Here is a 144179-nt window from a genome sequence, read left to right on the forward strand (position 1 = left end):
GTTTGCTGAGCTCATCCTACCTGCCAAGCTGTTCCAGTCTGCTAAGCTGATCCAGGTTGCTGAGCTCATCCTACCTGCCAAACTGTTCCAGTCTGCTAAGCTGATACAGTTTGCTGTGCTGATCCAGGTTGCTGAGCTTATCCAGTCTGCTGAGTTGATCCTGTCTGCCAAGCTGTTCCTGTCTGCTGAGCTGACCCAGTCTGTTCATCCTTTCCGGTCTGTTGATCCTGCCAGGCACCCGTGCCCCTCCTTACTCCTGTGTCTCCTGTTACCTTACCAAGGAAGCGGGAGTGGGAGCCATAAGGGAGGCCTCCCTCTGCAATTCTGGCTCAAAACCATTAGGTACGTGACAAAGGGGGTAAAAGTGCTTGGTATTGAAGTGGTTAAACAATCTATCATAGAGAGCTAGAATATTTTATCCTTGTCTGGGTCACAGGATTTTGCATAATCGGAGTATTGTAAACAGTAAATGAAATAGTAGTTTGGCAGTCTGAATGCAGTAGTGAGATCCCAAAATGGTTTCAGGTTGACAGGGTCCAGCTCAAACACTGAGGTGACCTGTGAGATGAACTGTGAGGAACTTGTAACTCTCCAAATAGAAAAGTCCTCACCCTGCATGCTTTGAGGAAAAATAGAGTTATCATGAATAGGCAGGCATCTGTATATGTGGGGGGAAAGGTCCCATCTTTTTCCATATTTCCCTCCAAGCAACCCTAGTATCACAGATCAATAGGTTTTGCCGAAGGTTAAAAGGTAGTATTTGTACTCTACAGTGAATAATGGCTGCCAGGTTTTATGGATGCACCATTTCTGATTTCAAAGCCAAATCTGTGTATTGAGAGGCCTGTGACACCCAATCCAGCCCTATGCACAGAAGAACGCAAAATGATTCACTCTAATATTTGATAGGTTAACTTGATTCTAGAGAGATGGAACTTTGCCATGGCTAAAAAAGGCTTTTTGTTGTGCCATAAAAATAAGCAAACTGCCTTATTTAGCTTCTGAATATCTTTATGCTGAGAGGAATTGTTTGAAGCGGCTACAAAGGTGAGTGTAAAAAAAACATTTTAAACAAATGGCATCTCCTTAACAGCAAGATGGGTAGGTATATCCATGCCTCCATCTCACCTTTTTTTTTATAATTGAAGAACAGTAATTCAGATAGTATTGGGTAGATGCCACCCATCCTATCATAATTCCCAAGTAGGTGATGTTTTCCCTGGCTATAAGGGAAAGGATAGGGTCCAGTGGGAAGATGTGTAAGTATTTAAGGAGAGTGCCTCACTTTTACCTAAATTTATTAAGAGACCTGAGCAAGGGAAGAAGGTGTCAAAAATGTGTTTATTAATATGTATATCCAATAAAGGGTCAGATGTAAATATTAAAATGTCAACTACAATGAGTCCAGTTCACAGCTCTTCAGAGACTATTTTGATCCCAGGCACAGGAGCCAGGCAGTTCAAGTACCTGGAGAGTGGTTCTAACTTTGAAATAAAGATTGAGATTGAAATAGAGGGGAAAAAGCAAGCATCCCCCGCCTCACCCTTATGTAATTTAATCTGCAGACAGGTATCACACTGTCACTAGCCTGGCCGTAGGAGAAGAACACATACTATCAAAAAAAAAATTCATAAAGGGAAGCCTAGCCTATGGAGAACTAGAGGGAGCCACTGAAAGCTGACATTGTTGAAACCTTTCTCAGCATCCAACATACTTATAGCAAAGTCTCCAGTGGTGTTGGATCTAGCATATTTAAACACCATTAGGATTTTGTAAATGTTGGTGGAAGCTGTTCTACCTTTAACAAAGCCCAAATGCCCTGGGTGGATTAAAGATGGTATTATATCTACAAATTGGGATGCAGTGAGTTTAGACCATATTTTTTGTATCAACATTAAAAAATGAGACAGGTCAGCAAAATCCAGGATCATAAGATCTTTAACCATTTTATCAGCGTTTGTTCGGCCACCCGAACCGACCACAATGCATTGCAGTGCTGAACAGTGCATTGCAAGCCCTGATTGGCTGAAGCAGTGAAAGCTTCAGCCACTCAGGGCACAGAACACTGTCAGAGTCATGATTGGACACTGTCATCATGACTTTATCCAACATTTCTCATTCCCGTCCCACAGTATAAAAGTATTCATTCAATGGCAGACATTTTTCAGTGTGATTTCAGCATGAAGAGAGATAGAACAGGGCTCTGTTCAATGCTATTAACTAGTTAGTGTGCTATACTATGCTATTTTGCTTCAATTGTCAATGTAGAATATTCGTTTAGTGTCAGTCTAGGGATAGTGTGAGTGTAGTAAGGAGGACCATCATTTAGCGTTGCATAGTGTGCAGCTAGAGTAGGGACAGCTCAGATAGTTTCACTGTAGTGTAGTGAGGCTGTGCCATTCATACATACATTAGTGTAGAGTAGTTAGTTAGTAAGGTTAAATAAAGATACCAGTCCATCCAGTTCAACCTGAGTGAGTGTCTACAATTGTCCCTATCCCTGTATTTTGCACACTCACATTGGCCCCTACCCTCAATGATCCCACAATCCAAGGTCCCCATTCATAAACTAGGGCCAATTTTGGACAGAAGCCAATTAACCTACCTGCATGTCTTTTGGAGTGTGGGAGGAAACCAGAGTACCCAGCGGAAACCCACGCAGGCACAGGGAGAACATGCAAATGCCAGGCAGGTTGTGTCGTGGTTGGGTTTCAAATCAGCAACCCTTTTTACTGCTAGGCAAGAGTGCTAACCACTATACCACTGTGCCGCCCTAGGGACAGCTCATATAGTTTCAGTGTTGTGTAGTGAGACAGAGTCAATAAGCTTTACATTAATATATAGCTAGAGTAGGGACAGTTCAGATAGCATCAGTGTAGTGACGGTTGAACACCGTCTGTTCTGTGTGCATTACTGTCGGTTTAAACGCCATATAGTTTTGTGCGTTACTGTCAGTTTAACGTCATTTACTTCTGTGTGCGTTACTGCCAGTATAATGCCATATGGTTTTGCATACATTACTGCCAGTTTAACACCATATAGTTTTGCGTGCGTTACTGCCAGTTTAATGCCATATTGTTTCGTGTGTTTTACTGCCAGTTTAACACCATATAGTTCTGTGTGCATTACTGCCAATTTAATGTCATATAGTTCTGTGTGTGTTACTGCCAGTTTAACGCCATATCGTTTTGTGTGCGTTCCTGCCAGTTTAACGCCATATAGTTCTGTGTGCATTACTGCCAGATTCACGTCACAACGTTTTGTTTGCGTTACTGCCAGTTTAACGCTGTATAGTTCTGTGTGCGTTACTGCCAGTTTAACGCCATATAGTTTTGTGCGTTACTGCCAGTTTAACACTATTTACTTCTGTGTGTGTTACTGCCAGTTTAACTCTATATAGTTTTGCATGCATTATTGGCAGTTTAACGCCATATAGGTCTGTGTGTGTTACTGCCAGTTTAACACCATATAGTTTTGTGCGTCACTGTATGTTTGCTGCATTATATTGCAATATATTATAGTGTATCCATGGAGTGTGTCTGTGTAGTGTGAGTACTCAAATTAAAGTGCACCAAACACCTATTTACATTGATTAAAGAGCACCTACTTACATATTTCAACTTCTTTACATTTGCTTATAAGCACCGCCCCCTCCCTCCCAATAATGTCTGGGAGGAGAACAAGGAGAGGCAGACATTCCCTTGGCACTGTAAGGGGGCCAGCAACAAATGTGTACACAGGCAAAGGTGGACTTGGTGGCCAGTCCTCAGGCAGCGCATCATTATCTCTGTTTAGTGAGTTTGCCTGTGCTATCCAGCCACAGCATGCAGAGGAGGTGGTAGACTGGCTTACTAAACTTTCCTCATCCTCCTCATCCTCTGTCATGCAAGCAGAGACAAGTGTGCAGTCCCCTGTAGTTGCCAGAGTGGATAAGCCTGCATCCTTGTCCACATCTATTCCTGCCATAGCCCCAACATCAGCCATTGAGGAGTCAGGAGTCATAAGTTATTTGAATACAGCGTCAGCCACTTGCACCTTGATGATGCCCAGCTATTACTGGATTCAGATGTTGGTTCTAAAGTTGAAGATGCCAGGAACATGAGCCTAGAGAGAGGGAGAAACACTGGTAGGCAAATTGGCATTCATGTTCCCCAAGCCGGAGCGTATTGGCAAATTGTCTCCAGTGGTAATGATGAAGCTGGAGGAGATGGAGATGATGATGATGATGTCACTGATGTGACTTGGGTGCCAGATAGAGTGGAGGAGGAAACTGAAAGTGAGGTGGCACAACCCCTTGGAGGCCGACATCAAGAAAAAGTAGAGAGCAGCCACCCTATTCTATCACATTCTTTATGGAGTGAATTTGAAATCTCAAACTATGCTTAAACCACACATTGCATTTAGTACATTTGAACTCCTCATTATTAGCTAAATAGGAAGGAAATCTCCAGAGTTAGATATTCCCCTGGGGTTGAATTTAATCTATGATCACGGAGATAAGGTTTGATATGGCTATGTCATGGATTACTGGCTTCCGTGCGATTCTGAGGGCCACAGGCAGATGCTCTTTGGTAACATGTTATATTCCAAACCCTAAGTATGGATGTAACATGTAATATGTTACCAAAGGTGAACTGCATGTTACCTCCAAGGAATAATCTGCGAGAGTAAGATCTTAGGCCATCGATTATGAGTGAGTGTTTGTTGTCGTAAAGCTAGCTTGTCGGCATAGTTTTGATATTTCACAATCATCAGATGAGGTGCTGCTCTGTCCTCCAATGGATGCCCAAGACAGTGGGCTCTTTCTGCAACACAGGGAATGCTGAGCCCCAGGGTGTGTCAGGAATGCATGTGGACATAGATCAAGGGGAGAGCTCACCTGATAAGGCTCAAGGAGACCAATTACCTGCTAGTTATTTTTCCTGGATCGATTCTTTAAGTCTCTTACTCTCTCCAGCAGGGTGTGTTGGATGCTTCAGTAATGCTGTATGATGGTGTTGGTTTGAAGTTTGCTAGTCTTCCAGTGATAAGTAGGGATGGGCTGGATGTTCGATTCAACCTAAGTTCGAATTGAACATCAGCTGTAGAACAAACGAACAAATGGGGCGTCCGCGAGAAGTTTGCCCACTTTGGAGAACCCCATAATGCACTGCAAGATCGCAGTGCATTGACGGCTGCTGATTGGCCAAAGCATTCACAAGACCTATATGCTTTGGCCAATCACAGCACAATGTGCTGTGAGAGCCATAACTAGCCAAAAGCAGGGTGCCTTTGACAATGCATGGCCATAATACAGTTCAGAGAATATAGTGCAGTTAGTGCAGTATATCTATAATACAGTTCAGAGTATATAGTGCAGTCAGTGTAGTGTATATATAATAAAGTTCAGAACATATAGTGGAGTCCGTATATTATATATAATACAATTCAGAGTATATAATGCAGTCCGTGCAGTATAGATAATACAGTTCAGCGTATATAGTGCAGTTCGTGTAGTATATATAATACAGTTCAGATTATATAGTGCAGTCAGTGTAGTATATATAATATAGTTCAGAGTATATAGTGCAATCTGTATAGTGTATATATAAAATACAGTTCAGAGTATATAGTGTAGTCCATATAGTATATATAATACAGTTCAGAGTATATAGTGCAGTTCATTACTACACTAAAAAAGGGCCTATGGTCCCTGCCCACAAAAAACAAACAAAGCTAATGGACTGTTCATTTCCTTGGAGTGACTGAGGACTTGAATGCCGGGCTGGACAGGGTGACAGGTTGGCCACAACACTTAGCAGCCCTTTACGGGGGTACCGTTACGTATATAATACAGTTCAGAGTATATAGTGCAGTGAGTGTAGCATATATAATACTGTGGAGAATATATAGTGCAGTCTGTGCAGTATATATAATACAGTGCAGGGTACAGTATATAGTGCAGTGCTGAGTATATAATACAGTGTATTGAAGTGGTTAAGGGGAACCTTATGACAGAATTAAGAAAATAAATGGTGTGGGGTCCACACCAAAATCCTTACCATGCCCTTTGGGTCTGGCATAGATTTTAAGGGGAACTCCATGCCGAAATTAAAAAACAAAATTGGCGTGGTTTCCCCCCAAAATCCATATCAGACCCTTATCCGAGCATGCAGCCTGGAGGTCAGGATAGGGGGGGACGAGCATGCACTCCTCCTAAACCATACCAGGCCACATGCCCTCAATATGGGGGGTGGGCTCTCTGCCCCCATCCCAAAGCACCTTGTCCCCATGTTGATGAGGACAAGAGCCTCTTTCCGACAACCCTGGGCTGTGGTTGTCAGGGGCTGCAGGAGGGGGGCTTATTAGAATCTAGAAGCCACCTTAAACACGGGGACCCCCAGTTCCCACACCCCCCTATGTGAATGGGTATTGGGTATATTGTACCCCTACCCATTCACCAAAGAATGTGTCAAAAAGTAAAAAACCACAGCAGATGGTTTTTGACAATACCTTTATTTAAAAAAATAAATAAATTATGTGTCCCACGATTTCCATCGATCTTCAATCACGCCGCCTGATGGACCAGAAAAATAAAAATTTAAATTAAAAAGGTCTGCTTCGATGGGAGGCCTCTCAGCCAGGTCCCCAAAGTACCTTGCCCATGTTGAGGGCATGTGGCCTGGTATGGTTCAGGAGGGGGAGCGCTCGCCCCCCCATCTTGTTCTCCAGGCTGCATGCTCAGATAAGTGTCTGGTATGGATTTGGAGGGGGACCCAAGCCAATTTTTTTTCAAATTTTGGCATTGAGTTTACCTTAATATCCATAGCAGACTCAAACGGCCTGGGGGGAACCCACGCCAATTTTTTCCTTGATTTTTCATCTATATTGCCAGGAGTCAGCAATATATTAGAGCTGCAAGCAAGTTTAAATGACCTTTTTCCTTTAGAAATGTTATTATTGCTGTGGCACTGTTCTACATATTGCACCGATGCGCCACTTTAAAGGCAACCTAAAGGAAACCCCCTAGGCATGATATACCTGCCTGAGTATTTTCATGGAACTTGAGCTTGGTCTTGACTGTCCTTGCAGAGGCCACTTTTTGAACCAATTTGAGAAACTCCGTTAGTCCTTTGACTTGGAAGGTGGCTTCTTGGGTTACTATCACTACGGCAAGAAAAGTGTCAGAGCTGACCGATTTTTCATGTAATAAGCAGTTCTCGGTCTTGCATCATGATGAGATGATGTTGCGTCCTCATTCACTTTTCTTACCTAGAGTGGTTTCTAGTTTTTACTTGAATCAGGACAGTGTCTTTCCTTTATTTTTTTCCTAATCCACAGTCAGTAGGACAAAGATCGCTGCATAGTCTGGAAGTAGTTCAGGCGGTCAGGATTTACTTGAGTTGTCATTGCAGGTCAGGAATCCTGGTTGTGCTGCAAGAAGAGCCCAGGAAGGGCAGGTGGCATCCAGATCAACTATTTCTCATTGGATCCGCCAGGTAATCATTAAAGTCTATAGTTTGAAAGAGCAAAGTCCCACCCTTTCTGGGAAAAGCTCTCTCTACTATGTGTGTGGGCGCATCTTGGGCTATCAGGCATCAGTGGCTCAGCTTTGCAATGCCGCTACCAGGTCTTTGGTTCATACATTCACAGGGGTTTATCACGGGTATGTCAGAGACACGGAGGATACTGCCTTTAGCCACAGTATGTTATGGGTGGCAGAATAGGTCCTTCTCAGGCAACGGTTTCTTTGATTGTGTCTCCCTCCCCTAAGGTATTGCTTTGGGACTTCCCAGATAGTTGTAATTATAACCTGTTCTGTGTCATGTGATGTACAATAAAGAAAGTTGAATTTTTCCTACATGTAAAATCTATTTCTTTGAGTACATACCAGGACAGAAGAGTCGGTCCCCTTTTTCTGGGAATGTAATGCTTGCTACAAAACTGAGGTATTTCCTGTATAGGAGGGGTTATACGCATCAGAGGGGGCGAGGTCACCCGGGAACGCATTATTTTTTACTTTTTGTTATAATAAATATCCCCCAAAAATATATAAAAAAAAATTTTTTCCCTCAGTTTAGGCCGATACGTATTCTTCTACATATTTTTGGTAAAAAAATCGCAATAAGCGATTATTGATTGGTTTGCGCAAAAGTTATAGCGTTTACAAAATAGGGATAGTTTTATAGCATTTTTATTAATACTTTTTTATTATTATTTTTTTACTAGTAATGGCGGCGATCAGCGATTTTTATTGTGACTACGACATTGTGGGGGACCCATCGGACATTTTTGACACATTTTTGGGACCATTGTCATTTATACAGTAATCACTGTATATATACAGTGTATACTATATAAATGCAGTGATTCCTGTGTAAATGACACTGGCAGTGAAGGGGTTAACCAGTGGGTGGCAGTGTAGGGGTTAAGTGTTCCTAGGGGTGTGTTACTAACTGTGGGGGGGTTGGGCTTTCATTTAGTGAACACTGATCTCTGCTCCAATCACATGGAGCAGAGATCAGCGTCACTAGTTTCTAGGCAGAATGGAGAAATGCTGTTTACAATGGCATTTCTTCATTTGGCCGCTCCGTGAGACGATCGCGGGTATGCCCGCGGCATTCGAGTCCGCGGGTCCCGCAACCGGACTCACGGGGGTCCCGACCAGCGTGGGAGTGCCCCGCCGGCGGCGCGCTCCCGATGGCAGGGCGGCAAATTTAAAGGGACGTACATGTACGCCCATTTGCCTGCCCGTGCCATTCTGTCGACGTACATCGGCGTGCGCTGGTCGGCAAGTGGTTAAGGTATGTAGCTGCATAATCAGTTAGGTTTATGTGTTGCTGACACAGAGGGAATATGGCAGTTTTCCATATAGAAAACTGCCACAGGTTCCCACTAGGGACGGACGAATGATTCAGCCCGAGCATAAGTTCGGGCTGAACTTTGGTTGTTCGGATGTTCTTCAGAACACCGAACAATATGTGGTATTCGGAGCAAATTCTGAACACATCTTCTCTCGCTCCATAACCGGGTGGCCCTGCCCCCTCTGGCACCCCAGGAAAGCCATGGGGAAGTCCCCGTGCATCAGAGGGGGCGAGGTCACCCGGGAACGTCACCATGTGGCCCCGCCCTCAGTTTAGTAAGAACTGTCAAAGCAAAGATGCACCATACGGCGGGTGCCTCACATGGAGGCGGGTCGGTCGCGGCTTTGTTTTTTTTTCTTTTTCAGTCCGTCGGTGGAGCAAGAGAAGATGAATGGACTTCATGAGACATTTTATTTATTTTTTAAATAAAGGACTTGTCCCAAGCTGTGTCTTGTCTTTTGTACCATTTTGACACTATTTAGTGAAATAGTAGGGGTACATTTGTACCCCATTACTATTTCACACAGGGGAGGCCCGGATCTGGGGGCCCCCTTGTTAAAGGGGGCTTCCAGATTCCAATAAGTCCTCTATCCGCAGACCCCCACAACCACCCTACAAGGGTTGTGGGGATGAAGCCCTTGTCCCCATCAACATGGGGACAAGATGCTTTGGGGGCTACCCCAAAGCACCCTCCCCATGTTGAGGGCATGTGGCCTGGTATAGTTTGGGGGGGGCACTCTCTCGTCTTTTCCTGCAGCCTGCCAGGTTGCGTGCTTGGATAAGCGTCTGGTATGGATTTTGAGGGGGACCCCATGCCATTTTTTTAAAATCTTGGCTTGGGGTTCCCCTTAATATCCATACCAGACCTGAAGGGCCTGGTATGGAATTTGGGGGGACCTCCATGCATTTTATTTTATTTTAATTTTGGTTCAGGGTTCCCCTTAATATTCATACCAGACCCAAATGACTACTTTTAAATTACTTTTTTTCCCTTTAGAAATGCCATTTTGTGCAGGGACCGTTCTAAACATGGGAAAATGCGCTACTTTACAGGAATATTATAGACACCCCCCCAGGTATGAAATTTAAAGGAATATTTTCACTTTAAGCATTATTAAAATTACTGCTCCCAAAAAAAAAAATGTCTGTTTTTAAAACTTATTTTTGCATTTATACATGTCCCCTGGGGCAGGACCCAGGTTCCCAAAACACTTTTTATGTCAATAACTTGCATATAAGCCTTTAAAATTAGCAATTTTGATTATTCATGTTCGTGTCCCATAGACTTTAAAGGTGCTTGTGTGTTCTGCCCAATTTTTGCCTGTTCAGTATGTTCTGGTGCGAACCGAACCGGGGAGTGTTCGGCCTATCTCTAATTCCCACCAGGTGCGACCTTGTCATATGCGATGAGAGCTGGCAGTAGACAGGCAGCTCACATCTCTCACTCTGCCCATGTAGTGAGCACACTACACGAGCAGAGACTGCACATGATTACCAATCTCCTCCTACCTTCACTCTGAGCTGCTCAGGGGGCAGGGATGAGCAGAAAGATAGGGGCATGCAGCTCCAGCTCTCTCTGTTTGTCCTGTGTCCTATGTGTTCTGTGCCTGACACAATGACAGAGCAGAGAACAGATCATTCCTAATTAGCAAAGGGCATGAGCCCCTTTTGTTAATTAGAAGCATTGTACTTGCACAACCATTTGTTAATTCCTCCCTGTGACACTACGTAGTTATGCATGAGATTGCTAAATTACTGTTTATTTCATGCACTACGTAATGTTGTGTTGCTATTTTATCTTTTGGGCTCATTCATACCAGCTCCAGTGGGCTGCTTTGGACATTTTTTTTTTGCAACGAGACATGTTTCAATATATTAAAATGCATTGTGATGTGTTGGCTTGTATAAAAGTTACATAAACTTAAAAAAGGAGCAAAAAAAGCCAGAACTGCGTTGCAACTTACAATACATTTCAGCACCATTGAGTGTGTGTTATGTGCAATTTAACACACATTCACCAGTGTGAATCAGCCCTTTAGCAGACCTAACATTTAACCCACAGCAATTGATAACATACAGTATAGAAAACACAAGTATGAGCTTTCATTGGGATCTTCCTTGTATTCCTTTTAAGTTGCAAATCTTTGATGAGACAAAAGCTTTATAAGAAGAGCCTTTGAAAAAAAAAAAAAAAAAAAACTTGCAACGAAGTAAGGAATAAATTATTGCAACAACATTAAAAGTGTTTCATTTCCTTGAACGTACACATGCATTCTGTAGCGGCAGTATGTCTCTCAGTGAAGCCATTGATCCACAGCTTTCATAATGAACTCTAATAACAACTCTATTACTGCCAGGCTCCTGATTGGTGCAGACTGCCACAAAATTAGCTACAAAGGAGCCAACTTGTCAATATTAATTCCGCCACAGAGATTACTTGTTATGGGAGAACAAAGGTGTACTGGCTTGAGCTGAACAACTTAACTCCTTGTCTCATAAAATTTAAGCTGCTATTGATCGCCTTCTTGTATTGTGTTGAAGGATTAGAATAAACACATTCACCCTTTCCCTCTCCTTCTTCTTTTCTTTTTCATTTACAAGCACAAAATGCAGGCGTGCAGACAGAAGTACGTTCAATCACTCTGCTGCCTTCTCCTCCTCCCAATCTACTCTCACTAAGAATCATTCAGCAACATGAAGCAAATTAAATCAATGAATTCATCCTAGCAGATGGGTGCTTTAACAGTCAGTTAGCCTTTAGATAATTGAGGCGTTGACTCTGGATCATAAAATGGATGGCTCGTTTGTACATTTTACTGAAATAGATCACTGAGGTTAAATAAATGAAATCCCATTTGTCAGGCAGTAATAAATGGTCTTCCTTTCTGCAAACAGCTCTGTTTGGCCTAATAAATACAGCAGTGTTACAGTGCTCCTCCCTTGATAGGGTTATGGCTTAATGAAATGGTCTTTCCATTGCTTGTTTTTGCCTCCTCCTGCACTGTGTGATAAGTAGCAAACCAACGAAGCTTGTAATTACAATCTTACAGAAACCCGGCCAATCTGTATATAAATCTCACCAGCCAATTACAAGATGTAATAATTTTGCAGTCAAGCTGGTAATGAGGTCTAATACTCATGCATGTGATAATCCCCCCTGGATGCTGAGTCTATCAGATGTTAGCTTTGTAATTATACTGGCAGAAAATCATTATTTCATGTTCAGCAGAAAAATGAGGTTGGTAGGAAGTTAATTTACTCTATGCTCTGTGAAGCATAGACAAAATTTTAATGATTTAATCATTATGGCTATCCCTTTTGCAATTGACCCACGTTACTTGTGCAGAAACACTGGCACATTTAAAAGTCTCTGATACCAGATAAAGCTTGCCAGGTATGCATTGCTTTAATGTTATAATAACCGTACGCAATTAAACTATTAACCTGGGTGATAGCAGAAGAAAAAAAAACATGACTTTTATGTGTTCATTACTTATACATAGCATACATGATGAATCTGTCCATGAGAGATACCAGAAAATGAATCATTTAAAATATTTTAATTACAATACACTGTTATGATTAGTACAGATTTTGAGCATGCTGGTCATTGAAAGAGAAACTGTATATTTGATGGTTGAATTAGTAGACTGAACAACCTGTACATCCAATGATGCCAGAATGCAGTTATAATATTTCTACTAATTACAACAGAAGAATTGCCTTAAAAAACTGTTTCACTGTGGCATTCTCTACATTGTTTCCAGTGCAGCAGGCTTTTTATTTATTCATGATGCACTTACCAGGGCAGATCTTCATAAAATATTGTCCAAACATTGAAACACATAATACATTAAACATTTAATTACACCTTAGACACAATTACAGAAAAGACAGGGTGAGATGAAAATGTTTTGAGAAAAAATATTGAAACAAAGACCCAGAGCAATTAAATTTTTTCCCTTCGAGGGTTTTAAATCCACAGTGATAATAAAAGCATATACAATGTTCCAGTGTTCTGAGATTGCAATCATCATACTTAGCTCAGTGGTCCAGCATGTGACATCATTTTTTGGCTTGTTTCTGGCTATTTACTTTTCAGGAACCAGTCGAGCGGAATTGGAAGCAAGAGCTCTCATCAAATGGTCACAGCTGACACCTGCAAACACCAATGAGTAAGGAGTGTTAAAGTCTCTCGCTAAGCATCTTCAATGTCTATCAAAGCTATGTGTAGTATGTAGTTTTTTTCCCCTCTTCCATTTTGTTTTCTTTCATTCTGTTCATTTGTTGTGACACTGAAAGCCAATTTCCCATAATCCTTCTCCTTTAGCCTGTCTAAAATAAAATGTCTCATTGACTTTTGATCTCTTCACAAGCCTAATAGAAAAACAAAAACACATTGGGGAGAATGTGGTGTGCTGGCTAAGCAGAGTCAAAATGATCATAGAGTATAGATTGTCTAAAGTAACACCATATAATCTGCTAACGTAATATGCATAAAAAATATATTCAACATTATTATATTTTATTTTAAATATATATTGCATTCTAAAGTTATAAACTGAGCCGAACCAAAGTGGGGCAACGTGATACAAGTAGTTAAAGCTTAGCGCTATTGAACAGAAATTATGTTAGAAAATATCGTTTAATTACTCAGAATGTAAAACTTCAGGAGCTTGTCAAAATGTATGGTGTATGCTGGATTTTACCTTTCTAATATATTTTGCAATCACAAAACGTACTAATAGTGTAACAACTGTACTAAAATGTGCACCAATGTTAATAAAAAATGGATTAACAAGTTTAAGCTCTTTAAAGAGAACTTTAGCCTTACCTTTAGTCACAGTTCTACAAGGTTTTCTACTATACTGAAATGATTTACTCTGATTTCACTGCACACTGTGAGCTTGCACATCAGAAGCTGTAGCAACTGAGTAAAGCCCAACTAATTTTCTAGCTGGAGGACACCCAAAATCATCTACATCTTTCCTCCCCAGTTAAGCCCCATACACACTATTAGATTTTCTGCTGAGTTTTTCCTTCAGATTTACCAAAACCATATAATATGAGGCCAAACCTTAGGAGATTCAATGTGTATGCAATCAGGCAGGCCCATGCACTACATGGTTTTGGTAAATCTGAAGGGAAAACTCAGAAAAAAATCTGATAGTGTGTATGGGGCTTTAGCCTGTGCCTGGCCCACTCATTTCATTCATAGGATTTCAGTTCTCTCAATCATGGAGGCTCCGGTTCACATGTAGGTGTGACCTAAGGCAGTCTTCGTGTAAATAAAGCTTGATTTGGAATGCCCACTTGCCCACTACTGTAGACTGAAATCCCCCCCCCCCCCCCCCATCAAGCATTTTTAAATTTGCATAACTTCTCCAAAGATCCACGTTAATGCTTTTATGAGGGCTGGAGGTTCTTAAGAGAAGTACTGAGGCAGGGTGCTGTGATGATTTTAGGAACTTAAGTACTACACTCTGCTGACCCCTTCCATCAGACACGATCTGCTTTCATTGCATAGAGGGGTATAGAGACTCTGTGATGACATCACCGGGCCTAAAATAAGGTATGCAATATAATTATAAAGGTTTTATTAAAAAATGTAATTAGCATGTTCCCTGAGCGATCAGAGGAACCAGCAAAGGCAAAATATAGGCATGGTTTAAAATTCAGCTTAAAAAAAAAAAAAAGAACTTTAAAAACATTCATTAAATGACTAAACTTTTCACAGGGATGCATTAATCCTTCAAATTTTATGGTTCTTATAAAAATATATAAAATGAAAATGAAAAGTTAAATTTTACATTATACAGCCTAATAAAACTATAACTCAAGTCCTTTTAAACTGACTTCATGTGTTCAGTTTGTTAAGAGTTGGACAGGAGAGCTCTAGCCAACATCTCTTTTAGGATCTGGGATTTATATTTAATGCTATATTTTGTACAGCACAAGAAAATAACTCTTTGGCATTAACATGACATAAATATCTGTAAAGGGTGGATCTATTGCCAGAGCTGCCCATGGGACTACTATAGGACCTGAAGGTAAGGAGACAGAGAGGGGAGCTGGTAGATTTACTGTAGGTCATTTTAACCAGCTCTTTTTTCCTGCTGGGTCTGTCCCACTGAAACAAACTGCCCAGGTTAGCATTTTCCTTTTAACGGTACTAGGCAACTTTGTGGGCAAAGAAAAAAAGGAGAGGAAATCTGCGCTACAGTGTGTACTTAACGAAAATGTGTGATGCAGCAGTTCTAATATATACCCAAAGTGTAATATACATATAGAGACAAAGAAAAAAGAAGAGAACTGCGCAATCCCCAATATTTCTATTAGGATTTAAACCAATCTACCTTAAACAGGTGTATCTTGTGATCTATAACTCTAACACACCAAACTTATGACTAAATAAACCATAAAACATTACTTATAATTGTATACAGTGAATATATATGTTCCCTCATAGGCTATGAACCAAAAAGGAAAAAACATGTGCAATTCAAAGAAAAAAAGGCATATAAAGTAAACTCAAACGGTTCTAGAACTATATGTGATAACATAAAGTCCATAAGCAGTCCAACTGGAGAGACACCCTGTGTGGAAGGGATCTATTCAATCGTAAAGCTTTTCAATCAGCGTGAAGAAAAACCAGGTGCACCTCCACCAGACAAGTAATAATAGCCCCTTACCAGATGTCCCGGTAGGGAGCGCTTAATCACAAAATGGGTCTGCAGATGGATCAAACTTGAGCCCTCCAAATGGAACACTATCGTAAGGCAGGTCAGGAGATACAACAGTCATAAACCGTCCAGCATGGGAAGACGCTGTTTGAAGCGGGTCTCAGATGTATAGCATTGTAGAATCAAGGAGGGTTCACCATAGGGAGGAAAAAAAGCGCTCCAAATAGTGTAAAATCATTTATTAAAACGAATATAAAAAACAAGAGATGCACTTACAAACATGAAAGAACATCGGGCATATCATCAAACTGGGCAAGCGTCGGCCGATCGCGAACACCAATCGATATCCCTTCTAGTACCGGTTCACATGAAGCAAGTAAGCGTGTCACGCCACCCAACGCGTTTCGTGAAAAATTCACGTCGTCTGGGGTAGTGGACAAATTGATCTCCCCACCCATGTTCTGGTGAGGCTGTCATCAGCGCCCGAGTCCCAGAAGCAGCATATCATTGCCTTCCTTACATTTAGTCCTTTACTAGCCAGCAATGCGAGAGTACACTTTTTCATGAACTACTAATATTTCTCCACCCACCATGAATGTAACAGGGGAACTTCTTCACTGATGGTCAGTGGAACAAGGGAGTTTAATTGATCACAGGAGCACTTCATCTGTCACTAATGTAATGGGAGCATTTTGATGTCCACCATTATAAATGGCACATTGGAAACTGATGGTTTCCATTGACCACCAATGTAATGGGGACCCTTTACTGACCATCAAAGTAAGGAGTACTTATCCCCTACATGGTATGATTACAATCCCAGTGATGTTTAAAGCTGCATTCATACATGCAATGTCAGGCTTCACACATATGCCCTTTTTGTGCATTGTCATGATACGTGCATAGGGCAGCCCACTCATGTTTGAATGGACTATCCTGCGCACGACAAACATGGCAAAGTAACTCATGCACCTTTTTGAGCATTGGGCTTTGAGCATATGCTTACTACATTTGGGGTGCTATTAACAATGGATGACACTGCAAGTGCAGCTCACGCTTTTACACATTTTCAGAACGTATGCAAAATTGAGCAATTTTTTGCAATTTTGTGTGTGTTCAGGAATTAATGTCCTACTATAATGTGAGTGCGGCCTAATTGTTAACCAGTGCTGTGCTGACTTTTAATGCTTCACACATGGTTTTAAACACATGAATTTTATAGCAACAATGACGTTAAAGACATTATGCTATAAAACACAATCTGTGATAGTCTTCAGGAGTTTCTTTAAGACAAAGTCGTTTTTTACTGCAGTGTCTGATTTCAGTTGTTGAACATTTCTTAATATGTGGTTTCCAAGATCACCACCTTGACAAATGGCGTTATGGTAAATTTTGGCCTCGTAGCTAGAAAATCCGGCATGCGAGTCTTGGTTGCTGAATTTTTTTTTCATATAAATACTATACTAGTTGTATGAAAATTGTTTGATCTATTATCGTACAAGAAAAAATGTATGCTTGTCCCTTCTGATATTTTTGCATGAACTGTTGTTATGGGCTCTCAAAAGCCGATCTATTCTGAATGATAGATTAACGGACAATCGCTCCAAATGCGTTTTTTTTTCTGTCCAATTTTCTTATCGTGTGTACTAGGCATTCAAGGTATGATCTGGTCACCCCATCATTAAGGTAAGGTCTTCTTGGTAGGCTAAAGCAGTCCAAAGTTTTATTAGCTTTAATAACAGCACATGGCAATAAGTCACTATCTGTTGTAGTGTTCTGCAATGTACATGTATTAGCAGGGTGCATTGGGGTGCCATTAAGAATGAATGCCACTTAAGTGCACCTAAAAGAAAAACATGTTTCATTCCATTATGAGAATATATGGAATATTCATCATGTTCCCAGGAATGTGAATGTGGCAGAGCACTGTCTTATAGTATTATAAGAGATCATGGAGAGTTGCTGAGTGTTTTCAGTGAGAGTTAGATGCTGGTGCTGGTTGCTGAAACCATCTACCTATATAGTATAAACATGAAGTCACAGCCACACTAACGGTATGTTAATATATTATTGCATTCATCTAGAACATTAGGAAGAAAGAGTTTCCAGGGACAGTTACATATTGGTAATCGTTTTTAAAAATGCCTCATATTTTTTTTAAGTGAGCCACACTGGGAGAATCAATAAAAATTGTCTGAAACAAAATACTAACAATAATATTTAATAAGAAATATACTGTAATGCAGACCTTTTTTATTTAAAGTTGGCAGATGTTGGTCCTGTTGACAATGATGCCTAGTCAGAGTGTTTAACAACTTGCTGTCCACCACTATAGTTAAACGACCGGACCACTCACTTCTGTGGGTGGGAGAGAGTATCTAAACATCCTCCTGCTCTTTCCACTCATGCATGCCTTGTGATCGATGTGAACAATGCCAGTGATAACATATGTAAACAAAGTCTACCTGTTGGAGTCAGTGTTCTGTTTCTTCCTATAGTAATCAATGATCCTACAGGAAACACTTTGTAATTTATTTATTTATTTATTTATTTATTTACACACGGTGTCAGTAGACCAGCCAGACAGTTTCCATGATGACTAGCCACCTCAGTATAGTTTCACCATATAGGTGTAGCCAGCCACAGTGTCCCTGATTACTGTGACACTAGTCACAGCATTGCCAGACCAGTGCAGCCAGCAAGAGTGCTCCTGATCACTGCCACAGCAGTGCCAGAGCCACCAGACCAGTATAAACCAGTGACAGTGTTCCTGATCACTGCCACAACAGTCCTAGTATTGTCAGACCAGTGTAAGCTAGAAATGATGTTCCTGGTTGCCACCACACCAGTCTTATGCCACGTACAAGCAATCGGAATTCCGGCCAGAAAAAAAACGATGAGAGCTTTTCATTGGAATTTAGCTGTCCGAATTCCCGCCAGCCAAAAATTTATAGCATGTTCTCAATTTTCCTGACGGAAAAACTTTCTATCGGAAATTCTGATCAACTACGAGACAGAAGCTATTGGCTACTGGCTATTGAACTTCCTTTTTCTAGTCCCGTCGTATGTGTTATACGTCACCGCATTCTAAACGATTGGAATTTGGTGTGACTGTGTGTAGGCAAGACAGCTTGAGCAGAATTCCATCTGAATTCCGTTGAGAAAACCATCAGAGCTTCTTCCGACGAGAATTCCGATCATGTGTACGCCGTATTAGTGTCAACAGGCCAGTGCAGCCAGCATAGCAGTCCCAGTATCACCAGGCCAGTGTTACACAGCAACAGTGTTTCTGATCACTGCCACACCAGTACTAGTTTTGCCAGATCAGTGTAAGTCAGCAACAGTGTTCCTGTTCCCTTCTACAGCAGTCCCAGAGTTACCAGACCAGTGTAAGCCAGTGATAGTGTTCCTAATCACTACCACACCAGTCCAAGTGTCATTTAACCAGTGTAGTCAGCAACAGTGCTCCTGATTGCCACCACACAAGTGTTATTGTCACCAAACCAGTACAGTGAGCAAAAATATTCCAGATCATTATCCACATCAGTACCAGTGTCACCAGAGCCAGTGCAGTCAACGACAGTGTATCTGATGACACCTCAGTACTGTGTGACCAGAGTCAGTGCAGTCAGCAACAGTGTTTCTGATCACTGCCTTAGCAGTCAAAGCAGTGTACCCTATGATCAATTTTTTTATAGTGTTTTAGAGCAGCCAGCCAGTTTCTCTGATCACTAGCCACCCAGTACAGTGTCACCATACAACTGCAACCAGCTACAATGTCCTTCATCACCACCACACCAGTTACAGTGTGGCCAGGGCAGTGCAGCCAGCAAAGGTGTTCATGATCAATGCCTCACAAGACTAGTGCAGCCAGAAACAGTGTTCCTTCCTGATTACCAAAACAGTTCCAAAGTCACCAGACCATTGTAAGTCAGCAACAGTGTTTCTAATTGCTGCCACACTAGTCCCAGTATTACTACACTAGTGCAGCCAGCAACAGTATTGCTAATCGCCGCCACACCAATCCCATGGTCATCAGACCAGTGTAAGTCAGCAAAAGTGTTCCTGATCACTAGCCACAGTAGTCCCAGTGTCATCAGACCAGTGTACGCCAGCAGCAGTGTTCCTGATTGCTGCCATACCAGTGCCAGTGTCACTAGACCAGTGAAAGTTCACAACAATGCTAATGGCTATATTATCGTAGGATCCCCTGGCACCTTTTGGGTATAAATTGTGAAAGCACTTGTTAGTGCATGTTTTCAAAAATTGGATTGGAGAGCAGTGCCAGTAATAATGCGCTTGTGTAATTGTTTTGTCCACATATTTTGGGGCATATATGCTCAGGCTTCTTCTACGTCTGCATTTTTTTTTCAAATTATCCCACAGTTGGAATTGTAGCCACATAATCTGATTATTTTCTGACATTTGTAGCAATTATGAAAACTTTTTTTTTTAGTCAGCCTGCCAGAATTCTAATTTATTCAACAATTCTTCCAATAATTCTATGTATTACACCATTTGATCAGATTCCAGATATTCAACACACTCTTCTGCATGCAATTAGCTTTAAACTCTCTCATGTGGTTAATTATGTAACCAATCTTTCTCACAGCTCCTCATAGCTGTAGTACAATTTAGCTGGCAAAAGTCACAGTGTTTTGTTTATAATACACAGAAAGCTTGTCTTTAATAAAAAAAAAATAGTAAAATAGCCATGGCTCATTTTACCAGGAAGAGGCCAATGATTAGTTAAGGTTGACCAAAAAGGAAAGTACTAACTGTCTTATTGTTTTTTTTATAAATCTTACCCAGCGCAGCCCCTTAAAAAAAACTCCTATGGCTGACATAAGCAGATAGCTAATGACTGTTCAAATTTGTGTGAGAGAAGTTGTCTCTGACACCCATGCTACCATCTTCATTCATAGTGTAATCAATGATGATTCAACTCCCTCACATATGTAAAAGGCTTGCACAACTGTACACTGCCACTGTGTATGTGCTGCACATGTGGACATGTATTTTCCACATCAATTTACTGTAGGCCACAAAAAAGTTTTTCATTCTTACACAATGTCTGTATTTCAGGCTCATGTAACACATTTGAGCATTGTAAGCCATGAATATAAGAATTGTCATATTACTCTTGCAGGGGAATCCTAATTGGTGATCAAGTATTGGGTCCCATGGGTATCATGTAGAGGCAAAAACCACACAGAGATAAAAGCAACCAGACAGCAAGCGATAGAACAGAATGGGGCTTATTTTCTAAAGGAAAACAGCATGATCACTTTGCAATTATTTGAAAGATGCTTATGTCAATTATCCATTCATGAGCAAGCAAGATTACATTTTTTTCATTTTCCTTGCACCTGACTACTACTCCCAAGGGTTTGGAGGATGGAAAACCATCTCTTAACTTGACGTATGTTTTCCTCTGCTTAAATGCCTCCAAAACTGACAGAATCCTCCTCCTTCTCATCTTGTGTGTTCTGTGGCATTGCAAGAATGGTGTCTGCATAAAGTGGGGCCTTGAGAGGAAAGGAAGTCCTCCTCTTCCTCCTGCTGCTTTGCCATGAGTGCCCTGTCAATAATGCCACGCAGGGTCTACTCCAACAGGGTAACAGCAGGGATTGTGTCACTGATGCATGTATTATCACGGCTCACCCTCCTTGTTGTCTCCTTAAATCGTGACTGTACAGTGCATGCATTCTTTATCAACAACCTTTAGCATGGGGAAAAGAAGCCGGCCTGAACCTGTCATTGTGCCATACTCACACAGGTAATCATTAACGGCGCTCTGCTGCATGTGCAGCCGCTGCAGAATTGCCAAAGTTGAGTTTCACCTGATGGGCATGTCACAAAACAGGCGGTTTATGGGCAGGTGGAATTCCCACTGAATTTCAGCCAACTGAACGCTGGCTGTGTATGACAAGCTGAAATAGCTACAAAAATACCAAGTTGTACCGGCGCTCAACCACCCCTTGCTGTACTTGAGGGTCCGCTGCAATCCCAGTCTTAGTCCCCCCCAGAAAAACCAGGGTAAGTGAATGATGTATATATATATACAGACTCCTTCTGGCCTGCTTTAGCAGGTCTTCCGACTCTGGGTACCTGTTTAAGAAAATGCCACACCACCAAATTGAGGACAAGTGCCAGGCATTGCACATGTGTCAACTTTCCCTGTCTAAGGGTGGACAGGGGGTTGGTGTCATTATTGCATACCAACATGCCTGGCTCAAGCTGGCATGATGTTAATCACTTCTGGGCCTGCTCCTGCCAAGCTGAAAAAATCTCTGCACCAGTGTGGCTCCTGTCCCCAAGACAGATAAGCTAAAGCACTGCATGGCATCTTTTAGCCTGACTCCTTAAATAGCCCCTTGAAAGCTTAGGGATTACTGGTGGTTCTTATGACAATTCAGCAGAGGAGGGCACAGAGGAGGAGGTGGAGGAGGAGGGGTGAGCTGACAAACCTCTTATCATCCGCACAAGCTGTATGGAGACATGGTGGCAAAACAAGCTGTAGCACTGAGCCCTGTGCAGCATACTTCTGAGTTGCAAGCAGAGTTACCCAGTGTGCAGTGAATGAAATGTATTGTCCCTGACCATGCTTGCTGGACCACGCATCAGTAGTAACGTGGACCTTGTGGCTGACTACCTTGCCCAATGATGCCACAACATTGCCTTCCATGTGAGAGTACAGGGTTGGAATGGCCTTACGTGCAAAAAATTGTGACTGGGAACCTGCCATTGTGGTACAGCATATTCTGCAAATTCATTGTAGGGGGCAGAATCCACCAGATGGAAAGACAGGAGTTGTAAAGTCAGAAGCTTTGACAAGCTTGCTATAGTCTACATCTGATGGTGTGCTGCTGACAGACATGCTGCAAGAACCTGTGACACGCTTTGCTATATAATTATTCCTGTCAGTGGAGGCTGCTGTGAGGTCATGAGATTTAGCATGGGTAGACCTTAAAGGTGAGGAGGAGCAGAAGTGTGTCCCTTTTGTAAGGCTTTCAGACGCTCTTGCCAACTGACTTTTGCGGGAGGTTAAATGTCTTGCCAAGCATGTGGTACCCAAATGGTTGGTGTTTTTGCCACACTCGATCTGATTGAGGCAAAGTTTGCAAATTGCAACAGTGTGATCAGCTGCACATGTGCTAAAATAGGTCCAGACAGCTGAGCTGTGGGAAGAGGGCTGGGAGATAACAGCTCCACAATGTGAAGGAATAGGGTGACTGCTCTCTACTCTTTCATGATGGCTGCCTCATTGGGGTTGTACCTCAACCTCACTTTCTTCCTTACATAGTTACATAGTAGGCAAGGTTGAAAGAAGATAGAAGTCCATCAAGTCCAACCTATCTGCTCTATCTGTCACCCAAGTGGCATCAGTGACCTCATCATCATCATCATCCCCTCTATCCTCATCATTACTGGAGCCAACATGGCAATATGCTGTAGAGGGAACATGACTGCCAATTTGTGGTTTACCAGTGTTCTCCCCTCTTTGTAGGCTCATGCTCCTATCTTCTTCAACCTCAGAACCAACATCAGAATCAAGTAATGCCTGTACATCATCAAGGGGCAAGTGGCTGATGCTGTGTTCAAATAACTTAACTGACTCCTCCATGCATAATGCTGAGGCTATGGCAGGAGTAGCTGTGGACAGGGAGGCAGACTAAGTCACTCTTGCAGTGGACTGCACACTATTCTCAGATTTTCATCGCTAAACAGAGGAAATGGTGCCCTGCCTGAGGACAGACCATGTCCACCTTTGCTTGTGGACATAGACGCTGCTGGCCCCTGCACAGTGCCATGGGAACTTCTACCTCTCCTTCCCAGATAGCAAGGATAATTTGCCACAAAGTTGAGGCAGTGTTAAATTGTAAGTCTTTTAACTTGCTGAACATTTTCACTGGCAATTGTACACTTGCAGAGTTCTAGTTGACACTTTTCCAATTAGTAGCAAATTTGCATAGGAAGTCTCTAGCAATTCACAGTTGCAGTGGCGAGTCTACAGCAATAGCTCTGCAAGTCTACAGCATGAAAATTCAACCACAGTGATACCTGTGGTGGGATGACTATTGCACAACATAAGTGATCCAGAACTTGCGGCAGACTTGCAGAATATTTGCAAAGAAAGTTGATCTGGAGTCATACAATGCAGACTTCCTGCAAACTTGTGAAGCCTGGGAAGTCTAGCAATAGCTTAGCAAGTCATTTTTAAACTTGCAGCACAATTGCTTGCTATCTGAGTTGTTGGCCTTGCAGACATGATAGGGGGGATTATTACCAAAATGTAATAGATAGGGAAATGTGTACTTAATCAGTGGAAAGTGGTGTTTGATGCACTATAACTTGAGTACTTACTACACAGACACACTCTACTGACAAACTATGATATACTGCAGTAAAACTGTACTGACACACTTCAATATACTGCAGTAAAACTGCACTGATGCTCTTTGATATAATACAGTAAAAGTGCACTAACACACTTCAATATACTGCAGTAAAAGTGCACTAATACACTTCAATATACTACCTTAAAAGTGCACTAAAGCACTTCCATTTAGTGCAGTAAAAGTGCACTAATGCACTTCAATGTACTGCAGTAAATGTGCACGAACGAACTTAAATTCACTGCAGTAAGCGTGCACTAACACACTTCAATATACTGCAGTAAAAGTTCACTAATGCACTTCAATATACTGCAAGCAGCAGAAAAGTAAAGGAAAATTGGGACTTTGAGTGAGGTAGGACACTTGAATGGATACCATAATCAGGTTATTTAATAAAATTATATATTAATAACCTCAAACTATAGAGAGTGTAAATCTAAAAGGACACCATTTACTATAATACACTTATAAAAATACATATTTATTAAACAGAGTAAGGTAAAACATAATCAGCATAACAATTACATGAAAACACTCATCCATTCATATAAATACAATGAATATAAATCGATTGCACATGGTGAGCCAAACTTGTCAAAGCATCAATTCGATGCAACTCATTTAACTTGACGCATGTTTCATGGCTCATACCGATCATCAGGCATAAATGCTCTGAAATTAAATGAAAAATATCTATAAATATATAGGATATCCTTTAGATGGAGAAAATCTCTCAGAATAAAGGTGTGTAACTTACAATGTGGCCCAATGGTGGCGCCTAACCTTAAATCCAAGGAAGACAGGGGACAAGGATGATCATCTCCTCCGGGGCTGAGGTGAGGAGTCCCATTTTGCAGGCTGATTTAACCCCACTATCGGGAGGTTAAAAAAGCGCTGCTTTACCGCTGACCCCTGTGGTGACTCGTGTGAAAGGGGTCTTAATAGTGTGGGGTTGGGCCCCCACATGAGCAATGAGTCGTGATTGGGCACAGTCATCATTTCTTTCTCCAATCATGGCTCTGACAATGTTTTGTGCCCTGATTGAGCAAATCCTTCATTACTTCAATCAATCAGGGCTTCCAATGCACTAAGCACTGCACAGGGCACTGTGGGGCATTCGGCGGGCCGAACAAATGGTCGAACGCGCTGACATTTCGGGTGTTCGCTGAACATGCATTAATGTATACACTAATGTATATGTGGTTTGGAAGTAGCTAGGGACAGCTGACGGAGAATTTTCAGAGAGATAGCTACTGTTATACAGTGCCATATGTGCTTTATTCAGAGCTACAGTGTATAGTGCTATATTCTGCTACAAAACAGTGTGTTGCAGTGTGGTGGGCTACATAGTGTGTGAGGCATGTGTTTATTATACATCATTTTTCTAGGGTCTGCTAATTTTGTTCCTTGGGTCAGAAAGTGCATCAAAGCATAACATCTTCAATCCTCTAATTCCTCTGACAGCTAAAAAAAAATAATTATGCAATCCCCTGTATTCATCATGTCTGGAAGACCTTCTTCTTCCATGGAAGTGGTTTGCTGAACCTTTCTCTTCCTCTGCCTCCTCCCAGGCACAAAACAGCACATTTGTAAAAACAGCAGCTGCAAATGGGCCCTCTTCTTCCTCCACCCCTACAACAAATCCTATGATTGCCCCAAAAAATGTCATGGAGTTATCAGCTTAATAAGTTCAGCACTGAATCAGTAACCTGATGCAAGATGATGCACAAGAATCATTTTATCTGATGTTGAAGGATAGAGCACCAGGAGCAGAATGGACAACAGGCAGAGAGAAGAAATTGCCATGGATGTTCCTGCAGCTGCAGCTTACCATCAAGCTTGTGCCAGACAAGGTCGTGTGTGACAATGGCATCAGTATGCTGTCCACCCTTTGACAGACATATTACACACATGTGCCTTGTTTTCCATGTATCCTGAACCTGGTGGTGTAGCAATTTTTAGTTAGTAACTTGACTTTCATGTTGTTCTGTGACAAGCCAGGCAGTCATACCAGCAAGTGTAAGCCTGGCCAAAATTAACAATATATGCTGCCTACCAACTACCTGATATGCAACACACTTACACACTGGAACTCAATGTTTGCCATATAACAAGTTCTGGGATTTTAGGGTTCTTTTCACCATGTCAAGGGCTCCTGATTAAGCACAATAGTGAGTCACGACAAGGCGGAGAAAAATACAGCAGCAGGAAGAAGAGAGAGGCTTCCTGATTTCTCAGTGTCTCCTGTGGATCCTTTTACAACCCACTCTATCCTTGTGTGGTTTAAGCATGCATATGAGGAGAATAAGGAGGAGGAGGGTTAAGATGCCAGTTGTGTGGAGGAGAACATGGGGCAGGCTTCCAGGTTTATGCTTCACTAAGTCTGTGGGACATGAAGTGAAGGGAAATCTCCCCAATGGGAAACAAGGAAAAAACTGAGGAGGTTATAACCCTCTCTAACTCTATCCAAAATGTTTAAAAAAAAGTTTTGTCTTTAGTCACACTTTAACAACCGGCGACAAATCCCTGGTCATGTAAGACCAGTGAATCTCTGCCTATTTAAACAAAGGGCCAGGACATAGTAATAACATAGTAACAATACCACTATTATTGTTGGCTTTCGACTTCATCCGAACCGCCAAAGTTTGATCTAAAGTAGTGTTTGGACTGAACTTTAAGCTCATGCCTAAATAAAACAATGCATTTTTTTTAGCAACATAAGAATTATAAAAAAGGATTCCAAAAGTATTTAACTGCCCCCCACCTTTTGTTTACATGTGAATTAGTAAACAAGTAATTCACTAATAATATTTGGGTTATAATATTTACCAAATATGGCCATAGCTATGGCCATATTTGGTCAATAGTGTCACCACTATCAAAGCATTCCTTTTTATAGCATTTGACTAGTTTCATAGTTGCCATTAGTTTTGTGTACTATTCTTCAGGCTTCATTTTGATTGATGGTAGATTTACAATAAGGGGATTTTTTTTATACTTTTAATTTTTTAGTAAAGGACCTATCAAATGTTTGGGTCTCTCATTTATAGGTTACCACTTTTTTTGTGAATGAGAAGGGGTACTATGTACCCTATACTCACCCATCATGTGGAGCAATATCAGGGGGCCCTCTTAATATTAAAGGTGGCTTTCAAATTCTGACAGCCCTCTGCCAACCGACCCCCAAATTCCCCAGGTAAGGGTTCTGGGGAAGAATCCTTTGTCCTCATCAACAAGGGGGCAACATGCTTTGGCAGGGGATTCCCATGTACTGTACTGTACTGTAATTTTGCTTTTTACACCATTGATTGATTTGCGTGATGCACAAGGTGCAATGAATGGTACATAATCAGTTCAAGCACTGAAAAAGTCACACATGTGGTATTGCTATACTCAGGAGTAGTTTTTTTTTTTGGTTGTAAAGTATGCCAGTAAAGTAGGTGAGAAATATTTTATTAAATTGACAACTTTGGCAAAAAAAATGTTAATTTTCTTTCCACACTTTTTAAAAACATGTGGCAAAAAATTAAGACTTCAAAAAACTCCCCATGCCTCCTATAAAATACATTGGAGTGTTTTACTTTCCAAAATGGTGTGATTTTGCAGGTGTTTTCAGTGTCCTGGTGCTCCAGAGCTTCCAAAATTGTGAAAATAGTCAACAAATTAGATGCATAATTTTGAAACAGAGGGGACTGGAGGTCACAGACCTCGGGACTTTTTAGGTGTTTGATTCTGTGTCTACATACTATGACAAAAATTCACCATAGATTATAATTTAAAAATTACATATACAATTTTTTATTACAAAATTAATTGAAAAGACATTACAAAAAACAAATATTTGAAATTTGCATTATTACATTTTAACATATTTACATTTATTTATACTTCCTTACTAATAGTTGGTTTCTGAAAAAAGAATTCCCTGTTAATAGGCATATATTTATTTATTTATTTACTTTCTATTTACAAACAAGTGCCCAATGATTGAGCAAAATTTGTTTGTTTGCAGCCAAAAGAACGCTGCATCTCAAACCCCTTAATCAGAGATTAAAAGAGAGATGGTTTCTTTCCGCATTCCATAGAGAAAAGTGAGGCGATCTTTATTATTGGATTGATTCAATTCTTTTAAAATACAAGAAATAGTAATTTACTTTATTTAACCCTATGGAAGCAATATACTGACATAAATAATATTAAATTTTAATCTCTATTTTTAGTCTTTTGTCGGCCCCAGAAGACTATTAAATATCAGTCTCCATCTACATATCTATGTGTAAGGAGAGGGGGCTATATGATTCTGATCCATCATCAATTTTTGGAATCCTGTTTTCAATTTTTACATATAGAAATTTTGTTCAGGTAAGGCTCTTCCCCACTTTTTTTTCCCTGCAAACCCCCCTAAAATTTGTACTTATTCCAACAAATCTAAATATGATTTATATTTTCAATAATGTTTCTCTTCTGTATGTAATGCATAATCTGTATATATGGAATATTTTCCCTAAACCTTTTTTACATGAGTATAAATATTTACAATATTTCTTGTTGCTTATATTTTTGATAGCCACTACGCAATATCTCCTGAGGAAGCTCTGGGGAGCGAAACATGTTGAGAAAAGAGTGGTATTGACTATGTGTAAAGTTTTTGAAAGCGCAACAATGAATTATGCAAATTTCAAATCTTTGTTTTTTGTAATGTCTTTGTATTGTATATAGTATATATGTAGTATATGTAATTTTTTAATTAGAATCTATGGTGAATTTTTGTCATAGTGTGTAGATACAGAATCAAACACCTAAAAAGTCTGTAACCTCCAGTCCCCTCTGTTTCAAAATTGTTTATTTTTGGCATGTGGTGTTTTTTCATTTTTGGCTTCCCCCCTTTTTTTCGCTTTTGTTTCTATGTTTCAAATTAGATGCATAATTTAAGTGCATAATTTAACTGTAATTTATGCTCCTTGAAAGCCCAAAGATGCTCCTTGGATTTTGGGCTCCTCTATGCATCTAAGCCATGAAAAAGTCTCATACATGTGATATCCCCACAGCTGAATGTGTTTTGGGGTGTGATTATCAGTATGACTATGCTGTGTGTGGGAAATACTTTGTGAAAAAATGAATTCTTAATTTTCCAAAATATAACAAACTAACAAAAAATAATAAAAAACAAAAAACTACAACTTGCATCTTGCTAAATACATTAGACCAAGGATGGTGAACCTATGGCACACGTGCCACAGCTGGCACGCCAAGCCCTTTCTGCTGGCACTCCAGGGGAATCCCCCAGCCAGGCAGTCATTTGCACTGATGGTGCAGGCAAGGAGGAGTCGGCTCCCTTCCTTGAATCAGTGCCAGTGATGTCAGCGGGGGGATGGGCAGCCAATCATCTTGTCCCATGTGTGCTGTTTAGGGGAGTGTAAAATTCCTCCTCCACGGTCCTGACTCTGGCATTCCTTTCTGCGGGCACAATATTCCAGCTCCCCCTGCTCCAGGATGACTTTGGTTGAGTCTGTCCCTCTAGTGCAGCCTGTGAAACAGTGGAGGGGAAGGGGCAGTGCTCAAAGCAGATCATCCATGGCCAAGGGGAGAGGCACAGTGACTGCTAGCTGACCTCCCAGTGGCGGGAATTTCGAGGAGCGGTTGGATGGCAGGGATTCCTACAATACTGCCTGGGGAGAGCTGGACAATGAGGCCATGGAAAAGGTAAGAAGGAGGATGGATCCTATGATCCACATTGTACTGTGTGTGGGGGGATGGGGATGTGAGTAGTGCAGGAAATATGTGTCAGATAGGTGAGTGCATGTGTCAGGTAGGTGAGTGCAATGGTCAGGTAGGTGAGTGTAATGGTCAGTTGGTGAGTGAATGTGTCAGGTGAGTGTAATGGTCAGGTTGGTGAGTGTAATGGTCAGGTAGATGAGTGTGTGTTGCACAGTGCATTTGTCCTCTAAGAAGTCATCTGGGGTATGGATTTATGCCAACACCATCACGCTTAAATAAAAAATGTGACCCCACGTTGAATTATGGAATTAGGTGGAAAATGAGATCAATTCCGGGTTCGGCGAATGTACTTCCGGACGGTGTATTTATTCAAATATACTCAAATAATCACCTATATAAATTGGGTGCTGATCTAAAGTACCTATTTTGGTCCCAAATAATAATGGGCTAAAATTCAGGCAACTTTCAGGTGCAAAACAATGGCAGAGGCAGTCTGCACATCACACCATAAGCGTAACGTCACTTCCGCCTGTTCGTCCAGTAGAGGGAATATAGACCAAGCCTCACTATGGATTGGCACGTGGGTGGCGCTGCAGAACGAACGGCAGTGTCACGACAACAAAGATGTCACATCTGCCGGAACAACAACATCACAAGTATGGGTCAAAACCCCCTGATACGCAGCGGGAGGACCCGGAAGTCATCAGTGTTATAGCCCATTTACTGGAACGCAAACAGTAACAGCCAAATAACATAATATTATTAATATTAAAGTGCAAGTGCTTTCCAAATTGGGGTCACATGTACAGAAAGTAAATCAAAATCTATTTGTAATATCCATAATATGAAAAATGTATCGTACAAAGAATATACATTTTATGAAAAATTGTATATATAAAGCCCAAATTATTAGGAAATTACTAAAAAATGTAGTAAAAAATTATATTAAATTTAAATATCTTTAAATCATGTTTTATAGTGAGTGATAATAAATAGCTAATACTTAAAAAATAATATATTGAAATCATTCCTCACATACTAGCATAATAAATGTTCATCCAATAATATATCATGCTCTATTGATAAAAGAAGTGATATCCCACTCAACGTTCATGCCTTGTGGGTGGTGGGATTGTAACTGGTATAACCAGAATGTTTCGAGTAAATTTGTCTATAATTAAAAATTGAGTCCCCCTGGGGTCACGATTCTGAAATTGGCGGTAACGCCTGGGGACTGTATGCTTGGTGCTCCCACTTTTAATTTTACTGATATGTTCAGTAACTCTAGTAATGAATGAACGTATCGTTCGACCCACATACTATTTGTAGCATGGGCATGTAATCAGATATACAACATTAGAAGTCGAGCATGTACAAAATTGTATAATTTGAAACTTGCGTTTAGTTACCGTGGACTTAAAATCCCTAGTTGCATGTCTGCCACTAGAATTGAAATGACACACGGTACATTTCTTACATGGATAGTACCCTATTAGGTCTTGAAAAAAAGATGGGTTAATTGGTGGGTTGATAATTGTGGGTGCAATTTGGCTGTGAAGCGAAGGTGCACCTTTATAAATCACCTTAGCCCGTTATGGTAGGAGTGGGCCCAATACTCTGTAATTTTTTAGTATGCCCCAATGTTGATAAAAAATGGATTTGATTTGTTCATATGCTAATAATGTTTTTTTGGATAGAATGTTACATGACTGAGTAATTGTCATTCAAATTGTGACAGTGTTGAAAACTCAAAAATTACTTGGGCTGGAAGGAGGTGAAAGTGTTTGGTATTGAGGTGGATATTCAAGTATTAAGGGTGATATCATTTAAAAAGTTAGATTATTTGTGTGAGATTTGTGCATAAGTATTCTAAGAGCTTTAGTCAGAGAAGTGGGTAGGCTACTGATATAAAAGGTGCAATAAAATGTAGTGAGAAGGTGAGATATTAACCACTTAATGACAGCCGCATGCCATTGTACGTCATCACAATGGCATGTACAGGCACAAGCACGTAAATGTATGTGCTTGCCTTCCAGTGGGTGGGGGGGGGTCCGATCGGACCCCCTCCCGCTGGATGTGGCGGTCCGTTTCGCTTCAGGAGCGATCCGGAATGAGGGGACGGCCGTTAGTTTCTGGCCATCCCCTCTCGATCACTCCTGGCGAATGAGAAGCTTCCTCCCATTGTGTATTTTATACACAGGCAGGGAGGAAGTGATGTCATTCTCCTCAGGGCAGTCTTTTTGACCGGACTACGAGGAGAAGACTTAAAGTAAGTGTGCACCAACACTACACTGACATGTAGGCACACATAGGCACACAACCCCCCGATCACCCCCCCCCCCCCGATTGCCCCCCGCTCCCCCTCCCCCTCCCAGTCACAGTGTCACTGATTGCAGTGATCATTTATTTACTGATCACTGCATTCAGTGTCAGTTGTAAAAGTAAAAACTGTCAGGGCAGTTAGTGTTAGGTCCAGGGTAGCCCCCTACCACCCCCCAATAAAGGTTTAACCCCCCTGATTGCCCTTAGAGTTAACCCTTTCACCCCCTTTTGCCAGTGTCACTAAGCAATCGTTTTTCTGATCGCTGCATTAGTGTCGCTAGTATCGCTAGGTAGCTAGTTATTTTTTTTAGGTTCACCGCCAGGTTTTTATATCGCTAGGTACCCCAATATACTACCCAATAATGGTTTTAACCCCCTGATTGCCCCTAATTAACCCTTTCACCCCCTTTTGCCAGTGTCACTAAGCGATCATTTTTCTAATCGCTGCATTAGTATCGCTAGTGTCGCTAGGTAGCTAGTTATTTTTTTAGGTTCACCGCCAGGTTTTTATAGCGCTAGGTACCCCGATATACTACCCAATAATGGTTTTAACCCCCTGATTGCCCCTAGTTAACCCTTTCACTCCCTTTTGCCAGTGTCACTAAGCAATCATTTTTCTGATCGCTGCATTAGTGTCACTGGTGCCGCTAAGTAGCTAGTTATTTTTTTTAGGTTCACCGCCAGGTTTTTATAGCGCTAGGTACCCCCATATACTACCCAATAATGGTTTTAACCCCCTGATTGCCCCTAGTTAACCCTTTCACCCCCTTTTGCCAGTGTCACTAAGCGATCATTTTTCTGATCGATGGATTGTGTCGCTAGTGTCGCTCGGTAGCTAGTTATTTTTTTAGGTTCACTGCCAGGTTTTTATAGCGCTAGGTACCCCGATATACTACCCAATAATGGTTTTAACCCCCTGATTGCCCCTAGTTAACCCTTTCACCCCCTTTTGCCAGTGTCACTAAGCGATCATTTTTCTAATCGCTGCATTAGTATCGCTAGTGTCGCTAGGTAGCTAGTTATTTTTTTAGGTTCACCGCCAGGTTTTTATAGCGCTAGGTACCCCGATATACTACCCAATAATGGTTTTAACCCCCTGATTGCCCCTAATTAACCCTTTCACCCCCTTTTGCCAGTGTCACTAAGCGATCATTTTTCTAATCGCTGCATTAGTATCGCTAGTGTCGCTAGGTAGCTAGTTATTTTTTTTAGGTTCACCGCCAGGTTTTTATAGCGCTAGGTACCCCGATATACTACCCAATAATGGTTTTAATCCCCTGATTGCCCCTAGTTAACCCTTTCACTCCCTTTTGCCAGTGTCACTAAGCAATCATTTTTCTGATCGCTGCATTAGTGTCACTGGTGCCGCTAAGTAGCTAGTTATTTTTTTTAGGTTCACCGCCAGGTTTTCATAGCGCTAGGTACCCCCATATACTACCCAATAATGGTTTTAACCCCCTGATTGCCCCTAGTTAACCCTTTCACCCCCTTTTGCCAGTGTCACTAAGCGATCATTTTTCTGATCGATGGATTGTGTCGCTAGTGTCGCTCGGTAGCTAGTTATTTTTTTAGGTTCACTGCCAGGTTTTTATAGCGCTAGGTACCCCGATATACTACCCAATAATGGTTTTAACCCCCTGATTGCCCCTAGTTAACCCTTTCACCCCCTTTTGCCAGTGTCACTAAGCGATCATTTTTCTAATCGCTGCATTAGTATCGCTAGTGTCGCTAGGTAGCTAGTTATTTTTTTAGGTTCACCGCCAGGTTTTTATAGCGCTAGGTACCCCGATATACTACCCAATAATGGTTTTAACCCCCTGATTGCCCCTAGTTAACCCTTTCACCCCCTTTTGCCAGTGTCACTAAGCGATCATTTTTCTGATCGATGCATTGTGTCGCTAGTGTCGCTAGGTAGCTAGTTATTTTTTTAGGTTCACTGCCAGGTTTTTATAGCGCTAGGTACCCCCATATACTACCCAATAATGGTTTTAACCCCCTGATTGCCCCTAGTTAACCCTTTCACCCCCTTTTGCCAGTGTCACTAAGCGATCATTTTTCTGATCGATGCATTGTGTCGCTAGTGTCGCTCGGTAGCTAGTTATTTTTTTAGGTTCACTGCCAGGTTGTTATAGCGCTAGGTACCCCGATATACTACCCAATAATGGTTTTAACCCCCTGATTGCCCCTAGTTAACCCTTTCACCCCCTTTTGCCAGTGTCACTAAGCGATCATTTTTCTAATCGCTGCATTAGTATCGCTAGTGTCGCTAGGTAGCTAGTTATTTTTTTAGGTTCACCGCCAGGTTTTTATAGCGCTAGGTACCCCGATATACTACCCAATAATGGTTTTAACCCCCTGATTGCCCCTAGTTAACCCTTTCACTCCCTTTTGCCAGTGTCACTAAGCAATCGTTTTTCTGATCGCTGCACTAGTGTCACTGGTGCCGCTAAGTAGCCAGTTATTTTTTTTAGGTTCACCGCCAGGTTTTTATAGCGCTAGGTACCCCCATATACTACCCAATAATGGTTTTAACCCCCTGATTGCCCCTAGTTAACCCTTTCACCCCCTTTTGCCAGTGTCACTAAGCGATCATTTTTCTGATCGATGCATTGTGTCGCTAGTGTCGCTAGGTAGCTAGTTATTTTTTTAGGTTCACTGCCAGGTTTTTATAGCGCTAGGTACCCCGATATACTACCCAATAATGGTTTTAACCCCCTGATTGCCCCTAGTTAACCCTTTCACCCCCTTTTGCCAGTGTCACTAAGCGATCATTTTTCTGATTGCTGCATTAGTGTCACTAGTGTCGCTAGGTAGCTAGTTATTTTTTTAGGTTCACCGCCAGGTTTTTATAGCGCTAGGTACCCCCATATACTGCCCAATAATGGTTTTAACCCCCTGATTGCCCCTAGTTAACCCTTTCACCAGCGATCACCGTATAAGTGTCACTGGTGACGCTGGTTAGCCAGTTAGTTATTTAGGTTCCCCGTCAGGTTTTTATATAGCGCCAGGGACCCCCATATACTACCTAATAAAAATTTGAACCCCCTGATTGCCTCTAGTTAACCCTTTCACCAGTGATCACCGTATAAGTGTTACGGGTGACTCTGGTTAGTTAGTTTGCTTTTTATAGCATCAGGGCACCCACCATTTATTACCCAATAAAGGTTTTACCCCCTGATCACCCAGCGGGTGATATCAATTAGGTTTTAGGGTCAGGGTCTGCGTCACCCCAGGCAGCGCTAGGTTAGTGCCAGTACCGCTAGCACCCACGCGCAAAGCATACACCTCCCGTAGTAATATAGAATCTGAACAGATCAATATCTGATCTGATCAGATCTATACTAGCGTCCCCAGCAGTTTAGGGTTCCAAAAAAACGCATTGTTAGCGGGATCAGCCCAGATACCTGCTAGCACCTGCGTTTTGCCCCTCCGCCCAGCCCACCCAAGTGCAGTATCGATCAATCGCTGTCACTTACAAAACACTAAACACATAACTACAGCGATCGCAGAGTCAGACCTGATCCCTGCGATCGCTAACAGTTTTTTTGGTAGCGTTTTATATTTAAATCCGGAAGGCAGTGCTTGGTTTTCGGGGTCCCGTACGTGGCTAGGCTCCCAAAAAGTCCCCCACATGTGGTATCCCCGTACTCAGGAGAAGCAGCAGAATTTATTTTGGTGTGTAATTTCACATATGCCCATAGCATGTGTGAGCAATATATCATTTAGTGACAACTTTGTGCAAAAAAAAAAGTTTGTAATATTCCCGCAACTTTTGGCAAAATATAAAATATTCCATGGACTCAACATGCCTCTCAGTAAATAGCTTGGGGTGACTACTTTCCAAAATGGGGTCATTTGGGGAGTTTTTGTGCTATTTTGGCATTTTATGGCCTTCGAAACTGTGATAGGTAGTGAGGAGTGAAATCAAAAATTTGCACCCTTAGAAATCCTGAAGGCAGTGATTGGTTTTCGGGGTGCCGTAGGTGGCTAGGCTCCCAAAAAGTCCCACATATGTGGTATTCCCGTACTTAGGAGAAGCAGCATAATATATTTTGGGGTGCAATTCCACATATAACTATATCATGTGTGAGCAATATATCATTTAGTGACAACTTTTGTAAACTTTTTTGTTTGTGTCATTATTCAATCACTTGGGACAAAAAAAATAAAAAATATTCAATGGGCTCAACATGCCCCTCAGCAATTTCCTTGGGGTGTCTACTTTCCAAAATGGGGTCATTTGGGGGGGGGGGGTTTGTACTGCCCTGCCATTTTAGCACCTCAAGAAATGAGATAGGCAGTCATAAATTAAAAGCTGTGTAAATTCCAGAAAATGTACTCTAGTTTGTAGACGCTATAACTTTTGTGCAAACCAATAAATATACGCTTATTGACATTTTTTTTACTAAAGACATGTGGCTGAATAAATTTTGCCCTAAATGTATGACTAAAATTGAGTTTATTCGATTTTTCTTATAACAAAAAGTAGAAAATATCTTTTTTTCTCAAAATTTTCGGTCTTTTTCCATTTATATCGCAAAAAATAAAAATCGCAGAGGCAATCAAATACCATCAAAAGAAAGCTCTATTTGCGGGAAGAAAAGGATGCAAATTTCGTTTGGGTACAACATTGCATGACCGCGCAATTACCAGTTAAGGCAGTGCAGTGCGAAATTGTAAAAAGACTTCTGGTCCTTAGGTTGAAAATTGGTCCGGGGCTAAAGTGGTTAATAAGTCATTCTATTGTACATACCATTCAATTTAAAATCTATCTAATCCCTGGGTTTTATTATGAGAAAAGGAAGAGATCTCCAATTTGATTTCCCCACCAGTGATTGGAGCATCTAGGGTTACCAGTAATTTTATCTTCTGGGTTAATTAGGGCAATCCAGCTCCATGTAGATAAACATTTAATTCCACAGGGGTAAAATGGGCCCTTGATTGAAATAGGTTAGAGTAAAGAAAGAGTAAACCTGCTCATTTGGTTCTACAATTTGACCATCCAGAGTCAATACAATATTTAGTTGCTTTTTTTTTAAATTGTAAAATAAATAGGCACTATAGTTGTATTTTTTATGTAAAAGCTGACCGCCGTCCCTCCTGATCAAAATGCATCCTAACAAAAATGCCTAAATACTATCTTTGTAGTGAAAAAAACTCCTTACTTTTTTGTGGTAAATATATATACAAATAAATGTGGATTTTTGTGCCGTGAAACTACATGTGGTGTGTCATTTTCTAAATGCAGCCTACAAGAGATTGTTGAAATACATATATGTGTTTCTATACAATAATTCTTAATTATTTTCCTAACAAAGTGAGGAATGTAGTTAAACCACTGAATACACAAGATATTGTTCTACATACAGAGATGAAGTGAGCGCTAAGAACCAAACTCAATGTATGCCTCCAACCTAGTTGCTCCAGGTGAAAGAATAAAACAAATGATAAAATGATGCAACAGTAAAATGTAAAATGTTGTAAACACTGACTTAAAAAAGTCCATACAGTTTTTGTATAATAGCAGCTTTAGAAGGCAGCCCAGTTGAAGAGTAAGAAGACAAAGTATTGCGGCATAGCTGGGGATGAAACAGAGGCGCCACTCTAAGTGCAATAGATCAAATTATATTTTAATATCACATATAAACACGGTACTCACTAAAGGTACAGTCATGTAATGTCGGACGTCTGTGAAGCGAGTGGGATGCATTGGCTGGCTGGATGTGGTGTCTGGGAGCAGGCTGCAATAGGCAACACGTTTGCGGAGCTGTGCTCCTTCTTCAGGCTTAACAGAGGCTGTGATGGGTTGAGTCTTATGTAGCCAGCTAAGGGCACTGATTGGTCCTAGTGACTCACAGCTCAGTGGATTATAGAAAAGTCAATCATGGCATTTTAAAACCAGGACACTGACCGTTTACTATACTAGCAATTCAACAAATAAAAATAAAATAAAAACACAAACGGATCTTCAATGAGCTTAAAAAAAGGAATTAAAAATACATAAAAATACATATATACATCTGCATGTGTGCAAACAAATTTGTTTATGTTGTACTGAGTAGGATGTAAGGAAGGACTATTTATACGTCTCATTCAAAGTCTGACGAGGTTTATCGATCAGAAGCCATCACTGCTTTAGCTTTTTTTGGACTTTTTTTGAACTTTTGGGTTATTTGTACTGTCCTGGCATTTTAGGGCCTCAAGAAATTGGATAGGCAGTTAGTACATCAGGACTGATCAATTTTCCAATATACTGTATATACCATCGTTTGTTGACTCTAGAACTTTTACACAGACCAAATAACATACTTAATATGTTATAACATTATTTTTACCAAAGAAATGTAGAAGAATATATTTCAGCCTAAATTTGTGAAGAAAGATTATTTTTTTGCAATTGTATTTAATGCAAGCAAAGAAAACCCTGTTCCTTTTTTTCCCCAAGATTTTCATTTTCATTTGTTGTTTATATAGCAAAAATAAAATAAAAAAACTGTTGTGATTAAATAGCGCTGAAAGAAAGCTCTATCTATCTTAAAAAAAATGCTAATAATGTTTTTTTGGATAGAATGTTACATGACTGAGTAATTGTCATTCAAATTGTGACAGTGTTGAAAACTTAAAAATTACTTGGGCTGGAAGGAGGTGAAAGTGTTTGGTATTGAGGTGGAGTTTAATCAGAAGGACATGGTGTGCTGATGAGGAGGAAGCTGATCAATGAGCGACAATGGATAATTGGTACATATAGTAATTATGGTGTTTCAAGGAAGACGAGGTAAGGAGAATGATGATAAAAATAAAAATAACAATGATAATGAAAATGAAAAAAAAAATGAAAAAAATGAATAATAATAACAGTAGTAAAAATAATAATGAAAATTAAAATAAAATTAAAATAAAAAATAAAAATTAAAAGTAAATATTAAAAAATAAAATAAAGAGGAAAATCAAGATCAAAATCAAAATAAAAATGAAATTGAATGATAGAGATGTGGAAAGTGATAAACATAATGGAAGAAATTATGTATATTTGCTGGACACGACTGGAAACTAGTGGCCCTATGGTGTAGTGGTTAGAACAGGGCCTGGTTAATCATAATGAAGGGAAGTGGTCATTGTATATACCCAAAAGTGTAAAATTAAGGAGGGGGAAGGAGCAAACATATGTAAACACACACATATATATATATATATATATATATATATATATATATATATATATATATATATATATATATATATACACGTGTATATCTCCATAATGACACACACTCCTGCTTATACACAATCTGATTTTATATTAACTGTAAAAAAAGAGGGGGGAAGGAGGGGGGTGGGGACTTTGCCTCACAAATGCTATATTGTCAAAAAAGAAAAAGGAAAGGAGAGGGAGGCCCACTGTGCAACCAGTCAGGTTTGTGACCCAATTTCACACCAGACACAGAGCAATGGAATGCATCCTGAATAAACACTGGCCCATTTTACTCCAGGATTCACAGTTAAAATCTATCATCACATCAAAACCCAAATTCACATAAAGAAGAATAAGAAACATTAAAAATCTGGTTGCACCCAGTAAATACAAATCTCAACTAGGACCGCTAACTCAATCTGTAGGTCTCATCCCCTTGGTTGGGATGAATCGGTGTCGTAAAAAATTATGCCTGGCATGTAAACATGTCAATCATGGGCAAAAAGAGTTTAAAAACAAAGGGAAAACCTACCTGAGTAGCAGCTTTTTAAACTGCTCCACAGGGTTTGTGGTCTACTGTTTGATCTGCCCATGTGTTTTGCACTATGTGGGTAGAACGATACGCACCCTGAGGAAGAGGTTTGGGGAGCACTGTCACCTCATTGCGGGAAGTGATGACATGCACAGTGTTCCCCTACACTTCCACAAAAAACATGACCATTCATCTTTGGGCCTCAGGGTCTGGATTATAGAGTCCATTTCCAGTGTGCTCCCACTGGCAGAGCGTTATAAACTTACTTTTGTTGCCATAAATTTAGACATTCATGGCTGTGTGTTGAGTTATTTTGAGGGGACAGCAAATTTACATTATCTATGGTTGGTGTAGACTATAGGTAGATGGTTGTGTATTAGATAGACTTTCAACTACTCACCAATAAATGTTGTTATTGTGTTAAAGCTTTCACTCTTGGTCAAAGAACTCTCATTTAACCCACATCTTATCTTTGAGATATTAAATCTTAAATATAATAAATGGGTAACAAAGAGATAGTTGAACTACTGTATATGCAATACAAGCCATATTCCTTCTATTTTAATCTGAAAAATATACATTTTCATTTTATTTTTGTCCTAAAAAAACTAAATGAGGGATGTGGTTTAGCTAAAGAGCCAAAAGAGATTCTTGAAATACTGCATATGCAGTGTATACCATATTACTTCTGTTTAATTCTGAAAAATAGAAAAAAACTTTTTTTCTTGCCTTCAAAAGATAAATGAGGAATGCAGTTTATACCAATGAGGCCTACAAAAGAGATCACTGAAATACTGTGTATGTAGTAAGTACCATATTACTCTCATTTTAATCTGAACAAAAAAAAAACATTACAATTGTCATTGTCCTAAAAATCTAGATGAGGCTTATTTGCTAAAATACTACATATGTAATGTGTACCATAATTATTATATTTTAACCTGAAAAACAGAAATTTTAAATATATTTTTTTTGTCCTACAAAACTAACTAAGGGATGTGGTTTAAATAATGAGGCCTACAAGATATTATTAAAATATTGCATATGCAATGAGAACAATTATCCCTTGATTTTAAGCTGAAAATTTTAAGCTGTAGATTTTTGTCCTCCAAAGCTAAATGAGGGATGTGGTTTAGTCAATGAAGCCTACAATAAATTGTTTAAAATAATGCTTATGCATTGTTAACACTTTTTTTAGTGTAAAACATGCAGCCTACTTCAATTACTTGAAAGCTGACTATGGAGTCTATACAGTATTTTGAGCTATTGTCTCTGAAATAATACACTCTAGTTTATTTATTTTTTCAAGCCTGACTCATCTTTCCCTCCTACAGGCTTACATATTCTTGGTCTATGAAACTGCAGGCTAGCAAAAAGGCTGACATGGTGTACATTAAGCTTGAACTACAATTATTTTTTTTTTTTTTTTATCATTTAAAGTTTATTCGATCAAATGAAATACAAGCATAGTTGAACAAGTATAGTCAGAGATAATCTTAATATATAAGGTACATTCGAAAGACTGTCAGGATAATGTAAGAAACATGAGTTACAGGTAACAGAGGCATAAACATCCTGAGAATAAGGTTATCTGACAAATATCAGCAACATTTCAACTTAGGCTTATTGATTTCTTCAAATATTGTTAACTATACATTTGGTAACAGTTTTCAAGTTTTTTTTTTTTTTTTCTTCTCCCCTCCCACCTAGAGAAGATATAGATGTGGGAAGGTTTTAGAGAGAAGAGGAGAGAAAAGAGAAAGATCCAGAAAAGTGTGATCAGAGGATAGAAGAGTAGAGAAGTTATGTCGTAGTAGTATTATTATCACTATCGTTGTCTCCTAGTGGCTGTATCTTAGCAAGCAAGGGAAGTAAATAAATCAGCCCTCAGGCGTTCCAGTGTAATTCCCAGCAAGCAAGTCTCTATAGGTTTGCGTGCTCCGAAAGGCGAACCATGGTGTCCACGTAGCGTGGTATTTCTCCACCGCGTCAGTAGACTGGGCTAATGTATCCTCCATGTCACACACCTCCCTAATCTGAAAGAGCCAGTCCCTGGTCGTGGGGACGCTTGTCGCTTTCCAATAGCGTGGTATCAAAACTTTGGCTGCATTCAATAAATGTCTAGTCAATGACTTCTTATAACGTCGTAAGGAGAAGGTGGTGACATGTAGGAGACAGCATGCCGCATCGAGTCTCATGGAAGTTTCAGTTATAGCTCTAATCATCCCCCGTATGGAATTCCAGAATTGCTTAATGGGGGGGCATTGCCACCATATGTGTAGGAGTGTGCCAGTTTCCTTCTGACAGCGCCAGCAAACATCAGAAGTTTGAGGGAACCATTTGTGTAGTCTTGCTGGTGTGGCGTACCACTGGGTAAGCAATTTATAGGATGTTTCCTGTGTTCTGGTGCTCAATGAGCATTTATGTGCCAGGACACAGGCCTTCCCCCACTGACCGTCAGAGAGTTCAATCCCGAGAGCAGCCTCGGACCATTGTTCCCTGAGTCTCTCCACTCGCCCACCCTTTGTATTCCTCAGCCAGGCGTACGAAAGAGATGTAGTGTTCGGAGTTTGCCTACCTTCCCAACACACTCTTTCTATTTCCGTAAGATCTCTCATAAAGTGTCCTCTGCAAGTTGACCTGTTGGTGTAACTCCTAATTTGGAGGTAAGTCCAGTATGTCAAGTGGGGTAATGAGTTTGCTAATTTGAAAGTTGTGAAGTCCATTATCTGAGCATTATGGAAGCAATGTTTCGTGAGGAGAGGAGTGAGGTGGTCAGAAGACCGGTATAGGTGCGCTCCCCTACCTGGTGGAAAGTCGGGGTTATCGCATAAAGGCGTGAGTGGGCTCAATGTGGAAGAAAATTTTGTGTTATGAAGGGCTAGCCGGTGGAAGATTGAAAGAGTGGTGTGAATTAAAGGATGTTGTTTCAATGCTCTCGGATAGCCGGATTCTGGCACCCAAGGAAGAAATCTCAATGGAACAGGGCTCAGTTCATCTTCTAGTGCCACCCAATCTTTAGCTTCATCGTGACAATGCCAATCAATAATTCTCGCTACGTGCGCCGCTTGATAGTATTGTTTGTAGTCAGGCAGACCCATCCCTCCACAATGCTTGGGCAGGGTCAGGAGAGAGTGTTTTATACGGGGTCTTTTATGCGCCCATATAAATTGTGTCTGAATCGTCTGTAATTTTTTGAAGAAATTTGCCGGGATCTTAATTGGAAGTGTTCTGAACAAGTAAAGAAATTTGGGTAAGATGTTCATTTTACATATAGCAGCCCTGCCGAACCAGGAAAAGTTCCTTGAGTGCCAATCCTTCAGGTCCTTCTCAACGACCTTAAGTAATGGTATAAAGTTTTTATCAAAAATCCGGGTAAGTGAAGGGGTCAGCCAAACACCCAAATACTGGAGTGCCTCAGTTACCCATCGAAAGGGGCTGTCGGTCCGAAGCATCTCCACTGAGCGGCTCGGTAAACTAATGTTTAAGGCTTCCGACTTGGTGAGATTGATTTTTAAGTTAGAGAGATAACCATAAATTGAGAATTCTCTCAATAAGTTGGGGATGGAGATACGGGGATTCATTTAAAAAAAACAGAAGGTCGTCCGCATATGCGGCAATCTTGTATTCCTTCCTGGCTGTACGAAAGCCAGAGACATCAGGGTTCAACTTCAATAGTCTAATGAATGGTTCTAGGGAAATAATAAATAAGATGGGTGACAGGGGGCACCCCTGCCTCGTGCCATTGGATATGTGGACCGTGCCGGAGAGGGAGCCATTAATGCGGAGTTTGGCAGAAGGATTTCTGTATAAAGCAGATATCCAGGACATCATTTGTGGGCCCAGACCAATAAATTCACAGGTATTCAGCATGAAATCCCAGGCTACTCTATCGAAGGCCTTCTCCGCGTCGGTAGAGAGGAGAAGGCCCTCGACATTTCGCTCATGGGCCATCTGTATAAGGTTAAGTGCCTTTGTCACATTGTCTTTGGCCTCCCTCCCCGGCATGAATCCGGCCTGTTCCGGTCCAATTATGGTGTGGAGCAGGGGAAGTAGTCTAGTAGCCATAATTTTAGCCATAAGCTTGACGTCTAGGTTCAAAAGGGAAATTGGTCTATAATTGGCGCATAGTGTCGGGTCTTTATTCGGTTTGGGTAGAACAGTAATATGTGCCTCCAAGAACCCTGGCGGTATATCTCTGGGAGATGAGAGTGAGTTCAGTGCTTTTGTTAGTGGCTTCGATAGAGTATTAATGAAAGTTTTGTAGTAAATTGCGGTATAGCCATCAGGCCCGGGGCTTTTCCCTGATTTCAAATCTTTTATGGCCCTGTGAACCTCAGTCTCATCCACCGGGGCCTCCAGCAGTGCGGAGTCCTCCGTGGACATCCGAGGCAGTTTGGATATAACTAAATAGTCCTGTATGGCTTGGGTCCTGGAACCTGTCAGGTCTTTGGGTCTATGTTGGGGTGGTAGATTGTATAGTTTGGTGTAATAGGTCTGAAAATGCCTAGCTATCTGATCATCCGTCACTTCGAGTTTGCCCTCCTGATTAGCTATTCCCGATATGCTATTCCTATACCGCGGTCCTTTTAGCGCCCTTGCCAAAAATTTGCCCGATTTATCTCCGTGCTCATAGTAAATTTTCCGCCGAAAAAATAAAAATCTCTTCGACGTAGCGTCTAAAATTTGGTGCAACTGTTTTCTGGCAGCTAGAAGGTCCGTCGCCGTCCGTGTCGATAAAGATTGTTTGTGCAAAGTCTCGAGTTTCGCGATTTTGTTCGCTATGGTGGTAATTTCCTTTTCCCTGTCCTTCTTGCGTTGAGAGCCCATCTTCATCAGAACCCCCCTAAGTGTGCATTTGTGGGCCTCCCATACCACCAAAGGGTCCATATCCTGTGTAGAGTTAAGTGTAAAAAACTCCTGTAGTTGGGAGGATATTTCTGGTAGAAGTGCAGGGTCTGTCAGGAGTGATGAGTTCAACCTCCAAGTGAAGGGTTTCGGCAGGTATTGTTGCCTGAGTGTAAGGGAGATCGGAGCATGGTCAGATAAGCCTTGAATGCCTATTGCTGCCTCGGTCAATAGGTGTACATCTCTGCGAGAGACAAATAAATAGTCTATCCTAGAATATTTAGCGTGTGGGATCGAAAAGTAAGTGTAGTCCCTCCCCTCTGGATGAAGGACTCGCCAGGAGTCCAGTAGGTGCAGGGAGTGTAGAAGTCCCTTTATCTGTTTCAAGATCTTATATGAGACGTGTGATTTACCGGTGGAGGTGTCCGCCAGGGGGTTGAGGGGAAGGTTGAAGTCACCCCCCAAAATTATACAACCACTGGCAAACCCCTCCAAGTCCCTCACTACTCTCCTACAAAAGGATAAATGAAATTTGTTAGGGAAGTAAACATTAGCCAAAGTGACAGGGTTCCCTTTGTAGTGGCCTTTGAGAAATAGGAATCTGCCGTCCGTATCTGACATTTTGTCTAGCAGTGTGAAGGGAGCATCTTTACTAATAAGAATCGACACCCCCATCGTTTTTGCTTGCGCATTCGTGGCGTGATGGGCTTCAACAAAAAAGGCGTCGGTAAGTCTGGGTATGTTATTCGTCCGGAAGTGAGTCTCCTGCAAAAAGGCGAAGTGTGGCCTACCTTTCTTGAGTTCCCGAAGAAGAGATGATCTCTTCTCTGGAATATTCAGGCCCTGCACGTTATGAGAGATCACCATAGGGTTACGACCCAGTGTTGAGTACGCCATGGCTTTGGAATCTGTACCCTTATATAAGTAAAACCTGGATATAAAGGCAATGCAAAATGTAATTAACAGTTTGAAGACGTTGATGATCATAACCTGAACCACCAGACACTACCTTCAGCTACTGGAATTAAACAAAGAAAAAGAAAAAACACACAAACCCTACACCAATAGAGATAAAGTAGGAGGAGAAGGAGGAGAAAGAGAAAGAAGGAAGCTGTAGGGTACAAGAAGAAAAAAAGAAGCAAGACAAGATAAAACAAGGTATCAGTGTACAACCTATACAGTAAATATACTGCGCAAAGGTATCAAGTCGTGGGACCGACAGAACCCAAACAATTCCGTCTGCCTCACTTGTAGAGAGCTAAGGGAGGCGGGCGGCAGAACCAACCGTTGAACTGCACACCTGTCAGGCCGGTGTCACCAAATACTAAAATAGTATATATAAAAGAAATAAAAATAAAGGAAAACACCTGGCATGAGAGGGTGGAGAGCCTCGGCCTTAAATCACTCATTTGGAATTATGCTCAAGGTAGCTCTCCCGCACCAATGCCCATTAACAGCTGGGTGGCCGAACAGTAGCAAACAATCTCTGATGTAGCAGGATAACAAACATGTAACTAAAAGAACCGAACATGGGTCCCCCGTGACGAGGGCTGTTGATTGAGTGCCCACCCTCACACCGCACCCTGGCGCCCATCATCCACTATCAAAACATGAAATAAAAGTAAAATAAAAAAAACCAAGTTAACACTCGTGGATCCCATCCCTTATGCATGGTCTTACTCTTGTCCAGCGAGTACATGTTGAAAAGACCTTTCCCCAAAGTTCACCCAGTCCAGAACTCCCATCATATTGCTGTTGTAAGGCAAACTGGACATGGAGCCGTGTGCATGCCAGGCAGGATCAAAGGGTAGTAGCCATGGGAAGGAGGGGAAAGCGGGTTTGGGATGGGTGGGCATGAAGCTTGGTAAACAGTGCATACGGTGCTAAGGCCTACTCAGGTGGATTCAGTATGCAGCATCCCGGACTCTGGAGGTGTGTGCTCTGCCGGTATTCAGAGTGCCCGCTGCGGCACCCCCATGATGATTGGGCCTAGCCTTTTTAGGCAGTCTTTTCTCCGGGGAGGACAAAGGTGAGTCCGGGGGGCTCCTTTCAGGCGGAGGTACGCGGAACTCCTGGTACCATTTTGGGAGGTCAACCTGACCTAGGTGTAGGGCATGGCAAAACTCGGGCAAGTCCTCTGGAGAGCGTAAGGTGTACTGCCTGCCATTATGCGTCACCAGCAGGGCGAACGGGAAGCGCCAGGTATACCTCATCTCCTTAGCGCGGAGCTTGTCCAGCAAGGGGCGCAACGCCCTTCGGTTTTTTAGGGTGATTTGCGAGAGATCCTGGAACAACATTATGATTTCCCCATTGAACACAATCTGATCATTCCTGCGTGCCTTCTGCATAATCTCTTCCTTCAGGGTAAAGCTTTGCAGGCAGCAAATAACATCACGAGGGGGCATGTTGTCTGGTCCCCTGGCCCTCAAGGCTCGGTGTGCTCTGACAAATTCTATTTCAGTGTCCTCCGGTCTTTCTAACAGGCTGTTAAACACCCTCCTCAGTGCAGGTACAATCTGGTCAGTCTCCACTGTTTCAGGGACCCCCCTCACTCTAATGTTGCACCTTCTGCCCCTGTTATCGAGGTCCTCGAGGTGTCTATTCATATCAATAAAGTGATTGGAGTGTGTGAGAGTAACTTTATCCAAACGGTGAATGGCCTTCTCCCTCATTTTCCCCGCCGCCTCAGCCGCCACCATGCGATCATTCAAAACCACCAGGCTAGATTTTAAGTCCGTGATGGCCGCGGAGAAAGAGGATTTTATGTCTGCCGCTATAATGGCCATGTCAGCATAGGTTAGTGGGAGGTTGGGATGTGCAGGTCCCCTACCGTTATCCTCAGGCGCTGACTGTGAGTCCTCACTAAAATCCTCCGACGCACGCGGCGGCGCCATCTTGGGGCCTGTAGCCTCCGGCTGCGTCCTGGGCTGACTGCGGAAGATTTCTGATATATTCCGGCCTCGAAATGCTTCGGATGTCCGGCGGGATCTAGTGCGCGGTGTTCGGCCACCAAGTTTGCTCATGATCCGGGTGGAAGTGCGCAGGAGGCAGCTAAATAGCCGAGGTTTCTCCGGAGCTCTGCACTCAAGCTGCCATGTCCGCCGCGCGCCAAGCCACGCCCCCTGAACTACAATTCTGGCCTCAAAAGTAATGCACTCTAAAATGTCCTCCAAATTGTAAACCTTCCAGTATTTCTTAGATATGTTTCTGCTACTTCCACCACTCAATTCTGGCCTATTATTATAGATAAAAAAATCAGGCATTCTCATGTCACCCTGAAAATGTATTAAAAAAGAGGGCTTTTTATTACCTAAAAAAGTAATAAAAAGGAGGGCTCTCTCATCACTGAGCAGTATTTCTTAACCTCCCTGGCAGTATGATTATTTCAGATTTTAGGTGCTGAAAGCAGTACCATTATTTTGCATGGAAATTTGGCGTTATATTGTAGGCCTGTAATTCTTAGAAATAATTCACTTAAATCCGTCCAAACAAGAGTCTAATAGACATTCCGGGTATGATAAAATTTGAAATATGAAATCATAAATTATAATTTAAAATAGTATATATATATTATAATACATAACTATAAATAATTATAACAAATAATAATAATAACAATTATTCAATAATGTAATCAAATCAAAAACACTGAAATGTGGTGAGTTGCAGAATTGTTGCTGTCATTACTTTTAGTGTTTGATGACGAATTTCCCCACAAATTACTATCGCTCAATTCTGCAAGTGATTATAATTTATTATCGCTGTTTTCTAGCTGGTCTATAACCACTTTTGATGTAAACTGGCATTTTTTGGTTGCTACGGACAACCTCCAGTTTCCTGGCATAAAGAACAGTATTTATATTATAAAACTGCATGCAGGACACTGGACAAACCACTAGGGACAAAGGAGATGCATAATTATTTGATACAGTACTGTAAGCTGTATGATTACAGTATACTGTATCTATACTGTGTTTTTTACTTTTTGAATTTGGCGCCAAACTCCGTCCCTGTGTGTCGCAACGCTCGCAGGGAACAGAGCTCGTCACTGCGAGACACGGCGGCTCGCTGATCACATCGGGGAGACATTGCCGGATCCAGGGGACAAGGTAAGTAACCCTACATGAATCCTGCGATGGGATCCTGAGTCTGGCTCGGGAATACCGATTATGGTAATGAAATCTTACCCCGAGCCACGCTCGGGAATACCGCCAGGGAGGTTAACCACTTCACCCCCGAGCCTCTTTTTGAAGCTTGTTGTTTACAAGTTAAAATCATTTTTTTTGCTAAAATATTACTTAGAACCCCCAAACATTATATATTTTTTTCAGACACCCTAGAGAATAAAATGGTAATACTCATTGCAATACTTTACGTCACACCGTATTTGCTCAGCGGTCTTACAAGCAGAATTTTTTGGGAAATATACAATTTTTTTTCTATATTGTGAAAGATAAATGTTACGCCGAGTAAATTGATACCCATCATGTCATGCTTCAAAATTGTCCCCACTCGTGGAATGATGACAAACTTTGGCATGTAAAAATGTCTATTGGCGAAAAATGTTTTCATATGCGGGCGCGACTTACATATGCATTCGCTTCTGTGCTCGAGCTTGGCAGGACGGTGTGCTTTAAATTTTTCCTTTTTTTTTTCTTTTTGCTTTTTATTTTTACACGCTTTTAAAAAAAATAATTTGGGCCACTTTTATTCCTATTACAAGGAATGTAAACATCCCTTGTAATAAAAAAAAGCATGACAGGACCTCTTAAATGTGAGATCTGGAGTCCAAAAAACCTCAGATCTCACATTTACACTTAAAGGTAACAATAAATATGCAAATACAGTGAACGCAGCATAATCACAACTATTGTGTCATTAGTACATAGGAAACTTAGATAGTTCAAAGGTTAAAAATAAAATAATGGCAGGGCAATGGGTGCTGCTCTGTGTTTAGGGAGACAAAAGGGAGAAAAATATATATATATATATATATATATATATACATACATATATATATATATATATATATATATATATATATATATATATATATATATATATACATATATATATATATATATATATACATATATATATATATATATATATATATATATATATATATATATATATATATATATATATATTTTGGTAGTTGTAATCAAGTTGTAGTTGTAAACAAGGGTCAGCCTAGGGAATATGCTTGAATATATGTTTCCCTCTTTATATTTAGCTTTTATTGTTGACCACTATCTTTATTTTTATTATTATTTATTTATATATATATTTATATTATATTTTCTCCCTTCGTCTTTCAGGACAGCTCCTGCAGAGAGAGCGCAGCTCCACCCACTTTCCCAGGAAACACTGCAGTCAGTTTTCTTTAACCACTTGCCGACCAGCGCACGACGATGTACGTCGACAGAATGGCACGGGCAGGCAAATGGGCGTACATGTACGTCCCTTTAAATTTGCCGCCCTGCCATCGGGAGCACGCCGCCAGCGGCGCGCTCCCGCGCTGGTCGGGACCCCCGTGAGTCCGGTCGGGGAACCCGCGGACTCAATCGCCACGGGCATCCCCGCGATCGTCTCACGGAGCAGCCGAATGGAGAAGTGCCGTTGTAAACAACATTTCTCCATTCTGCCTAGCAACTAGTGACGCTGATCTCTGCTCCATGTGATTGGAGCAGAGATCAGTGTTCACTAAATGAAAGCCCAACCCCCCCACAGTTAGTAACACACCCCTAGGAACACTTAACCCCTACACTGCCACCCACTGGTTAACCCCTTCACTGCCAGTGTCATTTACACAGGAATCACTGCATTTATATAGCAGTGATTACTGTATAAATGACAATGGTCCCAAAAATGTGTCAAAAATGTCCGATGGGTCCCCCACAATGTCGCAGTCACAATAAAAATCGCTGATCGCCGCCATTACTAGTAAAAAAAAATAATAAAAAATTATTAATAAAATTGCTATAAGACTATCCCTATTTTGTAAACGCTATAACTTTTGCGCAAACCAATCAATAATCGCTTATTGCGATTTTTTTTACCAAAAATATGTAGAAGAATACGTATCGGCCTAAACTGAGGGAAAAAAAGGTTTTTTATATATTTTTGGGGGATATTTATTATAACAAAAAGTAAAAAATAATGCGTTTTTTTCAAAATTGTCGCTCTATTTTTGTTTATAGCGCAAAAAAAAAAAACGCAGGGGTGATCAAATACCACCAAAAGAAAGCTCTATTTGTGGGAAAAAAAGGACGTCAATTTTGTTTGGGAGCCACGTCGCACGACCGCGTAATTGTCAGTTAAAGCGACGCAGTGCCGAATCGCAAAAAGTGGTCTGGTCTTTGACCAGCAAATTGGTCCGGTCTGAAAGTGGTTAAAGACCGGATGCTTCCACCATGGCCTCAGTTGTAGTGTTTCCTTCACCATGGTGGAAGCGCTGCAGGGAACCAGGGGTGTGCTGCACTCTCTCCAGGTGGAGAGAGTATGGAGGCATACCGGTGTTAGGTGTTTTTTTCTCCAGGACCAGCCCAGCTTCCTCCCTTATGCGTGGTGGATGCTCCAGTGTCCCCTCCTCTTCATACCCGGCGAGGGTCAGGCTACCGGGAGTTCTTTCCGTCCTCATAGACCGGAGGCATGGGCTTGGAGGCTTGGGTTGTTTGTATTGCACGCCTCCTTCCCCAAAGCCTCATGCCTTCCGGGTCCCGTGGGCGAGTGCGTCATTATGGCCAAGGGCGGAACTTCCGGCAGGGCAATGCGGCTTCCGGTTCCGGCCGTTGGAACGCAGGAGGAGGGGATGGTTTTCCTTTCTTGGCTGACATCATTTCCGGCGCTCGCAGCGGCAAGCGACCCGGGAAAATTTGAAATAAATGTGTTCGGACCTCGTGCAATGGAGGAGGAACAAAAGGCCGTGGCGGGAGCAGGAGCCACCCAAGTCAGCCAGCCTCAGGTAAGCAGAGATAGTGGTCTCTGTTCATTACTGTATGGGCAAAGTATTGTTGTCTCCCTTCTTTGAACTTGGGCAGTTTTTTTCTTGGGAAGCCTGCAGCAATATTCCTGTTTGATGTATCAGGAAGATTGTACCTATGTGTTATTATGGTGCATCTGTGGGGGGATTTACTGGTGGTGGTGTGAAAACAGGAGTTAAAGGGATAGCTCCTCTGTTTTCTTCCTTGATAACGTGATTTTTTTTTAATGGAATGGTATTTTTTGGTGCATTTCAGAAAGCTAAAGAAAAGGCCAAACATTCCTCCCCTCCTATTAAAAGGAAATGTCCGTCATGTAGAAATGTTCTTAAAGAGTCTTAGACCAAGGTGTTATGCAAGTCCTGCATAGCAGACTTGGTTAAAGAGGAAGCTATTCCTACTACACCTGTGACTCAGCAAGGAGATTTATTGAACTACTTCTGGAAGGAACTGGCAGACACTTTTGAAATGTTACGTTCCTATTTGGATAGACGCCCAGCTGCAAACAGCAGCACACTACCCCGCTCTCTCTTCTGTTACTACATACAGAGTGTGCAGTATCTCAGAGGATGAAGAGCTAAGTGTTTATTCAGGTTCTGGGGAAGAATCAGATGAAGAGAAGGAAACTTCTTCCTCCTCTTCTCGTTATAAATTATCCCTGGAGGAGGTGGATGATCTTTTGAAGGTTATCCACACCACCCTCAATATCTCAGAGGATAAAGCCCAGCTATCGTTACATGATAAAATGTTTCAGGGCATGGGCAAGGTGAAACACAGGGTTTTTCCCGTACACAAGTTTCTGTCAGAAACCATAAAAAGGGAGTGGAAGGACCCAGAGAGGGCCCCTTTCTTTTCCATATCCCTAAAATGGAGGTTTCCTTTTGATGAAGATAGCTCACAAGTATAGAAACAAAAAAACAAATCTTGATGCAGCTTTTTCTCAGGTTTCAAGAAACACAGACCTCGCATTTGAGCACATGGGTATCCTAAAAGATGCCATGGACAAGAGGGCAGACTCCCTATTAACCACTTGGGTACCGCGCTATTGCCGAATGACGGCATTAGCGCGGACCTAGATTGCCGGGACTACGTCTATTGACGTCGTCCCGGTTACGAGCGGCCTGCGCGCCCCCTGAGGGGCGCGCGCGGCGCGCTCTGTGATCGGCGAGTCCGTGAGACTCGCCTGATCACCGATCCGTGTAAGGGGTCGATCCCGACCCCTTATCACGTGATCAGCTGTCAGCCAATGACAGCTGATCATGTGATAAAACGGAGCCGGGAATAGTATTCCTCCTCGCGCTGACAGCGCGAGGAGAAAAAAAAAAAGCCGATCGCCGGCGGCCGTGTTCGGGACATCAGTCCCGATCACGGCCAACAATTCAAGCGGACACCTGCCCCCTGCCAGTGCCCACCTGCCACCCGCAGTGCCATCCTGAAATAAAGTAAGTGCCCCCCTGTCAGTGCCACCCAGCAGTGCCCATAGTGCCCACAGTGCCACCCAGCAGTGCCCACAGTGCCACCCAGCAGTGCCCACAGTGCCACCCACAGTGCCACCCACAGTGCCACCCAAAATCTGCCTCAAAGGTGCTGCACCCCAGTGCCGCCCATCAGTGCCCAGCAGTGCCGCCCATCAGTGCCCAGCAGTGCCGCCCATCAGTGCCCAGCAGTGCCACCTATCAGAGCCACCTATCAGTGCCACCTATCAGTGCCCATCAATCCCATCTATCTGTGGTACCTATCAGTGCCCATCCGTGCCACCCATCCGTGCCACTTATCCGTGCCACCTTATCTGTGCCCATCTTTGCCCATCAGTGCCGCCTTATCTGTGCCCATCGGTGCCGCCTTATCTGTGCCTATTAGTGCCGCCTTAACTATGCCTATCAGTGCCCACCAGTGCAGCCTATCAGTGCCCACCAATGCAGCCCATCAGTGCCCACCAATGCAGCCCATCAGTGCCCACCAATGCAGCCATCAGTGCCGCCTAATCAGCGCACTTCAATGAAGGAGAAAAATGACCCGTTTGCAAAATTTTATAACAAACTATTAAAACATGATTTATTTATTTTATTTTTTTGCATCTTTTTTTGTTTGTTTAGCAAAAAATAAAACTCCGAGCTGTAACTAAATACCACCAAAAGAAAGCTCTATTTGTGGGAAAAAAATGATAAAAATTTCATTTGGGTACAGTGTTGTATGCCCGCGCAATTGTCATTCAAAGTGCATCAGTGCTGAAAGCTGAAAATTGGTCTGGGACTGAGGGGGGTTTAAGTGCCCAGTAAGCAAGTGGTTAAAGAAAGCATGCGATTCTACCTTAGCAAACTTAAAGCCAGCTATGGCCTCAACAGTGGTAGCCAGAAATTTGGTGCACTGGTTGGAGCAACTAAAAGCCCATATAGAGGCAGGAACGCCCCGTAAGGACCTGCTGGATACGCTGCCGGTACTGCTTAAAGCAGTAGGGTACATGGCAGACACCTCAGCTGAATCTATGAAGATGTCAGCCAGATCCTCAGCATTGGTAAATTCAGCTCGTAGAGCTTTATGGGTTAAGACGTGGACTGGGGATTCAGCCTCAAAGGCCAAATTATGTGGTTTGCCCTTTGAGGGGGATTTGGTCTTTGGTCCTAATCTTGAGGCCATACTATATAGGACGGCTGATAAGAAAAAAGCCTTCCCAGTAAAGAAGAAGGTGATCCCTCAAGGCAATAACATTTTTCGTACTTTTCAAAAGACCCCAGACTCAAAGGATTCAGGCTACAAAAGGCCTTGGAGGCCTCAGAGAGGCAGGGGTAAGTTGGGGGTCCTTTTCCACTAATATTAAGAGTCAATGACCGTCCTCCGATTGTGGAAGCAAGGCTGCAGTCCTTCTTTCCACAATGGGAGTTGATAACAACCAGTCCGTACATCCTCAAGACGATTACGGAGGGTTACAGATTGGAGTTCTCTCAAACCCCACCCGCTCATTTTTATGTCACTCAGGCCTCCCGAGACCTAGAGAAAGCTATGGCCATGACTTCAATCTTACAGGAGTTGATTCAACAGAGGGTGATCTTGAATGTTCCTCCCAAAGAAGAGGGACAGGGACGCTATTCCCACATATTTCTGGTAAAAAAGCCTTCGGGAAAATTCAGATTGATTTTGAACCTGAAGATACTAAACAGAGCAATCAGGTACAAGAAATTCAAATTGGACACTATTTTTTCAGTAAGGGGTCTCTTGACCCCAAGCTGTTTTATGGCATCCATAGACCTGAGGGATGCATATCTCCACGTACCTATAGCCCTAGTATCACAGAAATATCTAAGGTTTGCAGTCAAGATGGGAAGCTCAATTCTGCACCTTCAGTTCAGAGCTCTTCCTTTCGGGCTGTCGTCCTCCCCGAGGATATTTACAAAAATTGTAGCAGAAGCTATAGCCCCCCCCCCCCCCTCAGACTAAAGGCCATATCGATTGTGCCTTATTTAGACGACCTCCTAATATTTGCCAAAACAAGGGAACTATCAGAGGAGGATCTGGCGGGGACAAAGAGGCACCTGGAAGGTCTTGGCTGGATAATAAACATGGAGAAATCAAATATGACCGGTACTCAATCAATAAAATTCCTCGGATATACCATTGATTCCGTACAGGAGAGGATATTTCTCCCAGAGGAAAAGATAGAGTAGGTGCAAGATGCCGTGAGAAGGGTCCAGACAAACCTACCAATTTCTATCAGGGCAGCTATGTCAGTACTGGGTCTCCTCACGGTATCAATTCCAGCAGTAGGATGGGCATGGCTTCATGCAAGGGATCTCCAGCAGGCAATTTTAAGAAATTGGTCCTATGGGGAGTCCCTGGAAAAGTTGATCAGAATGCCTCCTCGAGTTCAGAGGAAACACTGGTGGTGGAGGAGCAACTCAAACCTGAACAGGGGCCTGCTCTGGTGTTTCCCCATGGTGAGGAGGTTGACAACAGATGCGAGTTCCGGGGTTGGGGTGCCCACCTGGAAGGCCAAATGGCTCAGGGAAATTGGACAAACGGGGAGGCCAGGAGATCATCCAACTGGAGGGAATTAAGGGCTATTCTCCTAGGACTATGGGCCTTCGAGAGACTGGTCCGAGGGCAACATGTCCAGGTGTTATCGGACAATGCAACAGCAGTGGCCTATATAACAAAACAAGGAGGCACGAGGAGCAAGGCGCTGCTTTCCTCGGCCCTTCAGATCCTGTCCTGGGTGGAAAGCAACTTAAGGTCCCTAACAGCGGTGCACCTAAAAGGAGATCTGAATTCAGTGACAGACTTTCTGAGCAGAGAAAGGATACTGGAATCAGAGTGGAGCCTAAACTCGGAGGCATTCCAAGAGCTAAGAGAAAGGTGGGGTACTCCTCAGGTAGATCTGTTCGCATCCCAGAGCAATGCAAAAGTGAATAACTACTTTTCTCTAAACAGACAGGATCAAGCCAGAGGTCTAGATGTGCTAGCACAACCGTGGAACTTCCACTTGTGCTATGCCTTTCCCCTTTTCAGCTGATACCCTTGGTATTAAAGAAACTACAGAAGGAGACCACAAGCATTATTCTGGTGGCTCCCTTTTGGCCCAAAAGGGCCTGGCTTGCAAACGTTCAGAGGATGGCGATAGAGCCTCACTGGGTTCTTCCTCTTCGCAGAGATCTCCTAACCCAGGGACCCCTTCAACATCCAAACATAGAACACCTCAGACTTGCAGGGTGGTTACTGAGAAACAGATCCTAGAGGGAAAGGGTTTGTCAGATAAACTGGTCTCAACCCTTTTAAGTAGCCGTAAAAAGGTCACTTTATCCATGAGGGAATGGAGTTGGGATTGGCGACCAGCACCTTAAAGGCCCAAGTGGCCGCCTTATCGGTTTTCCTGGAGAGACGTCTATCTCAGGAGCCTCTTATTATTAGGTTTTTTAAGGCACTGTCCATAGCTAGGCCAGTGCCTTTTAAGTTTTTTCCAAAACGGGACCTATCCCTGTTTCTGCAGGGTTTGACTAAAAAACCCTTTGAACCTTCAGAAAAGGCGACGCTCAAATTATGGTCGCTCAAACTGGCTCTTTTATTAGCAGTTACTTCAGCTAGAAGGGTAAGCGAATTGAAAGCCCTATCTATTGTAGAATCTTTCTGTTATATTTTCCCAGATCGGGTAGTGTTGAAAACTGACCTGAGTTTCCTGCCAAAAGTTCCGACAGCTTTTCATAGGAAGCAGGAAATAATCCTTCCTACCTTTTGCCCTACACCATCCAGCTCTAGGGAGAAGTCTTTCCATAGCTTGGACATGAGAAGGTGTTTACTACACTACCTGGAAATCACAAGAGAATTCAGAAAGTCAAATTCGCTTTTCATTTTGTTTTCAGGACCACGTAAAGGGTATGGTGCTTCTAAAAACACTATAGGTAGATGGCTGCGGACAGCTATCAGCGAAGTGTATAGAGCTTTAGGGGCTGATCCTCCCACAGGGGTAGTGGCCCATTCAACAAGGGCAGTAGCAATGTCCTGGGCGGAAAGAGCAGGTGCTTCTCCAGGTCAGATTTGTAAAGCGGCCACATGGACAAGTTTCTCCACCTTCATCCGCCATTACAGATTGGACTTGCTATCAGCAGCAGAACAATCGTTTGGCAGAAAGGTTCTGCAGGTGGTGGTCCCATCCTAGAGTAAGTACTCTCTTATCATCTCCAGGTGCTGTCCTGAAAGACGAAGGGAGAAAACCCTAGTTAGACTTACCGGTAACGATATTTCTATGAGTCTTTCAGGACAGCGCAGATGACCCGCCCTAATTGTATTATAAAATGTAGTGTTATTTGCTATGTTCTGCTTATCTATTTTTCAGCATGGCTGGAGGTACTCTTTGAACAACTGAGGCCATGGTGGAAGCATCCAGTCTTTAAAGAAAACTGACTGCAGTGTTTCCTGGGAAAGTGGGTGGAGCTGCGCTCTCTCTGCAGGTGCTGTCTTGAAAGACTCGTAGAAATACCGTTACCAGTAAGTCTAACTAGGGTTTTTTTTATGGTCGTCCCTTTCATTGGTTTTACTGGTTTTATCATTTTATATGTACACTGTTTTAATCCGATTAGCTAGTACTATAAACCTGTTCCCCCAAAGATTATCACTTTACACATCAGTCCACTCTGGGACCTGTTGTTTCACAGCACCAACTTATAAATAGCACCACTAAGACACTCCCACCCAAGGCCAATAGCAGGAGCTGTAGCTCCGAACGTGTAGCCTGCCAGCCTCATCTCTCCCTCTGTGGAAGTTCCCCCGGATGTGTTCCTGCAACCCGTGGCGTCAGTTCTGGCCTCTTCCTGGTGGCCACAGGAAATGCTGCAGATCAACCAGACCATCGCACAGCCTCGCACAGAGACCGGATCCAGACACAGGGACCTCCCCAGGGACTCCATATATACAGATGAGCCTATGAGGTTCTTACTTTTTGTGTGTGGTTATACCTTGCCATTAAAGCTGCTTTTAATACTGCACTTAGGTGGTGCTTCATGTGTTCTCCATTTTGTTTCACATTTGAGCCCACACATCTGCCCCCATAGCAAGCGGCTTGCAATGGTGGCAGACACAGAAGAGAAGGAGCCAAGATCGATGGTGGGGGACCCCAAAAGAGGAGATATAGGGCCACCCTGTGCAATGCCATAGCACAGAACAGGTGAATATAACCTTTATTATTTTAATAAAAAGATTGCCCTTAGAAATGCTTTAATTTTCAAGATTTGCTAAAAAAAAAAAAAAAATCAGTTAACCACCGCCGCATGCCGATGTACGTCCCTACTTTGAGTATGGATATCATTGTTTTGGCAGGAGCTAGCTGCCATAACCCCAGTATCCCCATGATCGGCCGGTGATCCGGTTCACTGCCAGATCACTTTTATCTATGGCAAGAGTGGGCCCCCCCTCCCGCCGCAATCCGGTGCCCTCCACTGCTTACCGGAGCCCTCAACAGTGGCAGAGGGGATTGTGTCTGTCCCCTGGGCTGACATGGAGACGAGTGAGGGGGAGATGGCCCCCACCCGTCTCTATGACACCGCAGGGCGGAAACGACATCATAACGTCACTTCCGCCCATATCTCTTAAAGGGCCATTTTATATATATTTTTTTTATTGCATCATAGTGTAAATATGAGATTTGAGGTCTTTTTGACCCCAGATATCATATTTATGAGGTCCTGCCCTGCTTTTTTTCTATTACAAGGGATGTTTACATTCCTTGTAATAGGAATAAAAGTGACAGATTTTTTTTTTTTTTTACACAGTTTTTTGTTTTTTAAACAGTTTAAAAATAAAAAGTAAAAGGTAAAATAAATAAGAAAAAAATAAATACATTTTAAACGCGCCCCATTCCGCCGAGCTCGCATGCAGAAGCGAACACATACATGAGTAGCGCCCACATATGCCGTAACATTATCTTTCACAATATAAAAAAAAAATGGCCTAACTTTACTGTTGTCTTATTTTTTAACTCAAAAAAGTGTATTTTAAAAAAAAAGTGCTCTTGTAATACCGCTGCACAAAAAATGGTGTGACAGAAAGTATTGCAATGAGCGCCATTTTATTCTATAGGATGTTATAAAAAAAAATGTATAATGTTTGGGGGTTCTAAGTAATTTTCTAGCAAAAAAAACTGTTTTTAACTTGTAAACACCACATCTAAAAAACTGTTTTCTTTTACAAATGTTTTATTGAAAATCAGTCATAACATGTTAGTACAATTGTGCGATGGATACATCAGACATATATTGAAAAGGGAAATCCCGACAGCGGGACGTTGAATACATGGTGTAGTACTTGTCAAAACAATGAGGGAAGTATAGACTTATTATTAACAGTACATCACATTAAAAGCCCAATTTTGATCTGGAGGATGCTATGTGGAGGGCAACAAATCTCAGATGCTCCTAGCAATATTAATATTGAGGTACATGCATTCTGGACTTAGCTGCCAAGTGATCGCGTAAAAAAAAAGATAAATTGTGTTTTTTTCCCCTATTGTGTCCTCTTTATTTTGAATGTCTTGCTTCGCTGTAACCATCGTCATTAAGTCGATTCCAAGAAAACGGGAGTCTCAGAGAAAGGTATGCAGAAAAAGGAAATAATAGGTAGACTGCATGTCATGGGTGAGAGGACCTACAGGAAGAAAATAAAGAAAAGAGTGGAGGGCAGGTGAGGGGGGAGAGGGGACCGTGTCCAGATGCCGTTAAAATGAGAGAAGTTAGGTGTTGAACCTGGAGGGTTGGTAGTGTGTTATGCAGGGTTGCCATAACCTGAGGAATTTATCATGGGTATTAGAAGTGAATGATGTCAGTTTCTCATTGATCATTATGTCGTTCATGCGGTTTTTAACTGCCTCAAAACTAAGTACAGGGGTTTTCCACGCTCTCGCAATGGTTAACTTAGTGGCATTAAAGAGGTGCTCAGCTAGGGGCATTTGGTATGTGTCATGAAGGTGGGCTAAGGGAGCTATATTCGCTGCTGAGTAATAGGCCTGAAGATTAGGGACTGAAAAACCTCCATTGATTCTTCAAGTATACAGTTTTCGCTTGTTGGTCTGGGGTCGAGTAGAGCTCCAGATAAATTTTAACAGTTTCTGTTGACGGAGTCGTAAGATATGGGAAAGAGGCCGGTTTTAAAGTGGTTAACCATGTTGCAATCCCAAAATTTGCTATTTTGCTATTTGCATGAATTATCATTTATAACTAATAAAGTGACCCCTGACAGTATTTACTTGTGTGTAGTTAACCACATTCAAATAATTATAGACATGCTATTTATATCTCTTTTTCATTAAATATTTACACATACTACTTTTAGTTTTCTTGCTGATTGATATAAAGATGTAGGCGTTTCCTTTTGTAAAGTAAATTTAATTATGACTGTAAAATTGAATTATACCAGTCAATGGTATATGACATTTTTCATTCATTTTCATTATATGATTTTTTCATACTTCTATTTCATTTATTTTAACATATTTTTAAGATTAGTGTTTATTTAGAAATATATACTTTCTCGTTTCTGTTTTTAAGGCCACTATTGAAATATATTTCGATTGAATTGTAGCTTTCCATCATCAGATGACTCATTACACATCCACAAGCCTAATTGTATGGTTTCAGGTTGCAGAATATACTTCCTTGACACTGCTGAGTCTGCAGCACACCAAAGGGCATTGAAACACATGACCCTTTCCCATTATTTTCTGTTTTTATCTGTCCATCCAGTTAATTTTAGCTATTTTCAAAGTAGAAGCTACAGTGCCTTGAAAAAGTATTCATACCCCTTAACATTTTCTACATTTTGTCATGTTACAACCAAAAATGTACATGTATTTTATTGGGATTTTAAGTCATAGACAAACTCAAAGTAGCATATCATTTTGAAGAGGAAAAGGATAAATGGTTTTAATTTCTTTTTTACAAATGCATATCTGAACAGTGTGGCATGCATTTGTATTCAGCCCCCTTTACTCTGATACCCCTAACTAAAATCGAGTGGAACTAATTGGCTTCAGAAGTAACCTAATTAGTAAATAGGGTCCACTTGTGTGTAATTTAATCTCAGTATAAATACAGCTGTTCTGTGAAACCCCCTAGAGCAGGGATCTCAAACTGGTGGCCCTCCAGCTGTTGCGAAACTACAAGTCCCATGAGGCATTGCAAGGCTGACAGTTACAAGCATGACTCCCAAAGGCAGAGGTCAGTTTAGTAACAGCTGGAGAGCTGCCACTTTGAGAACCCTGCCCTAGAGGTTTCTTAGAGAGCCTTAGTGAACAAACAGCATCATGAAGGCCAAGAAACACACCAGATGGGTCAGGAATAAAGTTGTGGAGAAGTTTAATGCAGGGTTAGGTTATAAAAATATATCCCAAGCTTTGAACATCTCACGTAGGCCTGTTCACTCCATCACCTGAAAATGGAAAGAGTAGGGCACAACTTCAAACCTACCAAGACATGGCGGTCCACCTAAACTGAGAGGCTAGGCAAGGAAACATTAATCAGAGAAACACGGGAAAATTTCCCCAGGGGTTTTTTAGCAGCAGAGAGTTGGTGTGAAAATAGTTGATGTAAAAAAATAATTTATTTGACAGACAATAGTAATTCCAAATGAACAATAATACATCATCCATATAGGTAGTGCGACAAATACAAACATGGAACATCACTCATAGCAAAAAACTCTATGTACAAGCATGGTTTGCCAATTGTATTCGTAACATATGTATCCACATGAAAAACCCTGATGCATTCCTCACGCCTCCGACGCAAAAGCGTGACGTCACTGACAGTCCGGTGGCGATCACGGAATGCCGCCGGCACGGAGAAAGCCCCCCACAGTGGCCCAAAAAGGACTCAACTGTAGGGAGACAAACATTGGGGAGAATCGCAGATGACATCTGCGTCTCCCCACCGTGCCGGGAAGCGGGGCGGAAAAGAGGCACCCCACCCAGTGGCGCGGGGCTGAACAGAGCGGTTTGCACCAAGGGGATGGAGAAAAATAAAACACTGCAATGCGTGCAAAGTAGTACAAATAAAATAATTTACAGGTGATCATATGTTAATATAGGTATATTTTTGGTAGAAGGAGCCAAAGGCATATACAATGCCATCAATTACATAAAAAGATGGAGGGGGGGGAAGAAAAAAGGATAACTTTTTGCACCCCAAGGAAAAGGATATACTCCTATGCTCAAATAGTGATTCCACTTGTCTGAGCTCAAATGCAGGTGCCTTTCATTATAGGATATTACGCTTTGTATGCGTCCCTTTGTCACCTCAAGGGTGGCTAAAGGAAAAATACCTGCATTATGATTTCTCCAAAAATTGGCAGTATGTCTTGGCTCGTATTAGGGCTCACATGTGTTAAAAGGGGGAAGAAGCGGGTGTTTAGCCACCCAATTGGTATATGTAAAAAGGAAAAATATAACACAATAAGGGAGCCCCCAAAGCTGCATAACCCTCTAATATTTAATGATGACCCACAAAAAGTTTTTTGCATGTCCATCTGCAGGTGTTTTACCCCCCATCCTCCTCTCTGGGTCCCATAACGTGGCCCCCTGTAAGCTCAGTGGACTATGCACCCACCCAGAGGGCGTGAGGGGAACATGTGGCAGCGATGGGATCACTGGATGGCTATAATCCTGCAATGCCGGTTCATGCGACACGTCCTCATGTCCTCATACACCCATTGGTAACTATATCTCTATATGCATGGAGACATATTTTTGCTTAATTTGAAATATTATACCTATATATATATTTCTATATTGTCCAAAGTCTTTAATTAGATATTTTGACATTCCCCTAGAATATAAATCCCCCTGAAGAGACCGGAAATCGCAAGGGTCGAAATGCATCGGGGTTTTTCATGTGGATACATATGTTACGAATACAATTGGCAAACCATGCTTGTACATAGAGTTTTTTGCTATGAGTGATGTTCCATGTTTGTATTTGTCGCACTACCTATATGGATGATGTATTATTGTTCATTTGGAATTACTATTGTCTGTCAAATAAATTATTTTTTTACATCAACTATTTTCACACCAACTCTCTGCTGCTAAAAAACCCCTGGGGAAATTGTCCTGTGTTTTTGTTGTATACTTATGGGTTATGCAGCTTTGGGGGCTCCCTTATTGTGTTATATTTTTCCTTTTTACATTAATCAGAGAAGCCACCAAGAGGCCAATGGTAACTCTGGAAGGTGATCCACAGCTCAGGTGGGAGAATCTGTCCACAGGGCAACTATTAGTCGTGCACTCCACAAATCTGCCCTTTATGGAAGAGTGGCAAGAAGAAAGCCATTGTTGAAAGAAAGCCATAAGAAGTCCCATTTGCAATTTGCTAGAAGCCATGTGAGGGACACAGCAAACATGTGGAAGAAGGTACTCTGGTCAGATGAGACCAAAATTCTACTTTCTGGCCTAAAAGCAAAACGCTATGTGTGGTGGAAAACTAACACTGCACATTGCCCTGAACACCCCACCCCCACCGTGAAACATGGGGGTGGCAGCATCATGTTGTGGGGATGCTTTTCTTCAAAGGGACAGGGAAGCTGGTCAGAATTGATGGGAAGATTGAGGGCACCAAATAGAGGACAATCTCAGAAGAAAACCTGTTAAAGTCTGTAAAAGACTTAAGACTGGGGCAGAGGTTCGCCTTTCAGCGGGACAACGGCCATAAACATACAGCCAGAGCTACAATGGAATGGTTTAGCTCAAAGCATATTCGTGTGTTAGAATTCTTTGGAAAGCTGAGTTCAATTTCACTTGCTACACCCAGGCCTGATTACTGCCAGACCTGTTGAATCAAGAAATCACATAAATAGAAGCTGTCTGACAAAGTGAAGTACGCTAACAGATCACAAAAATCCACACATCATGCCGCAATCTAAAAAAATTCAAGAACAGATTAGAAGCAAACATGTATCTGTCTAGGAAGGGTTTCAAGGACATTTCTAATGTCGCATACACACGATCGAAATTTCGGCCAGCAAAAGACCGATGAGAGCTTTTCATCGGAAAATGCAATGGTGCGTATGCTCCATCGGAATTTAGTTGACCGAATTCCCAGCAGCAAAAATTTGATAGCATGTTCTCAATTTTTCCGATGGAAATTCCGATCGTGTGTATGCAATTCTGACATGCAAAAACTCATGCATGCTCAGATTCAGCTACGACATGGAAGCTATTAGCTACTAGGTATTGAACTTCCTTTTTATAGTGCTGTCATACGTATTGTTCGTCACCGTGATCTTGGCAGTCGGAATTTGGTGTGACCGTGTGTAAGCAAGACAGTTTGAGCGGAAGTCCATCGGTAAACCATCAGAGCTTTTACCGATGAGAATTCCGATTGTGTGTACACTTCATAAGGCTTTGGAACTCCAGTGAACCACGGGGAGAGCCATTATCCACCACAAATGGAGATAACTTGGAACAGTGGCGAACCTTTCCAAAAGTGACCGGCCTACAAAAATTACTCCAAGAGCATGAAGACTCATCCAGGAGGTCATAAAAGAACCCAGGACACAATCTAAAGAACTGCAGGCCTCACTTGCCTCAGGTAAGATTAGTGTTCATGATTCATCAATAAGAAAGAGACTGGGTAACAATGGCATCCATGGGAGAGTTCCAAGGCAAAAGCAACTGCTGACCAAAAAGAACACAAAGGGGGTTATTTACTAAAGGCAAATCCACTTTGCACTACAGGGGCAAACTACAAGTGCAAAGTGCACTTGAAATTGGACTGAAAGTGCACTTGGAAGTGCAGTTGCTGTAGATCTGAGGGGGACATGCAAGGAAAATAAAAAGCAGCATTTTAGCTTGCACATGATTGGATAATAAAATCAACAGAGCTTCCCCTCGTTTCAGATCTACCCCTCAGATTTACAGCGACTGTACTTCCAAGTGCACTTTTAGTGCAATTTCAAGTGCATTTTGCACTTGTAGTGCAAAGTGGATTTGTCTTTAGTCAATAACCCCCCAATGCTCATTTCACATTTTGATTATTTTGATTATCCCCAAGACTTTTAGGCAAATATTCTGTGGACTGATGAGACAAGAATTTTACTTTTTACATCTGGCATAAAACTAATACACCATTTCATAACAAGAACATCATACCAACAGACAGATATGGTGGTGGTAGCATGATGGTCTAGGGCTGGACCATAATTGAAGGAACCATGAATTATGAGCTCTACCAGAAAATCCTGAAGGAGAATGTTACTTTGTGACCTCCAGATAAAGTGTGCTTGGGTTATACAGCAGGACAATGATCTGAAAAACAACAGCAAATCCACCTACAAATGGTTCAAACAAAGCAAAATTTAGGTTTTAGAGTGGCCTAGTCAAAGCCCGGACTTAAATCCAATTGAGATGCTGTATCATGACCTTACACAGGCCGTTCATGCTGGAAAACCCTCCAATGTGGCTGATTTAAAACAATTCTGCAAAGAACAATGGGCCAAAATTGCTCCACAGCAATGTGAAAGACTCATTGCCAGTTATCACAAACTCTTGATTGCAGTTGTTGCCACCAAGGTGGTACAACCAGTTATTAGGTTTAGGAGGCAATTACTTTTTCACATAAGGCCAGGCAGGTTTGGACAGCTTTTTTGCCTTAATAAATTAAACCATCATTTAAAATCTGCATTTTGTATTTACTCTAGTTATCTGTTTGTAATAATAAAATTAGTTTGATGATCCAAGTCATTTAAGTGTGAAAAATATGCAAAAAAGAAAAAATCAGAAAGGGGCGAATTCTTTTTCACAGCATTGTATTAATTTGTAAAAAAAAAAAATATATATTGAAAAACTTTTATCATTTTCCTTTCACTTCACGATTATGAAGGCCATAGGATCCTGTTTGTAAGATAAGAATATTGATAGATTCAAACATTACCATTCTTTATAACATGTGATATAAACATATTTCTTTTTCAATAAATCAACTGTTGATAACAGATTCAAAGGGGATGAACAAGAAAGAAAAATTATGTGTTATTCGTTATAACATGCAACATGACTAGTTGAGGGTTCCTTCATGCTAGATTATTGTTGATCATTATGCTGTATTTTCAGAAGCAGGCAAATCACATGTATATGAGAAAACACATGTTCTAAATCAACTGAATGGATTGTTTTAGGGCCACACATTTTTCACAATATATGAAAAGACTGTACTACACTATTATTAATATGTACAGAGTAATATGCAGTTATAACGAAATTTCCATGCAACAAATTGGTACATAATTCAAACTTATAAAACCAGTGCATATATAGTAATGGTAATAATAAAGGTGATTGTGATAGTAAGATCAAATCAAGTCTATCAAATCTTCTAGGTGACAGATGTATCATTCAACAAAAGGAAGCCCATGGAAAAAAAAAAAAAAACAGTAAGAACAGTACATATTCACTCCAGCACCATAGTGAAAAAAACTCTCATCTACTTTGTTGGATGATAAAACTGGTTACTGGGGCATCAGACTGGGTAGTAGGCACTGGGACGTCAGACTAGGTAGCAGGCACTGGAACATCAGACTGGGTTACTGGCAAGATCAAATGGGTAGGAAAGAACTTCTGTCTCTTTTTAGGTTTAGCTACTGGAGTCATATAGGTAACTGCAGGACTGTAGGTAGGGAATGAAGCAGACTGGAGAGGAGGGTTGGAATAGGGCAGGGAAGAGGTAACAGTAGCTTTGGGAAGTTCTTGAGGCATTGCAGGCAGCCAAGAAGAGGTAGGTGGTTAAAGCGGGATTCCACCCTAAAGTGGAACCTCCGCTGATCGGATCCCTCCCCCCCTCCGGTGTCACAATTGACACCTTTCAGGGGGGAGGGGGGTGGAGATACCTGTCAAAGACAGGTATTTTCACCCACTTCCGGGCATAGACTCCCGTGGGAGTCTACGCCATTTCCTGCCCTGCCGCGCTGTCTGCTGGGACACACACGGGTCCCAGTGACAGCGCGGAGATTTCCTATTGTGCGGTGCGGCTCGCGCATGCGCAGTAGGGAACCGGGAAGTGAAGCCGAGTCGCTTCACTTCCTGATTCCCTCACCTAGAATGGTGGCGACAGCAGCCGAGGGCCGAGCGATCGATCGGCCTCGGCTGCTGGCATCGCTGGAACCCGGGACAGGTGAGTGTCCATTTATTAAAAGTCAGCAGCTGTAGTGTTTATAGCTGCTGGCTTTTAATATTTTTTTTTTGGTGGAATCCCTCTTTAAAGTCAGGATAGGAGCAGGGAGTAGAAACTGGGTACTGATATCTGGTGGGAAGCAGGGTGTACTGAGCTATGACTGAAGTTGCCATGGGTGAAGGGGAAAGATTGATTTGGGCTGGTAGGTGTCTGATGGCAGAGCTGGTTAATTGTGGGTTGGCTGGGGCTGATTGCAGCATATCAGACCATGCTAATAGTATTGGTTGCACAAACTATAGTTTAGATTCTGCCTGCCTGACCAGGGACTGAACAGACTCAACACACTCTGTTATCATTTGTTGTGAGCAGGCTGAATAATGTTCACAAAAGTATGTGGGATCATCCTCCAAAAGCCATACCAAAGATACAACTTGATTAATATTAAAAGGTGGAGAAAAATCATCACAGCCTTTAGGAATACTGGCAGGGCCAGCTCTGTACATATGTGAATTAAAGGTTGCACATCCCCAAACAGCAAACAACCCTGATCCACCAGAGAGTGAGCTAAACCCATGATTTCAAACAACTGGTCACTCGTTAACTCCTTAAGTGTCTGGTGGAGATATTCACCACTCTCAGACGCCAGCAGAGCATAGTAACCGATAACATCCAAATTAATTTCACCTGAAGTAAACAGAACCGAGATGGTTCCTCTGTGCAGCCACTTCTGGTCAGGAATGGCCTTGGTATACTGTCAAGTATCAGGTGTGACCAAAGCCATGTGGATGGCAACAGAGGAACAAACGCAGGTAAGGTGAAAATATATGATTTATTTACGGTAAGTGAATAAATACAACCACCTAATAAATACAACCACCTCCAATATACTACAATGTGCAACCAACCAACCGCCAATAGAAACCCACAAATAGTAACAGACAAATATATACAAGTAAAGGGGAATACCAGAATCATAAACAGGGCCAGGCCAGGGTTGTCAACAGGAGGTCAAAAGCTGGGGAAAAGGAAGACAAACAGCACAGGGAGAGGATGGATGGATCACAGTAGGCACAGGTCAGGTACAAGGCTAAGAGTACTGGGTTCAGGTAACAGACAGGAACAGGAACAGGATCGGGTACGGGTACAGGTACAGGTACAGGTACAGGGCTTCACAGGATCAGGGCGCAAGGAAAGATACCAAGGCAAGGCATCAGTGTGTCTGCCGGGTACTTATACACACCTTATGCAATCACTCAGGTTACGCCTAATTGAAGGAGATGATGTCGGTCCCACACTGCCAGGAACCACCCGCTGGATCACATAATACCACCAACAGGGGAAGGCTCCCCAGGCAGTTTTAGACTGCCAGGGGACACCTGCTGGTGGACCACAGTACTGCATGCCAAATGTCAGGCAGTATCATCAGCGGGTGGAACCTTTCCTGACACTATGGAACCATTAGAACTAACTGGCGTGACATGTAGCCAATCTTTGGCAATAAGAAGCTCAAGACTGGAGAAATGGTTGCCTGGCAGAAAGGCAAAATGATGGCGCTGCGATGGGTGAAAAAGAGATGTGTGCCTAATGAGTACAATCCATAATACCTCAACTGTCATGGTACACACAATAGGTGGGAAGGACATCATGAAGCCAGAAGTAGTGATAGATTACAACAACACCATGGAAGGTTTTTAACCACTTCCCGACCAGCGCACGACGATGTACATCGACAGAATGGCACGGGCAGGCATATTGGCGTACATGTACGTCCAATATTCGTTGCCACCTTGCCATCGGGAGCGCGCCGCCGGCGGCGCGCTCCCGCGCTGGTCGGGACCCCCGTGAGTCCGGTCGCGGGACCCGCGGACTCGATCGCCGCGGGCATCCCCACGATCGTCTCACGGAGCGGCCGAATGGAGGAAATGCTGTATAAACAAAATTTTTCCATTCTGCCTAGCAACTAGTGACGCTGATCTCTGCTCCATGTGATTGGAGCAGAGATCAGTGTACACTAAATGAAAGCCCAACCCCCCCACAGTTAGTAACACACCCCTAGGAACACTTAACCCCTACACTGCCACCCACTGGTTAACCCTTTCACTGCCAGTGTCATTTACACAGGAATCACTGCATTTATATAGCAGTGATTACTGTATAAATGACAATGGTCCCAAAAATGTGTCAAAAATGTCAGATAAGTCCCCCACAATGTCGCAGTCACAATAAAAATCGCAGATCGCCGCCATTACTAGTAAAAAAAAAAATAATAAAAAATTATTAATAAAAATGCTATAAAACTATCCCTATTTTGTAAACGCTATAACTTTTGTGCAAACCAATCAATAATCGCTTATTGCGATTTTTTTTACCAAAAATATGTAGAAGAATACGTATCGGCCTAAACTGAGGGAAAAAAATGTTTTTTTATATATTTTTGGGGGATATTTATTATTACAAAAAGTAAAAAATAATGCGTTTTTTTCAAAATTATCGCTCTATTTTTGTTTATAGCGCAAAAAATAAAAACCGCAGGGGTGATCAAATACCACCAAAAGAAAGCTCTATTTGTGGGAAAAAAAGGACGTTCATTTTGTTTGGGAGCCACGTCGCACGACCGCGCAATTGTCAGTTAAAGCGACGCAGTGCCGAATCGCAAAAAGTGGTCTGGTCTTTGACCAGCAAATTGGTCCGGTCTGAAAGTGGTTAAAGAGCCGACCAAGCAATGACATTCTATCCAGCAATGAGAAAACAACAAAAAAGTATTACAAGAAGATCTTCGGGCATCTTATTGAGCAATGCTTGTGGAATTCCTACATTCTGCTCAAAAAAATAGTGAGAAGCCTATGGTTCATGCTGACTATTTGGAAAGTTGACGAGCTGATCTTTCTGAATCACCGAACACCAATGGCTGTGAATAGAGCTGTACGTCGTGCTGCTGTTGTTATTAACCCGGAACGCCTGACTGGTGGTCACTTCATGGACTACGTCCCACCAACTGAGAAAAAGTCAGCACCCACAAAGATGTGTGGGGTTTGTTGCTCAAAGCATGATGACAATGGAAAGAAAATCTGAAAGGAAACCAGGTTCCATTGCCCTGATTGGGACATCGGACTTTGTGCAGTCCCATGTTTCAAAATGTATCATACCCAGAATGTTTACTGAATCAATATGTATAGTAATATTGCACCCTTGTTTGGAAAAATTTCTTTGATACCTTAAAAAAAGTACATGACAATGTTGTTTGAATGTTTTTGATAAACATTTGTATAAACATTTACAGTATATGTTCATTTATAATAGGCATATGTTTTCAGATGGATGTTTTGACCATGTAGTAGCCAAAATTGCTAAATTGCAACCCAGTCCTGAAGAAGTGGAACTCTACTGTGAAATGCATCGAAATGATAGTATAGACATAAATATCTGTAAAGTTGTACAAAAATGTATATTTATGATTAATGTGTTTGTGAATTGTATTACTGTTGTAAAATAAAGTTATTTTGTACATTGTTGTTTGAATTTCCTCGATGATATATACTGTGTATACACTGCTCAAAAAAAATTAAAGGACCACTTTTTTTTGATTCCAGGAGACATGCTGTTACTCTATGAGAGCTGGACAGGACTGTAGAAGGTCCTTAACCCATCAGCAGGACCAATATCTTCTCCTTTGTGCAAGGAGGAACAGGGTGAGCACTGCCAGAGCCCTACAAAATGGCCTCCAGTAGGCCACTTGTGTGAACGTCTATGACCAAACAATCAGAAACAGACTTCATGAGGGTGACATGAGGGCCTGACTTTCTCTAGTGGGCCCTGTGCTCACTGCCAGCATCATGGAGCTTGAGTCGCATTTGCCATTGAACATCAGAATTGGTAGGTCTGCCACTGGTGCCCTGTGTTTTTTACAGATAAGAGCAAAATCAGCCTGAAAACATGTGACAGATGTGAAAGGGTCTTGAGAAGCTGAGCAGAATATTATGGTGCCTGTAACATCGTTCAGCATGACTGGTTTGATAGTGGGTCAGTAATGGTCTGGGGAAGCATATCCATGGAGAGACACGCAGACCTCTACAGGCTAGACAATGGCACTCTGACTGACATTAGGTATCAGGATGAAATCTTAGGGACTTATTGTCAGACTCTACGCATTGGGTTCTGGGTTCCTCCTGGGGCACAAAAATGCCTGGCCTCATGTGGCAAGGGTATGCAACCAGTTCCTGGAGGATGAAGGAATTGATACAATTGAATGCCCCCCACACTCGCCTGCAGGGGAGGGCTGGGCCAGGGGGCAGGGATGCAATTGCCCCCTGGGCTGCTCTGATATGCGGTGGCAAAGGCTGCTGTGTCGTCAGCTCAAAACCGCAACATGCACAGTTCTTGAGCTGGCCGAGTCCAGTACTGTGAGCCAGCGATGTCTCCATGTCAGGGCTGACAGTCTGTGTTACACAGCACAGCCCCGCCCAGCCCCGCCCAGCCCCTCCCTCCTCCACACCATTGGCTGGCAGAGGCTGGACCTGCTCTCTGCTCAATCTGAGCAGTTGGCTGGAATCCAGTGAGGCTCCTGGGAGGCTGGGACCATCCAAGTAAGTGAGCTCCTCCCCTCTCCTCCTCTCTGCAGCCAAAGCCTGTGGCAGTACATTGCCCTCCTAGGGCAAGGTGGTATGATGTGGGCTCTCACTGACATGCTGCAGTTTGGCTGCAGTGCTGGTGTACTGGCAGTCATCCTGCATGTTGCCCCTGGGACATAGAGGATGCACATTTTTACTGCATGTTCTGAAAGTGCACAAAACGTCCTGCATGCTGCATGTTTGGTGCACTTTCAGAACATGCAGCAACAATGAGTAACCTAAAAGAAGTCTGAGGGGGTGTGACACCGGCCAGTACACCCGCACTGCAGCCAAACCCGCAGCACACCAGTGTGAACCTAAATGCTTGTATTCACTTGCAGCAGCCACTGCCACTCCTCTGAAAAGTGATCCATGCCCAGGTCACTTTTCAGAGGCATTTGACAGGCAGTGAATAGTTGATATGCCAATCCCTGCAGGTAATGACACAGTTCACTTTGAACTCCACCTTATTTCCATTACTCTCTGTAGGTATTAGATGTGGTCTCACCTTTTTTGTTTGCACATCTAATACCAAAGGGTACTTTCACACTGGGGCGATGTGGGCGGTAGTGGTACAGCGCTGCTCGTTTTAGTGGCGCTTTACCATTGTTTTAGTGGCGCTAGCGGGGCACTTTTAACCCCCACTAGTGGCCAAAGAAAGTGTTAAAAACGGCCGTGTTGCATTCATTTCAATGGGCTGGGCACCTCTCCCAAACCGCCCCAATAATGCTGCTTGCTGGACTTTTCAGAATGTCCTTCAAGCGCACCGCCCCAGTGGGAAACTTGGGGTGGCACAAGAAGTGCTTTACAGGTGCTATTTTTTTAGCACTAAAACGCCTGTACAGCGCCTTCAGTGTTATAGGACCCTAAAGAGAGTTCTGGAAATAAGGTGGAGTTCAAAGTGAATTTCTACACCTAAGCGGAGCCCCCCTTTCAGAAGATTTGAGGATATTATTAAACCCAGAGACTGGTGGACTTAGGCCACAATAGACAGATTGAAATTCTGCCGGTTCAGCAGACATTTCAATCTATCTCTGTGCAGACTGGTTGTACAGAATTTGACTCCATCAACTGACAGTACAACCAGCGTGTCTTTATGTTTTTTAGCAATCAGTGCTGGCTGCTATAGCTGCCAGCAGTGATCACTGTATTCTGATGGCTTGGAAACTTTCACCTCAGAGCACACACCGACACACGGCTCTTACGGAAGCTTGGTAATTCAAGTTCTGGGCTTCCCTAACATTACAGCCCTGTGGGGCTGTGACCAAGTCTGGGCAAGAGCTGGGATATGACATTACTTACCTCATATCCCTGCCACTCCTAAACCTGCTCCACTGCAGCACCAGGCCCACAATGCCCTTAATCTGGCCTGTGCTCCGGCATGCGCCTGCATGTGCATTTCTTACTATCTGCAATTGAGACAGGAGGAACCTGCACCCTGGTGAATCTGGTGTTCATTCTGGGGAGACAGCAGGACTTGCGTGTTTAGCCTGCTGCGCTCACTGTGACTCTCAGCTACTCTGCTTGCTTGGCTTGCCCAGTGGTGTGGTGCTCACTCACCAGAGAAGCTCCGGACTCCACAGGTAGTGCTTAGTGTGGTGACAGTGACAGCACAGTCTTTAGTCTTCATCTTCCTGCAGTCTCATTGGTCTGTGTACTGGGTGTGGGGAAGGGGCAAGCTCTTTTTCTCAGTCTCTCTGGGGGCAATTATGCAGTCTCTTTCTGAGAGACTGCTCCACTTCACACTGCCTGTACAGAGTCTGACTGCTTCACAGTGCCTGCACAGAAAGTGACTGCTCTCTCTGTACAGGCAGTGTGAAGCGAGGTCTGTGCAGGCAGTGGGAAGCGGGGTCTCTCTCTGTGGAGGCAGTGTGAAGCGGGGTCTCTCTCTGTGGAGGCAGTGTAAAGCGGGGTCTGTGCAGGCAGTGTGAAGCGGGGTCTCTCTCTCTGTGGAGGCAGTGTGAAGCGGGGTCTGTGCAGGCAGTGTGAAGCGGGGTCCCTCTCTGTGGAGGCAGTGTGAAGCAGGTTCTCTCTCTGTGGAGGCAGTGTGAAGCGGGGTCTGTGCAGGCAGTGTGAAGCAGGGTCTCTCTCTGTGGAGGCAGTGTGAAGAGGGGTCTCTCTCTGTGGAGGCAGTGTAAAGCGGGGTCTGTGCAGGCAGTGTGAAGCGGGGTCTCTCTCTGTGGAGGCAGTGTGAAGCGAGGTCTGTGCAGGCAGTGTGAAGCGGGGTCTCTCTCTGTGGAGGCAGTGTGAAGCTGGGTCTCTCTCTGTGGAGGCAGTGTGAAGCGGGGTCTCTCTCTGTGGAGGCAGTGTGAAGCGTGGCCTCTCTCTGTGCAGGCGGTGTCAAGCAATCTCTCTCTCTTTGGGGCAATGTGGAGCATTTTCCCTCTCTCTCTGTAAGGGGAATGTGGTGTAGATGGGTGGTGAGCTGATTCAGTGGTTCAATGGGCCACTTGACTGGACTTGCCCCCCAGGCCTAAGGCTGCCAACCCTCCCCTGCTCGCCTGACCTAAATCCAATAGAATACCTCTGGGACATTATGGGGGTTATTTGCTAAAGGAAAATCCACTTTGCACTGCAAGTGCACTTGAAAGTAAAGTCACTGTAGATCCGAGGGGGAAATACAAGGAAAATAAAAAAGAACATTTTAGCTTGCACATAATTGGATGATAAAATTAGCAGAGCTTCCCCTCATTTCAGATCTAATCCTTAGATTTAAAGCGACTGCACTTCCAAGTGCACTTACAGTACAAAGTGGATTTTCCTTTCATAAAGAACCCCCTATGAGTTGGTCCATCCAATGCCACCAGGTTGCACCTCAATCTGTTCAGGAGCTCAGTGATGCCCTGGTCAAGATCTGGGAGGAAATACCCCACAATACCATTCGTCATCTCATTTGGAACCTGCCCTGATATTGCCAGGCATGCATATAAGCACGTGGAGGTCATAAAAATGACTGAGCACCATTATGAGTTGCTGCAATGAAATTTCAGAAAAATGGACTAGCCTGCTGCATAATTTTTTCACTTTGATTTTTGGAATGTCTTGAATTCAGGGATCTGTAGGTTGATAATTTCCTTTACCATTAAAGGATGGGGCATCCTTTCTTTCCTTAGCCGTTGTAAACACGGTCGGATACTCCGACAGAAAATGTCCGATCAGACCGTGTTGTCGGATAATCAGACCGTGTATGGGCTCCATTGGACTGTTTCTGTCGGAATATTCGACCGACCAAGTTTGAGAGCTTGGCTATAAAATTTTCCGACAACATGATCCGATGCGCGTCAGTTCCGATCGTGTGTAGCCTAGTCCAACAGACAAGGTGTCATGCATGCGCAGAATAAATTCTGAGACAGAAGCGCTCGGTCAGGTAAAACTACCACTCCTAATCGATATAGCACATTCGTCACGCTGCAATGTTAAAAATTCTTTAATGCAGCGCATTCTCTTTTTCTTTACAATGCTACAAGAATGAAGTTGTTTTGCTGCTCATATTCACACACACTTCTCCAAAACGTATTTCTTTATTCTTTTTTCCTCATTTCACGAATACAATATTTTAATTCATCACATCTCCCCAATCATTTTTTGTTTTTAAATTTTGTGGTTGTTTTTTTTTAATCAAGATCTCCTTTTTTGACAGTTTGCTCATCTTAGGATTTTTTTTGGTGTTTTGTGTGTCAACTTACCACATTGCCATTATTATCTTTTTATTTTATTGTTTTCTTTTTTAATCTCTAGGAGGTTGTTTGGTGTTAGTGCCCCTTGTTATTAATTTGACTTTGTATTTTTGAAATGTACCTGCCTACTCACAAATAAACTGTCCCTTTTGAAGTAAAACACATAGGCAAGTGTTTTTTAAAAAGGTAGACTTGGCACTGTACCTTTAAATTGGGAAAAAATGTATTAATAACTTAATTTGTTAGTATTGAATGGCCGTAAATGGGTATATGAAAATGTGACAAAAAAAAAAAAAAAAACTTTTATAAGTGAATTTTCGTGACTTAAATTCTCGTGTTACTGTCAATAGACAATTAGTGTACACATGTGTCTACAAAAATAATTAAATAAATGTACATAGTTCAAAATTCATTGATAATCCAGTGCAAATGTATAATTATATAAACATGCAAATATATAAATAAATAAATAAGTGAATAGGTAAATATATATAAAAGTGACAGATGGCAAAAGTCCTGCATACACAAAGAAGGAAAAAAAGTGACTTGTGCAAAGATCCTTATTTATCCACAATAGGACAAGCTTTTCCCATTGCGTTTTCAGTGCTCAATAAAGTGATTGCCCTCACCAGAAATCCTACCCCTGTTGGGGCGGATAGGCTTCCACAGTATAAGCCCTGTGCTGCTCTCTGGTGCTCGTCCATCCAGTAATGTTAATTCCTTGTTTATATACATAGTGGAGAAAAGGACAAATCCATGGTGTAGTATGTAAACACAATACTTTTTATTGAATACGAAAACTACTCACATTTAATTAGATTTAAGATCGCAGTATTACAAAGTTGCCGCCGGCCGCTGGCTGCTACTGTCTATCTTGGAGAGTGCACGTCGTATGGCCACGCCCTATGCGTTTCATCATTCGGACGTCACCTGGAGCCATCCGAATGATAAAACGCGTAGGGAGTGGCCATACGCGGTGCACTCTCCACGATAGACAGTAGCGGCCGGCAGCAACTTTGTAATACTGCAATCTTAAATCTAATTAAATGTGAGTAGTTTTCCCATTCAATAAAAAGTATTGTGTTTACATACTACACCATGGATTTGTCCTTTTCTCCACTATATATATATATATATATATATATATATAAACGAGGAATTAACATTACTGGATGGACGAGCACTTTCCAGGATAGACCCAGATAACGCCAGAGAGCAGCACAGTGCTTATACTGTGGAAGCCTATCCACGTCAACAGGGGTAGGATTTCTGGTGAGCGCAATCGCTTTATTGAGCACTGAAAACGCACCGGGAAAAGCTTGTCCTATTGTGGATAAATAAGGATCTTTGGACACGTCACTTTTTTTCCTTCTTTGTGTATGCAGGACTTTTACCAACTGTCACTTTTATATATATTTACCTATTCACTTATTTATTTAATTATATATTTGCATGTTTATATAATTATACATTTGCACTGGATTATCAATGAATTTTGAACTATGTACATGTATTTAATTATTTTTGTAGACACATGTGTACACTAATTGTTTATTGACAGTAACACGAGAATTTAAGTCACGAAAATTCACTTAGAAAAGTTTTTTTTTTGTTTTGTCACATTTTCATATACCCATTTACGGTCATTCAATACTAACAAATTAAGTTATTAATACATTTTTTCCCAATTTAAAGGTATAGCGCCAAGTCTACCTTTTCTATCTTTTGCGGTAACTATTTAACTATTACGGTAGAGGCAGCTTGACAATTAATAATCTTTCAAAACTAACCATAGCACAATCTCATCACCGTTAATTAAGTATTTCTTGAACCCAAAAAAAACGTTATTTAGGTGTCAGTAACAAATAAAGAGGAAGGCAGCGCTGGAGAAACTGGGGAGATTAGCAAAGCCTTTGGCCCCCAGGGCACACATCAACTATTTAAATGCAAAAATTGGTGGACTGAGGAGTACATATCTGAGGGAGAGTAGTCTGGTCCTGAAGTCCAAGAAACCCGGAACAGCAGCAGATGACATCTATGTCCCCAGGCTGTGGTCCTACAAGAGGCTGCATCTTCTGTCAGACCAGACTGAACCCAGGCCATCACTCTCTGGTCTTCCTTCCATGCTTCCTTCCAGGCTGTGACTGTGGTACTGGAGGTGTGGCAGAAGGAGGAGGAGGAGGAGGAGGAGGAGCATGGTCCAAATCCCACAAGTGTGTTGTTTGTGTGATTTGGCCCAACAACCCCTTGCTGTGGGTGTGGATGATGAGCTCCTCACACAAGAGGTGTTGCCCCTTCTATATTTGCTGGAGTTTTCAGGCAGCCAAGGCGGAAAAAGCCTCTTGATATGTGGGGGTGGCTTTGAGGGCCACTGAAGCCTCCCCGATGAGATTCAGAGGCGACTCCTCCACATTCTCCCCTTTCTGGCCCTTTTGGGTGGAAGGTAGAGGGGAGGGACTTGTGATTCAGTCAGGCTCCTAGGCCTGCCCACCTCTTGGCTGCCACTTACCCCTGCCTCCTCCTGGCTGCCACTTTCCACAGCCACCTCCTGGCTGCTGCATTCCACACCCTCCTCCTGGCTGAGGTCTTTCTGTGTATGAAAAAAGGATATCGTTTTAGTTTTTGGTTCATCAAACACACCCAATTTTCAGCTCAAGACTGTTGCAAATTGTTAACAAATAGAAAAGACTATCATTCTGAGTCCAGCATTTTTCATTCTTGGCCCAAATGCTTTGGCCCCTACTGTCTATTGATATGTGAAACACTTTCTAAAATCAGCAATTAGTGAGCAACAATCAAGTTAACATCATTCATTTTTACTCCCAAAATATGTAGAACAATAATATACCTGGCTCAAGCTGGGCTCCTCCAGTTCTTCCTGTCTGGAAGGTCCAGGTTGGGTGTCGGAAGACTCAGCAGGGGTGGAATGAAGCATAGAAGGATGCGTGGAAGGAAGGGTAGAGAGGGATTCCCTGACCTTAGCCTGGTCTGACAGAAAATGCATCCTCTCATAATACCACAGCCTGGGGACATAAACTGCATCTGATGCAGCTCCAGTTTGCATGGACTTCAGCACCTTCTTGCGCTCCCTCAGACATGTACTCCTCAGGCCACCAATTGTATTTCTTAAATAGGTGATGTCTGCCCTGGGGACCACTGGCTTCACAAACTCCAGCAGTTTCTCCATCGCTGCCTGCCTCTTTAATTTGTTACTGTAGTGTGGATGTGTAGCTTGCCACAGACAGGGCAGCTCCCTGTACTTATCGATGAACAGAGGGAGGAAACTATGGTTGTGAAACCCATCCATATTCTCTGCAAGACAGAACACAAGACAAACCCTAATGTCAGGCTAGACTCTACTAAATCTTGTCCCAATACAGGCCTCAATCTAGAAGCAGTATAGGCTAGTGATGTACCAAGTTAAATATTGTACCTTCGTTTGCACGATCGGCGCGTCAGCTTCTCCCTCTGCTCACAGATCGTACGTACGACACACACGCATTGTGTTTTATATACAGTGCGCATGCATGAAACTCCTCCCGCCCCTGACATTCTTTCTAAACTATTCCCTGCCCCTTCTCTTTCGGCGCAGTGGGGAGAGCACATGGTGGAGACACAGCAGGGGCATGCTAATTCCACTAACGAGGAGGAGGAGGACAAGGAAAGCCCGGAGCCTAAAACGTCCCAATCCCGGAGGAGAAGATTTAAGGTCTCAAATATATCTTTTGTTGAGATGTTGGAGATGGTGGACATATTGAAGAGGAACGACTATGATGGGAAGTATGGCCTTACCCAAACCCAAATATCAGAAAGGCCAAGATCATGACTAAAGTTGTGAAGAGTCTTCAGAAGAATTTTGGGGTACGACGATCCAAGGATCAACTGAGAAAACGCTGGTCAAACCTGAAACTGAGGGAGCACAATCAGTACAGAAGGATCAAGAGAGTTCTTCAAAAAAGTAAGTAGTTGTCGTGTGTTCATATTATTATTATTATTGCTTGCATACTGCTCCATGTGCTTTGATTTAATGTTGTACAGTTTAAAATGGCCACTTTCATGTTCATGGGTTCAATTGTTCGTAATAAACATCACTCGTTAGCCCACTCCAAAAACGATGTTTTGCCAACTTGCACTTGATTACATTTGTTCACACAACAGGTAAGTATTCCAGCTTTAGAAAGTGTCAAAAATAATGTTTTCACTTTTGAGGCCAAAAAACACAATTGTATGACACTTCCAAGCAATGTTTCATATTCCTATTTCTGCCTTCAAATATTTGTGTGCTAAGTATTCCTTTTTTACATTCTCATAGGGGGGAGAAGACTCGGGACGTCTGAGGACACCAGGGACCCCACACCTCCCAAAGAAGGGGAAATATCAAAAGCACAAGCAGAGGTGGAGGAGGAAGGAGAGATTGTCGAAATTGGCAAAATTGGCACCACAACAGATGAGTGTCGGAGACTACAGCTTCAGGTAAGCTAATCAATGTATGCCTGCATATTTATAATAAATGGTGTGTGTTGTTTTTTTTAAGTGATGTGGATGTTGTGGAAGAAGAATCGCATTTTACCAGTGAAAGTACCCAGTTCCTCATTGGGGAGATAATGGGGTGTAATCGTGATTTAGAGAATATCCAGAAAAACATCAATGATGTTCAACAAAAAATGAAGAACATTATTGATGTTTTAGGGAGAGTCTGAAACACCCAAAACTAGCTAACATCAATTTTAAATAAAAAAAAACATTTTTTAGAAAAGCCAAATTTGGAAGATGCACACAGTGTGTCAACATGTGCTATCTTCCGTCATGGGGGATCAATGTACCTGTTTTGTGGGTGCAACCCCTTCCTTGCTACTAAAGTGGCTGAGATGAAGGGGTTGCACCCCTAAAACACGTACATTGATACCCCATGATGGGAGATAGCACATGTTGACATTAGGCATAGGATCAAGAGGAAACTGGCCACTTTTTGATTCTCAATTTGTGTGCATCTTCCAAATCTGGCTTTTCCAGGGGTGACACCACATCTGATGAAGGCAATATCTGCACAGTTTGTACATAGTCATGTCTGATATTGTCTTCATTTTTCAAAGTTGAACTTTGTAAGTTCCTGTGTTCTGTGTGTTATGCTTTGATACATGCCTGTTTACACAAAAATGGCAAGTTCGAAAAATGTTACCCAAATAATGTTTTATATACACCAAATATGTTGTTTTTTTGTAAAACCCTTTTCTAAACGCACATGTGAATGTGCTTTGAGTAAAAAGTTAAATTATCAACAATGTGTGGCTTCCTTTTTCAATGTGCAAAAGCAGAATTTGTAGTAAAGTTGTTGTTTTCTGTGGCAATGGGTGTTATTTACTAAAGGCAAATCCACTTTGCACTCCTAGTGCAGTTTCAGGTGCATTTTTGCAGTGCACTTGTAGTGCATAGTGGATTCGCGTTTAGTAAATAACACCCACAGTGATGTTAAAATTTCCCCAATCACGCCATTTTCATGAGCCCACATATTTCTGCCATGGTGCTTAAAATGAGCAATATTTTTGTCAGTAATGCACTACATTATGCGATACATTATCAACAAATACAAGGTGTGTGTGTAGCAGACCCACAACATAATACGATTATCTGAAGAAGAGACTGTCACCTCATCTTGCTCTGAACTTGGGTTTGCACTGTTGTAGAAAAAGTCCCAAAAAGACAAAAAAAATCCTAGGAGACACCTAAAACAAAGCCAAGCAGTAAATGAAAACAAAGATTATTGGATTTTCAAAGAAAAAATTATAAAAAAAAAAATACCTCTCAGACATTGTCTGGCATATCAATGGCCCACCTACCCACAAAGTACTCCACATATCTGGATCGCACCTCACGGGCGCTTTGGGGGGGCAAGCCAGGTCGAGTAGCTTCAAGGGCCGTGAGGTTCACATTTTCCATCAAGTCTGCATCAGGGCCAACTGAGGCCACATATTTTACTGAATGCATTATACAGAACGCAGCAGGCAAGCATAATATGATTTAGTTTATATTCCGTCATGTGTATTGGAGTCAAAAATAGGCGGAACCGGCTGGCCATTATCCACTACTCTTCTGGCTCTGGCCAACCACACATTAAAGATCCTCTGATCCAGGGTGAGGGTCCTCATTGGGAAAGGCCGCATCAGATGGTTTGCCAGAGTAAACGCCTCATCCGCAACGAAAACGAAGGGGAGACCTTCTACATTAACCTCTGGAAGTGGCAAGCTCAGACTGCCACTCTGGAGACGCTAGTGGAATTCCATCCGCGCGAACACTCCACCATTCGACATACGGCCATTTTCCCCACGTCCACATACAGGAAGTCATACGTCGCTGACACTACCGCCAACATCACGATACTATTATACCCCTTGCAATTATAATAGTAGGACCCCGAGTTTGGGGGTGGGATGATGTGGACATGTTTCCCATCAATTGCACCTCCACAATTGGGAAAGTCCCAACGGCTGGCAAAGTGGGAGGCCACAGTCTGCCATTCCTGTGGCGTTGAAGGAAACTGAGTCAAACAAGAAAAATTGTAATTTTGCACATCAACATTGCAAGCAGATTAGACACAAACATTTTTGGCCAATATCAGTATACATTTTTGGAAATGAGTATTTAAAGCCTAAAGTATAAGGTCCCCTTATCAGATTCCTCATCCACCCACCCCCCCATCTGAATGCATAAGTAATGTGTGATACTTTGGCCAGCCCCTCTTTACTTACACTATTGGCATTACACCGGACAGGTAAGAAGTGTCATAATACAAAAAAAGGAACAAATGGGAGCACATTTTGACATTCTACTTTTACCTATCAAGATAATAATAGGAGAAAAAACAACAACTTTCTACTGTAGCATTTGAAAGTATTGAGGCAGGCCCTTGTACTACATGCTTTGGTGAATTCATCCATAAATCTGACCAGAAGAAAGGTAGGTATAGTGTGTATTGGGTTTGGCAAAGTCAGCAGATAGAGGATTGCTATCAGCTGACCTAGCAGTTGGGGGAGGGGGGTTTCTAATGAGTTTGGCCCAAAAAAAATCTGGCACTCTGCGTGAATTTAAGCACACACATAACATTTGTACTCATTTTAGGGGGTGTTTAGGGGAAAGCAATATTATGGAGCTCACAAAATACATTGCTAATGCCGCGTACACACGATCAGACTATCCGGCGGACTTAGTCTGGTGGACAAACTGCCGGAAAGTCCGCCAAATTTCCGAACGTACAGACCTGCCCACACATGGGACTTTTCCGGTGGACTAGGACTACGTCCACCGGACTATCTGCTGTACTTTTAAAATGAATGGATTTGCCCACACACGGAGGCAAGTTTGTTCAATTTGAACGCGGTTCCAGGTAGCCGGGACTAGCAAAGGAAGTCAATGTCGCCACCTTTGGCTGTGAGATTGCCACGTCGCTGGCCCCGTCACCTGGTATGAACTTAAAGGGGAAGCCCTACGCCGAAAAAACTGCGTGGGGCCCCCCTGAGGTCCATATAAGACCCGTATCCGAGCACGCTACCAGGCCGGTCAGGAAAGGGGTGGGGACGAGCGAGCACTCCCCTTCTGAGCCGTACCAGGCCATGTGCCCTTAACATGGGGGGTGCTTTGGGGAAGGGGGGCCACGCAGCCCCCCCACCCCAAAGCACCTTGTCCCCATGTTGATGAGGACAAGGGCCTCTTCCTGACAACCCTGGCCGTTGGTAGTCGGGGTCTGCGGGCAGGTGGCTTATCAGAATCCAGGAACCCCCTTTAATAAGGGGGCCTCCGGATACCGGCCCCCCAACCCTATGTGAATGTGTATGGGGTACAATGTACCCCTACCCATTTACCTGTGAAAAAGATGTAAATAAAACACAACACACAAGGGTTAAAAATTATTTATTGCACAGCTCTGGGGGTCTTCTTCCATCTTGGGGGGTCTTCTCGCCAGACTCTCCACTATCTTCTGCTAGCTCTTTTACTAGCGGAGGATCCTGGCTTTCTTCTTCGTCGCCGCCGCCCGGGGGTCTTCTTCTGACTTTGGGGGTCTTGTCCCCCTCTTCGGGGGTCTTGTCCCCCTCTTCTGTTCTTCTTGCCGGGCCTCCGCTCCTTCTTCTAGCTCTTTTACTGGCGGTGGCCCGGTCTTCTGTCGCCGCTGTCTTCGTCGCCTTCTGTTCTTCTCTTCTTATCTTCTTGAGATGTTGACTCGTCGCTGTCTCTGGCCGTAATGACAGGGACGTGTTGCGTGGCGACTTATATAGGGACAATGGGCGGGGTCACCGGGTGATGTCCCCGCACATTATGATGTCACAGTCCCAGCATCCTCTGGGACTGTGACATCATAATGGGCGGGGAAATCACCCGGCGATGTTCCTATATAAGTCGTCGCACGCCGTGTCCCTGTCATTGCAGCCAGAGAGCGTGTCGAGTCAACATCTCAAGGAAGAAGAACAAGAAGAAGAGAAGGCGGTGTGGATAGAAGACCGGGACACCGCTTGTAAAAGAGCTGGAAGAAGGCGCGGAGGCCCAGCAAGAAGAACCGAAGAGTGGGACAAGACCCCCGAAGAGGGGGACAAGAGCCCCGAAGTCGGAAGAAGACCCCCGTTCGGCGGCATCGAAGAAGAAAAACGAGCTCCTCCGCTAGTAAAAGAGCTAGCAAAAGAGCAGAAGATAGCGGAGGAGTCCGGCGAGAAGACCCCCCAATATGGAAGAAGACCCCCGGAGCTGTGCAATAAATTATTTTAAACCCTTGTGTGTTGTGTTTTATTTGCATTTTTTTTCACAGGTGAATGGGTGGTGGTACATTGTACCCCATACTCATTCACATAGGGTGGGGGCCGGGATATGGGGGCCCCCTTATTAAAGGGGGCTCCCGGATTCTGATAAGCCCCCCGTCCGCAGACCCCGACAACCAACGGCCAGGGTTGTCGGGAAGAGGCCCTTGTCCTCATCAACATGGGGACAAGGTGCTTTGGGGTGGGGTGCCACGCAGCCCCCTTCCCCAAAGCACCCCCCATGTTGAGGGCACGCGAGCTGGTACGGCTCGGGGGGGGGGGGCGCTCGCCGGATAGTTTGATCGTGTGCACGTGGCATAAGTGACTAGGCTATAGGTTTATGACCCCAGAAGAGCATGCTGGGGAAGTTAGTGAAGGCAAATATGCATGAAGGACAAAAAAGGAACTTGAAAAGCTTCCAGCATGCATGAGGACAAAGGGGCACAGCAGATCAATTACAGAATATTGCAATCATGGTAATTAGGGAACGAGGAAAGAAATACAATACATTAGCAAACATTAAATACATATAATGTGATGTTAAAGGAGAAAACCTACCTTAATATAGTCCTTCTGCAGGACCTGTATGATGGCAGAACAGGTCTCTGGAATAATGATTCCCAGAGACTGGGGGGAGATGCCTGTCGAGAATTTGAGGTCCTGAAGACTTCTCCCTGTCGCCAAGTAGCGCAACGTGGCGATGAGCCTCTGCTCCGGAGTGATGGCTTGCTGCTTGCAGGTATCCTGCCTGCTGATATAAGGGGACAGCAAAGCCAGCAGATGGTGAAAAATGGGGTCTGTCATCCGGAGATAATTCCTGAAATCATCAGGATTATTCTCCCGGATCTCACAAAGCAAAGGCATGTGCGAGAACTGGTCATGCTGGAGCAACCAATTCTTGGTCCACGAATTCCTCCTCACCCTGTTCATGGACCGGGCTTGTGTCAAAGCTAAAAGCCCAACACCAAGCCCCTGCACAGCACGAACTCTACGATGAGTACGTACACAAAACATAGCTTCAAAACGGTCGGCTGGTCAGAACGGACAACAGAAGGCACCGATAAACAGCAAGGCCTGAAAGAACGAACTGAAAACCAGAAACAAGCAGACAATAAGCAATGAAAATCAAAGCGTACTATATACCAAGATATAGTCCACAATGACCAACAAATGCTAACTGAATACACGCACTGATAAGCAGATACGCACCCACAAGCACAAACTGAAGAGCAGTAACGATCTGAAGCACAAATCTGAAAAGTGCGAATCGTCTCTAACCAAACTTCTACTAACACGCGATAAACACGAGATCAGCAGAAGGAGCCCAAAGGGTGCTGGACATGGTGCTGAACTCCCCTTTTCTTTACATCACTGTGTTCTTGGCAACCAGAAATTCCGACAAGTTAGTCCGACCGTGTGTATGCAACACCACTTCCGGACCACTTCCAGGCTAAATCTGGCGGAATTTATCTGACTGATTTGGTTGTCGGAATGTCCGACCGTGTGTACAAGGGCTTACACATTACCCAGTTCATATAAATATCCATCCTGATATTTTTACCCCTTTGATCTGATGTGTTTTCAAAGTGTTCCTTTATTTTTTTTCACAGTGTGTATATATATATATATATATATATATATATATATATATATATGGAAGTGCAGTTGCAGTAGATCTGAGGGTAAGATCTGAAATGAGGGGAAGCTCTGCTGCTTATGTAATCTAATCATGTGCAAGCCAAAATGCTGTTTTTTATTTTCCTTGCATGCCCCCCTCAAATCTACTGTGACTGTGGAAAGTGGATTTGCCTTTAGTAAATAACCCCCACTGTGTGTTGGACAGTACTGTATCAGATTAGAGACTGATCACTTATTGTTTACAGGGAGAGATAGGTGCCCCTGGTAATTGCTGAAAACAAATCACAGACACACTGAGTGACATGTTTCAATGTACCGGTACCATTATCTGGAGCTTTGTCAGTGTTGCTAAGCTTTGCATTTCAGAGCCTCTACCTCCTTTGTCAAGTAAGGATCCAACCTAGAAGAGTTTCTCTGTTTCCAGTTGCTCTGAGCACCTAGAACAATTCTGAAACCTCAGTTATTGGTGGGCTTTGCTGGACTGCACTTTTATCATCTAGCCGGGATCCAGGACCCATCCTGTTGCAAACACAGTTGCACCAGCAGCCACAGGAAGTTGCTGATCGCTGTCTCCTGCGGTTCTCACAGAAGAGCTGACTTCTTCTAATAAGCCTCCAAGTGCTATTTTATGTGTATATTAAAGCTGATTTATTTATTACTGCATTTAGGCCTCTGAGTCCCACATTATTTTGTTGTTTCAGTTGGACCGTGAACTTTCACTTTCTTGTAAAGGGTGTGCAGGCAGTACAGATGCTCGCCTAGAGATTTACTCCTTATAAAGTGGAAAGAACTATTATTTTTCCAGTAAATTTGGTGGTGCAGGACCTTAATTAAAATACAGTATGTTGCTGTTTTTTTCAGTGAAATACCAAGCTGTCAGGTCTCTGTCCTGTTCTAGTAAAAGTGCTTAAATGTTATGCATGGAGTTAGAACATGATTATTTACTTTTTTTCTTTGGAATAAAACATTCTAATTTGAGGTATTGACTACAAACCTGTTTGTTTTCTCTCTGTGAAGCTGGAGTAAGCATCTGTAGTAAGCACCTAGTAAAGCATCTTAGATAGTGTGCATGGACTGAACAATATTTCTGTCTTTTTTCATTTAAATAATAGATTGTCATTTTGATATCCTAATTAAAACATGCCTGGCATCTACCTCTTAAACTGTGACTTAAAGCTTAAAGCTAAAGTAAAGCTTATTACATAGTGTACATCTAGTCTCTTAAATACAGTTGCAAAAAAAAGTATGTGAACCCTTTTGGAATGGATTTCTGCACAAATTGGTCATAAAATGTGATCTGATCTTCATCTAAGTCACAACAATAGACAATCACTGTCTGCTTAAACTAATAACATACAGAGAATTAAATGTTACCATGTTTTTATTGAACACACCATGTAAACATTCACTGTGCAGGTGGAAAAAGTATGTGAACCCTTGGACTTAATAACTGGTTGAACCTCCTTTGGCAGCAATAACTTCAATGAAACATTTCCTGTATTTTCAGATCAGACAGGCACAATGGTCAGGAGTAATTCTTGACCATTCCTCTTTACAGAACTGTTTCAGTTCAGCAATATTCTTGGGATGTCTGGTGTAAATCGCTTTTCTTGAGGTCATTCCACAGCATCTCAATTGGGTTGAGGTCAGGGCTCTGACTGGGCTACTCCAGAAGGCGTATTTTCTTCTGTTTAAGCCATTCTGTTGGTGTTTTACTTCTATGCTTTGGGTCGTTGTCCTGTTGAAACACCCATCTCCTGTTGAGCTTCAGCTGGTAGACAGATGGCATTAAGTTCTCCTGCAAAATGTCTTGATAAACTTGGGAATTCATTTTATTAGGAAAAACATTTATTATAAATATGCAGGCATACGTATATTACCTGAAGCTGGGGTGTCAGACACTCACCTGTTGTGGTGATAAGTTTGCCCACTTCCTCCACGCATGCACAGTGTATATAAAGTAAAACACGTGTGTCGTACATACGTTTGGTGTGCTGAGGAAGGAGGACGAATGTTCTAACAAAGGTAAAATCTTAACTTTGGTACATCAGTGGCCTATACTGCTTCAAGATTGAGGCCTATATTGGGATAAGATTATGAGAGTTTAGGCTGACATTAGTGTTTTTGTTTTGTGTATTGTCTTACAGAAAATATGAATTGGCAGGTACAGGGAGATGAGGAATTTGTGGGAGGTGAAACACAGCTTATATTATAATAAACAAGCCAAGAGGTCAATGCTGGAGAAACGCTTGTAATTTGTGAAGACTTGGGTCCCCGATGCAACCATCATGTTCTTGGAAAATAAAATTGGTATCTTGAGGAAATGTATAAGAAGGAGCATAATAAGATCCAGAAATCACTCCAATCAGGAGCATCAGCAGTACAAGTGTATGTCCCCAGGCTGTGGTACTTTAACAAACTGTGGTTTCTGGATGACCAGACTGAAGGCAGGGAATCCCTTTCTACCCTTCCCTGCAGCCTTCCCTACACCCTTCCCTCAACCCCAGCAGAGGCTGACGAGGAACAACCTGGGCCTTCCATCCTGGAAGAAGTGGATGTGCCCAGCTGGAGTCAGGTATATTATTTTTAGACAAATTTATTGTCCTAATATTAATGATATTAACTAGATGTTATAATTGCTAACAAATTAATGATTTAAAAAAATGTGATGTATACATATCAATAGACAGTAGTGGGCAAAAATGTTTGTGACCTGCTTGAAAAATGCTGGGGTCGGAATGATAGTCTTTTCTATTTATTAAAATATTGGTTACAATATGTTACTTATTTAAATAAATTAAATTACCATTCTCTTTGAATTTTGAAAATATATGCCAGTGCAAGACGATGTAAAGATGTGACCTGATACCTGATGTATTTGCTGAATCTGATATGATTGGATTTAGATTACACTATATATGTGGGTAACAGTTTGAATGCAGGCTTTTGAGCAGATGTGTTTATTTTTCCCACTGGATATGATCCAGTGACGCTGTGCATCACGTGAGCCGGGGGCGGACTCAGAGTGAGGATGCTGTTTCCATGGCCACCCAGACTCAAGGTGCTCGGACGGGCCGCTAGATGTCAGTCCGCCCGGAACACCAATCGGAGCCAGATAACACAGGTGCTCTAATTAAGTACACCAGGCACTGATAGGGTTCTTTCCCTCTTACATTGATTGTGGAACACTATTTAATCAGGTAAGGCTGCAAGCTGTATTTGCTGTACAGCCAGGATACAGACCTCATTCGAACAAGTTGCACTGAGCACTCCTTACTTAAGGTAGGTCACTTTCTATGCCACCAGCTCATTTCTGTGCTTATGCTAAGGCACAGTGGTCCAAATAGATGGTAGTCCAGTGCTTGGTGGCACTTATTGCTTCTGATCGTGCACTGGCCAATGTTTAATCCTTGACTATGGCATCTCTGTCTCTATTAACTATATTGTTTTGCTTTTGCTGGTTTTGACTATGGCCACCTATTATTACTTCTGGAGAGATTTTTTCTGAGGCTTAGTGTGTACTCCATTACTTTTTTTTTGGCAGGCGTGGGTTTCCAGCACCCTCCATCCGGTCCTCCTTGCATGCTCTGATTTGCCGTTTACTTTGTGGGTGAACCATCTACCTAAGCTCTGCACAACATTCAATTAGCCTGGGTTTTCTTTGATACTTTGCTATATGAGCTATGCCTGCCTGCTGCCTTAGTGCAGCTTTCTATATGGTATGATTCAAGCAATAACTTGAAGGTCGAGGAACCATCTGCTTCCATCTGTGCTTTCTAATATTCAAAAGAAATTTACATTTTGTAAGTATTTTTTGTATGAGAATTAGGATTATCATTAATAACACATTTACTGTAATCTTTCATGCACACAGTTTTTTTTTCTTGATTAATTTTTGTATATATATATATATATATATATATATATATATATACATATATCTTTTCAATTCCCTTAATAGAACACTCTCAACATGCTATCTTTTAACCCCTGATGAAGGATATGGATACAGCATCAATTTAGCCTTGTTGGCTTTATTTCTTCTGAAACATGTTGGGATCATTACCGATGTCTGACTGTGTGTTGAATGGAGCTATAATTCTCAACATTGTCGGTAGCTGTTATATGTTTAGTGTTCTATTTCATGTTCTGTCATTTACATTATATGTATTTATTATGTCAATAAATATTTTTCATATTTTTGGAATCCTTTTACTAGTTCTGCCCATAAAATCCCTTGGGGCAACCCTTTTTTGTTTCTATAGATATTTTTGGGATGTGGTAGAGGGTACCAGGATATTCTAGAGGTTGGTGTTCTTTATTCTTTCTTTAATTTTTTTTCTATTTATTAACATTCAATTTGCAAGTCATGAGCTGAAAATTGTGTGTGATTGATGAAGCAAAAACTAAAACTATGTCCCTTTTTTATACACAGGATGAGCTCAGCCAGGAAGAGGCCATGCCCAGTGGCAGCCAGGAGGAGGCCGCGCCCAGTGGCAGCCAGGAGGAGGCCGCGCCCAGTAGCAGCCAGGAGGAGGCCGCGCCCAGTGGCAGCCAGGTGGAGGCCATGCCCAGTGGCACAAATAAAAAATAAAAAATACTGCGCTCCTAACTCCTTTGGGACCAATTTGGACTTTTGTTGCCAGTGGTTAAGGACATTGATGGCTGTGTATTGAGTCTGGAAAATAGATTTAGATCTATTTTCCGGATCCTATTCAGGAAACTTCCTTTCCTCAAGCATATTTTGGAGGTAAGTATTGAGGACCCTGATTTTGTCACAAAGGCTGAAGAGGATTTTCCCATCTTGCATTTTATGAGGTATCACTCCAAATACTCTCTGCTGTGGACACTCTAATTGACAAGGGACGACGTCCTATCATGATGAAACGCATAGGGTGGGGCCTGTGACACTGACGTCATTACGTTCTTTCATGTAGGAGATTGATGGAAAGCAAATAAACAGCAGGAAGACTGTGGAGTCTCTATCTGTAAGCCGCATTATTACAACGCTCACTTTGGATGAATTTCATGTAAGTGCAAACTTTATTGCCTAAGAAATTATTCATTTGAACGATTACAATATGGGAGCAATTTCTGCTTTTGTCATTCGAGTGTTACGAATGTAGTGGTGATCGAAGGAGCTGCTAAAGAAGTTGTTATAGGTGTTTGGGAACTTGAACTTCCCTGTGTTTGGTGAGATCACCGTATGGTGGTCACTTGGAGTCAGTAAGGGGCATTAATACTCATTTGTGATGTGTCACTATCTTGGGTTGAGGATCTGGTTCCACTTACCTTCGTTTTACTCTTACTATATGGAAGAAATGTTCCCAGCGTTTCTCCCTGACCTCCCCATGTTCACCATTATTAAATATATTGTTTAATCCTGACATTCCAGACAGCCTGTCTTACTCTCGCATGCTCCCCTGGACATGTGCTGGTATCTTCCAGCTCCGTAATTTGGTGCACCCACTCACGCATTCGCTTCTGTCTTTCGCCGACATTCAACGTAAGTCAATCAAATCTACGGTACGTCTGGTATTGTCCCCTGCATGTCTAGCCAAGACAAAACCTACTTGGTCCTTGTGGATGAGCTGTGGTATCAAACGGGATAACCTATTCACCAAGTTCTTGGTGAAGATTTTGTAATCGTAATTTAGCAGCGCAATAGGCCTGTAGTTATCTGGGAGGAAGGGGTCTTTACCCGGTTTTGGAATCACAGAGACGTGGGCATGAAGAAACTGGGGGTCAGGTATGGTGCCTTTCAGTAAGGAGGAAAATAGGGAAAGTAAGTGCGGACTCAGAATTGGAAGAAAGGTTTTGTAGTAGGAGTATGGTAGACCATCAGTGGCAGGGGCTTTTTGGGTGGGAAGATTCTCCACCACCTCTGCCAATTGCTCAGGGGAGATTGTGGAGTTCAGGGATGGGAGATGGTCGGAGTCTCTTGTGCTTAAATGAACAATAGAGTAAATGTCCATGTCAATAGCGATTCTTAATTGTAATCCTGTTTAAATCTCTGTAGTCAATACATGAACGCAAGGTGGAGTCCTTTTTCGCCGCAAAGAATAACCTGGTCCCAGCAGGAGAGGTTGAGTATTCTCTAGATTCTCATTAATCCACTCCCTGAGCACCTTCAGTTCAGGTTCTGATAAAGAATAAAGGGTGACCAAATGGTATTTCTGCCCCTGGAAGAAATTCAATGGTTAATCATAAGAGCAATGGGAAGGCAGCTGGTCTGCATTTCTGAAACCCAAGTTATGGTGGATGTAGCTTTTTGTATGACTGGATAGTTGCCAAAATCACTTGTAAATCTTGGGTTGGTGGAGGGTTTATCTTGATAAAATTCTTTACAATGTTTTTTTTTTGCAGTAGTCAAAAGTAAAGCCTAAAGAATGTGTCTCCCAGGTGATGGAGGGATTATGGATAGAGAACCAAGGAATGTCCAGAATTATAGGGAACTTGGGTGATGTGATCAGCTAAAAGCTGATCGTCACCTGATGTTCAGTCCCAATTAGGTGTTTAAGCAGGATGGTTTCGTGGGAAACAGGTCCTGAAGACAAAGGTGAGCCATCCACAGTTTCCATATCAATAGGGGCGAGTTTATTTCTTATTTGAATGTTATTATCTTGGGCAAATTCAATGTTCATGAAGTTTCCCCTGGTCCCTGAGTCCAGCATAGCGGAGCAAGGTATTTCATTGCTTTCAACTATAAGCATTATTGGGACGACAAAAGGAGTTGATAAAGAATTAACTTTATTTGCTTCCTGAATCAAACGAGAGACGGACTGAGAAATTGAGTTTATTTGTTCAGATACTGTAACATCCGTATCCGCAATTGTTCTTTTAAATTTATTAGGACAATTACATTTATTAGGACAATTAATTGCATAATGTCCAGAGTATCCACAATAAAGACATAAGTTCTCAGAATGTCATCTTTCTTTCTCCTGAGTAGTAATAGATCTTTTAATAGCATCCACCTGCATAGGTTCAGGAGTGTCAGAATCCTGAAGAAGGAGGATGCTGAGTAGTATAAAAACGCATGCTACCATTACTGCCTAGGATTCCCAGTCTCTCCTTTCTCCTTTCAGCAAGCCTCTGATCAATTTGAATACATCATTTAATAAAAGCCTCAAGGTCCTCAGGACTTTCATCTCTGGCAAGCTCATCTTTACTTGTTTTGAGAGTCCTTGATGGAACTGACTCTTTTGTGCTGCTGGATTCCAATTGGTATCTGAGATCCAATGTCAGAATTTAGTTGTGTACTCTGCAACAGAGCATCTACCCTGCCGTAAATTGTGCAATTTTGCCTCAGCAGTAGCGCAGCGGTTAGAATCATTGAAAACCTAGTTCATTGCAGTCACAAAAGAATCAAAATCATCCAGGATGACATCATCTTTCTCCACATAAGGGGAGGCCGCCCAGGCTAAGGCTTCCTCAGTCAGGCGGTTGATAATAAACAGCACCTGTTTCCTGTCAGAAGTAAATGCAGCAGGTTGCATCTGAAAGTATATATGATATTGATTAAGGAACCTTCTATAATGGCGGTGGTCTTCGTTAAACTTGAGAGGTAGGGGCATTCATGCATTAGTATCTATGGCAGCAGTATCTTGAGCAAGAAAGTCCCATAGTTGTTTATGCAGATCAAGGATGTCCTTTCACTTCAATTTGTAACTTAGAAAATGTTTCCTGGTAGTTAACACCAAACGTCTGCAACTCAGCGATGTGCACCTTGAGAGGAGCCAGAGCAGCTGCTACAATGGACTCCATGTTTTGGGCCAAAATATTCTGTCACAGTGTGGCATCAGGCTCAGAGGCCATAGCTATAGCAGCAGAGCAGGCATTCACACAGGTCACCCTCGCTGATGACACAGGTTCACCTGAGGTGCGGGGTCTAAGCACTAACCGATGTTCCCCGGAGCTCCTGATGGTGGAGATGGGCTTTGCTGCATGTTAGTACCAGGTCACGGTCCTCAGGATAGCCCCACCAGGAGGTGAGCAAGCCGGGGTTCAGTAGCAGATATAGCAGGTAGGGATCAAGCAGAAGCATAGTCGAGAAACAAGCCAAATTTCAGTAACGAATGGTAGCAAAGATACGGTTGGCAGCAGGAGAGACAGAAGCAAGATATTGGCTGGTGAGGGCACAATATTCTGGCGACCAAGAAGTGCAGAAACATGGCTTAAATCAGGAATTTCATGGGAGGAGCAAAGTGTTCAAGGTTCAAGGCAAACATGATTCAAGACAAGATAATACAAGGAATTGTCTAAGGAACTATTCATGGAACTGTCTGGCACGTACCTGACGGTAGAGCCTGATATGCAGCGGACGGCCTCTCTTACACCTCTGACTCGAGGCCCCCCGGTAGAGCAGACGTACAGAGTCGCACGAGTGCCTTATTGGTTGCAGAGCGTGGAATCCAAAACATCTGTAGGAGGAGCAGTAACTCAGCAGGATTCTCAAGCAGAAGAGAGGGATGGTACAGGCAGGCGGGGTCATACACTGGTGGATACGCCAGTAGCAGATGCGGAGGCAGAAGAATAGTCAGGATGCAGGCCGGGTCGTTAACAGGCTGGCAGCGAGGTAGCAGAAGGAGCAGGCAGGTGCGGTGGTCAGACAAGCCGGGTCGGGTGCAGGTGGATAGCAGGAATCATCAGAGGCAAGCCGGGTCGGGTAACAGGAACAGGTAACAAGATGCAGGTAGCAGGAAACCACAGGAATGCTGTAGAGCAGGCAGCACCGAATCTGTGCACTGGCGGTGTTTAAATAGTCTGTTGGGCGCCAAAACTGTTACCAGGTGCACGCACGCATGCTCACGTGTGCCACGATGATGCACGCAAAGATGTGCGCATGTGCATGGGCGGCAATCTGACAGGTCTTGGATTCTCATGTGCATGTGTTCGCGCATATGCGTGTATGCGCACACGTACACTCACAGGTGCACGCAGAGGCACCGGAGGTGTTCGTATTCTTCACCCGCCATGTTGGATATTGGCTAGTGCTTCCTGACATTGACCCCCCTAACGGGCAGCCTCTGGATGCCCAATCTGGCCACTTTGTCCAGGTGAGTCCTCTTGAAGGTCCAGATAAGTTCTTGGGCATTAATAATTTGTTTCTGGCTCCCATGAGGTGTCCTCCGGGCCATATCCTCTTTATTTAATCAGGTATTGAACCTGATTCCTCCTTCTCCTGCAATCTAAGATCGCCTCTACCTCGAATTACTCTTCACCGTCTACAACCACGGGTTCGGGTGGACCTGTATTCCGATCTGGAAACGGATTAGGAACGGCAGGCTTCAGTAAGGAAATGTGAAACACCGGTTGGATCTTGAAGGCGTCAGGTAGCTCAAGTTCATAAGCGACATTGTTGATCTGCCTCTTTACCAGGAACGGCCCTACAAATTTGGGACATAATTTCCTTGAAGGACAGGCTAGTTTTAAGTTTGTAGAGGCTAACCAGACTTGGTCACCTGGATTCAGGATCGACTTCCCTCCCCTCTTCTTGTCAAAGTTCCCTTTGTTGTAAGCCTGGGTCTTGGCCATCGTCTCCTGTAACAGCTTATTGTTGGAGTTAAAGAAATCCATCATCTCAAGTACAGCGGGTACGGGACATTCCAGAATATTGTTAAACAGAGAGGAGGGGTGAAAGCCATAGTTGGCGAAAAAGGGTGATTGTTTTGTGGCAGAGTTATTGTAGGAGAACTCGGCCAAGGGAAGTAGGGAAACCCAGCCGTCTTGTGAAAAATATGAGAAGCAGCGTAGATATTGTTCAAGGGTTTGGTTGGTTCTTTCTGTTTGTTCATTTGTTTGTGGGTGATAGGCTGAAGAAAATGAGAGTTCAATTTCAAGAGATTCGCATAAAGCCTTCCAAAATCTGAAGGTGAACTGGACCCCTCTGTCATGGAAATGTCCGTAAATTCTATGGTTGCAAGAGCTCAGCTGTCTGGTTGTATGACCAGAACAACAAAACAAACAGCAGGAGTATATAGCATAGAAGTTTGGCAAAAAAGCTCTCACAGCCATAGCATTTCCAGACTCCACTGTATAGTAACCTCCTCTGCCATTTTTGGCTGTAACACCACTATACCATCAAGTGCAATCTACCGCCATGCTCTAGGTTTTAAACGTACTAGAGTACTCTTACCACATGCTGCTGACCATTAGTGTTTGTGCTAGACTTGTAAGTACCCTATTACTGGTAACACTTATTATCAAGGATGAAATTGTTGAGCTATGCACCTTCTCATTTGTTCTAACTTCTTTATATTTTAGACTATGTATTTACGAGACATTTGTTTTGCCTAAGAAAAAGGATGGATAGTCCGAAACATGTTGGCAACACTCTCTATACTACATATGGTCCAAGTGTGTTCCTATTCAGCATTGTGAAGTACTTTTTGTATATACATAATATGTGTCATCCTATTTTTGCTTTATTTTTTTTTTTATAATTAATCTTTATTAAATTTTTCACAGTTTATACAGACATCCTTTTAGTCATTTTAAAAATAACACAAAGTTACCAATAATCCAATACAAGTTCCTTTCCGTTCAAGAGTCTGAGATTTAAGGAAAGGGGGAGTCATGTATGTGTATCCATACTCCAATAATAAATAACAAAATGAGAACAATATCTAAACAATACCATAACACCCCAATATCCCTCCTCAACTATTTTTCACTTCCTTCATTTTTCCTATTTAATTAACCCCCCCCCTCCTTACCTCCCTTTCTATCCCTTCATCCCCCCCTCCCCTCCCCTCCAGTGTTGTATTTATACTTTTGCCCTTCCGTGTGTTTCTCTTCTTTGCTTTTCACCTTTCCCTTTAGAACTAATTTCTTAAAGTGATTCCAATACCCTTATCCCTCTCTTCCCTGCTCCCTCCCACCTCCCCCCACCCCCCCTCGTCCTCTTCCTTTGGTTATTGTAGTTTATACTGGGGTATGCATCTCCTCTATCCAATCTCGCCAGTTTTTATTGAACTCTTTTAAGTTATTTCGTTTTGCGTATACTGCTCTCTCCTTACATAGGTATTCATTTACAGCTCTCACCCAATCTTCTACTGTGGGGGCTAGATTTGATTGCCATCTCCTAGCAATCATCCTCCTGGCTTGAACTAAACATCTTAGAATTACAATGGTTACTCCCTTTCTCTCTGCTCTCTCATTTCTGTATCCTAAAATACACACCACAGCATTTAATTCTATCGCAGTCCCGAAGATTCTACTTAATGTCTCTACTACTCCTTTCCAATATCGGAATAATTTAGGACACCTCCAGAGCATGTGTATTAAGTTTCCCATCCCCCCACACCTAGGACAGCTGACGTCTGCTCTTTTACCAAATCTAAATAGTCTCTGGGGAGTGTAATATGCTCTGTTAATCACCATCAGGTGTGATATCTTATGGGGGGGGGGGAAACCGAAATCTTTGGGCATGCCTCTATAATCGTTTTCCACTGTGACTGTGTTATATTACCTACGTCTAGCTCCCATTTCTCCTTCTCAACCCTACTTTTCCTCTCACCATTAATCTGTTTATCTAACTGGGAGTATAATTTTGATATTAATCCTTTGGTGGGTCCTGCTTGCGCTACCAGATGTATCAACGGCAATTCTTCCCATACCAATAATAAGTTTCCAAACTGGGTCTTTAGGGCATGTCTCACTTGTATATATGCATAGAATGAGTTTTGTGGTATCTTAAATTCTTTTTGCAGTTCTTCAAAGGTTTTAATACCCCTGCCTAAATGGTTCAACCTTTCAATACCACATTTTTCCCATTCTGAGATTTTACCAACCCGCCATAATTCTTGTAGCTTCTTATTATTCCAAAGAGGTGTGTACTTTGTTATTTTCCTACATCCCATTTTTTTTTTAACCATATCCCATATCTTTAACATCATTTTTACTGTAGGACATCTATACTGGAATGATTCTGCTTCCAAGGTCTCAATCAACGTCCTGTGTGGGGAGCCTGTTAAGACAAGTCTCCCATTTGGGGTTCCTCCATTCACCACTTCGATTCCCCCTAGCTGTTGTAATTGTGATGACCAGAAATAACACTCCGGGTACGGGACTGCGAAGCCTCCTTCCTCTACCGGTAGCTGAAGCATCCGCAATCGCAATCTGGCCTGTCCTCCCTTCCATATTAATTCCCTGAACAACATCTCGATCTTATTGAACCAACCTCTATTAATCCATATTGGGGTATTATGCAGTATATATAGAAGTTGGGGCATCCAGATCATTTTTATCAGATTACATCTGCCAGCCACCGATAGAGGAAGTCGCTTCCATATAGCAATTTTTTGTTTAAACTTAACTAATAATGGGGCTAAATTATGACTTATAAATTGCTTGGGGTCCTTTGTCAGAATAATTCCAAGGTATTTCAACTTGTCCACTATTGACATTTGGGGGACTCCCAGGGCTGTTTGTTGATCACCTGGGTCCATAGGGAGACATTCCGACTTTTCCCAATTGATCTCCAGCCATGTGAAACCACCAAACTCCTGCACTATTTCTATTGCTTTTATCAATGAGTGTCTCATATCACCCAAAAATAACAGAATATCATCTGCATAAAGCGCAATTTTTTCCTCCCCAGTTTTTCTCAAAAAACCAACTATCTCCCAATTTACTCTAATTGCACAGGCCAAGGGCTCTATAGCAAGGGCGAAGAGTAGGGGTGACAATGGACACCCCTGCCTCGTTCCTCTCCCCAACTCTATTTTATCGGAAAACTCATTATTGATTTTTAGTCTTGCACTAGGTTTATCATATAACATCCTAATCCAACCGATAAAGGAGGGACCCAAACCAAATTTCTCCAATACTTTCCACATGTATCCCCATTCTACACTGTCAAATGCCTTTGTTACATCTAGTGCCACAACTGCTCCCGAGGTGTCATTATCTGTTGGGATCTGTAGATTCAAAAAGGCTCTCCTAATATTCATGCTGGTTGACCTATTGGCTATGAACCCTGTTTGGTCCATGTGCACTAATCTTGCTATAACTCGGTTAAGCCTAGTTGCTAATACCTTAGCCAGTATCTTTGCATCAGTGCACAGGAGAGAAATTGGTCTGTACGCTGCTACATTTAATGGATCTTTACCTTCCTTGTACAGCAAGATTATAACTGCCTCCATCATTGATAGGGGCAATTTACCCTCCCCACTTACTCCTCTTAGTGTCTCCAGAAGTTCAGGAAGCAGTATCTCGCCATAGTTTTTATATACTTCAAAGGCAGCCCGTCCGGCCCGGGCGATTTTTGGTTTGACATACTTGCGACTGCTTCCTGAAGTTCTTTCAAAGTTATTGGGGCTTCCAATTCTTCTCTTTCTTCTTGTTTCAGACATGGTACCTCCAAGTAACCTAGAAATGTCTCCATCTGCTCATCCATCTCTACTTTCTGTGCAGTGTATAATTTTTTATAGTATTCTCTAAATGCTTGACATATACTCCCAGTTTCCGTTGTAACCTCCCCCTCCATTGTTCTAATCACCGGTATTGAAGATGGACCAGAATTACTTTTCACCAATTGTGCTAACATTTTTCCCATACTTTCCCCTTCTACAAAAGAGACTTGACGATAGAACATACGTTGTAACTCCGCTTTTTTCAAAGTCATTAACCTAAGTTCTTCTTGTTTATCTAGCCAAATTTTTTCTTTTCCCAGGGTAGGGTCACTAATATAGTCCCTTTCAGCCTCTAACACTTCTCTCCCTATTCTTACCTCCTGCTCTCTCGACTTTCTATTAATTTTTGCTATAGATTGAATCAAGAGACCCCTCAAAAATGCTTTCAGAGCATCCCATAATATCCCTGATGTTACTGTACCTCGGTTGTTTTTAAAAAATTATTTTAGTTCCACCTGGATTCTCTCTGGGCCTTCTTCTGTCTCTTTTTTTATTAGTTCTAACCAAAGTGGGTTCAATTTCCATACCTTCTGTCCCCTTCGTTCACTCATTTTTAAAGTTACTGTCACTTGGGAGTGATCTGATATCCCCTGGGCTGATATTCAATCTTTTCCACCAACTGTAGGGCCAGGTCATTCCCCAGTATCATATCTATTCTGGACAACGTGGAGTGCGAGGCCGAACGGCAGCTATACTACCTGGCTCCCGGATTCCCCGTTCTCCATAAGTCCAGTAGTCCTACTTCTTCCATGTACTGACCCAACCTCCCATACCCAGCCAGTTCCACCAGTATCTTTTCTGGGAATCTATCCATTTTTGTATCTAAAACTGTGTTGAAATCCCCTACTATTATAATAGGAATTCCATCTACCCCCAGTAAAAATTCATATAATTTAAACAGCACTTCCATTTTGAATGGTGGGGGGATATAGATATTTGCCAACACACATTCTCTGTTCTCAATTAAACAATGTAAAAATATATATTTACCCTTTTCATCTTGGCTGACCCGCTTACAGGCAAAATTCAACCCTGTTCTTACCATGACACTCACCCCTCTACTATATGACGAGTATACAGAGTGATATTGATATTGATATTTCCTATTCTGCAGCCGATGTATTGTATCTCTAATTAAGTGAGTCTCCTGCAGACAGACCAACCCAGCTCCATATCCCTCCATCATAGAAAACACCGCTTTTTGTTTCACCTGTGTCCCCAGGCCCCTCACATTCCAGGAGCCTATCTTAATTTTCCCATCCTGCATTCACAGAGTAAACAAACAGAAAAGAGAAAAAAAAAGAAGAGAGGCAGAGATAACGAGGCGGGGAATATTTCTAAAAAAGACAGAGATTAAAATCTCCTTATACCCCAGTTCCTTCCATCTCCCCCCTACCTTCTTTATTAAATTATACCAAACTTCCAAAACCTTAGTCCCCACTGAAATAACATATTTACTAACCATCACCGCTATTTCTTCTATTATATATCTCCTAATGTGAGTTATACTGTATAATTGTTTATTACAATTTTTCAGTGTTTCAGTGTAACTGATATGTTTTCCTTGTTTTTTACCTCCCAATATTTTGTGTCTTTTCTTTATTTGAGTTATCTCCTGAGCCCCATTTATTAGTGCAAACACATTTTTTTTTTTCCCCAACCTCCCTCATATTTTTCCCTCCCCTTTTTTTTCTTGTTACTTCCTGGTGATTAGGAAGAATGGACCCTTATAGCTTCTCATTGAACTTTTAAAAAGGCAATGGCCAGCGATGGTCTGGCTCTTTCTCTTTGTCCTGAAGCCCATCCAGCATACAGAACCCAAAATGAACCACTTACAGTATCATATCACCCCTGCTCTTACTGTTTTCTATGCTCTGTGGTATTCTTTTAGTGTTTCATGTGGGCATTTCTACTTTCTTTGTAGATAAATTATACTTTTGGTTCTTTGAGCATTATGTTCATTTCTATAGCTAACATTGTTAATATATTTTCACCATTAACCTTATCAGAGCTTTGACAAACTAGGTAACTATAGGAAGAGACAAGATAATACATATTTATAATTTAAATAGGGGAAATCCAAAACCACCCCACATTTATTTTAGATAGTGAGATAGATCCCTGTATGCTTTTCTCCTTAGCTTAGGGAGGGGTGAAATTGCCCCCTTGGAGCCACCACAAATGTTCTCCTTCTTACTGCTAGCACTTTTGCAATCCTCAATCTCACCACCAGCAGTACAACGCTGCTTTTCCTCTATACTGCCAGCACCCAAAAATTCTTGCTTGTACTCCTCGTTGTCCTCCTGTTGCCTCTGCCTCACCAGGATAGAGGCAATAGGCAATGAATCCTGGTGGCCATGAGACAGCAGGAAGTTCTCCTCCTAATGCTGCTGTGCCTCTATAGCCCTATCTATTACACCTCAATGTGTACTCCAGCAGGGACACCAGAAGGACTGTATTCCTTATACTGAACTAAAGTCTAAAATAATATTATTAGCTTTCAAATATGTCTTCAGTGAACCACACAACCTCTCCTCCTAATATGATAAGGTTAAAAGAGAAAGAGGTGTTTCATAGTCTAAATCAGTAGAGCAGTTTAGGTTTGCAACACTGCTCCTTCATAATTACAATATGATGAAAGAGCATTGCAAACCCCCCCCCCCCCCCCCCCCCAGCACAGGAATTGTTTTCAGTTTAGAGCTGCAATGTGTAATTCTCATTTGATTAGATCAGCAGAGAAACACAGTCAGCCCAGGTTCACACTGAGCTGCAGGAATGAAGACGTGCAAGTTCATCTGAACTCACACGATTTCACTCCTGCATGTCAGTCCCTATTTCGGCCGCAATTTCAGAGACATCTGTGCAGGTTTCTGCACAGATGTCAATGTAAATCACAGCCTGAAATCGCAAAAAGCAGTAGAGAAACTACTTTTTAAAATCCGTGCAGCGTTGCAGATACGGCATCTCACCAATTAGGACGGTGCCATTGACGGCAATTGCCGCCGATTAGACATGTGATTTGACATGTTAAATCGCAAGTCAAAACACTCCAGTGTGAACCAGGGCTAGAGATGAGTATGTTCTGATTGTGGGCTGAGATTAAAGGGAGCCTGTTACTCTGTTCTGCATGTGCCAAACACTGATTTACTGTAAGTATCTTACAAACACGTTTCCGTGTTTGTTTTGTATGTGTACTAAGGCTGATTTATAAACATTTTATGAAAGAAAAGTGCGTGTGTTTTTTTATGTCTCAGTCTCATTTCACATTACATTAACCACTTCAGCCCCGGACCATTTTGCTGGCCAAAGACCAGACCAATTTTTGTGATTCGGCACTGCATCGCTTTAACTGACAATTGCGTGGTCATGCGACGTGGCTCCCAAACAAAATTGACATACTTTTTTCCCACAAATAGAGCTTTCTTTTGGTGGTATTTGATCACCCCTGCGGTTTTTATTTTTTGTGCTATAAACAAAAATAGAGCGACAATTTTGAAAAAAACACCTTATTTTTTACTTTTTGTTATAATAAATATCCCCCAAAAATATATAAAAAAAATATTTTTTTCCTCAGTTTAAGCCAATACGTATTCTTCTAAATATTTTTGGTAAAACAATCGCAATAAGCGATTATTGATTGGTTTGCGCAAAAGTTATAGCGTTTAGAAAATAGGGGATAGTTTTATGACATTTTTATTAATAATTTTTTTTTACTAGTAATGGCGGCGATCAGCGATTTTTATAGTGACTGCAACATTATGGCAGACACATCGGACATTTTTGACACATTTTTGGGACCGTTGTCATTTATACAGCAATCACTGCTATACAAATGCAGTGATTTCTGTGTAAATGACACTGGCAGTGAAGGGGTTAACCAGTGGGTGGCAGTGTAGGGGTTAAGTGTTCCTAGGGGTGTGTTACTAACTGTGAGGGGCTGGGCTTTCTTTTAGTGAACACTGATCTCTGCTCCAATCACATGGAGCAGAGATCAGAGTCACTTGTTGCTAGGCAGAACTGGGAGATGCTGTTTACAATGGCATCTCCCAGTTCAGCCACCTGTGAGACAATCGCGGGTATGCCCGCGGTGATCGATTCCGCGGGACCCGCGACTGGACTCACGGGGTGCTGGCTGCACGCTCGCGATGGCAGGGCAACATGTAAAATCAGACGTACCTGTACGCCAATATGCCTGCCCGTGCCATTCTGCCGACGTACATCGGCGTGCACCGGTCGGCAAGTGGTTAATGTAACAGTCTTATCTCTTTTAAAGACATAAGAGAATTCCTTAAAAGAGGAGTTTTTGTTTTTTTCTTACATACAATCTTGGTTAGGTATGAGCTTCAAATTTGGAAATAGAATCCGGTCAGAATTTTGCCTGTTTGGTAACTAAGTGGGTGTTTTCTTGTCTGCTAAGCCAAACCTCCAAACGTTTGGCTATAGTGGGAAGTTATAGATTTAGCAGCAGTATTATTACCTCTGCTAAAGTTTCCAGGTTCCCACTTAAGCAACAAGTGGCTGCTGTTCCTAGCAACCAATGATGCTTCCCCACATGGCCCAATCACCTGTCAGCTGGGAATATTTTACTATGCACCCCTATACATGCATGTAGGGGGAGCCAATATATGGGGCCCGCTTAATTGTAAAGGGGGCTCCCAGATTAAAATAAGCACCCTGCTCAAAGACCCCAGTAACAACTGTGTCAGGGTAATGAGGAAGAGGCCTATCCAAGGTACCCTGCCCATGTTCAAGGCATGTGGGCTGGTATGGTTCAGAAGGAATGGAACATGCTTGTTTCCCCCTTTCCTGGCCAGCTAGACTGCCTGCTCAGATGAGGGTTTGGTATGAATTTTGAGGGGACTCAACATCATTTATTTTTGTTTTGTGAGGGGCATGCCCTAAAAATCTATAACAGACCCCCTCATCAAGGATAAACGCTCTGGCATTTTTTTTTTGTTATTCTTGCCGTAGGATGTGCAACATTTTACAAAGAAAAAAAATGTCCAGGTAATTTTTATCTACCCGTTTTCGCTTTGTGAGGGGCATGCCCTAAAAATCTATAACAGACCCCCTCATCAAGGATAAATGCTCTGGCATTTTTTTTTTGTTATTCTTGCCGTAGGATGTGCAACATTTTACAAAGAAAAAAAATGTCCAGGTAATTTTTATCTACCCGTTTTTTTTTGTTTTTTTTTTGTGAAAAATTACATGGGAACCTCCCTAAAGGGTCTGGTATGTATCTTGGTGGAATTTCCATGCTGTTTTTACAGAGAAAACCAAGTTGGCTGGAAAATATAATTTACTGCAATTGAAAAGGTGTTTTGGTTCTTTGTAAATTTCATCTTGCTATAGTACCTTGTACACATCCTACAGGTACACCCCTTCAGATACAGGTTTAGGGCATCCTGTAAGCATTTTGTTTAAAGGAATTGGGCATTTTTAATGTTTCCCCTCAAGCATTATTAAAATCACTGTTCCCCGCCAAACTATAGTGTGCTAATATTTATGCCCCCCCCCCCATGCCATTTGTTTGACAATGCCTTGCCTAATAGCACTGAAAAAAGCCAGAACTTTTTCTATTCTGCATGACATTTCTCATCAGTCTGTTACATATGTCTCTTTTTTAATCAAAATATTTTAAAAGGAAAAAACACCACCCCCATATATAGGCTTATAACAGCAGCTCACATTGATGTACAGTTCAGTATTTACAAATGTCAGAAAACTGTATAGAGTTGTATAGTGAAGATTTTTTTTTTCTATGTTTTCAGAATGGCAAGATTACAGGCTTATTTTATGAGCAAGTAAGCTATTTCACGGGACACGCTCCTATTAACTGTTATTTATAATGATGTCAATCAAAGCTGTTCATATATTCCTGATGGAAGATAAAATGTATTTGTCGGTACTTTCAGTCTCACATGGAAATATTTGTATATGGGGTCATTTTATAACAAATTTTTAATATTATTTTTTCATTTTGTTTACTGCCCTTTTTAAGCTAACATTCTATTTATTATATATGTATATACAGTGTATGTGTGTGTATATATATATATATATATATATATATATATATATATATATATATATATATATATAATCAATTACATGTTTAACACTGGGGGATCTTTTATGCATTTGCTGTTAGGACAAGCAAAGCACCACTGTAGATGACAAGAATAAACAACTCAGGCTGATTCAATTACAATGCCTTGGCTGGGTTTTTATCTGCTGGTGACATCATTTCAATCAAAATGTAAAATAATACAATCCAATAGATGCAAGAGGGAGAGATAGGACACAGACTGCTGCACTTAGTCATTTAATAAAAAAAAAAATACAAAAAATAAAAATAAAGAAATGTTCTCTGTGACAGCCTTCTAAGACTTCTATTTCCAAAATGGTATTACTTTGTATAATAGTATTCAAAAGAAGCAAATGCAGAAAATTGACTGAGTTGTTATTAGTGCACAATATATAGAATACTGCTTACAGTTTGATTATGTTTCTGTCTTTCTTTGAACATTTGTATTAATTAAATACAAATATATTATCAATGTGATACCAATCTTTTAGCCCTGTCGACAGTATAACTGCTTGACATTGGATTATTTGGACATCTGTTAACCATGTTAATAAATTATGTTAATAGATATGTTTTTAATTAGTTATTAAATGTATGTTTTTTAACTGTTACATATGTGCTAAACATAGGAAGGATATACAGTACAACAATTAGCAGTGGAACATTTTTTCTTTTAAATCTTACTTCACTAAGTTGGTGAGACCATTATAACTCCCTTTTGGTACCTAAAGTAAACACGCTATTAGCTAATATTAAAATCTAAACATTTATATTCTATCTGCACATACCTTAGGTTTTCACAAATATTTACCTCTGCACACACTCCCTAATACTTGGTCAGCTCCTATGTTGTGCAGAGTTCTTGCTCCTGTGCTGGCTCCAAGTTTAGGCCTCATACACAGGGACATTTTTACAGCTGCGTTTATTTTCAGCTTAAAAATGCCACTCCATGTTATTCAATGGGCTCATACACACCATGGTGTTTTTGAGCTGTAACAAGCATTGGCATCTTTAAGCTCCAAAAAAAACCCAGGACCAGCATGTTCTGAAGCTCCAGTGCTAGAGGTATAAAAACACCAGTGTATACACAGTGTTAAGCCTCGTCCGGCATTTCTCTACCTCTATTCAAAATCAATGGTTCCCTATAAGAGCCCATTGATTAGAATCCCACTAGAAGTCGGATCAAGATGATGTGAACTTGCGGAGTGACTTGTGTGCTGAGAATCTTGAAGGAGAACCCCGTCAAAATGTAAAAAAGAAAAAAAAATTGCATGCAGTTCCCCCCAAGATGATGCCAGAGTCTTCGGTCTGGTATGGATCTTAAGGGGAACCCCCGTGCCTAAAAAAAATGTTGGGTCCCTCCCAAGATCCAAACCAGACCCTTACCCGAGTACGCAGCCCGGCAGGTCAAGAAATAGGTGGGACGAGCTAGCGCCCCCCCCCCCCTCCTGGACCATACCAGGCCACATGTCCTCAACATGGGGTGGCAGGGGCTTTGGGGCAGGGGGGCTCTGCGCCCCCATCCCAAAGCACCTTGTCCCCATTTTGTTGAGGACAAGGGCCTCTTCAACCACCGGGCAAGGGTTGTTGGGGTCTGCAGGCTGGGGCATTAGAAATCTGGAAGCCCTCTTTAACAAGGGGGCCCCCAGATCCCAGCCCCTGCCCTAGGGGAAGGGGGCTTCCGGATTTCTATAAGCCCCTGCCTACAGATACCGACAACCACCAGGCAAGGGTTGTTGGGAAGAGGCCCTTGGCCTCATCAGCATGAGGACAAGGTGCTTTGAAGTGAGGGGTGCAGAGCCCCCCCTGCCCCAAAGCACCCCGCCCCCCATGTTGAGGGCATGTGGCCTGGTATGATCCAGGAGGTGGATGGGCGCTCGTCCGCACCCCCTTTCCTGACCTGCCAGGCTGCATACTCGAATAAGGGTCTGGTATGGATCTTGAGGGGACACCCCTTAAGATCCATACTAGACCTAAGGGTCTGATATCATCTTGGGGGAACCTCATGCGAAAAAATTTTAATATAAAAGTGCCAATTTTACTGTATACAGTATCTAAATAAAACATAAAATAAATAAATTAAAAAACAACAAAAAATAAAAAATCCATGATTTGTTTTGGGCTAGACAAGTGCTCACTAACAGAAATTGTAATTAATAAATATTTCTGAACAAAAGGAGATACAGCAACGTTAACTCCTCCAACTTTTATGATGCAATAAACAATATACAAGACCCAGGGTGACATGACATTTCATTCACATCTAATATTTTTGTAGCTGTATTTCAACAAAAGGAAATTTCCAAAAGGAAAAACAGAACATAGTGAACCAATATATTATACAATATGTTATACACTATGTATAAATATAATATGTAATAATAATATTATACAATATGTTTTAGGAAAAACAGAATTCTTATTCACAAATTGAATTGTTCTTGACTGACCAGTGGATTCTTAAAAAAACTCTACCTCCCATATCCATCTGATTACATGGTCTGACCACTCTCCTGTGAGTATCACCATCACAGACTCTATTCATTCTGCACCTACCTTTCCATAGCACATGAACACTGATATTCTGCAGTCTTCCCCCATGGAGACATTTTGAAAGAACATCTGGAGAACTTTGTTCATCCATAAGGACTCGGTTTTTTAACCCTACCAGAGTATGAGCAGCTCATAAAGTCTATATGCATGGCATCTTTATACAACAAGGTTCTAAAGCAAAGAGGAAGAAAACACAGTGCATAGACAGCTTACTAAAAGAAATCCAGGATCTTGACTCCTTGAACAAAAAACAGGCACAGAATAAATTACAAAATAAATTAGGCTACCTCCATTTAGAACTTTGTTCCCTTGTAATGGAACAGTTTCAATACAACCACAAGCACCACAAATCTTCCCTGTATTTGGTCAATGAGTCAAGACGATCATCCCTTACCTTTATCACCCCATCACTAAAACAAAGATGCTTAACCCCCAAGATATAGCCATTGTGTTTAGTACACACTATAATATTTTATATAACCTTAAGCCCCGTACACACGAGAGGACTTATGTCCGACAGACTTCCGAAGGAGTTCCGTCGGAGTTCTGCCGGAGTTCCGACAGAGTTCTGACGGACTTTTCGGCTGAGCGGACTTGGCCACACACAATCACACTAAACTCCGACGGATTCGAACGTGATGACGTACGACTGGATTCGAATAAGGAAGTTCATAGCCAGTAGCCAATAGCTGCCCTAGCGTCGGTTTTAGTCCGTCGGAATAGCATACACACGAGCAAATTTTTCGAAGGGACCGGGTCCGGCGGAGTTCCTTCGGAAAAATTTGAAGCATGTTCCATATTCTAAAGTCCTTCGGACTTTGGCGAGTCAAAAGTCAGTTGCAGCCCACACACGATCGAATAGTCTGACGGAATCAGTCCGTCGGACTTTGGATGTTGAAAAGTCCGCTCGTGTGTACGGGGCTTTAAAGACAATCTTCTTCTTCCTCTTCCTCCGCCATATCACTCTTTTTGAAAAGTATCCAGCTACCTAGCTTGACTGTATTGTAACTTGAGTTCCCCATTTGCAGACAATAAAATAAACAAGGCTATTAAATCTCTCCCCAACAAAAAAGTACCAGGGCCTGATGGATTTGTTGTTGAACACTATAAGCACTTCACTTCCAGTCTCTTGGATCCCCTTACATATCTGTTCAATGCCGCTGTGGGTTCTTACTCTTTCCCTGAACAAATGTTAAAAGCGATAATAGCTTTACCAATGCTAGGGAAGGAGCACACTTATGACCCATATTGCTATTAAAGCCCAACCTCAAACTTTTGTGAAAGGGAACAGAATCATACACATACTACCCACCTTAATCCACCTAGGTCAATCAGGGTTTATGAAAGGGAGATAAACAGCAGACTGTCACAGATCAGCTGCGGAACTGATCTGTGTCTCACCTTTACTGCAGTGGGTCGGCTGGCATCTGTTGTCCACTGTCTGGTGTTCAGCTCTGTGCACTCTCCAGCTATGGGTGTCGACGCCCTTCACCTGTTGCCTAATATATGTTTCCTTCCTGCTACTTCCTGTCCAGCCCCTCATGTGCTTCTCTATTTAAATCCCTTCATAACTAGCTACCATTGCTTGAGCAACTTTTGTTTCTGAAGCTCCCCTGTGTAACCTGTTTTACCTGACTTCCCGTGAACTGATCTTCTGTGTACCGACCCGGCTTGTTCTGATTACGTTGTCTGCAGCCTGCCCTGACCTTGGCTCACTACCTGGCTTTCCTTGTTTCATCCATCCATCCTTGTCTACAGTGTCTTCTGGTACTTTCCTAGCGAGCAGGGTGAACCTGGGGGTCGTGACCTGGGGTCAGCACGCAGCTAAGTCCAAACCTTTGTGAGAGGGTCCCTGGCGGAACACCGGCTGACTCTTAGATTCCACGCCCTGGGGGATCCCGTGTCACCTGCTCGCCTGTGGGTTCGCTAAGTAGTACCGTGACAGTTTGCTCAAGCCATGAGCGGCTCTGAGAATCGGCCATTGACTGATGATCCAATGCAACATCTAGTTCAGAGACTTGACTCCCAGCAAGCTAATCAAGAGCAAATAATGCTGGTTCTCCAGGATCTTGCCTCTCGTCTGGATTGTCTGCAACTCGCTGCAACTTCAGCTCCTCCCGTTCCTGCTCCTGCTTCAGTTGCTCTGGTCTTACCTGCTGCCCCTGGCAATCCCTGCCTGCATCTGCCGTCACCACCTTGGTTCTCCAGTAATCCTAAGGCTTGTCGGGGTTTCATTAATCAGTGTTCCATCCACTTCGAACTTTCCAGCCACCATTTTCCTACTGATCGCACCAAAGTTGCATACATCATCTCTCTCTTCTCCGATGATGCTTTAGCTTGGGCCTCTCCACTCTGGGAATCACACGCTCCTATCACCTCTGACCTCCAGCTCTTTTTGGATGCATTTCGGAAAACATTTGATGAGCCCGGCAGAGTGCCTTCGTCTGCTGGGGCCCTCCTTCGTCTTCGTCAGCAAGAAATGACAGTCGGCCAATACGCAGTTCAAATCCGTACGCTAGCCGCTGAACTCAAATGGAATAATGAGACCCTTACTGCTACCTTCTGGCAAGGCCTGTCTTACCGTGTCAAGGATGAACTCGCTGGATGCACCATTCCCACCACATTGGATGACTTAATCGCATTGAGCATTCAAATTGACATTCGCTTCCAGGAGTGGGCTCTGGAGAAATCCAGTTCCAGTCATCCCCCTGCTGGCCGTCCAGCACAGGTAGTCCAAAGATCGGTGCAATCCTCTCCGTCTTCGACCTCTCACGTGTTGGAAGAACCTATGCAGCTTGGGTGAACCCGCCTCACTCCCGAGGAGCGTGGCCGACGCATGGGACTGGGTTTTTGCCTTTACTGTGGCGATAAAGGACATCTTTTGAACTCCTGTCCAGTCCTTCCGGGAAAACTCCAGGGTCTAGCTCACTCGGAGGGAGGTGATCTAGACTGATCCGTTAATTTTCCTTGCTTCCCTTGTTTCACCCTTCCCGTGGCTATCCACTGGGCTCAGAATGCCTATCAACTCTCTGCATGCGTGGATTCTGGTGCTGCCGGGAATTTAATTGAACAATCTTTAGCTTCTGAGTTGGGCATCGCCTTTGTTGCCTTGGCTATACCCCTCTCCGTGACCGCAGTAGACGGCTCCTTGTTGCCTATGAGTCCAATCCAGTTTAAAACCTCTCCTATAGAGTTACGCAATGGGGCTTTGCATAGTGAGGAGATCTCTTTCCTAATATTGCCTAAATCCTACAGTTCCTTCATCCTGGGCCTTCCATGGTTGCAGAAACACTCCCCATATCTTGACTGGAATTCTGGACAAGTATTGGCTTGGAGTCCTCCATGCCAACAACAATGTATTTCCAGGGTGCTACCTCCTCCTTCCATTCCTCTTGCTGAGACCTCCACAACTCCCTTGTTGCCTGCCCAATATCAGTCCTTCCGAGATGTTTTCTGCAAAAAGGCCACCGATCGCCTTCCTCCTCATAGAGACTTTGACTGCTTCATTGAGCTTTTACCTGGGACCTCTTCTCCCCGTGGCCGAGTCTACCCTCTATCTATCCCTGAGACACAAGCCATGTCTGAATACATTCGGGAAAACCTACAAAAGGGTTTCATCAGGAAATCTAACTCCCCTGCCGGAGCCGGGTTCTTCTTTGTAGCGAAAAAAGATGGTTCACTCCGTCCATGCATCGACTACAGGGGTCTTAACGCCATCACCGTGAAGAACCGATACCCTCTTCCTTTAATTTCCGAACTCTTTGACAGACTGCGAGGTTCTCATATCTTTACTAAATTGGATCTTAGAGGGGCCTACAATTTAATAAGAATCCGGGAAGGAGACGAATGGATGACTGCCTTTAACACCAGGGATGGACATTATGAGTATCTGGGGATGCCCTTCGGCTTATGCAATGCTCCAGCAGTCTTCCAAAATTTTGTTAACGAGATCTTTCGCGACCTTCTGTATGTCTGTGTTATTGTATATCTAGATGATATTCTAATTTTCTCGCCAGACTTACCTACCCATCGTCTTCATGTAAAAACTGTGCTACAGCGCCTACGGGACAATTGTCTATATGCTAAATTGGAGAAGTGTCTATTTGAACAAACACAAGTTCCATTTCTGGGCTATATAATCTCATCACAAGGTCTCCTCATGGACCCAGCCAAACTTTGGGCCATCTCCGAGTGGCCTCAGCCCTCTGGTCTTAAAGCCACCCAACGCTTTTTGGGCTTCACCAATTACTACCGCCAATTCATTCGTAACTACTCCACCCTGGTGGCTCCTATTACATCGCTCACCCGCAAAGATGTAAATGCTCGGCTCTGGTCCCCTGAAGCCTTTGAAGCTTTCCGCAAACTCAAGGCAGCCTTCCTCTCCGCCCCTATTTTTCTACGCCCGGACATTACTAAACCCTTTTCTTTGGAGGTTGATGCCTCTTCTGTAGGAGTCGGTGCCGTCCTACACCAAGCTCAGCAGGGCAAGTCTCAACCTTGCGGATTCTTTTCCAAGAAGTTTTCTGATGCTGAAAAGAACTATACCATTGGGGCCCGAGAGCTACTCGCCATTAAACTAGCTCTTCATCTGCAGTATTTACAATCCGCGAAACACTTGAACCCATGTCAAGCTCGCTGGGCCCTCTTTTTCGCCCGCTTCAATTTTAATATTACTTTCCGTCCAGGTGCCAAGAACCTTCGAGCCGATGCCTTGTCCAGGTCGTTTGATGTCAATGATTCTGAGAATCACCTAGATCCTGGTCCCATCATTCCTCCGCATCGTATTCTAGCCACTACTCAGCTCCAGTCTACGCAGCCTCCTCCTGGTAAAACTTTTGTAGCCCCTGCACTTCGTCCCAAACTCCTTGCTTGGGCACATGACTCCAAATTCTCTGGACATCCTGGCATTCCTCGTACTTGTGACCTTCTTCAGTGTCATTATTGGTGGCCATCTCTTCGTAAGGATGTCAAGGAATACATTCAAGCTTGTACGGTTTGTGTACTTTCCAAATTTTCCACGTCCGCCCCTGCTGGGTTGCTTTTGCCCTTACCAGTGACCGATGTACTTTGGCGTTGTATTGCCATGGACTTTATATCAGATCTGCCTCCCTCAACAGGTTCTACAGTCATCTGGGTAGTGGTAGGTCAGTTTTCCAAAATGTGTCACTTGATTCCTCTCCCAGGCCTTCCTTCTGCTCCCAGTCTTGCCACAACTTTCATTAAGGAGATCTTTCGTCTTCATGGGATGCCTTCCCATATCGTCTCTGACAGAGGAGTTCAATTTACTACCTGGTTTTGGAGAGCCTTGGCCAGTTCCTTTGGGATTAAATTGGATTTTTCATTTGCCTTTCATCCCCAGTCCAATGGGCAAACGGAACGTGTCAATCAAAATGTAGAACGTTTTCTCTGTGCCTTCATTTCAGCCCACCAAGATGACTGGGTGGACCTTTTGCCCTGGGCAGAGTTTGCCTTAAACCATCACGCCAATGCCAGTTCTGGGAAATCTCCTTTCTTCACAGTTTATGGGCAGCATCCTTCTGTTCCCTTTCCTGTTCCCATTTCTCCTGTGGTACCAGCAGCAGCTGAGACCCAAAGGTCTTTCAACTCAATCTGGAAAGAAGTCTCTGGGAATCTTCATCTAGCTGCTTCCAGGCATAAAACGGCAGCAGATCGTCATCACCGTCCGGCTCCTAAGTTCCTGCCTTGTCGATAGAGTTTGGCTCTCTACCAAGCACATCCGACTCCGGGTACCCTCAATGAAATTTGCCCCTCGCTATATTGGTCCATTTCCTATTCTCCGCCAGATCAATCCAGTGGCTTTCAAGCTTCGTTTACCCTCTCATCTCAGGATACCCAACACCTTCCATGTCTCCCTGCTCAGGCCACTGGTCCTCAATCGCTTCTCTCGCCCTTCTTCTCACCCCGCTCCTGTGGCTGATACCTCGGATCAGTATGAGATTAAAGTAATATTGGACTCCAAGTACTCCCAGGGGAAGTTATTCTATCTCATTGATTGGAAGGGCTATGGTCCGGAGGAGAGGTCTTGGGTCCCTGCCACTGATGTCTGTGCCCCACGTCTGGTGACCAGATTCCATCAGAAATTTCCCTCCAAGCCAGCCCCCAGACATGTAGGGAGGCCTCGTAAGGGGGGGGGGGGGTACTGTCACAGATCAGCTGCAGTGGGTCGGCTGACATCTGTTGTCCACTGTCTGGTGTTCAGCTCTGTGCACTCTCCAGCTATGGGTGTCGACGCCCTTCACCTGTTGCCTAATATATGTTTCCTTCCTGCTACTTCCTGTCCAGCTCCTCACGTGCTTCTCTATTTAAATCCCTTCCTAACTAATTACCATTGCTTGAGCAACATTTGTCTGAAGCTCCCCTGTGTAACCTGTTTTACCTGACTTCTCGTGAACTGATCTTCTGTGTACCGACCCGGCTTGTTCTGATTACGTTGTCTGCAGCCCGCCCTGACCTTGGCTCACTACCTGACTTTCCTTGCTTCATCCATCCATCCTTGTCTACAGTGTCTTCTGGTACTTCCCTAGCAAGCAGGGTGAACCCGGGGGTCATGACCTGGGGTCAGCACGCAGCTAGTCCAAACCTTTGTGAGAGGGTCCCTGGCGGAACACCTAACCCAGACTCTTCCTTTGCTGAGGCACAAATAACATTGTCAGAGTTCAGTTTAGTATCTTACTATAAAGTAAATTAATTCAAATCTTACATTTTAGGCCTTAAAGTGCCTCTTAGTGTCCAAACTAATGCTTACCCTATACTTAGGATTGCAACTCACATCTACTACCACTTCTCCTTTTCAGATTTTTTTCCCCCCATTTCTACAGACCTTACAATCTGATTCCCCTAACCTTGCCTAATTCTCTCTCTCTCTCCACCACAATTACTGTATCTCCTCTGGTCCTTGCCCATTCCCATACCCGCATCTTACTTTAGAAAACTCCAGTCATTACTTGGTCAATATATTTGGCAAGGCAAACAAGCAAGATGCTCCCACACTAAGCTTATTAAACACAAATCAGTAGGGTGCATGGACTATACTGACTTTAAGGATTATTACTTTGCCAACTTTTCTTTATCGTACATACAGGGACACAGAGCACTATAGTAATAACTATGTGGGTTATAGGCCACCTTTAGGTGAATGGACACTGGTATAACCAAAAAGGAAACAGGAAGTGCCCCTCCCTATATAACCCCTCTCATACTGGGGGTACCTCCGTTTTTTCACCAGTGTCTAAGGTGTTGGTCACGGTTGATGAAAGGCTAAGAGAGCTCCGCTAAGCAATCCCTGACGGGATCAAGGAGCTGTGCAAACGGATCCATCTAAGTGCTTGAAAGCCAAAATGGATGTTACCCGTCCCTCGTGGAAGAAGAAACAAGGTTTTTGCCTGTAATGCTTCTCTTTTAGAGCTGGACCATGGGACCCAAAACCTTGGTTATGTTTATACAACCAAAGAGTTCTCCAGTCGGGTGCTGTACAGGTCCAAGGGAGTGGACCCGTGAAAGGGGACCCGGTCCTTAAAGGTCTGGCATGACACAGCCCACTGTGATGGGTGAAGGCTGGATCTGTCTGTGATAGTTTCCAGCAGTTCTGCGACGGGATCAGGTAAGTCAGAAAGATTACAAGGAATGTATATATATATGATTCACTTGGTCTTTCTAACATGATTAAGCAATACCTTACCTGTGTTTGCCACTAGAGGGTGTTAAAGCAACATATCTGGCTTCCAAGATTCCAGGCTTCCCCTGTTGTGCTCAGTGTCAGCAAAGACTCCTACGGCAGAACTGCTATCTCCAGCTCTGTCAGCCATCAGAGGGGTTTGGGGGGGCCATCCATCGTTTCAGGAGGTCAGGTTCCCCCCTGCGGAAATACCCCAACCCTCCGCGCACAGAGCACAGGAAATTGTTTTTTTTAAGGGGGTGTAGTTCCAGGACACGGGGATGTGGCTTAGACACCACTGGCATGCACATGGAGTGGAGTGCACATGAGACACGGCACAGGCACCAGGCTCACTGGCTTTAAAAGGTTTGCACTCTGGAAGTTTCTGGTTGGCTGATGAAGGGACATAGAGCACACAAGTGGCATGTAAGCTGTATGGGTGTGGGGATACAGGCATTTTCATGGGGCCCATTTTACTCAGCATTGAGACTGAGCATCTGGCGAATCTGCTGGTGCAGTAGTACAACCTGCAGTGGCAGCAATAGGCATCTGTCAATCACTTTGGGATGAATTCAAGCAGGTTACTAAATTTCCTGCTCAAACTGAAGAGGCCCAAAGTTTAGCTGAGCTACTTAGGGCCCTATACTTTGCAGTGGACGCTATCAAGGATTCTATCCATCAGGCGTCTCGCCTTGCATTCATGTTGATACATATGCGCAGGATTCTGTGGCTAAAGAACTGGTCAGCCAAGAGTTACCACCATTGCGTTTTCTAAGATCAAACGTTCCCAAGGACCCAGTAAAGAAAAAGTCTTATTTCTGTCACTGGACCAATTTCTGTATCAGGGAGTAATGATAGAGGTTCCCTCAACAGAGAGGGACATGGGGCTTTATTCAAATCTCTTTATGGTACCAAAAACAAATGGAGATGTCAGACCCATTCTAGATCTCAAGAATCTGTATCACTTCCTAAACATTCGCTCCTTTCGAATGGAGTCGATTCAGTCAGTTGTTTCCACCCTACGGGAAGGAGAGGTTCTAGCATCCATAAATATCAAGTATGTGTATCTACATGTGCCAATATTTCCCACTCACCAAAGGTTTCTGCAGTTTGCAATAGAGCAGCGCCACTTTCAGTTCGTGGCCTTGCCGTTTGGGTTAGCCACCACTCCCCGACTGTTTACAAAAGTGTTAGCCCTGGTACTAGCAAGACTAAGGGGCCAGGGTATAGCAATAATATAATACCTAGCCGACCTGCTTCTGGTAGATCAGTCAATAGCTGGGTTAAATCGTGAGGTGTCCAGAATAGTCAGTTATCTGAGACACCTGGGTTGGATTTTCAATCTAGAGAAATCATCCTTACAGCTGGTAAGAAGGCTGCAGTATTTGGGCCTGGTCATAGACACAACCCAGGAAAGGGTGTTTTTGCCTCAGGCAACGGTCAACACTCTAAGAAAGCTGCTCCAGGTGATCAAGGCAAAGAAGGGTCCTTTGCTGTATGTGCATTTATTTTTTCCCAAAAGGTGAACATAGTCTTTAATTGTCCTTGAAAAGGAGCCTCAGTGGCTATTTTTTGTAGTTCATGTCATGAAAATAAGCCAGGACATAGGGGTGTAAACAGTGGGAGTATTTCACCTGACAGGGTGACAAAAACAAGTATAACATTTGCATTAACAGTATTTTTACAAAAGGCATAGAGTATTTTTACAAAAGGCATAGAGTATTTATAACTCTTGTCTGCTTTGACTAGGTTACGTAAATGGAGAACTTAGTCTTTAAAACCCAAAGGACAACTATTGTTGGCTAGGCAATAACAAAAAAATACTAAGTTCTAATATTTAATATGCTTTAAATTCTAATATGCAAGACAGTTGTGAAACAAAACACAATGGTCAAAAAATGCACTTGTATAACATAGATGGTGGAAGTTTGCATGTACTTGAATCACATTGCTAAATATTATAAATACATAACAAAAGATAGTATTAAAAAAACAGTGATACTATATTGTAACTATGTACTGTATAATAAAATACTTAACTGAAAGAAATTCAGAGTGAAACTATTAATATTAGAAAATGACAAAATTGTTGAAAAGGTATACTTTCATGATCAAAAGATTTGGGAACTCTAAAGTGGCACAATCACCAGAGTTTAATCCTGAAGCATCTTTCCATCCTTGTCATCACATGTGCGTGCAGCAGAGTCTTAAAGTGATTGTAAAGGATCATAAAAAAAAAAAAATAACAAACATGTCATACTTATCTCCACTGTGCAGCTCGTTTTGCACATCTTCCTCTGGGGTCCACCAGGGGCTCTTTTGGCTCCTCCCCGCATCGGATAACCCCCTAGGCAAGCCCTCTCCTGAGGTGGTTTCCTTGTGGGAGCACTCCCGAGTCCAGCATTTGCATCCACAGACATGAATGCCAGACTAGGCCCCGTCCCTGGCATCATTGGATTTGATTGACAGCAGTGGGAGCCAATGGCTGCCCTGCTATCAATCTATCCAAACAAGAGCTGTGACCCTGTGGAGAGAGGGACAGCAGGTCCCCACCGAAGAGATGAAGGGGTACAGGTAAGTAAAACGGGGGGGCTGGTGACTGCTAGGTGTTTTTTCACCTTATTGCATAGATGCATTAAGGTGAAAAAACACGAGGGTTTACAACTCCTTTAAGTTGGGCATACATGGAACATATTTTTTTAGACAAGAATTGAACATATATTCCAAGTTTCAATCCATCTATGGCTGTTCCTGTTCATGAAAAGTCAGTCTAAAGATAAACTTCTCATTAATGGGATTGCTGGAAATTTTTTTGTTAGATCAGTGCTACAAACACTGGTCAGTGTATTCAGATAGCAGAGGAGTCCTGCTGACAGAATACAATAATAATGTGGAGAGGATTCCTCTATCTACCTTGCTTGTCTGGATAGGGGAATCTGCCTCACCAGGAAGATGACCAGGTCCCAAAGATTTAATTATTTAAAAAAAGTAGTAGTGGTGGATGATCTAAAGTTCAGGTTCTCATTTTATTATAATATGACTACTACTCCATACTCTTACTAGACCTTTCTGTGGCCTTTGTTACTGTTGACCACCTGCTTCTCCTCAATAAACTTGACTCCCTTTGCCTCCAAGATTCTGTTCTTTACTGGTTCCATAGTTCCATAGCTGGCAAAGTTAAAAAAATACCAGTCCCAGCATTCCCCAGGACTGTGACATCATAAGGGGTGGGGTCACCAAGTGACATCAACCGGTGACCCCGTCCCTTATGCCTATGTAAGTCACCGCACAACGCGTCCCTGCCATTACGGCCAGAGAGAGCATTGTGTCAACATCGTAAGAAGAGAAGAAGAAGAAGGCGGCGACAGGGACAAGACCAGGCCAACGCTAGTAAAAGAGCTGGGAGAAGATATCAGAGGCCCGGCAGAAGAAGCAAAGAGTGAGATAAGACCCCCGAAGTCGGAAGAAGACCCCTGAATTCGGAAGAAGACTCCCAGATGGCGACAATGACGAAGAAGAAAGCCGGGCTCCTCCGCTAGATAAAGAGCGGTAAAAGAGCAGAAGATATCAGAGGAGCCCGGCGAGAAGACCTCGGAAGTCAAAAGAAGACCCCCGGAGCTGTCTAATAAAGTACTTTAAAAACCTCTGTTGTGCTTTTTTTTATTACCACTTTTTCCACTCAGGTGAATGGTACCCCCTACTCATTCACATAGGGTGGGGGGGCCAGGATCTGGGGGCCCCACCCACAGACCCCGATAACCAATGGCCAGGGTTGTCGGGAAGAGGCCCTTGTCCTCATCAACTTGGGGACAAGGTGCTTTGGGGTGGGGGGGCAGGAGGGCTCCCCTTCCCCAAAGCACCCCTCATGTATAGGGCACACGGCCTGGTACAGTTTGAGGGGCTCTCGCTCCTCCCCACCCCCTTTCCTGACCAGCCGGGCTGCCTGCTCGGATAGGGGTCTGGTATGGACTTTTGGGGGACCCCCAAGCATTTTTTTTGGTGTAGGGGTTCCCCTTTAAATCCATACCAGGCGACGGGGCTAGCGAGGTGTCAATCTCACCGATGGAGGCGGCGACATTGATTTCCTTCGCTAGTTCTGTCTACCTGGAGTCACGTTCAAAATGAACGGACTTTACACCATGCGTGGGCAAGTCCGTTCTTTTCAAAAGTCCGGCGGACTAGTACACAGATGGGCGGATTGTCCAGTGGGCTGCCGAGTCCCGTGGACAATTTTGAGTCAAGACTTCTTTCTAAGTCCGTTGGACTTCTGGGAACAAAAAGTCTGCCGGAGCCCACACACGGCCGAATTGTCCGATCGTGTGTACGTGGCATAACACTTCCCATATCTCTAAAGATTATTTTCCCTAAGATGCCCATCTAAAAGTTTTTGAAATTAACAGATTGGTCTGGCAAGAACAATTCTTCATACATCCATGCAGATTATCCTTCTATCTATAACAGAGCACCTTCAGTGTTAACTAGAACTCTGTCTCCTCCTCTCCACTTCCTCTTTCTGTGAGGGTCCCCCAAGGCACTGTTCTTAAACCCCTTCTCTTCTCCTTCTACACCTCCACTCTTATCACTTGATAACCTTTCACAGCTTCCAATACCATCTGTGCATCGATGACACCCAAATCTATCTCTCACTCCTTCAGTCTCCTCTTGCATTACAAACTGACATACCAGCGTGGAAGTCACAGCACTTCTTGTAATATTGCCCTGCCCATGCTCTCTGACTTTTCCATCAAGATGAATAATACAACTATTGGTCCCTCCCATCATGCCAGGGTACTAGGTGTAATCCTAGACTCTGACCTGTCCTTTTACCCCCAAATCTAATCACTTTCAAAAGCTTGTAGACTTTGCCTCTGTAACATCTTTAGAAATTGCTCCTTTTACCAAATGAAACCACAAAGCTATTCATTCATTCGCTTCATATCTCTCACCTTGACTATCGTAACTCCCGTCTCAAAATTCTACCTCTACACTTTCCCTTCAGTCTATCATAAATGCTACTACCAACCATTCAGTGTCTGCCACCTCTCTCTGCCAATCCCTTGACAGGCTTCCGATTGCCCAGTGAATTAAACATAACATACTTACAACAACATTTAAAGCCATTCACAACTCTGCCCCAAGCTACGTCACCAACCTTGTCACATCCAAGACCTCTTACTCTCTAGATGTCATGTTTCCTCCTCCTATGCTTGTCTCAAGGACTTCTCCAAAGACTCTCCAATCTTCTACAACTTTCTACTTCAGGCTGTCTAGCTATTTCATTCTCTGTCCCCCTTTAGATAATTCCTGCAAACTCTCGTTAGCTTATCCAGCCTCCATATAACAACTGAACATATATACTATTACTAAAACTGGTGCACTCAGAATCCTTTGCAGCTGTGTATGGTAGCCAATCAGCTTCTTTCTTCAGTTTGTTCAATTAAGCTTTAGCAATGACACCTGGAAGCTGATTGGTTTCTATGCAGGGCTGCACTATATTTTCCACACTCCAGTTTAAGTAAATAAACCCCACAGTATACAAGTAACAATTAGAAAAAACACAATAAACCACAAACTTAAATAAAGATAAAGAGAGCTGTGTTAACCATATACATTCAATACTTAATTGTGCATATATTTAGAAAATTTATGAAAGTTCACAAGATCATTAATTGGAATGATCAGTTACATAGTTACACAGTTAGTCAGGTTGAAAAAAGACACATGTCCATCAAGTTCAACCACAAAAAAACTAAAAAATAAAATAAAATAAATAAAAAAATTAATAATAATATCATACAATCCCATATACCCAATTCTATACCCACAGTTGATCCAGAGGAAGGCAAAAAACCCCAGCAGAGCATGATCCAATTTGCTAAATCAGGGGAAAAAATTCCTTCCTGATCCCCCGAGAGGCAATCGGATTTTCGCCAGATCAACTTTACCTATAAATGTTAGTACCCAGTTATATTATGTACACTTAGGAAATAATCCAGGCCCTTCTTAAAGCAATCCACTGAGCTGGCCAGAACCACCTCTGCAGGGAGTCTATTCCACATTTTCACAGCTCTTACTGTGAAGAAACCTTTCCGTATTTGGAGATGAAATCTGTTTTCCTCTAGACATAAAGAGTGCCCCCTTGTCCTCTTTGTTGACTGTAAAGTGAATAACTCAACACCAAGTTCACTATATGGACCCCTTATATATTTGTACATGTTGATCATATCCCTCCTTAATCTCCTCTTATCAAGAGAGAATAAATTCAGTTCCTCTAATCTTTCCTCATAGCTGAGTTCCCGCATGCCTCTTATCAGTTCGGTTGCCCTTCTCTGCACTTTCTCCAGTTCCCCGATATCCTTTTTGAGAACTGGTACCCAAAACTGAACGGCATATTCCAGATGAGGTCTTACTAATAATTTGAACAGGGGAATTAGGGCGAGTTGTCAAATGCCTAGCCTGCCGTTTGACAGTTCTTATATAGGTAATGGGTGGAGCCACCTGGCGATGTCGCCTGGTGGCACCACCCCCACATGATGTCACTTACCGGTGCATATAGGAATTTTTTTTCAGGTCCAACGGTGGTGTCGGCCTCGTGATTGACGATGGATTTACATTGGGGGACACTGTTTTTTATTTTTAACAAAGGAATTGTCAAAACTGCTTCCTGTTTTTATTCGCATGGGGGGGGGGGGTGAGATCTGTTTTTGCGCAAAGAGGAGTTTATTATTCCTTGGCACCTTGTGTTTGCACCTTGGCGTCCTTTGCACACAGAAGAAAGGACTGTATTACCATTTTGCACTCATTTATTTGCAGTCTGCACTGAGAGACTATTTGCTGTTTTTTTGCACAGTTCATTTTGCATTTTGCACATTTATATTTGCACTCATCGTATTTACAGGAGAAACATCATTTATTTTGCACTTTGAAATCAGTCATTTTACAACCCATTGTAGATATTGTTTACACTATTGATCTATTTTTGTTCATTTATTTATTAATTTGCATGCGCACTGCTACCTTTAGCAGACTACAGGAGATGACCAGACTGCAAATGCGACATAGTACAGGAGATGACCAGACTGCAAATGCGACTACAGGAGATGACCAGACTGCAAATGCGACTACAGGAGATGACCAGAATGGGACTACAGGCGATGACCAGACTGCGAATGCGACTACAGGAGATGACCAGAATGCGACTACAGGAGATGACCAGAATGCGAATGCGACTACAGGAGATGACCAGAATGCGACTACAGGAGATGACCAGACTGTGACTACAGGAGATGACCAGACTGCGAATGCGACTACAGGAGATGACCAGACTGCGAATGCGACTACAGGAGATGACCAGAATGCGACATACTACAGAAGATGACCAAGTAGCCAGTTTTAAAATTTAAACCTGTCCTCACCCCCTTTATGGCACCCCCTTTACATTTCTGTCCTCACACCCTTTGTAGAACCCCCCTTCACATTCCTGCCCTGCCTCCCTTTTGTATCACCCCTCCTCATTCCTTTCAGTTTCTGATACTTTCCCCCTCCCTCCTTCATAACAGTGCCCTCTTCCCTGTCTTACCTTACACAGGACACAGCAGATGACATCGGAGGCACAGAGCTGACATCGGAAGTGCAGCAAAGGGATGGACAGAGGGCGGGACCTGCCCCAGTTAACTGATTGGTTGATAGAATGCAGAGCGGTTCTATTAACCAATCAGTTAACTGGGCCAGCCCCTGCCCTCCGTGCATCGCTGTGCTGCTCTTCCGATGTCAGCTCTGTGAAGACAACAAAGCTAGCAGGCAGCGGCAGAATGCACATCTTAAATGGCGTGACCGTGCTGGGGCTGCACAGATCATTGACTGACTTGGCCCGCTGTCCGCCATTTAGTTGATGCCTGTGCTAGAGCCTCGGGTGGCTCTAGTCCTGCAAAGGGAACGGCGTTCCAGCTGTGAAAAAAGTGCAGGGACGCCGTTCCCGCAGGACTCAAGCCCTGACTGTGTGGCTCCATAATCTATTGCCTGGGGGCCCCATAATCTCCTATTGCCTGGGGGCCCCATAATCTCCTATTGCCCGGGGGCCCCATAATCTTCTATTATTGCCCGGGGCCCCATAATCTCCAATGCCCAGGAGCCCCATGAGTTTTCATTCCGCCCCTGGCCATGGCTGTACATCAGTGTGGGTTTGGTGTAGACTTTGATGTTATTTGAAAGTGTTTTTCACTTTTCCTGACTAAATTGCATGCCTCCATACCCATAATGCATTGTTTCCTGTCTTTTGGGTTGTTTTCTTAAACACGGTAAACTATGTTTACTATGGCTTTAGTTTATGAATGAACAAGGATCCTCTGTGCAGAGTGCTTTCTGTTCATTCATTCAGTTTAACTGTGGCTGCGGAGGAAAAGGAGATTAAGGACTCTGTGTCCTCTGTCTAGAAATTCAAGCATCAAGGGCCCGTTTAGACCTCTGTTATGTCATCAAAGACTACCCAACAGGATTGCTAAAAAGAATAAAAATATAATAATTAAAAAGTTGAATTGTTAAAAAAAATATACATATAAAAATATAATAAATAGAAATAATGTACACCTATTTGAAACACAAAGGGAATTTTTTGCACCGGGAGCCATAGGTGTTTAGGTACAACCAAGGGCAGCAGCCTGTACAAATCAATGCCAGACTGACACACAATGGCTGTACACATGTAAACATACATCCTGGATTGCTACTGGGCTACTCAAACTGTGACTCTCAGAAGTAGAAACAAGCTCCTTCTTGATGCTGTATGATCATGTGAGTATGTGATCACGTGAATGGGGTTTTAAACATCCCACGCACACACATAATATAGAGGTCTATTTCAAATATAGTGATAAAGCACATTATGCGGGTTGGTGCAAAGATATGCATTTAGGTGGTGACCTTTTTTAACCATCATTATAAAAGAGGAAGTATCATCCCTAAAATAGTGAGCCAAAATAGAAACCAGAAATATGGGAGGCTTTATGTATACCTCCAGCAGTAAATACACATGAATTAACATGTCATCAATCTTTATTGTATACAAAAAATAAAACCACATTGTAAATTTGTTGTCCCCTCAAAATAACTCAACACACAGCCATTAATGCCTAAACCACTGACAACAAAAGTGAGTACACCCTTACGTGAAACTGTCCAAATTGGGCCCAAAAGTGTCAATATGTTGGAATACTGCCCTGCGGCCCAGTCTCTGAAGGAAGGGGATCATGCTCTGCTTCAGTATGTCACAGTACATGTTGGCATTCATGGTTCCCCCAATGAACTGTAGCTCCACAGTTCCGTCAGCACTCATGCAGCCCCAGACCATGACACTCCCTCCACCATGCTTGACTGTAGGCAAGAAACACTTATCTTTGTACTTTTCACCTGGTTGCCTCCACACACGCTTGACACCATCTGAACCAAATAAGTTTATCTTATCTTGCTTTCATCAGACCACAGGACATAGTTCTAGTAATTCATGTCCTTAGTCTGCTTGTCTTCAGCAAACTGCGGGCTTTCCTGTGCGTCATCTTTAGAAGAGCCTTCCTTCTGAGACGACAGCCATGCAGACCAATTTGATGCAGTGTGTGGCGTATGGTTTGAGCACTGACAGGCTAACCCCCCACCCCTTCAACCTCTGTAGCAATGCTGGCAGCACTCATATCTCCCAAAGACAACCTCTGGATATGATGCAGAGCATGTGCACTCAACTTCTTTGGTCAACCATGGCAAGGCCTATTCTGAGTGGAACCTGTCCTGCTAAACTGCTGTATGGTCTTGGCTAGGGATGGTCTCAGTGTTTGAATCGAACGTAAGTTCGACTCAAACATTGGGTGTTCATTTATTCACAAACTAACTGAACATATGGAGCGTTTGCGACAAATTTGAGTGCTGCGGAGCACCCATAATGCACGGAGAGATCACAGTGCATTGACGACTGCTGATTGGCCAAAGCATGCACCTGACCTGCATGCACCTGATCTTCATGCCTTGGCAAATCATAGCGTGATCTGCTGTGAGAGCCATGATTGGTGAAAGGCAGCTAACAGCTGTTATATAGGCAAGGGCGGGGCTACCCAGTGATGTAACCGAATGACCCCACCCTCTTTTGATGCAATGTGACGTCCGAGGGGACAGGTTCAGTCAGTGATATCAACAAGTGGCCTCACCCTTGAATATATAACAGCTATCAAAACCAAAAGACAGCAGTTGCCTGGAGGCCTCCCATGGAGGCAGAGTTTTTATTTTTTCCCTATTTTTCTGGTCCATCTGGCGGCATGATTGAAGATGGATGGACATCGTGGGACACTTTTTTTGTAAATAAAGGAATTGTCAAAAACTGTCTATTGTGGTTATTACTTTTTGACACTTTTTTTTGTGAAAGGGGGCTTCCAGATTCCCAAAAGCCCCCCACCCACAGACTCCGACAACCAATGGCCAGGGTTGTCAGGATGAGGTCCTTGTCCCCATCAACATGGGGACAAGGTGCTTTGGGGGCACCCCAAAGCACCCTCCCTATGTTGAGGGCATGTGACCTGGTATGGTTCTATATTGCCGGGAGTCATGTCAGAAACCATGAACCAGACTGTAACAGAAGCACAATTAAATCCCACTTGTTTATTAATAAAAAAATAAAAAGGTAAATAGAGTAAGCGTAGTCAAAGCATAGAGTCCAGTAACCCAAATCAAGTATTCAACCAGGCCAGAAGTCAGGGATCCAAGTGGAAGAACAACAAGCAGGATAAGGAGCCAGAAGGGATGTCAGCAAGCCAGACTTTAAACAGGAACACAGGAGATGGTTTCTTGTGATGTGACCAAGGCGAAGGCGGAAATTAAGTGAGCTGGAGAGCTTTAAGTAGGCAGGTCAGACAAGCAGGATTAGGAACAGCTGGGTAACTGTGAAGAGAGATGAGAGCTGGCAATTAGCAGACAGCTGAGCAGCCAACCCAGAGAAGGAAGGGCTAAGCCAGCCCTGACAGTACCGCCTCCTCAATGACCCCTCTCCCTCGGAGGGCCACCGGGCTTGAGGGGAAACTGTCTATGGAACTCGCGAAGGAGGACAGGGCTATGTACGTCCGAGGATGAAACCCAGGAGTGTTCCTCCGGACCGTACCCCTGCCAATGCACCAGGTACTGTATGTGCCCACGGAACCTACGGGAGTCAACAATGGATTGTACCTCATAATCCTCATGGTTCTCACCCTGAATAGGGTGAGGACATGGCACAGAGGAGGTAAATCGGTTGCAGACCAACGGTTTCAATAAGGAGACATGAAACACATTTGAGATGTGCATACTAGGAGGAAGGTCCAACGCTTAAGCCACTGGACGAATAAACTGAGGTGCAAAATTCAGTGAGAGAACACGAAGTTGGAAGCTGCAAGATGACAGCCAGACCCTGTCCCCAACCTCGTAGGAAGGTGTAGGTAGGCGTCTGCGGTCAGCATGGAGTCTGTACCTATCATTAGCATGACACAAAGCCTCCTGGACTTGTACTCAAGTGGAACAAAGACCATGGAGATGCTCCTCTAATGCAGAAATTCTCTGTGGAACAAACGAGTCAGGCAACATGGAAGGTTGGAAGCCTTAATCCGCCATAAATGGAGACAATCAGGAGGCACTGTTGTGAGCAAACTCTGCCCATGGTAATAGGTCTGACCAGTTGTTAAGGTGGTCAGAAATATAGCAACATAGGAATTGCTCCAAGGACTGATTGGCTCGCTCTGCAGCCCCAGACTGAGGGTGATACACAGAAGAGAAAGCAAGCTGAATTCCCAACTGTGCACAAAAGGCTCACCAGAACCAGGAGACAAACTGACTGCCCCTGTCCTAGACAATCACCTTGAGTAGCCCATGCAAGCGAAAAATCTCCCGAGCAAAAACGGAAGCCAGTTCCTTAGAAGTAGGCAACTTCTTAAAGAGGAAGTAAACCCTGATGGGTTTACTTCCTCTTTTTTTCCCTGCAAAGGTAAAGCATAATGGACTACTATGCATCGCATAGTAGCTCATTATGTGTCACTTACCTGACACAGGAGCCAGCGAAGTCGCCGCTGTCCCCTGTAGTCCGCCGCATCCATGTTGCAACCGCGATGACGCCACTCCCGCGCATGCGCACGGGAGTCGCGTCTCGCAGCTCCGCCGCTGCCATACGGCGAAGCCGCGATGACGTCACTCCCGCGCATGCGCACGGGAGTCGACAAATTTGGCAAATCCATTCTTGGATTTGCCGCATTTAGTGCGCCTGCGCGCCGCTGTCTACGGCGCATGCGCCGTAGACAGCGGTGCCCATTTTCGGGCAAATATCTCCTAAACCATATAGGTTTAGGAGATATTGCTTGGACCTACAGGTAAGCCTTAATCTAGGCTTACCTATAGGTCCAAGTTGTTTGGAAGGGTTTACTTCCTCTTTAAATGGAATACAATGACACACCTTTGAGAACCAGAAGGATAACAGTGTTGCCTTGGGAGTTGGGCAACTCCACAATGAAATCCATAGACAGGTGGGTCCAGGGCCTCTCTCCATTGGGTATGGGTTGTAGGAGGCCCACTGGGAGGTGTCGTGGAGTCTTTCTCTGAGCACACAGGCAGCTACGAAGGCAGTTACATCAACCAATAGACTAGGACACCAGAATTGTTGGGAAATGGCCCAAATTAGTTGATTCTTCCCAGGATGGCCAGCTTCCTTCGGAGAATTGTATGTCTGGAGCACAGCAGTATGGAGACTCTCTGATACAAAGCAGCCATCAGAAGGTTTCTCAGGAGGAGCATGGACCTGAGCAGCAAGAATTTTGTCACCCAAAGGAGAACCGTAGCCAGGATACAATCAGGAGGAATCACAGGAACCGAAACTCCAACTTGGAAGTGGAGGAGAATTGTTGTGACAAGGCATCAGCCCTTACATTCTTAGAACAAGGTAAGAATGAGACAATGTAATTAAAACTCAACAAGAAAAGAGCCTATCATGCCCTTGTGGGAGAGAGGCGCTTAGCCTCAGACAAGAATGTGATATTCTTATGGTCAGTAAGAATGAGATCCGGCACAGTGATACCTTCAAGGAGATGTCTCCATTCTTTCAGGGCTAAAATGATCGCCAACAGCTCTCTGTCACCAATCTTGTAAATTGCACTCAGTAGGAGAACTCTCAGAGTTGGGATGTAGAGACAGAAAGGTCCAGTCTCAGAAGCATCAACTTCTAGAATAAAAGGCAACATAGGATCAGGATGTGCCAACACAGGAGCAGAAACAAAGGCAGCCTTGAGAGTCTCAAAGGCCTTAATGGACTCCGGAGGCCAACTCTGTGGGTTACCGTCCTTTATGGTCATATCAGTCAGGGGCTTGACCAGAGACGAGTAGTTAGGAATAAACTTCCGTTGGAAAAGCCCAGGAAACGCTGCAGAGGACATAAAACCATGGGTCGAGGACACTGTAGGGCTGCCGAAAGTTTCTCTGGGTCCATCGAAAAACCAATAGTGGAAATGACAGGAATTTAACCTAACGATGGAACTCGTACTTCTCCAGTTTACAATAGAGATTGTTCTCTCTTTGTTTCTGAAGCACATGACAGACATCTGTGTGGTGGCTCTCCAGGGACTTGGAAAATATGAGGATATCATCGAGATAAACCACCACACATAACTACAAAAAATCTCGGAGAACATCGTTAATAAATTCCTGGAAAACGTCCGGGGCATTACAAAGGCCAAAAGAATTACCAGCGGAAATCTGGGTGAGGAAATAACTTGGAATTGGATTATGTCATGGTGAAGAGCTCCTACGGCCATGGACAATGGAACCATCTCATGAGTCACATGGGCAGGCTGTAGAGGTCTCCCGTCAAGAGCCTCAGTGTCAAGTGGAGTGTCATGCAACTGCAGTGGAATCGAGTGCTGTGATACAAAGGCAGCATCAATGAACAGGCCTGCAGCCCCAGAGTCGATTAGGCCTGTATCTCGATGGATGACTCAGCCCAAGAAAGGGTGACTAGACTTGTGCACAACGGAAAATTTTGTTTAGTTTCGGTTCGTTGTCATTCGTAAAATACATCATTTCGTTCTGTTATATTCGTTATGTTATGTTAATACGTTTTCGGATAATTTGTTATTATTCGTAGAGTGTCAAAATTTATTTGTTCGTATTCGTTGAAATTCGCTATTTATGTATGTATAGACATTCGTGATAATGATTCGTAGTTTGGAAAATCGTTTGTTTATTGAATCTTTTAACACACACAATGACAACGTCTCTTCTCCTCGGCTCAAATACAATACAGCACCCTTCTAACTCAGTTCTCAGGAATGCACTTTGCCAGTAATCCAACCTCCGGCACAAAATTAATTAGCCGATTGGACTATAAGATTTACTTTGAGCTGACCTTTTGTTTCATTAGATCTTTAAAGAATTACCGAATCATGTCGAATTCATTCGAATGCATTCGTTATATTTCTTTCGTATTCGTTGTTATTCGTTAGTTTTTTATTCGGACATTCAAATGCATCCGAATGTCCGAAAGATGCAAAATTCAGCCAAATTTCGATTCATTACGAAACTAATTGCACAAGCCTAAGGGTGACCGAAACCAGGGGCTTATCCTTCTGGATAACTGGGGATGTAACAACGCCACCTAAGATCTGTCCATGACAGGACCTTAAGGTTCGGGTGTTCCCTGGACAGGTAGGACAAGACTTCAAAAAGTGACCTGCCTGGCCACAATAAAGGCACAATCTCTCCCTCCTCCTAAAGGCTCTCTCATCTACAGAGAGACACGTAAAGCCCAGGTGCATGGGTTCATCTTCACTGGCTGACTCGGTACCATGGGGCATGGGAGGTGAGGGAGGCACGGGTGGGACTGCAAAGCTTGGAGGCAAATGTACAGGAGGCTTCCGCAAGCACTCTTTAAAAGAAAGTCTTTCTCTGAGTCTGGAGTCAATGAGGATGGCAAACAAGATCAAGCTCTCCAGCTCAGTAGGTATATCTGGGGCTGCTATCTCATCCTTGATGGAATCTGAGAGACCATGAGAAAAATCTGCCACGAGGGCCTCATTGTTCCATGCAACCTCTGCTGCCAGTGTACGGAATGCAATGGCGTAGTTGGCAACAGTTCTCGTACTCTGTTTGATGGACATGAGGCACTTGGCAGCAGAAGTGGAGCATGCGGGAACGTCAAATACCCTTTTAAAGGAGGCCACAAAATCAGGGTAACTCAAGACAACAGGTTTTTGCATCTCCCATTGAGGGTTTGCCCAGGCCAACACTCTCTCAGAAAGCAAAGATATCACAAAACCTACTTTGCTTCTGTCTGTGGGAAACGCCTGGGGCAGCATCTCAAAGTAAATCTCAATTTGGTTGAGAAACCCTCTGCATTGAACTGGATCTCCCCCAAAGCGCTGGGGAAGCCGAGCGGAGCGGAACCAGACATACCTTTTATAGAGGTAATACTCAAGGCGGGTGCCTGCACAGAGACTGGAGCAGCAGCAGGGATGGCCTGCAACAGCAGCAGGGACGGCCTGCAATTCAGGTTGTACTGGAGTAGCCACAGTGGGGGATTCCAGGTGAGCCGTGCGAGGAGCATTTGTAACGCTATGGCAAACTGATCCATTCGGTGATCTTGCTCATCCAATCTGGAAAAAAAATTACCAATAAGTGGATTGACTGTATCTTCTGAATTCATGGCCTACGCCTACTGTCAGAAACCATGAACTAGACTGATACAGAAGTACAATTAAATCACACTTGTTTATTAATAAAAAATCCCCTAATATACTACACATATACCACACATCTCAATCTGATAAGTGCTGGAGATGCCAAAATGAATTGGGCAACCTCCTACACATTTGGTGGTCTTGCTCCAGCATCCAGATCTTCTGGAACCAAGTCCATAAACGAATCGAAAAAATCACCACATATACAGTGGTGTGAAAAAGTGTTTGCCCCCTTCCTCATTTCCTGTTCCTTTGCATGTTTGTCACACTTAAGTGTTTTGAAACATCAAACCAATTTAAACAATAGTCAAGGACAACACAAGTAAACAGAAAATGCAATTTGTAAATGAAGGTGTTTATTATTAAAGGTGAAAAAAAATCCAAACCATCATGGCCCTGTGTGAAAAAGTGATTGCCCCCTAAACCTAATAACTGGTTGGGCCACCCTTAGCAGCAACAACTGGAACCAAGCGTTTGCGATAACGTGCAATGAGGCTTTTACAGCGTCCTGGAGGAATTTTGGCCCACTCATCTTTGCAGAATTGTCCTAATTCAGTTACATTAGAGGGTTTTCGAGCATGAACGGCCTTTTTAAGGTCATACCACAACATCTCAATAGGATTCAGGTCAGGAATTTGGCTAGGCCACTCCAAAGTCTTCATTTTGTTTTTCTTCAGCCATTCGGTGGTGGACTTGCTGGTGTGTTTAGGATCATTGTCCTGCTGCAGAACCCAAGTTCGTTTCAGCTTGAGTACACGAACAGATGGTCGGACATTCTCCTTCAGGATCTCTTGGTAGACAGCAGAATTCATAGTTCCTTTTATCACGGCAAGTCTTCCAGGTCCTGAAGCAGCAAAACAGCCCCAGACCATCACACTACCACCACCATATTTTACTGTTGGTATAATGTTCTTTTTATGAAATGCAGTATTCCTTCTACGCCAGATATACTTGGACACACACCTTCCAAAGAGTTCCACTTTTGTCTCATCGGTCCACAGAATGTTGTCCCAAAAGTCTTGGGGATCATCAAGATGTGTTGTGGAGAAATTGAGACGAGCTTTGATGTTCTTTTTGCTCAGCAGTGGTTTTCTCCTTGGAACTCTGCCATGCAGGCAATTTTTGCCCAGTCTTTTCCTGATGGTGGAGGCATGAACGCTGACCTTAACTGAGGCAAGTGAGGCCTGCAGTTCCTTGGACGTTGTTGTGGGGTCTTTTGTGACCTCTTGGATGAGTCGTCGCTGCGCTCTTGGGGTAATTTTGGGCGGCCGGCCACTCCTGGGAAGGTTCACCACTGTTCCATGTCTTCGCCATTTGTGGATAATGGCTCTCACTGTGGTTCGCTGGATTCCCAAAGCTTTGGAAATGGCTTTATAACCCTTTCCAGACTGATAGCTCTCAATTACTTTCTTTCTCAATTGTTCCTGAATTTCTTTGGGTCTCGGCATGATGTGTAGCTTTTAAGGATCTTCTGGTGGACCTTACTGTGTCAAGCAGCTCCTATTTAAGTGATGCCTTGATTGTGAACAGGTGTGGCAATAATCAGGCCTGGGTGTGGCTAGAGAAATTGAACTCAGGTGTGGACAACCACAGTTATAGTATGTTTTAACAAGGGGGGCAATCACTTTTTCACACAGGGCCATGATGGTTTGGATTTTTTTTTACCTTTAATAATAAACACCTTCATTTACAAATTGCATTTTGTGTTTACTTGTGTTGTCCTTGACTATTGTTTAAATTGGTTTGATGTTCCGAAACACTTAAGTGTGACAAACATGCAAAGGAACAGGAAATGAGGAAGGGGGGCAAACACTTTTTCACACCACTGTAAGATACACTACTCATCCGCCCAACTCCTACTACACCTCCAGAAGCCAGACGATATACCATACTTCAGATCACTAGCCATGATGCTAGTCAATGTAGCCAAAATGTGCATACCCCCTTTATGGGGTACCCCTCGCACACCTTCCATATTGGAGTGGTTCATACGAATAAATAAAATCACAGAAATGGAAGAACTCATATCAATTTCCTGAAACTCACCACATCAATTTTCTATGCTCTGGGCCTGTTGGATCCACTTCAAGTTAACCGATGAATATCTCCAAAGGATGCGCAACTAAATAAATGAATCCGTTAAAAGGGTCTTCAAGTGATATGCCTATACCCAAAACAATCGGATACGCTTAAACCAGATAAGTAACTGTAGACCCCTTGACCCACCTGTTCTTTGCATTGAGGAACTCAGAGAATGCTCCCATTAAAAAAAAAAAGTTATTACGCACATATAGACACGATCTAACAGCAAAAATCAATAAACACAACAAATCTCAAACGACTTCTGGCTTAACACAAATCTCATACCACTCAACCTCCTGTTACCCTATTACACTCCCCCCACACCAAAAATGCCTATGGTGTGCTGGACACACACATGAGCACGTGAAAAAACAACTACAAGAAAGAACATAATATTCCATAATACCCCACAACACAAGTGATAGACAGCTTCCATAAACTGAACATCATAGAAAGTACTATTAATAATGCTAACATTCTCCCCACCACATTCTCTGCAAATTGGATCCTCCCTCCACCCTACATGTTTATTAGAATAATGTTCCCATATACACCACAAACATCCTCAAAATGATACGAATCTCGGATTAGAAGAAGAAAAGAAATCAAGACACAATAACCTTAGCGCACTCGATCTTCTACATATCCTTTTGTGATGAGCTACCCCAGCTTCGCCACAGTTTGAGCCCATATGGGGTGGCGAAGTGGGAACAGACATCATCATCCGCTTTACGTTTGTAAAGCAGAGTAGAATTACTTTAACAAAGTTTAATATGCTCAGGCTGTTTGTGCCACTTGTACCTCTACCCCACCCCCCCTTCCCCTCCATAACTTTCCCCCTCGGGATTTTCTATGAAAGTTGTCACGTTAACGGTATCTTATGATATCCAGTCTGTACACGTTATGTAAGCAAGTATGCTTCTTGCTGTTTGATATTTTTGTATGTTATTCTGACAATTTCAATAAAAATGTTTGAAAAATAAAATAAAAATAAAAAAAATAAAAAGGTAAATAGAGTAGCGTAGTCAAAGCATAGCCAGAGTCCAGTAACCGGATCGAGTAGTCAGTCAGCCCAGAGTTCAATAACCAGATAGGGTAATCAGCCAGTCCAAAAGTCAGGGATCCAAGTGGAGGAACGGCAAGCAGGATAAGAAGCCAGAAGGGATGTCAACAAGCCAGTCTTTAAACAAGAATGCAGGAGATGGTTTCTTGTGATGTAACCAAGGTGAAGGCGGAGATGAAGTGAGCTGGAAAGCGTAAAGTAGGCAGGTCAGACGAGCAGGATCAGGAACAGCTGGGTATCTGTGAAGAGAGATGAGAGCTGGCAATTAGCCGATAGCTGAGCAGCCAGCCCAGAGAAGGAAGGGCTACGCCAGCCCTGACAAGGTGGCAATACATTACATCCACGAGCAAGTTTAAGTTAACATTTTTCCTTTAGAAATTAAATTTTGCTGTAGCACTGTTCTACACATCACACAGATGCACCACTTTGCAGGCAGACTAAGGACCCCCTCCCCCCCCAAGAACAGTATTTAAAGGAATATTTATTTTTTATTGTCTCACTTTAAGCATTATTAAAATCACTGCTCCTGAAAAATGGGTGTTTTAAAAACTTTTTTTTTTGCATTTATACATGTCCCCTAGGGCAGTACTCGGGTTCCCGTACACTTTTTATGGCAATAACTTGCATATAAGCCTTTAAAATTAGCACTTTTGATTTTTCATGTTCATGTCCCATAGACTTTAATAGGGTTCACATGTTCGCTCGCCATGAGGTGCCATTTTGAACTTCCAGTGACCAGTATGAGAGAGTGCGAGTGATAACACCAAATTTAACACACCTGCTCCCCATTCACACGTGAGACCTTGTACACAAACAAGTCACATGACACTGTGGAGGAAAAATGGCTAGTTGGGCCCAATTTGGACACTTTTGTTGCCAGCGGTTTGGACAGTAATAGCTGTATGTTGAGTTATTTTGAGGTAGCAGCACATTTACACTGTTTACACAAGCTGTACACTCACTACTTTACATTGTAGCAAAGTGTCATTTCTTCAGTGTTGTCACATGAAAAGATACAATAACATATTTTTAAAAATGTGAGGCGTGTACTCACTTTTGTGAGATACTGTATATAGAATATGGAGAAATGGGGACACAGACCGTAAGGGCCTAAAAAGGAAGAACATATCATATAAAAAAGTATATATATATATATATATATATATATATATATATATATATATATATATATATATATATATATATATATATATATGAAAAATATTTTTTAATACAAAAATATTTATTTTTTATTTTGTTCTCATTTATCTATCTCACGTACCTTTAGGAAAAAAGAGAAGGGAAAAACATAAAAAGAGAGAATCCATTATTTATATTTGAATGTCTCCAAAGAAGGTAGTCAAATTATTAGATCTTAATCATCTTTGAGAAGAAAAGAGGTATAACTTATATCATCATTTAGCCCCAATCCTGATGTGGCCCTAAGATTACTATCTATCTAGTTTCCTCCTGCAAAATGTTATTATCGAAATCCCCTCCCTTAAGGGGGGGGTTATATCCTAGCCTGAAAGTGTAACAAATCACATTTGTATCTATGACACTTAGTGAAATGTCTTGCCACTGGCTTCTCCAAAATCCCTGCAGATATACCTGCTACATGGTCTTGAATCTGTTTCCAAAATGTACACTTTATTTTACACATCTGCATGTAAATAGGTACACCACACCTATTGGATTACAATTAACAAAATGTGTCATTCTCCAGATTTTGCCATTGGGTAAATTTACCACCTTGCCTGGGTGAATATAATGACCATAATTGCCTATACCACATTTAAAGTTACCCCATTGGAGACCCAGAGGTCCAAACCTTTGTTCCTGGCAAAATGACTGGAGACTAGCATATCCTTTAAAGAGCTATTTCTCTTGTATGTAATATGTGGTGTATCATCAACATAGGGTCAAAGATTTGGATTGTCTAATAATAGGTGCCAGTGTGTGCTTAGGCTTCGTTTAAAGCAGGAGTAAACCCGTTTTTTTTTGTTTTTTTTTACACCTGAAAGGGAAAAGGCATAATGAGCTAGTATGCACCGCATACTAGCTCATTATGAAATACTTACCTTAGAACGAGGAGCCGGCATCTCACTTGTTCCACGCCGATGGAGCTGACATGTTCCCTCAGCGTGTCTTCCATGATGTCGTCACTCCCATGCATGCATGTGGGAGTTTTCTTCCCGGCAGGGTCTGGCGTCTGCCTGGCTTTCAGCCAAGAATCCCCGGTGAACATGCAACGCTGAAGTCAGCGTCTCATTGCGAGGGGAATATCTCCTTGTTATAGGCTTACCTGTAGGTCAAAGTTAAAAATGTAACTATACAACCGCATTAACCACTTGACAACTGCATACCGTAATTTACATTTTTTTTCTGCACTAGATCACGTACCTAGTCTGTGATCAATGCTTCCGGGTATGGGCGGGCCCGTGCTCATGCCCACCTACCTGGCTGCACTGTGATTCATTGCTGCACAAGTTAATCAGCAAGTTCCTCTCAATAACTGGTCGCCAGGACCTGCTGATCGGATCACTGATTAATGGACAGAGTTCTGTGATGGTAAACATCACAGAGCTCTATATAGTGACAGGCAATCTTGTTGTTTTTTCATGGGATCATAGATAGAACTGTGGTTTAATAGGCCATGGCCCTTTATTATAAATATCATATAATTAATTAATATTACCATTTTTTATATAAATAATTATTTCACTTAAATGTATTAAGTACAACTTCAAACATGTATCATATATGTATAATAAATATAGCTCAGCTATATATAAGCTCGAGCTATTACATAACTTAATACAACAACATCCCTCACACCAGGCACAATTAAAGGGCCGGCACACCCTATGGGCGACAGCCAATTCAACACAGGTCTGCATATCAAGATTGAAAATATAGAGAGCAATGTCAGATAAATGGATATTATCATACCTGTAGAATCCTGACAATCCTCCTTGAAAATTAACATGTCAGAAAGAGAAACCAGCCACTGAAGACATAAATTTAGCCATTGCTCTATTTACACGCTTGCGAATCTTTTCGAAGTAATGAAACTCCGAAGAAATAAGCCAAGCTAAATGAGGTATTATTTAAGAGAAAAACAGTCGTGTTAGGCAATGCTGCATGTATACATTGCAAATCCAATTTCATCATAGCAATCAACTCTAACGTATTACATTTACCAACATCATTTCCTGACAAATGGAAAATAATAACATCAGGCATTGGCCACGTCTCATGTAAAGGAGATAATGAATCGCAAAGCATTCTCCATTGCATGCCTTTCCTTCCAAACCAATGAACTTTAAAAGCATCAAATGCCAAACTTAGATTAGAGCCATAGTTCCTACAATTAGCTCTATGTTTGGCCCAAAATACAAAAGAATGGCCAATTATCCAGATATTACTAATGTGACCTGATATTAAAGAGAAATATTAGGTCTAACATATGAATGAAAGCAGTTAGATTTCCATCTACTAATACGTTTAATCATCTCATCAGTTAAACCAAGCTTTGATGCTTCAGTGGCTGCTCCTTGTGCGGAATGAGTGAGAAGTGATATGCAGATGACCTAATTGCAAGCTTAAAAGTCATTTTTTCAACACTGCCTTAAATTGGTATACAGTCAAGGGTTTCCCATTCGCATGGATGAGCAAGGAAGAAGAAACAGGTGGACGCAACTTTAAATATTGACTTACCAAATCCAAAACACAAACCTTACCTCCTACATTTTTCTGAATTTTATCCAATGTCCTTTTCCTACTGAATCAGTTTTGCTCTGTCTCAATAATATAGAAAGATAATCAGATCCTAAATAAACTTCCAGAAATAGAATACCATAGCCACCTTCTATTTTCATAGGTAATAGTTCGGAAATCCGAAAACTCCTGAACAAACACAAGTAAAATGCCAACTTAAACAATAAAGCTTCAAATGGTGAGAAACAGACATTGCTGATAGAATTACCAATCCTAAACAGTTGAGTTAATATCGGCAATCTGAAATCAGCAACTGTATGGTTCTTATGATATCCTTTTAAAGCACATTTGACTGCAAAAAATTGCATACAGGAGGATGCACCTTTCAAATGCCTAAAAAAGGATATCCCAACCAATGTCTTAACTATGTATGAGTAGGAGGAATAGGCTGACATTAAATAATCCAAAAATGACAACACCGACTGTTCAGAAAAAAAATCACAAGAAAAATTAAATGAAGCCAAAAAGTAATGCCATAAATTCAATGCTGAACAGTAAGATGACCACGTAAAAACTCCTAATTGCTGAAATGACTGGGGTCATACCACCGACCACAATTGTGGAGGACAATCCAGACCTACTTGATCCACATATGGTACCAATTTCCGAAATTCTGGAATCTGTAAACTGGATAAAGAATCTGCTATATAATTCTCAACACCAGGAATATATTTAGTTTTTAACCAAATATTAAAATTCAAACACCTAAATACAATCTGTCTTAATATAGAAAAAAATGGTAAAGATTTAGTTGATAAACAATTAAACACAAAAACAATCCCTTTATTATCTGAATGAATCAATATCAGCCTATTAATTAATTGAGAACCCCAAAGATCTAGAGCCACTAAAACCGGAAATAATTCCAATAATACAATATTACACGTCAAACCTCTAGATATCCATGTATCCGGCCAAGCAGCAGCTGACCAATGGCCATTCCAAAATGCACCTTAACCACACGATTCAGCAGCATCAGTATGTAAATGTAAAGCTGACGCTACAATATCTGATGTAACACGAACAAAATGGGATTGAAAAGAAAAGCCTGAAGTCGCCTGATAAAGACACTAAGAGAAAACCCTACCCATGGGCATAATTTTGGACGCAAATGCCAGTAAACCCAGCAATGATTGTAAGATCTTCAAACGCACCTTCATCTGAGACATAACAAAAATGAACAAATTTTGTATGCGCAAATATTTTTCAATGGGCAATCTAAATTCCATGGCAACCATATCAATCTAAATGCCTAAAAATTCCAGACATGAGGTGGGATAAACAGACTTTTCTTCTACCAAAGGAACACCAAATTCCTAGCAAATAATAAGAAACTCATGAACAAGAACAAACAATCATGAGTATCAGCTTTTTCCACAAACAAAAAATCATCAAGATAATATAAAACAGAATCCAAACCAGTCTTTTGTCAAGCTACCCAATCAAGATAGGAAGAGAATAATTCAAAATAATGGCAGGATAGAGAACACCCCATAGGGAGACAGCAATCAAAATAAAATTTATTTTCAAATCTAAAATCGAAAGAATTAAATGCTGAAGGGTGTATGGGCAGTAGACGAAATGCCGATTTGACATCTGCTTTCGCAAGCAATGCAGAACCAACAACTCCTCTAATGATACGTAATGCATCATCAAAGGAGACATAATGAACTGAGCAAAAACTTGGATCGATGTCATCATTTAATGAAAGCCCATAAGGTTCCTTCTTAGGAATAGTTCCCAAAGGAGATACACGAAAATTTTGAAAAGGAGGATCCTGAAATGGGCCAGCAATCCTGCCCTTTCAATAATTTTGCACACACAATATCTGAATACAAAACAATAGACTTTAGATTCTCAAAAATCACACAACCAGAGCCTTGAAATGTAGACAGTATAAAACCAAACAAAAAAAAACATCAAGATTTTAGCTTTCTGATGTTCTGGGTATCGATGTAGCCATGGCAACATATTTGTGAGCTTCTCCGGAGAGGTTGCTTTTGAGAAATGGCTCTTTATTGGAATCTACTACAGTAGCAGAAAATTTTTCAAAGCAGCGTGATGCAGGATGAGAAGCAGCACAAAAATGACATGCGTGTTTATACTTACACGAGTTGGGCCATTTACATTGCCCATCATTAAAGTGGAAACAAACTACACGTCGATAATTATGTGTGGTAGATAATTACGGTTTAGGAAATTGCCTTTGCGGGATCAATAGGTTCAGCCACAGTCCCACACCTTTAACGCCCCATTTCATCCATCTATGCACAGATAACTTTTGCCAAAATGATTCATCATATGCGAACCAAGAGAGGCCTGGAAAATTCTTATAAGCCTCAAGTATTATCTTAACATTCTGAATTAAACCGCAGCATAAGGCAGGGCATTTTTATCCAAGTACACTTGAATAAATGCAAAATGCTTGCAGCCAAATGTTAAATGATTGAGGGGGAGATTTACTTTTATCTTCATCAAATTTGTCACCATCTTTCTTATCTGGTCTAAATTATTTATTCAAAGGGAGCAGATTTAAAATGTCGACACAATCACCATGCCATATCTTTTCTTTGACAGTACTATTCAAATGGAATCCTAAAGGTGACAATTCGCAGGTTATAACTTCACGTAAGCAAGTATTCGGAATACACTAAGAACCAGAAGCTACAGGAGGCTCAGTACAAACAGTCGCAGTAGTCACCATATCACCTTCCGAAGGAGCAAGCCATACTTAAGAAACTCCAGAATTTAAATTGTCATTCGTGTTAGGTGTATTTTGTTTCGCAGTAAATATAACAATCAAATCAAATCAAGATCAAATGGAGATTCCCTCAAGGGGTTTTTTAGCAGCAAAAAATATATTTGGGAAAACAAGAATAGTTTAAAAACTTACTTTTTTTTATTAAAGTTGTAGTATCAAAAGGGGAGGTATAATGCATTAATGCAAAGTAGTTATAATGGAAATTCTGATCCTAACATAAAAACACATATCTCGTCAACATTGCAAGCATGTGTTTCACATGATATCCCTAAATTTGAATTACATTATCTCTAGTTACATCATTTATTATACATCATCATTTCATTTTGATTGTGACAGAGATGTATGTATTTACCAATTCTTGAAGAGAGAACTACATTTACAGTTAAATTAATTGCCATTCTTCTAAAAACATCTCCAACCTGGAAGATCCCACCCCCCCGGGGGAGGTGCTCCCACACCCTCAACAGGGACACAGGCCCTCCACGCCCTTCGTACACCTTGCAAGGAGTCGCGCCCCTTCGCACACTGATGATGTATAATACATTATGTAACTAGAGATAATTTAATTCAAATGTTTTATTTTTCACATAGAGTAGACCACCCTGAAGAAGACAGCTACATACATAGGTCTAAACGCGTAGGGATATCATGTTAAACGCTCACGAAATTGTTTGTTCTCATATGTAAAATGAATGTACACGTGCGTCTTTTTGCAATGTTGACAAGATATGTGTTTTTATGTTAGGATCAGAATTGCCTTTTATAACATTAATTCATTATACCTCCTTTTTTGATACTACAACTTTAATAAAGAAAAAGTAATTTTTTTAACTATTGTTGTTTGCCCAAATATATTTTTTTTCTGCTAAAAAAACCCTTGAGGGAATTTCCATTCTATCTATTGAATTGGGGTGTGCAGCCCTAAACAACTCACATCCTTGTGTTATCTATTCTATTCAAACTCAAATAGGGTTTAATTGAGACATATGTTCTGACTCACCACTTGCATGAATAGAAGCAGGGATGGATGCATTATTAGCTTCAGGTAACCCAGGACGTAATGCCATCACATCCAAATCTCCAGCAACTTTTCCCATGTCTGAAAAATTATTACAATCAGAATGAAACAAATCAACATCCTTAACAGGCTGTAAACTAGAAGGAGAAGGATTATTTATATTTGTATACATTTTTGAACCATATCAAATATTTTGAGAATCTTTTCCAACATTGTCAGCACCTTTTTTCTTTTTTTCCTTTTGTCCCAGGTACTTGACCAACAGGGGATTTGAACCGACGAGGTCTCAAAGTCATTTGCAATGTTCTTCCATGCCTATCTGCATCATCGCCTTGTCTATCAAGCCGATCAGTGGGCGGAGCTATGACACAGTCAGCAGACCGGCCTTAAGGGACAATGGTGGAAGGCGGACCTGTAAACGAAAAACACGCCTGTGACATTGACCCGGAATCAGAGGCAGTAGGGGTGAAATAGAATAGGAAGGTAATCCTGGTCCATAAATAATACCATCCCCGCGGTCAACAAAATCTTCCCCAGCAGCATGGGCAACATCCTCCTAGGCATCAGGTAATGGAAACGATATGGGAATCGATAAGCAGTGGCGCATCCAGGCATCCCCATCCTCAGCGGCAGTGCGATCCATCATCATACACAACAAGGACTCCATAACCACCGGTAAGGCAAGTTATACTTCAGCCTTCTTCACTCCTCTGCCTGCTGGTGATGAATATTTTTTCTTTTTATAGTATACTTGCTCATTCCAGACAGCATTTAATTGGTTAATATTTCAACTGCCAATCAGATAAGTATCTAACATTTTTTATGTTTATTTATTTATTTATTTATTTTTTTAAATTAACTTTAATTAAACTTTAAAAAATGTTTTTTCGTCATGATCCCATAGGTGTTGGAATGGGAACATTCTGACCCACCTTTCACCTTTATTCCCTGCTAGGCAGTAAAAAAAAACAACAAGATCCCTTGGTAAAATCAGCACACAGTACACACATTAACACTTCCTAGACACACCGTTATCTTTTTTATTGCCCCAGATGTTAACCCCTTCCTATCCAGTGTCATTAGTACAGTGTCAGAACATGTTATTAGCACTGATCACTATATTAAGCCCCGTACACACTATCAGATTGTCTGCTGAGTTTTTCCTTCAGATTTACCAAAACCATATAATATGAGGTCAAACCTTAGGAGTTTCAATGTGTATGCAATCAGGCAGGCCCTTCTACTACATGGTTTTGGTAAATCTGAAGGAAAAACTCAGCAGACAATCTGATAGTGTGTCCGGGGCTTTAGTGTCACTGGTGAGGTTAGTGGCAGTTAATCAGTTCCCACTCAGTGTCAGATTGCCCTATATTATCACAGTCCCCCTATAAGTTGCTGATCCCGGCCATTACTAGTATAAAAAAACAAATAAATACAATTTCAGTATACTGTATATATCATCATTTGTGGATGCTATAACTTTCACACAAACCAATTAATATACACTTATTATTTTTTTTTGCAAAAGACATAGAGCATAATACACTTTGGCTTAAATTTACGAAGACACTTCTTTATTTAAATTTTTTATTGGATATGTTTTAAAGTAAAAAGTAAACAAAATGTTTTTTAAAAAACTTCAAAATTTGCAGTCTTTTTTATATTATATAATAAAAAAACTGTGGTGATCAAATACCATAAAAAAAGCTCTATCTGTGTGAAAAAAAAATATAAATTAAATTTGCATACAGGCGGTGGTCTCAGTGGGGAGCAACGATAGTTTTAAGAAACTATTAGATAAGCACTTGAATGACCACAACATACAGAAATATACAAAGTAATATGGACATAACGGTGATACTCAAAAAATTTGAATATCATGCAAAAGTTCATTTATTTCACTAATGCAACGTAACTGGTGAAACTAATATAAGAGATAGACTTATTACATGCAAAGCAAGATAGTTCAAGCCATGCAGCGCGCAGTGTGGCGATTGTGGTTGAGGCATGTACCCAGGACATAGCCCATCTCCAATCATGGTAAAAAGCCAATGAAATTGGATGTTTACCACGTGATCAGCTCTGTCCAATCACAGCCAGTTACAAGTGTAAACATGCAGGGGTTACTTGCTGTTCACAGCTTTCTTCTCCTCACA

The sequence above is a fragment of the Lithobates pipiens genome, unplaced genomic scaffold (genome assembly GCF_037356315.1).
Source record: "Lithobates pipiens isolate NorthernLeopardFrog02 unplaced genomic scaffold, aLitPip1_a1.2 Scaffold_19, whole genome shotgun sequence".
In the NCBI taxonomy this organism is placed as follows: Eukaryota; Metazoa; Chordata; class Amphibia; order Anura; family Ranidae; genus Lithobates; species Lithobates pipiens.